Here is a 144,179-nt window from a genome sequence, read left to right as displayed (position 1 = left end):
GGTTGGTTTGTGAGGGATCTGCAAACTTTTCAGAGGAGCTGTAGCATAAAGAGAGAGGCGGGTAGAGCTCAGATCTTGAAGGACCCACAATCCTGTAAGTAATGGGGGAGACCCTGATGGATTTCAAATAGCCGAGTGTAGAATAACAGGGTAAGATTTGCATTTTAGATGGGTTACTTTGTCAGTGATGAAGAAGTTTGATTTGAGGAGAGCTAGTCTGCAGGCAAAGAAACGTTTAGGGTGCTGTTGAAATAGTTCAGGGGAGACATATATTTTTAAAATTTTATTGAAGTACAGTTGATTTATAATGTGTTAATTTCTGCTGTACAGCAAAGTGATTCAGTTATACATATATGTGCACTCTTTTTCACATTCTTTTCCATTATGGTTTATCACAGGATATTGAATGTAGTTCCCTGTGCTATACAGTAGGACCCTGTTGCTTAACCATTCTATAAATAATAGTGTGCATCTACTAATCCCAAACTCCCAATCCTTCTCTCCCCACCCCCCTCCTCCTTGGCAACCACAAGTCTGTTCTCTATGTCTGTGAGTCTGTTTCTGTTTTGTAAATAGGTTCATTTGTGTTGTATTATAGATTCCACACATAAGTGATATCATATGCTATTTGTCTTTCTCTTTCTGACTTACTTTGCTTAGTATGACAATCTCTAGGTCCATCCATGTGGCTGCAAATAGCATTATTTCATTCTTTTTTATGGCTGAGTAATATTCCATTATATATATATATATATTATATATACCACATCTTCTTTATCCATTCCACCATCGATGGACACTTAGGTTGTTCCCATGTCTTGGCTATTTAGTGCTGCTATGAACATAGGGATGCTTGTATCTTTTCAAATTATAGTTTTGTCTGGATATATGCCCAGGAGTAGGATTGCTATATCATATGCAACTCTATTTTTAGCTTTTTGAAGAACCTGCATACTGTTCTCCATAGTGGCTGCACTAATTTACATTCCCTCCAACAGTGTAGGAGGGTTCCCTTTCCTCCACACCCGCTCCAGCATTAGTTATTTGCAGGATTTTTAATGATGGCCATTCTGGCTGGCGTGCATTTCTCTAATAATTAGTGATGATGAGCAGCCTTTCATGTGTCTATTGACCATTTATATGTCTTCTTTGGAGAAATGTCTATTTATGCCCATTTTTCGATTGGGTTGTTTTTTTGTTACTGAGTTGTATAAGCTGCTTGTATATTTTGGAAATTAAGCCCTTGTTAGTTGCAACATTTGCAAATATTTTCTTCCATTCTGTGGGTTGTCTTCATTTGTTTATGGTTTCCTTTGCTCCGCAAAATCTTATAAGTTTTATGAGGTCCTGTTTGTTTATTTTTGCTTTTATTTCTATTGCCTTGGGAGACTAACCTAAGAAAACATTGGTATTATTTCTGTCAGAAAATGTTTTGCCTGTGTTCTCCTCTAGGAGTTTTATGGTGTCATGTCTTATATTTAAGACTTTAAGCCATTTTGAGTTTATTTCTGTGTATGATATGTGCTCTAACTTCATTGATTTGCATGCAGCTGTCCAGCTTTACCAACACCACTTGCTGAAGAGACTGTCAGGGAGATATATTAAAGGTATATCTTAGAGCAGAAATATAGAGATAGGGAAAGAGCAGTGAATTGGAGAGACTTTTAGAATTGAATAACCCAAGACTTGGTGATTGATTTGAGATGGTGTATGATAGAGGGGAATGGATCGAGCATGATGCTGAGCTTCCAGGCCTGGGCAATGCGGAGCAACTGCAATAGGAACATTGGAGGAGAAGCATATGTGGGGATACTGAGTGCCATTTGGAGAACATTGAATACTGAGGAGTCTGTAGGTTATCCAAGTGGAGACGTCTAGTACATATTGAGCAAAAGAAAATTATTCACAATTCCCACTCAGAGAGAGAGAGTTAGAATCACAGGAGTAGCTGATGAAAACCAGCAGGGCAATGCAATCATGGAAACTAGGGGTGATGCCAAAATTTCAGGGGAAGGCAGAGCAAGAGGAGTCAATGAAAAAGAATCAGCGTATAGTGGAACCAAAGTACTTACATGTGTGTCATCACCCCTGTATATCACTTTACCTCTACTTCTCACTGATGCTTGAAGAAGAAATGTGTGTTTGGCTCCTCATTTCCTGCTTCTTCCCCTTTCCAAATTAGTAATGAAAGCAGAGGCAGAAAGGGCAGATAAATCTATATAATAAAGTGATGGATGAAAGAAGAGTGTGGGAGGATAAAGAGGAAGAGTCCCGTCTCTGGAGCTCAGAAAGAGAATTTAGAGATTGTGGTTTGAGAGGCTCCCAGCTGTGAGGTTTAAGGAAACTTGTAAGTGTTATAGGAATCTTTGATAAGTGTGGCTGAATTAGATTCCCTTTAATATTCTTAGAGGGATCTAAGGCTAAATGGCTTTTAGTTATTGCTCTGGATGTCTTTGGGAAAGTCTCTGAGTAGGGACTGAGCAATATGACAGAACAGATTTACTAGGGTTCTAAGAAGGAGTCATCAGGGATGTAGGTGGCACCCAAAAGGAAGTAATGCCACAGACACCAACAAGATGATGGAGTGGTCTGCAGCACTGACTGCTGCTGAGAGATCAGATACCCACATCAGCTTTTCCCAATGCAGTTTTGGAAGAGTTGGGAGTCAGAAGTCCATGGACAATGAATGAATGAGAGGTAAAGAAGTGGGAGAGTGAGTTTGATCTATTGAACGAAAAGCTTTACCGATAAAGGAAAGAATTAGGAGTAGCTAATGGGAGATAAGAAGATCATTTGAAGTGAGACATCGGTTTCTGTATGTACAAAGCGATTGATCTGAGCAGGTGTTTCAGTTTAAACACTTTAATTCTCTCCTGCTCTTTAGCCAAAGGCCAGCCCCTCTTCCCTGATGACTTGGTCCCTGAACCATTTATCTCATTATTGTTGGTCAACTGTACATCACCCTCATGGATTAATGCTACGAAAGAGTAGCAAACAAGAAAGAATTTGGTTCTTATCCAAGAATATTTGAGAGAGAAGTTCCCATGCTTTCCTGTGTGCTTGCTATAGCTGTTTTGTTGTTTGTTTTCCTTTTTTAGTTTAGACGTCCCCTTAGAAAAAATTATTACAGAAAATTGTTAAAAATGAAATCACCTGACTTCCATTCTCTTTTAGTTAAAAATTTTATATATATATATATATATATTTCAATAGTAACACTGGTGTCTCTACACAGGTTAACCTTTGTGCACACTGGAAATGAAATGTCTCCAGCTTTGTCTGAGTGAGGCCATAGCTTCTTTAAAGAGGTAGATGTACTAAGGAGGAGAAAAGTTAAACCCATGACTATCCTTACATTCTTACTTGCAGATTCAAAACTCTCTTCTTTGATAACTTCTAGTCAAGATCAACTTACCTTGAAAGCAGGCTTGTCAATAGTGTGCTAAGAAAGTGGCAAAAATATCTTTTCAACTATTGTAATAGAGCTGATATTCCGCTATTAGACCTTCAATTCTTAGGGTTTGGGATTGCCCTATCTCAAAACATTGGACCAATGCTACACAAAATGTGATCTGTAGAACAGCAGCAGAGGCAACACCAGGAATGTGTTAGGAATGCTCATTTTCCCACCTTGCTCTAGATCCACTGAATCAGAATTGTTGGAGGGGAGGGCCCAGGAATTGGTATTTTAACAAGCCTTGCATGTGATTCTTGCATCTGCTGACGTGTGGGAAGCACTGCTGCTGGCTCCTAGGAAGGAACCCTTTCTTATCCACCTAAAGAATGTTAGATATCTTTCTTTGCCCCTTAACATCTATTCCCCTGCATTCTCACACAGCTGGGTCCTGAGAAGCAGATCTGTACCGATAATATCAGTAGTATCCTGGGAGGATTGATTGATGGAAAGCACCAGAAGGAGATGGATGTGGGAACAGTATGGTCTGAGATGTTTATTTCTTCCCAATGCCCTTCCCTCAAGGTCATCAAGGGCTGATGGCTTCCTTTAACTGAAGGTCACAGCTTCTTTTTAGTTGACTCTCTCTACACAGCTCTCCTTGCCTGAGTTTCCCTCCTCTCACCTCTTCTTTGTAGTGGTGGTGATGAATTCCCTAGCGCTGTCCTAGCAGCCCCAGGAAATTGCACTATTCCTGGTGCTTTCCCTGTGTTTAACTCCATCTAACAGATAATTTGTAAATAATCACTTTATAATACTTCCTTTAAATCATCCAACTTAAGTGTGCCTTTCTTTTCCTTTCAGAACTCTGACTGACAAAATCCATACATTCCCAATGCCTAGCATGTTGATTAATAAATATGTCTAATAGAAAGAAATGAAGGAAAATATAGACAGTCCCCGTCTCATGATGGATCCACTTACGATTTTCCAGCTTAACAATGGTGCGAAATGATATCATTCAGTAGAAACTGTACTTTGCATTTTGAGCTTTTCGTGGGCTAGCAGGAAATGGGGTGATACCTTCTGGTGACGCTGGGCAGTGGCAGCTCCTACTCAGTCATGAGATCACGAGGGGAAAGAACTGATACTCTTACAACCATTCTGTACCCATATTCTGGTTTCCACTTTCAGTACGGTATTCAATAAATTAAATGAGATAGTCAACACTTTGTTATAAGATAGGCTTTGTGTGAGATGATGCTGCCCAACTGCAGGCTAATATAAGTGTTCTGAGCACATTTAAGGTAGGCTAGGCCAAGCTATGATGTTCGGTAGGTTAGGTGCATTAAATGCATCTTTGATTTACAGTATTTTCAACTTATGATGGTTTATTGGAACGTAACCCCATCATAAGTTGAGGAAGATCTATGTATGTTGAGAGGCATAGCCCTCTCCAAGAGCAACCGTCATTAGTGGCTTAGTGACTTCATACTTTTTTTTTTAATTAAAATTTTTTTTATTTTTTCTTATTTTCTCCCAACCCTTATGTATTTACATTCACTCTTTTTTTTTTCATTTTATTTTATTTTTTTATTATTTTTTTGGGGTACACCAAGTTTAATCATCTGTTTTTATACACATATCCCCGTATTCCCTCCCTCCCTCGACTCTCCCCCACCCTCCCCGTCCCAGTCCTCTTTATACTTTTTAAAAAATGCCAATAGGCTAATTTAAAAATGGGATATGGAAACACGGCATGTAGATTTTGACAGACATGAGGTCCAGAGCGCTGGCTTTGGGAAGCACTGGCCCAAATACTACCCTAATGCATGAAATAGGAGGTAATTGATCCTAAGGGCCATCAAAATTCACTGCCCTCAAAAATTTCAAAAGTAAAATAGGTGAACACATTCACAAGGAAGGGAAAAACTTGGTAGGCAATTCAAAAATAATGACTAAACCTTCAGGAATTAGCAAGTATGGCTGGTGGGAGAAGAGGACCTTATAGCAGTAAATTAAATCTTGGCTCTTCTGGGTAGTCCGAGGATATTCACCTGGCTCATGCTGAAGATGGGGCGATATTAAGGACAAAGCTCTCGTGCTTGGAATGGTGCCGTGTCTGTATTATTACTCAGCAGACATTGTGAAGAATGGCTATTTTCTTTTATCGAAGAAGAGATCTACCAATATCAATGTCCCCTATCTTAATAGAATCTGCTCCTCTTCCTTGTTAACTGATCTTTGGTACATTCCTTATCCTTTGCCAGCATTGAAAAGCACAGACAATATGAATCAAAAGGACTTGGAAGACTTGGCATTTGGGGACCTGGTGTACAACTCCATCCCATACTCCATCACCTTAATTTCCTTCCCCCAGCTCGAGCTTTCAGGGCCATCTGTGAGCACTGATCACTATGTAAACAAACACAAATAGATGGACAACTGACACTGTTTAGAGATATGATATCCTGGCTATGCATTTTATATATTTTAAAAATTGTTTCCTAGGAGTAACTGAATTTACCAACCAGCTTATCAAAACAGGAAATCCTTGGAAGGTTTTTTTTAAAAAGTTTCCATCTGCAGCATAATGTTGTATATCCAGACCTGCTTCTTTTATCACTTCTTTCACCCAAAGTTCCCTCAACACATCTTGAATCAACTCTTCAAATTTCTATTCTGGCTCACCACATGTCAAATCTTGCTAAGCAAATGAAGAAACAACACTCAACATATCTCTTCCTGTCAACGGCAACATCTGCGTTCGAGTCATTAAAGACTAGATCCTGAATTTTATCCCACTGTTTACTCTCATATCAAACTCAGTAAAGAGTGTGTACAAGCACTTTCCCTTATTATTATGGACTGAGGCATGCAGGGCTCAGAATCAGTACTCTTTGGTTTAGCATCTAGTGCCTTGATTACTAATTAAAGTAACTCATCTCCAAATAATTCAATCACATGATGCATGTCCTGCCTGACAGGATGCAAATTTAACTACTCTGCCAGACACAGGATACCTTCTACTGCAGACGGGGAAAGTGTAGTCACCAGCATGAAATGTCACCTGCTTAAGTCATTTTAATTTCAGAATAGTAGTTTCCGTAACATTAACTAAGTTTTCGTACTTCAGTTCCTACAAAGATTGTTTCTACTTGAGGGCACTGAATGCCAGTAAATCCTAAGTTCTCATAGCAGAAAAGATACTAAAGCCAAAATAGTCATTGTGCCCAAGAAATGACAGCTAGTCCAGGAAGTCATCAAAATGTTTGGGTGGCTGGTAATTTGCCATATTTTAAGACCCATCTGAATAAATGGTGAATGAGGGAACCACCTTCTCCACCTAAAAAGCTTGACAGAACAGTTGTTTTATACACATTTGAAACTAAGCTATTGGGTTTTAAAAATTCAGTAAGGAAAGAAATATGGACAATAGTTGATTGTATATGCAGGTTTCATCTCCCCCCGCCCACTTACACAAGTATCCAGTGCATCAAATTATTCATCACACATCAACAATCGCCTGTTGTTAGTCCAATAGTCACTTCAAACCCAGCGAGTCAAAACTGATCTGATCACTTTTCCCCTTATATTATGCTCCTTCTTTTGACTTTGTTATCTCAGTGAATGGTAACCCACTTACCCAGATGCCCAAAGCTAAACTCTGGGAGACATCCCTATCTTCAACCAATCACCAAACCCTCTTTCTACTCCTTATATGATATTTCTCAAATCCTTCCTTTTTTATTCTCAGCCTCCAGTGTCTTAATTTTGTTTCTCAAAATTTCTTACCTGAATAAGTGACATATCCTTCTAATTAGTCTCTCTGACTCCAGACTATTGCCTTTCAATTAATTCTCCAATTGTAGGTCAAGCTGTCTTTCTGAAAAATACAAATATGATCCTTGGGCTTAAATATCTTTCAGTACCTCCTCATATCTTTAAATTAAAAAAAAAAATCCAAACCCCTTATCATGGCACACAAAGTGCTTTATAATCTGGCCCCACCCTTCACCTGATTTCCTGCCACTCCTCAACTCTCACTTGATACTCAAACTGTAACCGGCTACTTATAGTTTCCTGAACAAGGCCTGGTCTCTCTAGCCTTCACAACCTGGCTTGGATCTCAAGTGGGGCATCTGTGACCGCCCCCTACCCAGGGCACATTAGGCAATGTCTGGAGACATTGTTGTTGGTTAGGCCTGAGAGGGGTGCTACCGACATGTATAGGACAGTCTCCTACAACAAAGAATAACCCAGCCCCAAATGTCAACAGTTCCAGGATTAAGAAACCCTACCCTTTTGTAGCAGAGATTACTCATTACTCACAGTATTTATCCATTCTTCATTTTTCTTTTAATCATCAAACCTCCCAAGTGTAGCTGGGCCACATTCCCCAGCTTCCATTGCAGCTGAGTGTAGGCATGTGTGCAGTAAAGGATTATCACAGTGGGCCTGAGATTTCTATCCTTAGAAAGCCCTGCTTGCAAGGCTGACTCTTGGCTGGCATCTGGGAACTCGAATTTCGGGAGGGTTCCCACCAGTTCTGATAGGAGTGGATTACTATGGCTAAACTGTATAAAAATATATAGTTTATGCTGAACTCTTGCTTTTCTTCTGGGACTCTGGAATTTTGGTACATTCTCAAGTAAAAAGTGACATGACCAATTCCAATAAAAACCTCTGGTACCCAGTCTCTAATGAGCTATCCTGACAGCATTTCAAACATGTTACCACAGTTTGTTCATGGAGGAATTAAGTACATCCTATGTGACTCGACTGGGAAAGTACTTTTGGAAGCTTGTATCTGGTTTCCCCTGTATTTCACCCAATGGGCCTTTTCCTTTTGCTGATTTTTCTTTGTATCCTTTTCTTACAGTAAATCTTGGCCATGAATTTAACTGTCTGCTGAGCGCTGTGAGTGCTTGTGTATCACTGAAACTGGAAGAGGTCTGGGAACTCCTTACAAAACATGTAACTAAATTCTGGCCAGGGAGAAGTGAATAGAAGTCAACAGAAGTCAATCCTTTAAACAAATTGTTTCACTCTTCTTTCTCTTTTCCTTCTTCCTATACACTGAATCATAGATGTGGTACTAGCCAGCCAGCTTCAATCAGATGGACGAAGACCATACCCTGGAGCAGAGCTTGGCAGACTTTTTCATAACCAGGTCTTATGGTCTCTGTAGAAACTATTCATGTCAGCCATTGTAGCACTAAAGCCGCTGTAGACAATATATACACAAATGTGTACAGCTGTATTCCAACAAACCTTTATTTATTGTACAAACACCGGAGGTGGGCCAGATCTTGCCTGTGGGGCATGGTTTGCCAATCCCTGCCCTAGAGAACAGAGACAGAGGTGTTGCAAGAAAATTCTCCATGGGTTTAACTCATATGATATGATCACCCCCCCACATGCTGTCCATACAGATATCCTGGAAGAGTCCTCTCCTAAGTGTTTCCATCTAGTCACATATATATATCCATCAAAACAAGTAGTCGTCTGAGTTCTCATCTCTCTGCTCCATTTGTCTGTAAGCTCTTGAGGGCAAGGGCCATTCATCCCCATGTCTTTAGTGCCCATCACAGGGCTCACCATGTATCAGGACTCAAAACAAAATTGTTGATGTGGTTAATCAAGGACACTTCGCTTCTTCTACTCTTTACTACTCATCCCCTGGCAGTGTCCCTGGCAGTCAAATGCAGGAAGGTAGGACAGCTCATCCAGTCAGAACGCTACCCTACAGCAGTCTCCCAAGGCCTGCCACTCTCTAACCTACATCTCAAAATGACACTCAGGGGTGCACATGTCTCACTTTAGGGGTGTGCTTGTTCTAGACCTTACATAGCTTTTAATGCAATAGAACAGGATATACACAGATAAAATGTTTACATCTCACTCCTAGAATCATGTCCATCATTTAAAAATTTTCCCCCGTGAACTTCATGTTCATTGATCACAGGACAATGCCTCCTCTTCTGTGAAAACAAGGGTACCAGAAATGTCCCAACAATTCAGGTGCTGTCACTTTTAGCAGTGTTTTCTAAGACAGCCAAGGGACAAATGATACTTGCTTTGTCTTGCTTGTGAGAGGCATGGGACTTCTCTTGCTTGTGAGAGACAAAACTGCTCACCTATTGGCCAGCATTTCCGGCTCTTGTACAATCTCCAGATCCTGCTCCACTGTGCACACTCTCTACAATGAAGTTCCAAATACCTTCCTATAAACCCTCCTCTATTTTTGGAAACAGCCCCATTGGGCATGTTGAAGCTATAGCATCCTTATTTACATAATTCCTCTTATATTAGTCCTCTAACATCCTAACTTGTATGAGATAAAGATTTGATTGTAGCTGGGAGCCATCAGGCATGGCTCAGAACATGTTTTAAGGGTAGGCTGTCCAAATGCAAAGCTTTGGGTGTACAAAGCTACAAATCAACCCAGTCTTGTCTGTTGTCTTATGCTTTACTTAGTTCACTATTTCTACCTATCTGAATAAATTCAGATAATTTTTCTTACTTTAAAGCCTTTAGTATCCATCCACCATTCAATTTCTACCCATCCTACAAAGCCTACTATAAATCTATTTCTACTGGGCAGCGTCCACTGCTCTCCCTTCAGGCTCCATCTTTACAGAACTTGTCTGCCTCTCATGTGAAGACTTTCATGACACACAGCCTTGTGTTACTCAATGTTCCTTTCTATGAATTTTTTATTATCTCACCTCTTGAGATCAGAAGCCTTCACCAAAGCAGTTAGCTTAGCACTATGTGGCTACTCAATAAACACTTGTTGATGGGTAAGTTTTTAAGCATTGCAGAAGTGAAGAAAAACCAAAATAATGAAGACTGCCACAATGCACGTGAATGATGTGAAAGTCAATTTGTATGGAGCTGGGGTCTCCCAAGGAGTTTTGGTGCGTCTTACTCAAGAAGTTCCCGGATGCCAGGCCTGAGGCAGAGTTCCCTGGCTGCTCCCTTCCCTGAGTTCTGAAGTCCAGTATAAAGTCCTAATCAAAGGCCCCAAAGTCGCCGTCCAGAAAGAAAACTCAAGTTTGTGCTGTTTGACAGGTCACTTCTCAGGACAGAATCCGGACTTCAACAGATGTCTGCAGTGACCCAGGCACGGGTAGGACATTCGGCAGGAGTTCTTGGATCTCAGCACAAGGCCATGTAGGGTGAGTCACGTGGGGCCTGAGAAAAACCAGATGCTTGGGAAAGAAGTAACAGGAGATACTGGAAATACTGTACGGTCTAGACTGAATGCTTCAGTGGTCTCAAGATAAACAGAGTAGGCCAAGGGTGAAATGTGTGCGCTCAGTCAGCTTTACCCAGGAGACTTCCAGCTCCTATCTTCAGGAAACAGCTAAGGCTCGCTTATGTGACCACAGGCAAACTTGGCATGCACGATCCTCACTTTCTTTCCGCCTGATCTGTGTACTTGAATTTATAGGACGGCACTTTCCCATTGCAAGCATTTCCCCAGATTCTAGGGCCTGATCTTGGGGCATCTGGAAAGGAAGTCTCTACAGGCATTTCCTTCCTGCAGGAGGTGCTAACTGAGGTAGCTTCCCCTGCTGAGGAAGGATGGGTGTTCTGGGGCTCTGCTCCGGCAGCTGTTTGCTCTCCTCAGACATTACCTGCAGGTGGATCAGTGCTGATGATAGGCGTGTTCACCAGAGATAGATCTGCAAAGGCTGAGGGAGGACTGGTTGGTCCCAGGAGGGGCTTGAGCCTAAGGGTGCCTTAGCCAGATGGCGTCAGAGAATGTTGTCATTCACATGGACGTGAGAGATGGTCAGCGCAAGTCTCTCATTTGACAGGCTAGGGAAACAGTGCTTGCAAAACTGTATCCCAACATTGTTTTCCTCCCATCACGTTCTGAGGACCCACCCAGGCTCTGGTGCTGTCATAGCAAGGGCCCTGTCCAGCCAGGCTCACCCATCTGTGCCTAAGAAACACCAGAGCATTGTCTCAGCTTTCCCAGGGTGAGTTCCTGAGTTGGCTTTGTTTCCAATCATCCTGTTTCTGACCCTCACTTCTATCCTTTGGCGCATGTCCCACTCAGCTCCTCCAGCCTAACGAACTTTTTCTTATTCTTTTGACTTGACTTAACTGGACTTTTAATCAGCTTTCTTCCGCCTGATAGTCCTACGCAAGCCCCTGTTGGTACCTTTCCAGGCCCCCCTCCCACCCCTGCAGACTCTTCTCCAGGGCAGCCCTGATTGGAGGTGAACTAACTCCACTGTCCCTCCTGCATCTGACTTTGCCTGAGAAGGCTGTAGGAAGTGGCTTGGCAGAAACAGATTTGTAATCAAGTTATATTAGAAAGCCAGAGTCTTTATACTTAAAAGACCCAAATTCTCCATCAACAGATAGGCTATCATAATATTTAGTCTACTGACTAATCAAACTAATGTTGAAACCATCAAGCCCTTAGAAGACCATATGTGGCAAGTGTCAAAGAATTGACCTCAATGGGCAAGTAAACTTTAAGTCCTTGGAAAAAATCCAGGATTAAGATCCCAGGCTTACAAATGGAATTCACAATTATGCTTGTGATCTGTTGATACAGTGGCAGTACATAGTGGTAATAAAACAAAATGAAGAAATACAAGTCTTCTGAAGGAAATTGAAGGTGTTTCCACATGAACATAATTTAAGTAAATGCCCTGAGGACTAATGCAGTGCCTTTCAGGTTGTCAGCTTTTCAGGCAGACATATTCAAGTACCTGAGTCTGCATTCCCAAGATGAGTTTTTTGTGCCTCTCAGACCTAATATGTGTTAAGGACTGTAAGGTGAGCAGTACTGTTTTCCTTTGTTTCGTTTTGCGTTACTATTTATTTAGCCCAGCATTGCCTCTGTGATGTCCCAGTGTGCACAATGGAGAATAAAGCATCTTATCATTTCTTCCTTTGGACTTGCGGTTCTGCTGAGCCTCCTACCCAAGAAATTTCCCCTCTGGTCTCTGTTTTTCCAAATCCAACCATCCTTGAAGGGCTGCGAAAGTCCTTCCTCTTCCTTGAAGCTTTCTACGATGGTATCAGCTGAGCATGTTCTGTTTTGTCTCATCTTTTGAGCTCTTGTGCCACTCCTTCTCCTCCCCATTCTTCTAGCATCGCTTGAGTATATGAACCAAATACTAAGGCTCATGAAAACTCACCTGGAGATACAGAGAGACATAAGACCTCATCTAGCATGCTTGCTATCAAAATACAGTTCCTTAGTTAGGAATTTGGATTTATTATTTTAATGGTATCAATTCTAGGATTAAACATGGCTTCCTTTTAAAAATGGATAGTGAACTGGCAGCTTGTGGACCATATTCAATACAAGAACTGGTTTTTTTTTTGCCCTACACAGTGTTGGGCCACCCAATGTTTTAATAAAGTCACATTATTATATGCTCAATAGTTTTGAATTGGGGACTTGCCTCAAAAATATATATTTCTAACTTTTCTTCAGCTCTCTGAAGATTTGGCAGCACTGGGCCTTCCTGATGGCCTGCAGGAGCAATGCTCACTCCGGATAGAGTGAGCACTCCGAGTGCTCCAGTCCTTATGTCACTCATGTTCCTACAGCACTGAAACCGAGGGCCCTTTGCCTTACATCATCTTCCAAGCATCTCACTTCATTTGCCTCATCTGTCTTGTCTGCATAAGCATCTGAGTTTGCAAGATCCCTTTTCACTAAATTGTTTTTACCTGCAGTTTAACCTAACTCTTTTTGCTTTCTTCAGATTTTAGTAGCAATTTTAAACTTCCTCTTGTCTTCACTTCAGGTGTCAACATTCTCTTACTTAGCTCACTGGCTGCTGAGAGTCCTCAGAACTTCAAAGCAACTTAATTTCAAAAGCTCTTAACAACATACTTTGAAATAATCTGTCTTCTTAACTCTCTTAATTATTGAAACACTTCTCAGTCACTCTTCTCTCCTTAACTCTTTTTTGAAGAGAAACTGACTTCTGATCAGTATTGCCTGCTCCATTCAGTTTGGTGTAAGTTAGAAAGAGCAAGATGGTAGCATCAACACCCCTGCCCAGGTCCCTAGTCAGTGGAGAATGGCCAACACAAGTGAGAGAAGTCTTCCACCAGCTTGAGGGTCATGCTGGCATCCATATTATGGAAAGTCACCTCCAGGAAGCAAGAACTGATAACTACACAGACCACACAGCTATGATGATCCTCCCTGCGAACGAGACCCAGGGAACCAACCTGGCACTTACGGAAACTAAGCCTGGTGACAGGCTGTGCAGCTTAGTCTGCTCTTTCCCTGATCCAGTCTGTAAATATTCAGTCAAATCTCGTGACAATCTGAGCTAATGGTGTTCAGCTACTGAAAGGTCTTTGGAGGGCAATCAGGTGCTATTAAAAATATGCTAATGGCAGCTTGTGATCTAGCAGCAGGACCCCAGGATTTGGGGTTGGCATGGCAACTGCCAGCAGATAGTTCACGCAGAACAGGAACAACGGAAAGAATTAGAATGAGCTGCTTAAATGCAAGTGTTAATGAAAAATGTGGAACACAATTGAGGATCAGAGAGAGTGTTTGGTGCCCTCAGTGGCAAAAACAACACACAAACACACAAAACAGAAAACTTGAAAGCGAAATGAAGGCCTTTGATTCTGCTATGGCCAGAGAAAGCAAGCCAGCCATTGGGAAGAAATTTAGTGTTTAGCCTGATGGTTTTATAGAGGACCTATGACCCTGTAGAAATCTGTGTGTTTCATATGTGGATAGAGAAGTGTCATATGTATGTGTGTCTCCCCACCAAGGCTGAAAGAAGAGGTCTGACAGGAAACAGCTTTTAGCAATCTACTGTATCAAAGGCAGTACAGATGGCAGTTTTTGCTTTTAGTTTAACTGAATGTCAAAGAAAAAAAAGGGGCTCCCCCACAAGCACATATCCAACATGTAGAAAGAACTTGAAACTGTGGCTTGTACCCAGGTGCATATCAATTACTGTGAAAGCCTAAAGCATGTTTAAATGTGTGTGCACGTGTGCATTCCTGTATTTTGCACATGTGCCCTGCACTCTTTCCCCTCTTTGCCTGAAGCTGGAAGTTTCATAGTAAGTCAGCCTCTGCCACTGTGGGCTTGAGACAACAAAGAACAAGATTCCTTCCTGCTTTTCCACTGCAAAGAGTCAATGCTGTTGGAAATGATTTCCCATAGCAGGGATGGAAAAAAGCAGGCTAAGTTCACTGTCTCTATTAGCCTTGCTGGCTGCTGTGGCTGAGGGAAATGACACAGAATAAAATCATGTGGAAGGGAGCTGAGACAGGCAGGGATGGGAATGGCTCCAGGAAAACAGAAGTAATATAGCTGCAGCCATCATAGACACTCTCACGTGCCGAAGATGGAAATGAAGCCAGCTATGCAGAAAATGAGGCACACATATCTCTGGGGAGCAGAGGAAAAAGAAAACAGAAAGGTAGATGGACCATGAATTAAGTGAGTTTGGGGAGATAGAGGGGATCCTGGGAAAATCCGTAAAAGCTCAAAGGACGATCCATAGGCAGAAGAGTAGGAAACGGCGCAAAGAAGGAATTCAACTCTTCAAAGATTTGTGTTTCAATTCACACTGTCCTCAGCCTCACCTGAAACTTCTACTTTGGGAAAACGTTGTCATTTGACAAATGCACTTTTCCAATGACTTAGGCATAACTTCCTTTTCTTAGTCACTTCCTTCCTTCTCTTTGATACAATAGTCCCTTAAAGGAAGACCAGGGCAGAAAAGCTGGTGGAAATGCGTGGAACCTGAAACAATTGCTATTGTCCTAGACATGGTCAATCTAGCAGCAACTGACAGGTGTTCTACTGCTGAAAGGATGGACCTAGATGTGGCTTCATGTAAATAACATCTGGGGAATCAAGGTTTTGTGGGGACAGCCTGAAGTTTATATAATTGGGGAAGCCCCATTTAAGGAAAAAAAAAAGCAGAATTACAATACAAAATTGTTAGGACCCTCCCAGAGCCTTGGAAACGGTCTGGGCAAGTGAGGAGCACGTCAGATGATATTCACTACCTGCCATGTATTATGTCAACACCTGCGGGAGCAGGGGAGTGCCTTTCCATTGAGGGGTCCTTAGGCAAGAAAAAATAGCGTCCATTTATTCTTTTTAATTTAAGCAGTCAGCCAGGACGTTGCTTGGGCTTAAAACACCCACATTGTTGTCTGCTCATTAGACTAAATTCTACATCCTGTACTGCTAATAGCACTTCCTGAGGAAATGGGCTGAAATTCCAAGATAACATCACTAAGAAACCAAGTGACTTTAAGGTGACGGACATATTTCTAGGCATGCCTACATGACTATATTATGTCACCTTAAATAAGACACAGTCTCTTGGTCTTGTAGCAGACCTGATGGTGATGAGTGTGGTATAAAATTGAAAGAAGCCAAAAGGTTCACCTTGAATCCTTCTAGATGTCAAAGGCAGGCATCTCATTGCTTAGAGGGTAAGTACAAATTTAATTGGAGCTATTATAAATAGTGTGAGACTCCTAAAAAGTGATGTGACATAAGAAAATAGAGCCCTGAGGCGATAATAGGAGTCTTTTGTTTTGGAATCTCAGAAACACCTGTGCTCCAGCTCCACAGGAATTTAAGAGGGTCAGGGAATTTCTGTCTTCATCAAGGGATGTCCTCCTGCTGGGCTCCTCTGAGGGCCCTAGTTTCCTCTGAGGTTGCTGGTGTCAGGCACAAAGGATGTGAGTGGGTGAGGACTTTCTTCTGCAAGGGTGCCCTCTTGTGGGAAACTCATTAATTATCTTGCAACGGAAAGGGCCATCCACCCCCACCCTGTCTCCTTACACAAGGCAAAATTGTGAAGATTCCCAGTGTTTCCTATAAAGCCTCAAAGACCAAGTCTCATCCAGCACTGATCTCTCCTCTCTCTTCTCACTGTGGTTGAACTGGTGTATTTCTCAATTCTGAGATCTTTCTAAACAGGTAACCCAGTCCCCTGTCAGGCAAAGAGAGTGTCCTGCGCACAAAGTACTTGCACCCTCTTCATTCACTCTCGTGAATTCTCCTAAATGCACAAAACCCTGAATTAGTCTGCCCCTTACTTGCCTCTTCCCTGGCCTTTACCCTTCGTTCCCACAAAGTCTTCCAACTCCCTTTATCTCCAGGGTCTCTCACAGGCTAATTAAATCTCTTCATCCGAAACATGTTTCCTCTCAACCCTCTCCAAATCTTAGTGATTCTTCAGGTCTCAGCCTAAAAATCTGGGGAGACCTGTTCTCCTCCTCCAAGCCCAGAGTTGGGGCATGTCCTACAAGCACCCACAGTGCTCTTTGCTTCCCCAACAAAGCTCTTATTGGGTTCTGTTTTCATTGCCTTTGTGTGTATCAGCATCTCCCACTAGACCAGGCCTCCCAAGGCAAAAATTCTGTTTCTACCTATTTTGTTCCTGGTGGTGACACCAGTGCCCAGCCTGTTGTCTGTCACTTTATAGGTGCTAAATAGGTGTTGGGTGATGAATAAATGAGTGGCACACAACAAGACACCATTCTCTAACACTGCGCACCCTTCCTCAACCACTAATGCACACACATTCAATACAATTCCTGGGCAGTATTTCTTCACCACCAATTTCGTAAACAACTACCCAGCAGCTACTATGTGTCAAACACAGAATTTGACACAGTGTAAAAGGAATCAGTCCACAGAGAAATTAAAGAGAGGTAGGACATAGCTGGTGGGAGGAGAATGGTGTCTACAGAGCCAAAGAAGGAAAGGGGGTCACACATGAGAGGATTTATCCGCTGAAACTTCACCTGCTGAGAAGGCAAAATTCTCAAAGGCTTTACCACTTAGGTGGTCATTGTTAGAAACATTATATGGAGAGCAATTTCAGCTGAGTGGTGAAAATGACTGGCTTGCTACTTTTAATCACATTTGGAGGCTTCTATGAAGAATAAGGAAGGAGTAGGCACTTTTGTGTCTGTTGCAAGAAAGGTCCCTGAGCAGGTTTTAGTTTTGATTAATTCTTGGCCTTCATATGGCTCCAGTAAAAGGCGCTGATTTGGCCAGCCCTCTAGTCAGGACCACCGTGGAGTTTCACATCCCCCAAATCTTCCTGCCTTCTTTGTACATTTAGCCTCCTTGGCTTCTCACGGGCTCAAGGAACAATCTTAAGATTGTGAGAATAGGGTAATTGCTGTGAATGACTAAAGAAGGCCTCCCAGCACTAAAGTGTTACCATGAGCTCTAAAACCTGCAAATCATATGATAATTATTCCTGAAGCGCCTTGGCAGCCTTTAAGTATAATTTCATGTAATCAGCAAGGCATGTAATGTTTTCAAAACAAGCATGAATGGAAAAGAAAGCTAATGAGCCTCTCCCTTTTTTTATTAGCACAGCCCTACTCTGAGGTCAAAGGGACCGAGGTGTACGCAGCCACAGGTCATGTCCGAGAGCACCTCCCTCTGGTGGCAGGTCTGCCACTTTGTAATCTATTGGGACGGCCTTGTTTGCCTGTCGGCTCAGAACAGTGATTCTGTGCCTTCGTGCTTTGTCTCCTCTGACACTGCGGGTAGCTCTTACAGTTCCTATGCGAAATAGTCAAGTGAGTCCTAAGGATTGTAAGATGAACTCAGAATGAATTACCTTTGTCTGGCCTGGTGGATGGAGGCTTCTCAGATTGCCACATGGAAAGGGAGGAATTGGGATAAATAGGCCTGTAAAGCCTGTCAGTTCTGCTCCTGACCCAGGACGATTGGGGATTTCCTCCTGGAGAACAGTATGGAGAACAGTATGGTGATTACCTATCTCCCCAGAGCCATCAATGCCCTGGTGTGAAATGGAGCAACTATGTTTAAAAAACAAACCACAATGCACTCTTACAGCTCAGGGCATAAGACCAAGAAAGGAGAATCGTGTGGCTACTTGTGGAGATATTAAGTGAAAGGTAATTTTGAAAACTGCAGCCCATCTCCAGCAGAGAAGAGCTTATTTAGCTGCAGCCGTGACAAGGGGCTTGCATGTGTAGGATGGCAGTTGGAATCACTGGATGGTGAGGTCCTGCAGGGTAGAGGCTGTGCCTTTGCCCTCTTGGTGTTCCAGGACACAGCTTCTAACACACAGAGGGACCTCAATAGTGACTGAATCACTATGATCCATACAGAAATCTAGATTCTTTCCAGAGCTCTTGGCTTGTAGCAAATTGAGATAGTGGACTGGAGAGAGAAATGAGAACGGAGTTTGCTAGTGTGGAGGCTACAACTACTGTCTCCATGTATTATCAAAAGTACTGCTGCTCTCGCACCCCCCCCCCCCCCCCACATTCTCCTGCCCCAGATCTGGAGAAACCCCCCTCTAGCCAGGGCAGGAAGATCTTTCCTTTCAAACATCTATCCCTTGGCCAGCTGGTCAACCCTCCAGGACAGAGCAGTCAGATTCAATATTGAACAGTTCTTGGTCTCACAGCAGAGACAAAATGTCAAATATGGATCTTTAAACATAAAATTTTGTTATTTGGCTTATTTCATAAGCCTATTTTTTAAAAAAATAAGTAAATATAGAGAAGTAGAAGGAATTGAAAGCTACCCAGAATCACTGTAGCCTTTGATAATATTTAGCATATTTCTTTCTTATCTCTCTTTCTAAACAGTATTTTGTTTTTTCTGTAATTGTGGCATATGGTACATAGCATTTGTATCTTACTTTAAGTCATAATTGTTTCCCCATGATGTTATTATATACTCTCCATAAATATTTTTTCATGGCCATAGGATGACAGGGTCATAGTTTATGTACCCATTGCTCTATGGTGGAAACATGATGTTATTTCCACTTTTTCACCATTTGCTAATACTGCCATAAAGGATGTCATACAGAGTGAAGTAAGTCAGAAAGAGAAAAACAAATATTGTATAGTAATGCATATATGAGGAATATAGAAAAATGTTACACATCAACAGGTTTTGCAAGGCAGAAATAGAGACACAGATGTAGAGAACAAACATATGGACACCAACTGGGGAAAGCCAGGGTCGGGTGAATTGGGAGATTGGGATTGCCATATATACATTACAAATAAGAAAAATATATCAAATTGTACACTGTGAAAGAATAAATAAATCGGCAAAAAAAAAAAAAAAAAGAAGAATGTCCTTAGGCATATAGCATTTTCTTTCTTTAAAGTTATTTTCTTAGGGAAATCTTTTATGACCTAGGGTTAGGCAAAGAGTTCTTAAGAATGACACCAACATAGGATCTGTAAAGAAAAGAATTACTAATTTGGACCTCAGCAAATTAAAAACTTTTGCTCTGTTTAAGATACCGCCAAGGGAATAAAGAGACAAGCTATAGATGGGGAGAAAATATTTGCAAATCACCTTTCTGACAACGGCTATATATTCAGAATATATTTTTTAAAAAATCAAAATAAAATTAACAATAAGATAACAAACAACCCAATTAAAAGATGGGCAAAGGACTTGAACAGAATCTTTACCAAAGAGGATATAAGGACAGCAAATATAAACACATGAAAAGTGCTCAGCATCATTAGCCATTAGATAAATGCAAATACAAAACCACAATTAGGTATCAGTACACCCCTATCAGAATGGCTAAAAGAAAAAATGCTGACAATACCAAGTGGTGGCAAGGAACTAGAACTCTCATACATTGCTGGTAGCAATGCAAAATGGTATAGCCACTCTGGAAAACAGTTTTGTATGAAGTTAAACAGACTCTAGCCACTGACACTGCAACCCCACTCCTGGGTATTTACCCTAGAGAAATGAAAACTTATGTTCTCACAAAAGCATGTACACAGATATTCATAGTAGATTTGCTTATAAAAGCTAATATCTGGAAATATTGCATGTCCTTCAATGAGCGAAGGCATGAACAAACTGGTATATCCATAAAATTGAACATAACTAGGTAGTTAAAAGGAACAAACTATTGATGTACTAAATAACTTGGAAAATTTTTGAAAGCATTATGCTGAGTGAGAGAAGCCAGTCTCTAAAGGTTACATATTGTATGATTTTACTTATTCAGGATTCTTAAAAAGACAAAGATAGAAACCAGACGCAGTTGTCAGGGACTAGGGAATGAGGGTATGACTATAAAGGGAGTTTTCTGAGTGATGGGACAGTACAGTTTCCTGATTGTGGTGGTACAAGTATCTATCCATGTGTTAAATCTCATAGAATTCTACTTCAAAAGAAAAAAAATCGAATTTACTACATGATCATTTGGGAAAATTAAATTTTAAAGAGTTGCTTTTTAGGGAAAACCACCAGAAGTTGAATAAATGGGGCATATAGTCAGTCATAGGATGAAAAAGCCACGAGAATCTTCATTAACTATTCAGCTCTAACATGTGGGAACTAAGATGAGAAGAGACTTGCCCAAGGTCATTGGCAAGCCTGGAATAAGAAGGAAAAGTTACACCCACCTGCTTTGGTGCCATTTCCTTAAATGCTCAAATCTCTTCAAATGAAAGATGTGCTGTACCATTATGGAATAATTTTCTTCTCACAAATCCAATCCAGAGAGGGTATGGTGGGGATAGGGAGCAGAGGGGAATCACATCATTGCACTTTGGAAAATCAGCCCCATTCTGCAGAAAATCTTGTTTTCATCAGTTTGTGAACATGTGTTCTCCTGACCAGTGTGCAAATAGGCATAACTGCAGGATTTGGGATTCCAGAGCTGTGTCTGAAGGAAAAGAAGTTCAGAAAGTCGTTGGTTGGCTGATGAAAGCTCCCAGATATAGAGGGAAAATTTGTTACAACTAACAAATTGCAACACAAGAGTAAGACCTGAAAACCTCAGATAACTATATAATCACTCCCCCAAATGATAACAGGAACAATTCAGTCTTTCCTGTCAGTGAATTATTTATTGGTTACATGAAAATCTATGCATTTAAATATGGATATTCTTAGGGGAAATTTTTTTACCCATTGATATTCTATTTCATGATTGTTAAATGTTCCATTCAAAACTGAAGGGAATGTTTCATATATTTTTCTATCTGTTTTTTTTTTAGGATGATACACAATATAATGGAAAGTTTTAATTCAACTATCATGTATACTCACAAATGTTTGTCTCATCTTCCCTTATTTTCTCTAGCTTTTCTTACAGTCTAAAAGTCACTGAAAACCTCAGGGTAATAAGACAGCATAGATCTGCTAATAAATAAAACAATCACAATTCCAGCTAAATCATCTGAAAAATAAATTTGTAAATGTGTTCTTGCACATTGCAGTAATGGATCATACACATTATAAAAATTGAAATCTTAATAAGAACAATATTACATTATCTGTTGGTTTGTAAACTGGCCCCTGTGCATGGAGGACTAGGAGAAACTGAAGAGGCAGAGCACTCCAGATTGGCAGGTGGCAGTTTTCATAAGCAAGGAAGCTTACGTAGGAGGCTTGTCTTGGGTGGCTGTGAGACCAGTAGATCTCTGAACCCGGCAGCCGGAATCTCAGAGTTTACATGGAGGCCTTCACTGAGTTCAGTCATATATACCGTCCACATGGTCTCAACAACACATCACTCTCTCAGCCCCGAGTCCTTGAAGGTGGTTCCAGCTGCAGGAATGTTGGGCGGAATGTACATTCCCAGGAAGGGGAGAGGGTGCAGAGCCTCTGATTGCTTGGGTTCAGCTTATAGATCAGTAGGCAGTCACATCCACTCAATGACCTCCTTCAATAATATCTAGTTTGAATATGTGTTAAGAAATGTATTCTATGATAGTAACAAACTGGAAAGTCCTTAATAAGCTTTGCCATACTTTGGAATATTGAAAATGCATTTTTCCCCAAATTTATTGGATTTTGTTCAAATAAGAGTTGAAATTATAGATTTTTTAAAACTAGATTTTAAAACTCGATTTTTAAAATTATAGATTTTTTAAGGCACTTTAAAGATTCCTTATTACCACCCTTCCAGATGAGGAGATTGAGGCAGGAAGAATCCCACAGCTAGTTTGTGCAGACTGACATCTGCCCAAAGTCAGATGTCAGTCTCCCCCCTCTTCCCTCTGCTCTCGAGCAGTTCTCCTCCCCTGGCCCCTAAAAGTGTAGAATTTTTCTGACTTGTTGGGTGAACTTCCAATTGGTCAGGTGGCCTTCTGGTAACATGGCCTGAAAACGAACATAAGGTATGCTTCCTGAATTTTCAGAGCACTGTCTTGAGGGGCAAGTAAAATTATCACAGGTTTATCCATTTTACTCTCTAATATACATACACAGAGCTAGAGAAAATCTAGAAGGGAAAGGATAGGAATTGTTTTGTTTGCCTGCTACACTTGGATATCCCTGTTTTACCTCTATATTTGGTTTTGGGAAGTGACGGGAAAAGGAGATAATGACTCAGTTGCAAAATCAACTGAGGGAAGTATTGGGTTGGCCAAAAAGTTCGTTCAGGTATTTTCTGTGAGACGTTTCAGAAAAACCTGCATGAACTTTTCAGCCAACCCACTATTTCAGGAGAGGCAATTAGATTTGCTGTAGGGAAAGAGGTTTTCCAATGAAGTTGGGGGTTTGGTGTTGGACGAAATCAATTGCAATTGAGTTACACCTATCTCCAACTGGACTGCACCTTGGCTTGTGAGTGAGGTCTACTTGTATGAACGCCAGCTGGTAACGGGCAATTCATGTGCAATGCATGCATGCATGATATTCTTGCCCCATGAAATGTCAACAAAAACTTTTAAAAGTATTAAGATGATATCTCAGTTCAATATGAAGAAGAATTTTCTTAAATTAATTTTGTTTAAAAATGGAAGAGAAAAACTGTGTTTTTTTTTTTTTTTTTTTTTAAGGAATGGGGTACCTTGTAGAATATTTACTCTTCTAATCTCTGTGCAAGCAGAGGCCAAAAAACCACTGATAAGGAAGCTAGTGGATAGTGTGAATATACAAAATCTAAGATTCCTTCTAAGATTCCAAGATTCTGTGGAACATATGTTGCCTCATATTCAAAATTATTCAATATGTTATTCTCTTGTTCACATCTTTCTTAAGTCAAAAGATTCAGTAAAAATATTGATGAAAATTGATGTAGTTCTGCTATATGAATATATATCTATCTTATATGTATCTATCTATCTATCTATCTATCTATCTATCTTTCTATCATCTATCTCCAAGCTAGGATATTCACATATATACCACATATATTCATGTAATCCTGTATATGAAATGATTTTAAACAATCTAAGATCTCAGTTATGTAATTGATTTATTTAGGTATCAATTAATTTCTTTTATCTGTCATAAATGTCAAGTGCTAGAGAGTAATATCTGGTCATTAAGATCAGCAAAATTCCCTAAGTGACTATTTCTAGTCCATTTGCTGCCAAAAAGGGATAGGTTATTTGGTGATTCTGTCTACAATTTGGCATTGATTCGATACACCATTTGAACTTAGGTATATATGCAGCTGTAAGCCTGAAGCGGGAGTTCATATTTGAACATTTTTTTCACATTAACCTTTCTCTCAAGGAAATAATAATGATAATATGATAAATATTTGTATAGGAATTTTTAGTTTGTAAAGCAGTTCTACATATTTATTTGATACAGTGCATTTTACACCTTGTTATAGCCTCAATACAATCCTACTTTGATTACTATTTTATAGATAAAAACATTTAGATTTAGCATAGTTGGGTGTCTTGCCTAAAGTTACCCAAATAGTAAGTGATTGAGTTGAGACTGAAAACCCAGTTTCCCAATTCCTGATTCCATATTCCTTCCCCACTACACTAATATTGATAAATGTTCTCAGCAGTTTCTTCAAAGAGGTAATTGAGTTAATAATGGGGTTCTTTGATTTCTGTTTGAATGCTCTTCAATGTGAAATGTAGGAATGTGGTAAATCTAAGTACTAGGGAAATAGGCCCTGCAGAAACAGACTGCTTTATAGAATTTTTTTCAAAAAGTCTCTTTACAAAATTGTAACAATGACATATGACTTTTTAATAAACATAATTAGGGAGCATTTAAATGTTGGCAAGATCTGCTACTATAGAATGAAATGACAAATCAAACTGTGGTATAATCCCAAATAGGAATATATCATGACTATATCTATATGACTCCAAAATAACTGTTTTTTTTTTAAACTGACATTGCAGAGTCTAATTTTTTAATTATTCTTTCCACTCGGTCATATTTTTGACATAACAGAGGCAAAGCCTCTATCTAAAAAATATAGTCAAATGAAAATTGAAGAATTCAGTCCAATGTATCTGGTTTTTCTTACATGCAGTCATTTTTATATTTGACTTCAGGGTCTGCTCTTAGATCTTAATCTTCTTGAGCACAAACTGACAAACTGTATCTACATTGTATATTTCTCCAAGACACGGTTAAGAATAGGGGAGTGGTCTAATAAATGTGTACTGAGTTGAATAAAACATCAAACAGATGGGCTTCCACAGTATTCTACTCTGTCATCTGTAGTAATTTTCCACAGCTCTTTAAGGTTCTCACCAAAATGAGATACATTCCTTTCAACATGGATGGCCACTCCTTCTTTCTTAAAATCATTTCATCCCATGACTTGAGAACATTTCTCTCCTGGTTTCCAGCTCTCCCTCTTGCTTTGCCTTTCTCTTTAATGTTGGCACTTCTCAGGATCCTCTTTTCTACTTCCTTCTGATCCCTTTCCCCATTATCCATGGGTATCTTGGTATATTAATAATCCCCAAATCTATATCAGAGCTCATAACTTTGAGTTGAGTTCTAGATCTATATATCCAGCCTCCCACTGGGTAGCTTCACATCTTCACTTGAATATTGCACAGACACATCAAACTGAACTTATTCTCTCCCTCCACAGCTGGCTCCTCTTATTACGTTCATCATTCACTTAGTCTTCCAAGCCAGAAAACCTAGAGTCCTGGCCTCCCCCTGCCCCTCACTTCCCACCTTATATGAGCCCCCTTGCCATGTACAAAACATATCACATACTGATGACACTCCCAGCAGCTGGACAACAGGTCTTCTCTTGAAGGGGGGCTGCGGTGGTGTATTTCTGTGTCCACACAGAATCAGAGAGCCTGCGTTCAAATCCTGTCTCTGCTGATTACTTCCTGGATGATCTGGGACAAACTACTTAACTGTTTTGCACTTTGGTTTCCTCATCTGTAAAATGGGGGTCAGAGTATTTTCCTAGGGATACTGTGAAATTCCAGGAAATAATTCATGTAAAGCACATTATATGGATCACTAGGATGAGCACAGTGAAACTTAACTGTTACTGTTTTTATTAGAAAACTGGATCAGGCTATGCATCTTAGTATTTCCAGGACTTTTATTGTTGGATGGCTATCATCAAACCTTCTCCTTTAAAATGTTTTCTGTTTCTTTTGTCTGGGTTTAGATATAGGAACTTAGCTATACAGTATTTAGGTTCAAATCTCTGGAGAAGGAGCCTGGTATTATCTTTGCACGTACAGCACCTACTATATGTAAAAGGCTTGCATTTCTTCTTGCAGCTAAAGGATACGGCAAACACAGCATAGAACCTTGGAGCAGACTGAGTGTGCAGATGGCTGTGCAGCATCATCACCCTCTCATGACCCCAGATGATGACTGGCTCTCCAGCTACCTCCACCCCAGCTACGGTAAGTGTAGCAGGCTGTGAAGAGGAGCCTTCCATCTGGCAGGTACTCAATATTGGTTGGCTTTAAATAATCCCTAGCTAAATATCATCTCTTGTAAGGAGCCTGGGTATCTTGGATTTAAGCAGAGCAACCATACTTCATGAGGGATCAAACTGGCCCCCCAGTGAAGGAAACAGTGAGGCCAAGAGCCCCAGAAAGAAACACTCCAACCCAACATCTTAGGCAAAGCTCCTAGGGCAATGGTTTTCAAATTTTAGATTGTAACCTATAAAATGCAAAATCATTTTAGTGAATGGTGATCACCTTTTGTTTTTTAAATGAACTAAAGAAATAGAAAATAAGAAGTATCTGAATGTATTTAACCTAGTAGTATTACATATTGTTTCAGAAAACTTTTTCATTTGTGCGTGTATTGTTTTTTCTGGAATACAATATGAAAAGAGTGTGTATCTGGTTGTGTATCTGGCTGAAATACACAACCTTAGGGAGAAGATACTTACAGCAGGAACAATTACCCCAGCACTTTTAGCCCAGAAGCTTTGCTTTTCTTTCCTTTCTTTTAATCAGGAAGGGCTTGAGGCATTTCTCTTAATCCTGTCCATTTCTTTCACTTTCTATTCATCATACTTGGGGTGATCAAGGAAGAATGCATTTAATTTCTGTTTCTCCTGTGCCCCTTAGCTCCAGGTGGGCCTAGAAGGCCAGACTGCTCCATTTCTCTCTTCTCTAGGGCAAAGCAGTCAAGAGTGAACTAGGCTGCTGGGCTCTGGGAGGGGGTTGAAGCAGGCTTCTTATCTGAGATGGGTGATGCCAATGAAGAAATTACAGAAAATCTCATTTGGATCCTCAAAACTATGTTGCTAGGCAGAAATCTGGAGCCAATGTGCAGAGGTAAACAAACAGTGTTCGAAATGAGGTGGAGGAGGAAGGCTTGATCTTGCAGTGCTGAAATGGGAGGAGGGGAAGTTAAGGGGAAGAATTCCCCAAATGAGGAGTAGCCACAGCAATGCTTCATGATCTGAAAATGAGAAGAGCTTAAAACCTGTAAGCTCTTTCCTTATCTACACATTTACATATTTTAAATGTGACAAAAAGGAGATGATGGAGGTGTGTGTTACATGGGCATATCCATTTCCAAGTTATATAGCTAATTGTGCATTTCAATATGTATACATTTTGCTTTAAAAAGACAATAGGCCCCTCTCACCTTGTGAGAATACAGTGAGAAGGCTCCAGCTATGAATCAGGAAGAAGGTCCTCACCAGAGCACCAGAGAACCATGCTGATGCCTCGATCTTGAACTTCTAGCCTCCAGAACCATGAGAAATAAATTTCTGTTGTCATATATATAGATAAATATATATGTAATTGAATAAGAGTGGGAAGTGTGTGGAGGTACAGATGGATCAAGAATGGCTGATTGTTGAGGCTGGGTACTGGGTACATGGGGATTCATGATACTACTCTGTTTAGCTTGTGTTTGAATATTTCCACAATATCTCAGATGCCTTTAACAGTCTTCCTTATAATTAATCCATTCAAGGGCTGATATAACCTTTTTCTCCATAACCTCAAACCAACGTGGAAGGAATGAATGGGCTACACAGTTTCCACATTCTTAACTGCTCCCAACAGCCAAGTCCTGATGTCAAGATAGACGAAGCTCTCCAGGAGAGGCATATCTACTGTAATCACACTGGGCAATCAGAAGAGATCTAGGAGAGACAGTGGATTTATGTCTGAAATATTTATTAAATCCAGCATTCCTCCATCGACTCCACAAATCTCTTTAAGGTCAGACCTTTCCAGGAGCCTATGAAGAGAAGAAGAGACTTCTGCTTGTTATTTCAGTTGTGCATTGATAATTAAGGAGGCAATAAGACCCCTACCTACCTAGAGAGTACCTGATGTTGTGAGTTATGACTAGAGAAGGTGGGGTGGCAACAACTGGCAATTAAACACATGTGATTTGCTCTAACAGGAAGCCACAAACTAGTCTTTGAGGCCCAACACAGCATGAACCCTGCAGAACTTCTTGCTCAAGGCTAAGAATATAAAGCCTTGCTGGTGAGGAAATGGTCCCCCTCACCTACCTCCTCATTAACAGGTCCAGAGTGAGGGTGTGCTGCCAGAGGCTGATCTTGCTGTCCAGTGATATGAGGCAGAACTGGAGCACTGATGGGAAATGATGTAGCAGAAAGGCATTCTAGTCTTGAGTCTTCAAGTAACTATACAGTATTGGACAATACTTCCCTTTCCTCATATGTAAAATGATTTTGTTGAATTCTAAACATCCCTTTTATTTCTAAAAGTCTGTGATTCATTTGCTATAGTTAAAAGTTTCACTCACCCATACCCATTATATTGGTGAATTATCAATAAGGCAGAATTGTCTTCTACTCATACATTACCTAATTCTATTTTTTTTTAATTGAGGTATAGTTGATTTACAATAATGTGTTAATTTCAGGTAAGAGTCTCACAAGGAGAGAGAGTAATAATTACTTCTATGTGATGATTTAGGGCATCATGAGATGGAATCTCAAATCTGCAAACTCCTCACTAGCTATAGCATTTCCTGAAATTACACTAGAACAGATTGGTTTCTTTGCACTTTGGAGATTCCTCTTTAAGTGTCCCTTATTAAAATGGAAATGCCCCTGGAAGAATACTCAGTCCTTAGCACTGATTTAAAACTTTATGGAAGTAGTCCATAAGGTAGGTCTTGTGGGCAGGAGGAGAGGAAGGGGCTGAGAAGAGTCCAAACATCAATATGAATCCAGTGCACTTCTTGGGCTCCACTACCCTGACTGATGGATTAGTTCTTTTAGGAAAGGGAATATAGAGGGATTAAGATTAGACAATAGTTTGGGGAGGGCTGAATTGGTTGGAGTCAACATGAATTTTAGCACATGACTCTGAAATTCCTTCCATCTCTGTTGTGGACTGAATTCTTGCATTCCCCAAATTCACATTGTTGAAGGTCTAATCCCTAATGATATTGTGTTTGGGGATGGGGCCCTTGGGAGGTAATTAGGGTTTAATGAGGCTATGTAGGGTGGGGCCCTCATGATGGAATTAGTGCCCTCATAATAGGAGACTTGAAAGAGTTTGCTCTCTCTCTCCACACACACATACTAAGGAAGGGCCAGGTAAGTACACAGTGAGACTGTGGCTGTCTGCAAGCCAGGAAGAGAGCTCTCATCAGAACTGGATCCTGCTGGATGTTGATTCTAGGCTTTCCAGCCTCCAGCACTATGAGAAAATCAATTTCTAGTTTAAGCCTCAGTCTGTGGTATTTTGTCTTGGCAGCCTGAGCTGACTAATACAATCTCCTTTTAACTGCATAGCCCCCTTCCAGTCAAATGTTAGCCATGAGCCAGTTTGCCAAAATAAGCATGAAAGAAATGTCCTCAAAACACTTGAAAGGATTATTCTTAAACATTATTCCTCAACTAGGGGTTACCTGGCTGGTCTTTCTTCTGGTGCTGTTGCTGAAGTTGACTACTTTACAATCTATTCAAACAAGATGGTTGCATTTCTTAAAGGAACATTTCTCTCTTAACCTGTCCTACATGTGAAGTAGGTTTATTAACTTGATAACTGTTGGTGCTGGAAGGACTTTTATTTTTTTTTTAAATTATCAACATTTTCAAACATGTTCCAAAGTAAAGAGAATTGTACCAAGAGAACTCATATACTCATTACCCAGATTCAGTGATTACCAGGATTTTGCTGGTGAAGATTAAAAAGATATATATATCAGTGAGAGACAGTATTATATTTACAAAGTGTGCCATGGGGAAAGTAAACTCATTATTTTGTGGAGTGCAAATATACTGTCAAGGTAGAAAAAAAATGTGTCTCATTCTTCTTCAACTACATGCAAGGGTAGATTAGGCCTAAGCTTTAGAAACTAGATTCTTTAATAAAATGGAAACATTAAATATTGTGATAAATCTTTTTCTATCTGTAGGTTTTTGATGTTTTCTTCAGAAGGTCCCAGGAGGGGGTTTCCAGGAGAGGGCTCCGGGAACAGACAGGTTCTCCCTCTTCCTACCTGAGTTCTTCTGAACACTCTCCTGAGGGAGAAACCTAGGGGCAGTCATTCTCCCCGCCCTATGGTGTCCTCTCATAGATTCTCATCTGATTCTTTTTATAATCACAGCCAAATCCTTGATTTTCACAGCCTACTCTTGACTGGCCTCCTAACAGCATCCTTTCCTTACAGTTCTACAAGGATGTATGCCAGTGGACATATTTTTATCACTGCTGTCTTCTAAGCCACATAGTGGTTCTGCTTCCTAGGAAAGTCAATTTCCCCTGCTACCGGACCGCAGACGGGACTTACATGTTTCCCCTCAGGTGACTGCTTTCTTCCTTGCTTCCTTCAACCTGCCTCACCATGTTCCCAGTGAGTAGTCTTCAGGGTTGTGACATGACACTTTGTCTTCGACACCACCCCTTTGCTTAGAAAGTTTTTAACTGTGAGCTTTTCCATACCTCTTCTTCACTTTTTACTGTGCATCTTTTAAAAATTACATCTACTTAAAAAAAAAAATCACTTTTTACTGTGCATCTTTTAAAAATTACATCTACTTAAAAAAAAAAAAAAACCTAGCAAGACAGCCTGGAAGAGGTGACCTTCCTCCTTTCCTCAGTCACCCTCAGCATGAGATAGCAGGTGCTGTGTTAGTTACACAGTGCTTTTGCACTTACTGGCCTATCGTGTTCACATTTTGGTGCTGAGCTTTAGTATTTGGGAGAGGTTTAAAGGTGTCCCAGATATATCTGAGGCACATGCTATTAAAAAATTCCTTTAAAATTTACACTCTGAGACCTAAAACACCATGTCTACTTAAATTTTTCTCTGATTGCTTAATATATGGTGTTTGATGTTTCAGATAACAATTGGGATAGTCTATGATGACACAATAGTGGGTAAGAAAAAGAGGAAGAATGTAAGTAGTTGATAGCATCTTTCAGAAAGAGTCTACTTTATGGTTTTTAAATATGAGCATTGCCTCACATGAACCCAGCAGCTGCCATCTCAACCTCTACTCTGATGGCTGCTATTACAGTTGTTCACTGTTGTATATTAAAACCAATGATGGTCAAGGAGGGCCTAAAGCAAAAGATGTTTTCTAGTACCACCTTGTGGCCAACCTATTAACATACCTTTTAAGCTGATGACTGTAGATAGGAAGGTAGATAGATATACAGAGTATTAGCAATATATACATTTTTGATGTCTGTGTAATTCTACATGTAATTCTACATGTAATAAATGATAGAGCTGGAGGAAATTTCACAATTAACTCAGGTAGTGGGAACAAATTTCACTCCATAGATTCCAATATGCAGGGCTTAATGTCTCTGTAGTTAACTTAATCTCGGTGAATTCAGTGGCCCCCAGTCCACCCCTAGGCTTGCTTCTAAACTCTGGAGGACCTAAGGGGTATCAAGGCATCAGGAAATATGGGAAGGGTTTCTGGTCTTTGGTTGTCAAGCAATATAGGTCAGTTCTGAGTCTTTCATTACTTGTTCCCAGCTGCACAACACCTTCAGGTCTGGCATATATCTCTACCAATTCTGGGCCCCTTTTGGGCACCAGGAATCTTCTGCTGCTCTGCACCACACTGAGCCCCATCTGCCTGGACACCCCACACCACCACTCTTTCCTGGGCTGCCTCCCTGGAGCTCTACCTGGGAAAGCTGCACAGGTCAGCCTCTTCTAGGATCCCCCAGACCATCTGGGGTTTCTGCTTTGTTCTTCTCTAGGAGGACAGGGCTTAGACTACTTTATTTTAATTAATTAAATAAAAAAAAACTTATTGGCCACACTGCACAGCATGCAGGATCTTAGTTCTCCAACCAGGGATCGAATCTGTGGCCCCTGCAGTGGAAGCATGGAGTCCTAACCACTGGACCACTAAGGCAGTCCCTCAGGATTCTTTTTAGCGACTCACTAGCATGCTAGTACATTACTTCTTCTTCCCCCAAATCTCCCCATTTCTTCTACCTCCCTAACCACCTTTCTATTCTCTGTTTTGATGAGTTTGACCTTTTTTTCTTTCTTAAAAAAAATCCACATATAAGTGCTTATAATTCCATATTCAGTGTTTGCCTTTCTCTGTCTGGCTTATTTCACTTAGCATCATGTCCTCCAGTTTCATCCATGTTGTTGCAAATGATAGAATTTCCTTAGTTTTTAAAAAGTAAGAATAATATTTCATTGTGTGTGTATGTATGTATATATATATATACACATACACACACATATATACATACATATACACATATGTCATATTTTGTTAATCCGTTCATGCATTGACACCTAGGTTGTTTCTCAAAATTTGTTTATCCATTCACCTGCTGATGGATATTTGGATTCTTTTCAGTGTTTGGGCTACTAGGAACAACGCTTCTATGAACATTTGTGTTGTCTTTGTACAGAAATATTCTTCCAGTTTCTTGGGTAAATAACTAGGAATGGAATGGCTGGATTTTACGGTAACTGTGTGTTTTACTCTTTAAAGAAGCTGCCATACTTTTTCCAAAGTGGTTTCTTTCCTGTCACTAGTATATGAGAATTCCAACTTGCTCAACTTGCTCTCTAATGCTTTGTAAAATCAGTTAATTTTAGACATTCTGATAGGTATGTAGTGGCATCGCTTTGTGAATTTAAGTTGCATTTTTCTAATGATGAATGATATTTAGCATTTTTAATGTGCTTATTTGCCACTCAGATATATTCTTTTTTTTTTTTTTTTTTTCTCAGATATATTCTTTGGTGAAGTGTCTGTTCAAACTTTGCCCAGTTAAAAATTGGGTTGTTTGTTTTCTTATAATGGTATTTGAGAATTATTTATATATTCTGGACATGTTTTTTATCAGATGTATGATTTGCAGATATTCCCCCCTCCCAGTCTATGTTTTATATTTTTTCATTCTTTTAACAATGTCTTTTAAAGAGCAAAAGTTCTTAACTTTGATGAAATCCAATTTATTAATTCTTTCCTTTAATGGTTTGTGTTTTTGGTATTATTTCTAAAGAAATCTTTGTCTAACCCAAGGTCACAAAGATTTTCTCTTATGTTTTCTTTGAGAAGTTCTATAGTTTTAGTTCTTATGTTTAGGTAACACCTATAATGCATTTTGAGTTAATTTTTGTGTATGGAGTGAGGGGAGGTTTGAGATTATTTTTAAAATTTTATTTGCATTTGCCCATTCAGTTCTAGTACCATTTGTTGAAAAGGCCAGCTTTCCTCCAATGAATTATCTTTTTACCTTTGTCAAAAGTCAGTTGTCCAAATATATGTGGATCTGTTTTTGGCCCCTCTATTCTGTACCAATGATCTATTTGTTCACTTTTATGTCAGTACCACACTGTTTTGTTGAAAGTAGCTTTATAATAAGCCTTTAAATCAGGTTGTGTTAGCCCTCAAACTTTTTTTCTACTTCAAAGATGTTTTGGCTATTTTAGTGCATTTCCATATGAAGCATCAGTTTGTTACTTTTTCAGAAAAAAATTGTGCTGGAATTTTGATTGGGATTATGTTGAATTCATATACTAATAAGAGGAGAATTGATATCTTAACTCTACTGAGTCTTCTGATCCCTGAACACAGTATATGTTTTCATTTGCTTAAGTCTTTAATTTTTCTCAGCAATGTTCTTTTGTAGTTTTGGGGTTTTTAAATAATTTGGAACAAGATAATTCACTTTTCTTTCTTAGTCATGTTTTGTTAGTTGTTTGTAGCTAACTGCAGTGAAAAGTGAGGTCAACATGAAAGTGAAACATAACACTTCAACTCAGTCCTCATTGGCCAGAACTAATCATTTGTTCCCACCCAACTGCAATAGGGCCAGGAAGTACAGTTCTGGGACAGCCATGGAAAGGAATAAAACCAGAAATATTTGATGAACATCACTGCTGACTACCATAATGTCTTTGGTTGCCTACCCAGCGGTCACTCTCCATCCCTTTTTACTTGCTATGTGAACCTCAGTTTTGTCCATTCTCTTCTAGGTGACCACCTGGTTCAAAAAAGACCAGACCTTTCATGGTAATCCCATTTTTCTTTGCTGGTTATTGGGTTAGCCATGTTCTGTCTAGGAGACATAAGGATGTCTATTTCTGGGACTTCTAGGAAAGTTTATCTTAAAAAGAAAGATCAGAAAGGGCACACTTATCTTGCCTTTATCTGGTGCTGTGTGATGATGTGCTTACTTGGATCTGCAACCAAGAGGGGAGTGTGAAACACCCTAAGGAGGCAGAGTAGTAAGCTGAACAGATTCTGCATGACTGAGGGCATTGGTGTACAATGCGGAACTAATCATTCTTGGAACTACCCTATCCCAAGACCTCTTGCTATGTAAAATGATAAATGTCCTTATTTGGGGCCTTTCTTTAATCTTGGGTTTCCTGTTACTTGAAGTCAAAAGCATCTAGTTAGTTCTGAATGCTAAGGATGAGCCACAAATTGTACTATTTTATCTGCATAAAGGTAATACAACCTAGCTTAATTCCCATAACAAAGCTGTGATACAGATGTTTTTATCACATACGTTTTAAGGATGGGTGAACTAAAGCATAGGGAGATTAAGCCCTTGCACAAGGCCACAACTATAAAATGGTAAAAACAAAGATTAAAACTTTAGGTCTATCTGACGCTAAGTTCAACTTGAAATTATTTGTAAATATTCTATATCTTCCCTACTTTTAATTTTTTTTTCTGAAGCACATGTAAAAAGTAGAATTGCAGTGTTCACCCTAAGCACCAGAAATTCTAGGAGTATGCAAAGAATTAGATAATGAAGAATCTGATTGACCTTATAATTTACTTAAGTAAAAATTCTTTTATTTCAATGAATATATTCCATATGCTTACTAGGTACTAGGAATACAAATATTTTGGCATTTATTCCAAAAGAAAGGAAAGAAGAAGCACACATTAGATCAATGCCTGATACTTACATATTATGTCAAATTCACAGCAGTCCTATAAAATGAGTGTTAAATATACCCATTTTACAATTGGGAAACCTGAAGCTCAGAAGGCAAAATAAGTAGTCAAGTCACAAAGCTAATGATGGAGCCAATAAAGGGTGGAACAAAGAGGTCATGGAGTGAAATTGAAAGCAATATGTATCTGACCCCGCATAAAATGTTTTCAGTTTTATCACAATATATTTGGTGCATCCAGATATTATCTTCTATTTATGATTTGTCCTGGGCTTTTTTTCCATTACCTCATCAATTATCACTAGCATGGCCTTAAACCAGTTTTTAACCTCATCCAGCCTGTTTCCTCATTTGTATCATGAGGTAATATAACCACTTCATATGGTTTTGTGAGGATTGGAAAAATAAAGACAGTGCCCCTGGGTACTTAAATGGCAGGCATTATGTTATAGAGGGAAGAGTAAATAATAAATATATAAATAAACAAAATAATTTCAAACAGTGGTAAATGATAATGGGTTGATGTGGGAGAGCCTATCTAGGTAAGGGATGGAATCCTGGCTAAAATGATGAGAAAGAGGCATCCATATGAAGTACTGGAAGGAAGATGGTCATGTGCAGAAGAAAACTGTGCAAGTGAAAAGTTCCCCTGATGGTAATAAGCTTGGTGTGTTCAAGGGACAGAAAAAAATTAGTGCATTTGAGCACTGTGAGGATGAGAATGGTGGGAGGTAGACAGAGGTCAGATCAGGCAGAGGCTTGAATGTCATGGTAAGGAATTGAGGGTGTTTTATAGTTGCAGTGGGGAGCAATTGGAGTGCTTTGTGCAGAGGTGTTATCTTACTTGGATTGTACAGTTGTCTATCTGCAGGTATTGGTTCCAGGACCCCTTGAGGATACCAAAATCCAAGGATGCTCAAGTCCCTTATATAAAATGGCAGTAGTATTTGCATATAACCTATACACATCCTCTTATATACTTAAAATCATCTCTAAATTACTTATAATAGCTAATGCAATGTAAATACTATGTAAATAGTTGCAGTGCACAGTAAATTCAAGTTCCGCTTTTTCGATCTTTCCAGAATTAAAAAAAATATTTTTGGTTTAGTAGTTGATTGAAGCAGTGAATAAGGAACCTAAAGATACTGAGAGCCAATTGTATTTTTAAAAAGGCCACTTTGGTTGCTTTCTGGAGAATGGATAATAGGAAGACCAGAGTGGAAGCACTTAGGGAGGCTGGGTTTAGGTTTATGTTAGTGGAATTGTATACAAGCAAATGGACATTCTCATAGTCTTCCTCGACATCCCAAACTCAAGGGTTCCATCTTCCTATTGCATCATTTCACTTAGCACTTACAACTACCATTTAATCATTTTCTTGTTTACTGTCTGTCATTTCCATGTAGGGTTGCCAGAAAAAATAAGGCCACTCAGTTGAATTTGCATTTCAGGTACCGAATAATTCTTTACGTGCTCCCAAATACTGCATAGGAAATACCTATACTAAAATTGTGTTCCTTATCTGAAATTCCAATAAACTGGGCATTCTATAGTTTTATTTGCTAAATCTGGCAACTCTACCGCCATTAGAATGTAAATTCCTTGAGGGCAGGAACCCTTTCTGTCTGGTTCCCCAGTGTATATCTAGCGCACATAGTAGGAGCCCACATATGCTTACTGAATGAATTAATAAAGGATTTAATCAAATAGTGAGCGACTTAATAAGCGGTTGAACGAGAGCCCCTCGGTGTGGGGGTGCGCGGGGACGGAAAACGACCGGGAGAAGCAGCTCCACAGGGAGCGGGAGATTGGGGTGCATTGCCCGGGAGGCCAGGGGCAGCCTGCGCGCTGAGGTCACCGGCGCCGGCCCCCGTGACGTCATCACGCTCGCGCTCTCCTCGCGGCTGGGGCTTTAGTGGCGCCGGCGCCTCGTCGGCTGGTGGGTAGACCGGGAGCTTTCTGGTGAGCTCGGCCCAGCGCCGGCAGCCTGTGGGACCGTTCGGCCCCGGCAAGGGCCCCCGAGGCCCACTCTCCCTGTCGTTGGCCGTCAGGCAGCAGGCCTGGCCGCTCTACAGCGGGGAGAACATCTCCTCAGGGCCATGTCCAGGCCAAGCAGTGTCTCCCCGCGGCCGCCGGCTCCTGGCGGGGGCGGCGGCGGCCCTGCGCCGTGTGGCCCTGGGGGCGGCGGCAGGGCCAAGGGGCTGAAGGACATTCGTATAGACGAGGAGGTGAAGATAGCGGTCAATATCGCTCTGGAGCGCTTCCGATATGGGGACCAGAGAGGTGAGGTTCCTGCGAGGGACCCTGTCGGCTGCCCCACCTCCCAGAAGCCCGGCCCCTCCGTGGGAAGGGGCTGCCTCACGGGAGGGAGGGAAGATGGGGGACGCCCACGCGGCCTGGCGAGGCGGGCGTGGGGCTGGGGTCCGAGTTGTGAGCCTTGCCCCGGCATGTGAAGAAAACCGCGGCTTCTGCGGATCGGCCGGGTTACGGGGCACTTGCCTGGCCTCCGAAGGTGAAAAAATCAGGTTGTTTGGATGCAGGAGGCATTTCTTTCCCTAGGGAGAGCCCTTTCGGTAGCTTTGCCACAACTTTTAGGTATTGTTAAGCCCCTACCTTTTTTTTTTTTTTTTTTTTTTTAAGGAGGTTGTGGTAGCCCTACTCGTTCTGTTAGGGGAAACGTCTTCCATACCTCTTAAGGTTAGAAAGCTACTTGTCTTGGGTCATACAGTGCAGAACCAGCAGCCGACCTGCGATCAGTGCAATATGTTGTGCTCATTCCGATTTGCTGGTCTAAATAGAGGACCGCTTTGAAAGCTTAGAGGCCCCCCCGCCAAAAAAAAGACCAAGACAGAGTGATTCTCAACTTGTATTAAACAGGGGTGAAGCCCCAGAAATATACATCATATCCAGTCGGAGATAGTGAAGTACGAATTCTGTGCAGTTTTGAAGGCAAAGAAGACAGAATCTGATGCTGAGCATTCATAATTCTTGAACATACTTCACTGAAGGAAATAAACATTTTGTTAAGCAAGTAAGAAGTACGTTAAGATAGCAAAATATGTTCGTCAGTCACTATAGGACTCAAGATTTCAGCACAAGAGGATTAATCTTCAGTGAACATCAGAGTCCTTTAGCACATTTAGTTTTGTTATTAATATCAAAATTCTAGTAAATATTCAGTGGTTAATTAGTACAGACATATCTCATTATTGCATTTCACTTTATTGTGCTTTGCAGATACTGTGTTTTTACAGATTGGAGGTTTGTGGCAGCTCCATGTTGTCAGGTGATGGTTAGCATTTTTTATCAATAACGTATTTTTAAATTAATGGACGTACGTTGTTTTTAAAGACATGGTGCTATTGTACACTTAATAGACTGCAGTGTAGTGTAAACATAACCTAGGCCCTGGAAACCAAAAAAATTTGTATGACTTGCTTTATTGCAAGAGTCTGGAACCAAACTCGCAATATCTCCTAGGTATGCTTGTATCTACTTTTCACATAAAATATGATAAATTTTATTATATTATATGATTTTTCATATTTTATAAAAATGTATATGTATGTTGAAATACCTTGAAAGAAAATTGCCGATTCGCAAATGATGCTTTGTGTTTTTTTCCATGTAGAAATGGAATTTCCTTCTTCTTTGACCAGTACGGAAAGAGCCTTTATTCATCGATTGAGTCAGTCTCTTGGTTTGGTTTCTAAAAGTAAAGGGTAAGCTGATAACTTTTCTTAATTAAAAAAATTATTTACCGAAAAAGACAAATGCTTTTGACTAAATAATTACTGTTTTAGATTCACGTCCTTAATTATATTTATACAGATGATCTGATTCATGTCTGTACCAAACTTAGCTCTTTGCTTTTCTTCCTGTCCTCCTTTTTTTAAAGTTTTCCTTGGGTGGGGGAGGGTGGGAGAAGAAGTTAAATTTTAAGATATAAGCAAAATGGTTTAAAAGTTGAAGTTGATTGCATTGAGAAAGGTATATATATATATATATATGTATTTTTTTATAAAGACCCAAACTCTTTTTTTTTGAAGAATGGATGGACTAAAAATAATAAGTGCAATTACTTACACAACTTATCTCTTTTAATACTACTGTACTATAATGGTATGCTTTAGAAACACATTTTTTTGTAACGAGTCATGAATCTGATGATTTGAAATGATTAAATAAAATCAAACAGGAGGAAACATATATATTTTTTGAATATCACTTATCCATACAGGGGAAAAGTCATCTGAGCCATCCATATAGAAGAACTCTAAAATCCTGTGGAGATGTTTCATTTTGGGAATAAGAATGGTGGGATTGATACAGAGTTCTCAGTATTGGCGCTATTGACATTTTGGACTGGATAATTCTTATTGTGAAGGGCTATTTTGTGCATTGTAGTATGTTTAGTAGCATACCTAGTCTTTACCCACTAGATGCCAGTAACACTTCCAACCCCCAGTTTTTGACAACCAAAAATGCCTTTAGACATTTCCAAAATCTTTCCTGGGAGCAAAATTGCTCCTGGTTGAGAACCACTGAGATGGGGGGAAGAAAGATAAAATTTCAGCTTCCAGTTTTTAGGTTATGAAGAAGGAAAGCAAGATCTTAATAAGTAAATATATTAATAAATAAATAGAAGGTCCTAAGGTGAAAGTAGCTGAGGTTGGAATATCTTGCATATGAATGTCCACCATAGTGATGATACATTACTGACTGAGATGGGGGATTTATAGGTGCGTGCGCACTTTGAATATCACTAAGGCCAGTGTTGGAATCCTGAGAAGGTTCCACCCATATTATAGGCCTCTGGATAGGTAAAATATTGCACTTGAAAATAAAAATAGGGTGCAGGGCCACAATCCTTTATCCAGAACATCTGGGCCAAATATGTTTTGAGGTGCAGATTTTTCAGATTTCAGAAAGGCAGTAGGGTATGTTAGCAATATGTTATATTTCTGCTGGAAAATGTATGACTATTCACACTAAGATAAAGATCATAAATAGCTTCATGTTAATTTAACCAGGCTTTGCTACCAAGTGAAGTTGCTGCAAACTTAAACAAATCTGCCACTTTCCAAGCTGTTTGAGTTTAAGGGTAGTATAGTAGATAAGGGACTGTGGGCCTGCATTAGAAAATATCTGTTATAAACACACAGTTCTGTAGCTACATCGTTTCTGTGGTTACATGGGTTTTTAATTATGAACAGTGAACTTAGAAATGACCTGTAGAAATTACTCTTAGAAAAGCAGTCCATTAGACTAGACTACCTCTACTTTTGTTCAGTGGCATAATCCTTTAAGGGATGGTCCAGAAAGGGAAAAAAAAAAATTGGGGGAAGGGGTGAGCAAGTTATCAGGACAAAAAAAGGGGATGAGGAAACATTGAAGAGACAGAAAGAGGAAACAGGAAAGAGATGCTAAGGGAAGCAAGGCAACCCCACCTATTATCTCATTTCTACTGTCTATGTCTAATGCTCCATAAATCCTCTTCTTAGTAAATGTCCTAGCTCTTTCCCAACCCCTTTTTATCTGTGAGCAAACTAGTATAATGTTTTTCTAGTGGTCCTTGTCATTTTAAAATGCCTTTCCTTTATTTTACATATATAAAGAACTAAATCACTTTGAATATATTTCTTAAATCCTTTCTTTTCATTTATATGAGAATTTGTACCTGACTTGTATGGGTTTTTCTGTTCACTTTTGAGTAAAGATCTTTTATTTTTAACCTCCTAGAATTAACTTTGTTAATTTAGGAAGTTAGTCTTTCTTTTTTTTTTTTTTCCCTTTTGTGCCTGGTAGTATGGTTCCATAATACATATTTGAGAAGTGTGGAGGAAAGGGCAAGAAAACTGGATTCTACTCCCAGTCTCTCACTGCTTTATTCTTTAGCTTTGGTCATGTCCCTTAATTTTAAAGGCCGGTTTTCTTAAATGTAAAAAATGAAGGAGTTAATCTCTGTGTTAGTTAAGATTCTGTGATCCTGTAATTTATTTTGAGCTTCTTACAAGGTTTTTAAAACCAGGTTCCAGACTTACTGTATGATAATTTACAGGATTTTTTTTGGATCACTTTCTTTTTTTTTTGGATCTTTCTTTCAAAATGAAGCTATGTGTATTGGATTTTGCTTTTTATCTCCTCTTAGAGAGTTGAAAATACTTTGAATTGTTTATTTTCTTTATAATTGCTCTTCTTTTGGTAAAAATACTCTTGTTTGAGTAGCACCCCTGTTTTGTGTTCTTTACTATATCCTACTGTTTTCTTAGAAATTCCAGTCAAGTTTTCCCATACCCAGAATTTCACTCATTATTTGTTTTGTTTTTCCTCAACCAATGTCACTGTGTTTTGGTTTTAAGAGCACACTTTCTGAGTCTTTAATTTGTTCATGAATAAAACAAATTCTTTCCTATCCTTCTTAGTCCAAGTTAGACAAAATGAAACTTACAGAATGAACTTTGTTTAAAAACTTGTGGAAAGAAAAAATATATAGTGTATGAAAGTAGGTTTTCCAAATACAGGTTTTTTATCCTGTGGTTGCTGAAGGTGCTGCTTAATAGATATCCAAGAATTCTACTCACCCTGACCAGGGGGCTCTACCCTACAACAAGATTCCCCTTTCAGATCTGAGTTGTTGCCTCCCTTACCTCCCGCAGTGGAAGACTGCATGCTGCACTCCCCCTTTCTTCCCCTTGCTAAAATAGGAAAAATGGGTTAAAAGTGATGAGTCCTGTTAGTGAAGTTTTGGACATTCATTAAAATAAAACCTTACAGTGGGCAGTAATAATAGTAACAGCACCTAACATTTATTAAGTGCTCTTGTGCAACAGGCATTGTGCTAGGTGCTTTAAGTAGGTTATCGTTTGATCCTCAACAGTCTTGTGTGGTAGGTTCTATCTTTTTAATATCTGGTGCCCATATAACAGAGGAGGGGATTTGAGCTTAGATTAGTTTTCCAAAGATCACATGGCTAGCAAGCGGCAGAGCCAGCAATCAAACATAGTTAATGTTTAGCTAATTAATTTTTGTTGTTTGTAGTGAGTTCATAGCAGTGTTTTAGGAACTGTGAGGCGTTAAAACAGAAATATTAGGTAAGGCTCATCTCCTAAGTCGCTTATTGTCCATTAGGTCACAAAAAGAAAAAATTTACCACAAACATAGTGAGCATGACATGAAATTAATTGTGTTTAGTGACAAAGTTAATTGGTTTGGTTTATTTTCTAGGTAATCATAAAGCACAAATTTGTATGATGCAAACTTTAAGAAATTTGTAATTTTGTGTTCCAATATTGACAAAATAGTTTGGAGTTAGGTCTTTGCATCTGTCTGCCTAGTGGAAGTATAAATTAAAGGGAAATGAAATTAAGTATTTACTAGACATCAAACAAATGTGTATTATCTTTTTAGAGGCATTTGCTGCTTGGTGGTTGTGAGCTTTTTAAGTAGTGATTTCAGACTGGCTCTTTAGCAGATTTTTAAACTGTTCTCAGGTTTGTAAAGTGGGGAATAGCAAGGTGTATGGTTGTATTTGAGGTAAATTATTCAGTAACATGCTGTGTAAATGAAATTGCATCAAATTTGGTTAGCTATATCATCATTTTTCTTTGAAAAGAAGAAGCTGTTGAAATGTCAAAACTTCTTTATGACATGTATGATTACTTTTCCTTTTGAAAGTTAGAAGTTATGATGTTCTTATCCGTACTTTCAAGTCCGTTTACTCTTGTACTTAAATATGACATATGGAGCTTGCATATTATTATATTAAAAAATTCTTGTGAAGTTCATTTATCTAGCATCTTTTCCACGTCGTGCAGCTAGTTGCTAGTAAATTTTGCTTTGTAAAGGGGACTACTAGATTTTCATCAAATTATATAGTGTTGGTTACCTTGGAGTGAAAGCATAATGAGGAGATTTCAGTATGTTAGTTTACATAGTAGGACAACTCTACTGTATTGAATGTTTTCATCTGCACAATAATGAGGTGAATATTTTGCCAAAATTTCACTAATTTTTCTTTATATATCGGTGTCGCTCTGATGCTGGTTGGGGTAGGAATGAGCACTAATAGCCACAAGTAGAATTTTTTACTGAAACATAAAAGTTACCAAGTTGATTTTATCTTTCTGTCCCACCATCTATATTCAAACTGAATTTAGTAAATTTTAAATGGTAATGGCTAAGTATTCACACTTGTTTAGTATGAGTTATTGTTATACATTAATGCTATATTATTATTAGGCAATCTATGTTAGGAAAGTTTCAATCTGACCCAGTATTTTAGTTGTGAGCTTATTGATAGTATATTTTCCTCAACTTTGTAATCCTGGCTTCTAACATAGTGCTTGGCATACAGTAGGTACTCAGTATATGATGAATGATCGAATGAATAAATAAAAGAAAATTAAAGGTGAAATATAGCAAAACTTTCCTGAGGTGATTTTTGAGAAAATTAAAGCATCTTGGAGCTGATAGAAATATTAGAGATTTTAAAATTAACGGGCATACTGTTTCAGAGAAATAAAATTATTTACTTTTGATCATGTAGCTAGTTAGTTGAAAAACTGTTCCTAGTTGAGCACAAGCTTCCTAATTCTTGCTCTAGTACTCATTTCAGCACACTTCCGGCCTTCTATAGTTAAAATTTTATGAAGTAGGTGTGACAGAAGGGGAATTAATGATTGAGTCTATCGTGACTATACTGAAGTTTCAGAAATGTCCATGGGAAAAGAACTTACTATGGAGAATATCTGTAGAATCCAATAATTGTGATTTATCATAGATATGACTAAAATTTCTAGATCAGGTTAAATTTTAATAAGTTCATCTTTATGCCATTATTTAAGCATCACTAAGCACTCGTTCAGGAGTAGGTAACGGCATAGAAAGGTTTTAATTCCTTGAGGAGTTTCCAGAAATTAAAAATCTTGGTAAATTGAAAGCCTCACTTCAAATACTAAGCTAAAATGGTATAGGTTAATCTTCAGTCTCATGTGATTCTATAGTGAAGATATTGCTGAAAAAATTTAAATCTAATTAGGAAATTAGATTTAGGAATTAGGAAAATTCTAAAATTTAATGTAGAATTAGGAAAATTATACATATAATTTTCATTATATTTGTGGTTTTGTTGCTGATTTCTGTAATATGATAGTGGCATTAACAAATGGTAAAACATTTTATGAAATGTTTTGGATAACTTTTTTTGGTATAAGAAATGATATTTTTTTCCTGGCTATAATTATAATAATAGCTTTCATTTATTTAGTGTGTACTCTGTAACAGATACTTCCCTTTACATGTATTATCTTATTTAATCATATGAATAGTCCTTCGAGGCAGGTATTATTTATTATTATTATTATCTTGGGCTCAGAGCTATTGAATAATTTGCTTGTGGTCCCACAGCTAGTAAGTGGTAGAGATAGGATTCAAATCCAAACTACATTGTACTAGATTATAGACATGTTTTATTAAATCGTTCAAAATACATTCAAGGACTTCCTGTGTGTATAACATTGTACTTAGTACTCTTGAAGCTACAGAAGTCATCAAAGACATAATTAGGACTAGTTGAAGAAATAAATATACCTGCATCAAGTAACTTGAGAACAGTTATAAATCATCATTACCTTATAATTGAAGGCTAGAGTCAGAAGCTTTGGAAAATTTCATTTTTTTTTCCAATATACATATGAAAATACTTATCAGTAATGCTGATTTGTGTTTTTTCGGTCCAGCCACTAAACTTGGCTTTCTTAACAGGTTTTCATGGGAGTGTGACATTACCAGTATATTGGGGAAACACTCAGTGGGATGTATCAGTCTGGACCACTGTCGTAACTGGACCACCATAACGTTTTCATTATCATTTTTAGATTCTATTGTTCAAATTGATTTTCTCCCACTATATGTTTCCCAGCATGTATTAACTGGTGATGTTTCATCCACCATGAAGCCTGCTAAGACAAACTTTAGCACTTAAGGGTAAGTAAGCCTTTTTTGCTGATTTAAAATAGGATTTGCAGCATTTTGAAATTTTAATTGAAAATGGTCCCATGGCCACTTTAGCACTAAATTCCTCTTTACTGAATTTTTTGGGATTTTCAGCATCTATCCCAAAGCATTTTGATCTTTTACATGTTTTGATCTTGATCTTAGACATGTTTTCTAAGTAGCCATACATCATATGTGAACAAATTGACTATATATAGTAAATAAATGATTTTTATTAATATTCAGAAAGGGAGCAAATAGATACCTAACTGTGAAGAAGAAAGATGGATCAGAAACAGCTCATGCAATGATGACCTGTAATTTGACTCATAATACAAAACATGCTGTTAGGAGCCTAATTCAAAGATTTCCTGTCACCAATAAAGAGCGTACTGAACTTCTGCCTAAAACAGAAAGAGGAAATGTGTTTGCAGTTGAAGCTGGTATGTATTTTCTGGGGAGCTTCCTTGTTTATCCTATTATTTGATGACTGTTCTTTTTCCACTTACAATTTATTTTTAAAAGCTAACATGAAATAAGATTTCTCAATTGGAATAGTTTGATTAAGAGTTGTGACAATTTTGGAATGAAATGCAGTGTTAAGGCAAGTCATTAAGTTAGACAGGGCTTTTTTTTTTAAGTGTTACAGTAATAGCTAACCATTTATTGAGCATCTATTGTGTGATAGACAATATACTGAACTCCATGTAGAGCCTCATAGAAACCCTTGCAAGGTAAGAATTTCCCCTGTTTCACAGGTGAAGAAACTGGGGCTCAGAGAAGTTAAATAATTTGTTCAAGGCCATTCAACCAGCCAGTAAACTACAGAGCTGGGATTTGACTCCAAGGTCTGGACTTTCCTGTACTATGCTGCTGTGACACATTAATGAGTGGGATTTTGAATTGGAACTTTAGCTTCTGGGAAGAGACAGGACAGAGTCTTCAGTACAGTAACTTGCTCAAAGGTAGACAAATAAATGTAGTTAGGTTATAAAATGGAACTTGCAATTTTACTATTGGGAAAAATAACTTTTCTAATGAGAAAGTTATTTCTTTTATTATCTCCAGTGACAGAATTTGCATAGTTTCTATTGGTTTGCAGACTGTATAATAGAAAATGAACGGTGCTAGCTAACGAGAAGTTTTAAAAATACAGGCACACAAAAATATTTTGAATTATGTAAAGAATATAAAACAGATCATGTCTTTTTTTTCCTATCTGCTTAAATATAGATGTTGGCTAAAAGGCACAATTAGGAGATTTGTTAAGCATTAGGACCTTGTATTTACACATATTATTCTGTTTGATCACATAATCTTACATGCTAACTTTAAACATAAAGGGTTTTTTTCATATTTGTTTTCATATTGTATGTAACAGACTTTATAAGTACAGTGTACATTGTTTCCTACTCTAATAAAATTATAATTTTCTGTGTTATAATTGATAGAAATAAGCCTGAAAATCATTTTAGGTTATCAAAATTGGGTTTTATTTTTAATTATTTTTGAATGATTGATTTTTGTTCATTTTTAAACATTGTTCACCAGAAGTACTTCTGAGAAATTTGCCTTCTAATTGATATCGAAAAGTGTAACATGTTCTCTAAGAATATTGTGTAGGAATACAGCAGCTGAGGCATTGCTTGCTAACTTTATGTAGACGGAGTAGAGAAGAAACATGTGAAAGGAATTACATTAGAAATTACTTACTTTTGTTTTTTTAACTCTTTTTATTGTTGATCATAATTTTTCTTGTTCTCTTATTCATTTTCAAAGAAAACCGGGAAATGAGCAAGACAAGTGGGCGACTCAACAATGGCATACCTCAGATTCCAGGGAAAAGAGGAGAATCTGAATTTGATTCTTTCAGGCAGTCTCTGCCAGTGTTTGAGAAACAAGAAGAAATTGTTAAAATAATTAGGGAAAATAAAGTAGTTTTGATTGTAGGAGAAACTGGGTCTGGAAAGACCACACAGGTTTGTTTCTTCTTTATTGTTTATAGAAGAAAAAAATTATTTTATTAATATCCCACGTGAAGGTTTTATATCAAATTTACACTACATGTATTTTAACAAAAAACAAAAAAGGAACTTTTGATTATCTTAATAGTTATTTCAGAAATAAATTATTATTGGAAGTACATTTTGAGAATTTGTAAAAAGGTAATATTTTAAAATATTTATTTTAAAATTAATACGTACGGGCTTTATTTAAACAGAGGTGAGATTGTGATTTGGTATCATGGAAGGAAAATGGACTTTGACCTTTAGTTCAGATTCCAACTTCCTCATTTATTAAATGTGAAATTTTAGGTTAGACTTGTAACTCTGGAAGCCAGAGTCCTCATTTATAAAATGAAACTAACTACCCTTCAAGGTGAGGTTTAGAGAGAATGTCTGTGTTGAAGTGCCTAGCACAGTGTTTTTTACATAGCAGCTAAATTAAAAGTAATATTAATAACAACAAGAAGTGTTTATACAAAGTTAACATAAAGTGGAATTAATATGACATGTTTGACTTGGATATTTAGAATCACAGTACATTGTTATGTTACCCTCATAGGCTGACAGATTGGAAGTAAGTATGGCACGATAAATATGACCTTTTCTTGTTTATGTTCTTTAACATGTTAGCATATTGAAATAGTAAAATTACTTTGCTTTTGATTGAGGTGCAGATAGAATAGTCAATGTAATTTAACATTTTCTTCTTTTCTTTTATGGACAAATAAATTTGCTTTTGACAATTGCTTAAGATTTCCTATGGGCATATTGGTTGGTTTAATAAACTTAGTCAATAAGTAAGGCAAGGTGGTAGGAGAGGTTGACTGTAAACTTTACTAGTTATTTACTTGTGGGACTTAATCATTTTCACAGAAGTCTAACTCTTTATACCTAAAACTTGAGCTTATAAAACTAAATAATTACAAACATGATGAAATTTTTATATGAAGAGAATGTGTAAGATTTTTCTTCAACACGAGTCCTTTTATTATTAAGTGAAATTCCATGGAGTCATGCCAAAGAATCTGTTCACATGACTTAGATTGTTATAATTGTTTTAGTATTAGAAAGTTTTGCTAGTAGATGTTAATTGTAGCCATTTTAATTATTGAATAGAGATTATGAAAGTTTTGATAAAATATAACAAATATAGTTTTATTTAAATTATTTAAATGTTCTTCCTAATGATATTTGTATATTGGAATTATGAATGCCTATTTTCACAATTATGTGTATCATTTTACTAGGTATGAAAAGAGCTGGAGAATTTAATTAGGAACTAAAATATTATGCTCTTTGCTCTTCAAAAAGAAACTATTAATCTAAATGGGTTTAAGCCTAAGAAATAATTGCATCGTGTTCAAGGAATTCAAATAAAATTACTAATGTTCCTGTCCTATGAAATACAAATATGACATAATTTGAAGTTAATATCATTAGCCATTTTTATCTTTCCTTTGGTTGCTTTAGGAAGTGATTTGCCTTTTGAATGTTCATATTCATTATTCATGTTTATTATGTAAAATTCAAACATTATAGAAAATATTACATAGAAAGTGAAAGATTTCTAGTTCTGTTGCCACCCTGCTTTTCCCCTGGTTTATTGTCAGAAACTTGAAGTATATGTTTCTGGGTTTTTTGGGGGGATTATTTGTTTTGTTTTTGTTCTCTTTACAGTATTTTTTTTTTTTCTTTACAGTATTGATATAGATTGTTTTTAAAACAAACATGGGATAATATGTATATGTTTTGCATTTTGCTTTTTTCACTTAATAGATATTGAATATTTTTCTGTGTCAGTACCTAGCAATATACCTCATTTTTTAAACAGTTGAATAGTATTCCTTAGCATTTTTGTAACAACAGTGATAGAATAAATGACTGTTTACTGTGTGCTGAAGTTTTACAACAGTTATCTCATTTAAACCTCTTACTAACCCAAGATATGTAGGCTTTTTTTTTTTAAGGCGTAGGCTTTTTAATTATCTCTTTTTACAGATGAAGAATAAAAACTAAAACTTACAGATGTTAAGCTACTCAAATTCACATAACTACGAAGTGGCAGAGCAGGAATCTTATTCTGTACTTACTTTATTATATTGCATCCTGATATTTCTTTTCTAATTTGTGGGAGTGTTTTAATAGGATAAATTCCTAGAAGGGGAAATGCTGGATCAAAAATACTGCATTTAAAATTTTAGTAGCTAGATTAACTAGATATTGTCTGTTAATTCAAAAAAAGAGTTGTATTAAAATAGTATTGACTGTATTGAAAATTCCTATTTCTCTAAAACTTGGGGAATAATGGATATAATTTGTTTTTATATTTATCAATCTGATAAGCAAAAATAATGTTTCAATTTGCATTTCTCTGATTCTTGAGTATCTTTTCATTTGCTTATTATCTATTTATATTCTGTGAGTTATATCTTATTTTTCTTCAGGTTTAATCATTTTGGATTTATTTTTAATAGTGCTTTATGCATTATGGATACATGGCTGTTGTGTGTTAGATATCTTAAAAACAATTTTTCTCATTTTTGGGGGGTTGCTTTTTAGCGTTGCTTATGGTATCTTGTTTAGTAGTTTTACATTTTTATTTAGTCAAATCTGTCAATCTTTTTTTAGGGCTTCTTGCCATGCTCAGAAAATCATTTTCTACCCCAAGATTAAAAAACATTTTCCTACAAATATTTTATTCTAAAACTTCTGTATTTATAGTTTTAAAAATCCATCTGGAGTTTGTTGTATCATATTAGGTAGGAATCTGACTTTTTTCCTTATGTTAGTATCTAGTGTTACAATATAATTTTCATTTAATAATCCTTTCCCCTCGATTTAAGTTACTACTCTTAAAAAATTGAAGTATAGTTGATTTACAATATTGTGTTAGTTTCAGGTGTACAGCAAAGTGATTCTGTTATATATATATATACATATAATTATTTTCAGATTATTTTTCATAATAGGTTATTACAAGATATCGAATATTGTTCCCTGTGTTATACAGTAAATCCTTTTTGCTTATCTGTTTTACATAGTGTGTATCTGTTAATCCCATACTCCTAACTTATCTCTCCCTCCCTTTTCCCTTTAGTAACCATTGGCTTGTTTTCTATGTCTTTGAGTTTGTTTCTGTTTTGTAAATAGATTCATTTATATTATTCTTTAGATTGCACATATAAGTGATATCATATAATATTTGTCTTTCTCTGACTGACTTAGTATGATATTCTCTAGGTCCATCCACATTGCTGCAAATGGCAATATTTCAGTCTCTTTTTATGGCTGAGCAAGATTCCATTGTGTGTGTGTATGTGTATATATATGTATATATACATATATATATACACATATACATATATACACACACACCACATCTCTATCCATTCATGTGTTAATGGACACTTAGGTTGCTTTCATGGCTATTGTATTGCTTTCTTGGCTATTGTAAATAGTGCTGCTGTGAGCATTGGGGTGCATGTATTAAGATACTACTTTTGATCAAATACTGAATTTCTGTAGTACCTGGGTCTATTTCTGGAATTTTTGTTATGTATTTTTAATTATCTGTTCCTGCATCAAGATCTCACTTTTTGCATTTTACAGTATGTACGAGGGTGAGTCAAAAATTATCTGCACTGCAGTTATATTAAAACTTCTGTTGGCTGCACTGTCTTATCAGCACTTTCTGTTCAAGGCTACTGTCTCCCCAGTCATTGCTGTGCAGGTGTGAACGTGTTTTATCAGTTCATTTGTAACTGCAGTGTGAGCAAAAATGGATGCCCCACTTGTGATTTGCACAAAAGAAGAACAGTGTGCAGTGATTCATTTTTTGTGGTCTGAGGGTGTGCACATCTGCACACTTCTGCCCACACTGTCAACACTGCAAAAACTTCCTTTTGAGGTGTTAAAGCATCCTCCCTATAGTCCTGATCTTGCTTTATCGGACTTTCACCTGTTTGGTCCCCTGAAAGCAGCCCTGCGAGGATGAAGATTCACTTCTGATGAAGTGAAGACAGCAGTGCATTCGTGGTTCGCAGCTCAGCCTAAAACATTTCTTAATGAGGGAATACGAAGCTGTTGACAGATGGACAAAGTATATTTGAAAAGCAAGGAGATTATGTCAGAAAATGATGTATTTGTCTTTTCTAAAAGTTAAATTCTACAGCCAGAGTGCAGATAATTTTTGGCTCTCTCGTAGCATACTATTCCTCTTTATTAGCTTCTCTTTTTAAAAATATTTCTTAGCAGTTTGTTTTTATTTATGCTTCTGGATGAACTGGTCAAGTTTAAAAAAATCCTGGAGGGTAAGACATTCATGAAAAGGTGTCCTTTTCACTCATAGTTAAAGAAATGAAATCAAAACAATAGTTATATTTTCCAGCTATTAGATTGGCTTAAATTTAAAAATTGACAGAATCCAACATTTGCATAGGTGTTGGGAAAACAGCAACTTCTGTTCTGTTGGTAAAGATATAAATTGTTTTGAAGGGCAGATTGATAATTTTTCTATGAAAATTAAATTTATGTACTTTTTGACTCCCCGTATATTTGTCTTTGGAAAAGTATGTGAAGATAGATGTTCACTGCAGCATTCTTTATAATAGCAAGCAACATCAATGATAACAAACCTAAAAAAATTGGAAGTTACTTAATGTATAGGCATAGTCATTAAATTATAGCACATCCATAAGATGGAATAGATTAGGTAGATCTGATATGTTGTCAAGTGAGATCTGCAAATTACAAACATAAAGTATAATAATGACTTTGTGTGAATAAAAACCTGTTTGTATACACAAGCATTTTAAGTTGTATAAACATTTTTTTTTTTCTCCAAAAGAGTTTATAAGAAACTTAACAGTAGTTTTATGGAGAGGACTATTGGTAGTGGTATGGGTGGGAAGACTTTTACTTTGTTTTAAATCTTTCTGACCTGTTTGAATTTAATTATAGAAAAGTGTCTGCAATCCAGGTATTAGGCTATTTCTGATTTCTTTATACTTTTCACTATTTAAAAAATTCCAGTGGAATTTTGATGCTCTTTCATTGACTTTATCGAATAATTTGGAGAGAATTGACATTTTTGCAATGTTGATTATTCCTATCCAGGAATATGTCATTTTTTTTTAGTATATTCCCATCTTTTATGTTTTTCAGTAGCTTTTTATAATTTTTCATGTAAACCTTAAGTATTTCTTTGTAATTTTATTTTTAAATGTTTTAATTTTAGTTTCTGTTGTGAACAAGATCTTTTTAAGTTACATTTTTTAGCTGATTATTAGCAGTTACATGAAAGTTGTTGGTTTTATGGTTATTTAATGTTTGGGCATGTTATATAACTTTTTTTTAGTTCTAATGGTTTTTCAGTTGATTGACATGGATTTTCTGCATATACAATTACGTTATCTTATTGTACTTTGAAATTTGTTTCAGATTCCTCAGTTCCTTTTAGATGATTGCTTTAAAAATGGTATCCCCTGCCGTATATTTTGTACTCAACCAAGACGATTAGCAGCTATTGCTGTGGCTGAAAGAGTTGCTGCAGAGAGAAGAGAAAGGATTGGTCAAACAATTGGGTATCAGATCCGTTTAGAAAGCAGGTAAAGACAATTCATCTGTAGCCTTTTATCATTCTTAGAAAAGACTAAATATATTTCACTAAATATAGAGCATATGTTAGTTGAAAAGTTAAATGATCATTTTGCTCCAAGTAAGTTTATGACAGGACATTTGAGGTCAGGTCTAAACTTAGGGAGGTTTTGAATAAATAAATAGCTTGAAAAAAGAGTTTGGGCCATGGATAGAAATCCTGTTTCATAGTTTCATGATAAAGTGCAAGTAAATTCACCTCTTTGAGTCTTAGTTTCCTCATCTATAAAATGGGGCTAATGAAAGCATCTAGAGCACAGGTTTGATGTGAAGTTTATAGTAAGCACTCAGTAAATGTTAGTGACTGAATTGATTATTAGTAGTAGCAGTAGTACCTTCTTGACAAGTAGTACTATTTCTGTGCTCACAATTATTTGGATATAGCAATTCAAAAAGTTAATCTCATTTATGATATACTTTTTTTCCCAAGTAAACAATGTTTAAAATCTTTTAAAAGAAAATCTTTTTAGGTTCTTTAACAAAATAATTAACTAATAAAAGGCTGTTAGTAATAATAAATTTTTGAGATTATCAGGCATAAAATACATATTTCACATAACTTTGCTAATGAAGTATATATACCAGTACACTATTATATTAATAACACTTATTAAAGTACAAAGGAGACTAGCATTTAATATGACCTTTTAATTACATAAAAGATTTGTAATTGTGCACTTTATTTTGATTTTTTAAAAAAGGGTTTCTCCAAAGACACTTCTGACATTTTGCACCAATGGGGTACTGCTTCGTACTCTGATGGCAGGAGATAGTACACTGTCAACTGTGACACATGTTATTGTGGTAAGAACATTTAAATTTAAATATCTAATTAAATTTTTAGAATAGCATATAAATGAGAACCAATTTTTTTAAACAGGCTGTTCTAATCAAGTTACTTTTTATTATCCATAATTGTTAGAAATAAATATTTTATGTTAAATAAAGATATTCTTACCATCAGTTTTTATAAGTGAAAATAAAATAAGTAGATAGTTTTTTAAAAAGTGCTTTTTATATATGAAAACAATACAGGTATTTTAAGAGTTCTCCAGAATGGTGAAAGTTTTCTTTTTTTCTCTGGGCTTAGTCACCTGATTTCTCTTCCAAATCTTAGGGGCATAGTTCTATAGTCATTTAACTTCATGGTTAAGCTGCTAAATTAACTAGGTGCTGATGAAATAATTAGATGAATTACCACCTTATTAAAGAATTTTAAGCTTTTATCCAGTTTGTGTCAGAAAACTTAGATTAAGTTTTATAAGCTGTGATAAAGCAGCTTTGGGAAACTTATTAGTTCTGTGCATTCAAATCACAGGATGCACCTGATCCTGATGCTAACAGAAGCATATTTAAATAGATTTTGTATTTGTTAAAATTACATTAAGTTAGACTCCACTAATTCAGAATTTGTTGTTGTTTCTGTGGTTTTATATTCTGTGGGAAAAAGGGCAGTGTTTTGTTACCCACAGTAGGTTGTTAATGTCTGATTGTTTCTAAATTGTCCAAAATAGAAAATTTCCACTAATTGGCTGTGTCTACATTTAACTTGAATTAGTGTGAAACCCAGCAGCTCCATAATTTTAAAGACTTTAGTTATTTTTATGTTTTAACTGTTTCATGGTTTTGTTTTTGTTTACTGCAGGATGAAGTACATGAAAGGGATCGATTTAGTGATTTTTTACTTACAAAGCTAAGAGATTTGTTGCAGAAGCACCCAACTTTGAAACTAATTCTTTCTAGTGCTGCCTTAGATGTAAATCTTTTTATAGGATATTTTGGGAGCTGTCCAGTGATATACAGTAAGTTAAATTATCAGATTTCTTCTAGGGTTTTTATGAAAGAATACTTTTTTGGCTTTATTTTATTTATTGTCATTGAAATTGGGAAATGTTCTGATGTATAGAGCATCCGTTTATATTTTCTCTGAGATATGCTTAATCAGTCATTTCTATATATTTTCATCCTCTCCTTTTCCATCTACAACTCTTTGGTATTGTGTAGTGAGCGAGTGCTCTAGTCGTAAAAGGAGGTATGCTTTATTTTGTATTCCCCTTTAAATTCTGTCCTATAGCCTTTATTGCTAGACTCTTTCAAAGAGTGGTCTGTACTCCCGTGTTTACTTCCCATGTGCTTCTGAATATGTTGCCACTTAACTTTTGTCCTTATCCTTTAATCAAATCTGGTTTTGCCTCCAGTCTTTAAAAATATTATTAATTTCCTCCTCAAAAGTTGAAAAAGTTGTATGTGTTTACCTCAGTGAAATAGTACAAACATGTAGGGGAAAAGTTCACAATCACCTCTGTCTTCTCATTTCATATCTTTACTTCCCTGAGATTACTTGATGTTGAAGCCTAGTGTATATCGTCTCTCACCTTGTCCATGCTCATACCACATATGTAAATATATAACATATATTGCGTTTATATAAAATGGTTTTTACAAAAATGGGCACATGCCATATATATTGTTTTGCAGTTTGCTTTATTCATATGACAGTATATCATGAACAGTTCTGCAGTTTAGTAGCTCTATGTGTAGTTTATTATATTGAACAGCTGCTTTTATATTTCCTAATATGAATGTACTATGTTTTATTTAACCATTTCTTAATTTTTGGACATTCAAATTGGTCCTAGATTCTCCCATTCCCCTACTGTAAACATTGTTGTTATGAGCAGCCTTCTACATATATTCTTATATATTGGTGCTCTTATTTCTAAGGATAGATTCCTGAAAGTGAAACTGTTGAGTAAAAGAATGTATCTCTTTTTAATTTTAACAGTAGTATGGTTTTGCCATTTCACTTTTTCAAAAGGCTAAAATGATTTACATTTCTACAGTTTATGGGGCTATTCATTTGTGCATTCTTATCAGTATTGTTTTGAAACTGATTTAATTGCCAAGCCTACTATTTAAATTTTACTTAAAAATCTTGCTTGAATTATCCATAGTATTTCTCATAATCGTTACCCTTTTTTTGTGAAATGCTCACGTCCCATAATTTATTTGCTAGCACTGCCTTCTAAGTCTCATTCTGTGTTATAGCCTGTACTTTCTTGATCTCCTCTGTGGGCTTCTCATTTTTTGCATGGTGCTTAAATATTGATATTTTTGAGGATTATTCCCATGATCCATTTTTTTCCTCTTCCTCCCTTCCCCTTTCCTTTCTTCTCCCTCCCCTCCCTTCCCTGCCCTCCCCCATCCCCTTTCCCTTCCCTTCCTTCTTTGATATTTTTTTTTTGTCTGCATTGGGTCTTTGTTGTTGCTCACAGGCTTTCTCTAGTTGTGATGAGCAGGGGCTACTCTTTGTTGTGGTGCAGTGACTTCTCTTGATGCGGAGTATGGGCTCTAGGTGTGAGGGCTTCAGTAGTTGTAGCACATGGGCTCAGTAGTTGCGGCACGTGGGCCCTAGAGCACATGGGCTTCAGTAGTTGTGGTTCATGGGTTCTAGAGCGCAGGCGCAGTAGTTGTGGCGCATGGGCTTAGTTGCTCCGTGGCATGTCAGATCCTCCTGGTCCAGGGATTGAACCTGTGTCCCCTGCATTGGCAGGCGGGTTCTTAACCACTGTGACACCAGGGAGGTCCCAGCAGTTCACTTCTAATATGCTTGAAGTGAATACTTAATCCTTTCTAAAAAATCTACTTCTCTTATGTTGCCTGTTTTCGTTAATCATACCATTGACCTAATCATCTGAGTCACTTCTCTTTTTGCTCATAATATTACTGGGTATTAAGGCACATAAAATTTATGCATCTACTCATTTTGGTACCTAACATTTGACATGTCTAAAACCAAACCCTGACTCCCACAAGCCAATCTGTTTTTCTTTTAGCTTTCCTTGTCAACCTCAGAAAATGACATCATCATGCATTGAGTTTTGTAAGCCAGACTTTCAAGAACTGTGGTTGACACTTCCTTATCATTCTTCCATATCCAATCTAATGCTGAGTTCTGTGAATTTTACTTCCCATCTCCCTAGAGTCTGTCTGTTTCCTTCCATTTTTACTATCACCAATCTTGTTAAGATTATTTTCCTCTTCAGCCCGAACTGTTTTAATTGCTCCTTCCTGGTCTGTTCCATCCACTCTGCTCTGTTTTAAATCCATTCCCCACACTGCAGCCAGAGTGTTCTTTTCTGAAGTGGAAATTTTATGATGTTAAATACTCTCATGAGCTTGAAACTTTGAACGACCTTTACCTCAGAATAAAGACCTAAACTCTTAATAAGATTTATCTATTTCTTCTGCCTCATCTTCAGCTATAGTCACCTCTTCACACCCCTCTTCACATTGTGTTCCAACTAACTTAGCCTTTTAGTTCCTTGAGAACATCATACTCTTTCCCCCAAAAGGGGCTTTGTGCACACTGTTGTTTTCTTCATAGTATACTCTTTCCTCTCTGCATAGCTTAGTTATTTTGTTTACCTCCTTCTCTTGGTCCTCATTTTTCTCAGTGAGGATGCTTTTCTTGACTCATTCAAATTCCCTTATTATGTACTGTCATGGTATCTTGTACTTCTCTGTTATGGGACTTTTTGCATCTTTATTTTTACATTGATGTTCTGGATTATTGGATTAATGTCTGACTCTTCTGCTAGATTGTAAGCTTCAAGAAAGCAGGAGGAACTCTGTTTCTGCTTACCATTTATGTTCCTAGTGTCTAGCATGATGGCAAACACACGAGTAAATAGTAAACACTGTAAAAAACATGCAAATGAACAGATGTCTAAAATATAGATCAAAATTATATTTAAAGGACAGTATGAGGATCACTTGACCTATGGAATTGCCTTTGGATTAATGTTCAGATTTATTAATTTGAGAATCATGTTTTTATGTGAACTGTCTCTAAGATGCAAATTGTTTAAAAAAATTCCTATTATTTAGTACAGGGAAGACCATTTGAAGTAAAAGAAATGTTTCTGGAAGACATTTTAAGAACTACAGGATACACAAACAAAGAAATGTTAAAATACAAAAAGGAGAAACAACGAGGTAAGCTTTTTATCAAACAAATATAAAAGAAAATTACTATTGATACTGACTTTTTGGAGTACTCCAGTCTTATACTATGCAGATACAAGGACACTTGAAAATATTTCTCTCTGTGTATAGTTGTAGAATATTATATTAGAATACTGTGCCAAATGGATCTTTTACATTCTGGTTTATGTCCAGAAGTTATAATCTATGGAAAGAAATTGAAAGGTGATGCCAGAGTTAAGGAGGCTGTGTGTGTCTGTATCCAAAGATTCAAACACTATTTTAAGGAGGCAGAAGATTTGTGCTGGCTGTCCTCAACATATGTTACAGAGTGGGAGTGGGTAGTGGGTGAGGAAGTGAAAAGAGTAGCATGTGAGTAATACAGGCTCATCTTTGGTATAATTGTCGTGTTTTTCAAATCTTGATATTGTTATGAGTTTCATACGTACTTTGAATTTAGCATTACTTGCCTATTAATATATCTCTTATGATTTTTACTATATCTCAACTTTTGAATTAAGGTTAAGTTCCTTTTGTTTACTTTTAAACTACATTATTCATGATGGAAGACTTGGCTTCAAGCTTTGATTCCTTTGTTTAGTTAGTATAACCTTGGACAAATAATTTTAACTCCTTTGAATTCTTCGCTTGAAAAAAGCAATTAGCAATGCGTGTTTCACACTGCAGAGCTGAATCACTAATATGTAAATTATAAAACCCTTGGTTCTCAAAACTTTCAAAGATGAAAATTGAATATAACTTATGTCTCAAACAACTAGCATGGTGGTAGAAATTCAAGAAATGATTTTCTACAAAGTGCTATATGAATATTATAGATCATATAATATGTATATTATATAATGTATATAATATATATTGATTTAATTTATGGCTAAATAGTTATGTGGCTAAAATACTGTTTATTATATTTATTATATGGCTAAATATTTATTATATGGCTAAAATACTGTTCATTAAACTATGTACTTATTTAGAAGTAAACTTCTTACTAGTAGATGAATATATGAGGTTTTATAAAGCAGTTTCATGTCTTTGGGTTTAGCATAACACATTTTACTGAATGATCCTAATTAATATATTTTTGAAAAGTAACTTTAAAATAAGGCCAACTTTTAGGTATTTTCAGGTTCATTTAATTTTTTTAAACAAAGAAATATATTTTGAAAAGCAAATAATTTATCTACTTATTTTCTTTGGTAATTAATTTAGAAGAAAAACAACAAACGACACTTACAGAATGGTATTCAGCTCAAGAGAATACTTTCAAGCCTGAATCTCAGAGACAGAGAGCTGTCCCAAATGTGACCGAAGAGTATGATTTATTGGATGATGGTGGTGATGCTGTCTTCAGTCAGTTGGTAAGATCTCAGTGGTTTCATACTGCTATTCTGAGTGAAAATTGTATAACTTGAACATTTTTATGAGATTATTTTTTATTACATTATTAAAGTATAATTCCCTTAGTTTATCTTAGACTACATTTTTCAGAATAACTTTCCTCACACTTTTTTTCCCAAATAATGCAAATTCTTTTATTGTTTCATTTTGAGTTAAAATTATTTCAGTATTTTCCATAAATTTTTTGAAGAAAACAGTTGTAGATATTATGTGTGTGTGTATATATATATATCTATATGCACATTATTATTGTCATCTCAAAATTTTAAGAACCTATGAACTGAGCAATGCAAGATAAGCTAAGTTAGGAAAAAAATTGAGAAAAGACTGTTGGTATTAGGGCAAGTAGTCAAGACTGATGTTTTCACCACAAGGCTATGTGACTCTGTAAAATCAATTACCCACTATAGACCTCAGTTTTCTCTTCTCTTCTCCTTTTCTCCTTTCTATTTTGACACAAAATCTTTTACAAATGAAATATTTTGTAGAAATTCTGCCTCTCAGCCATCACTCTCCACCCCCATCCCTAGTTGGGGCTTCTGCTACCTTGGATTCCATGGAGTCTGTTTGAAAACTGGAACCAGCGGATTTCCTAGGTCCCTTCTGGTCTTTGATTCTGATTTAGAATTCTTTAAAAGGCATTGGTGATTAATAAGATGGCTGGGACTATGCACTTTTTAGAAAAAGAAACTGTTTTGAGCATGAGAAGCTACATAATGCAGATATGCTTGCAGTTTTTTCCCAGTGTTCTGATGCATCCAAATGAACTATACTTTTAAAGAATGTTTAAAAATTGTTATTTAGTGTAGAGAACATCCATTTGGTTCAGTGAACAGCATTTTGACCATTTAAATTAGTGATTCTTAAGCCAGGCTGCACATTAGCATCCCCTAAGGAAGGTTTAAAGTCCTGTGGAATCTGGCTTCTATCACAGAGATTCTTATGTGCTCTGGGGTGGGACCGACTTCAGTGTTGAAAAGCTTCAGGTGATGTTTACTTTGTCATGCAGTTGGGACATAAGACCACTGGTGTACAGGTCCATTTAGTAACATTCTGTCAGAAGCACAGTTAATATTGTGACTGGATCATACTCCTTTGTTGAAAAGCTCATTCTCAGTTAAAAGATGAATGTGAAGACGATGCAGTATTGTGAGTGATGATGTTTGTGCTGAGATGAGAAACTTATGTCAAAGGCTTTGCTGTAATACTGAATGGTTAGTAATTCTTGTGGCTGTTATGGCCATCTCATCTTCTTTGCAAACAAAGGTTAAGCTGTTAAGTAATTTATAATCTTTGCTTCTTTTTAAAGACAGAAAAAGATGTGAATTGCCTTGAACCATGGTTAATAAAGGAAATGGATGCTTGTCTTTCTGACATATGGCTGCATAAAGATGTTGATGCCTTTGCTCAGGTCTTTCACCTTATTTTAACTGAAAATGTTAGTGGTAAGTATGATTTATTTGTTTATATACAAATAAAGATCTTCTTTTTAGCATAGTAGAATAAATAAGTATTGTATTAAATTAGGGATTCTTAACCTAATGTCTCCAGAATAGTTTTATGGGGTTTGTGAATATATGACAATTATATGCAAAAGTATTTTTATGTGACATAAAATTTGTGACGTAAATATACTCTCCCCTATGCATCCCTCTTCCCCCTGGAATGTCTTGGATTTTCAGAGATTTGTGATTTCAAAACAGGGAAAAAATGTTAATAGCTTTTGCTCTAAATTATTCGTTTAATAAATAGAAAATTTTAGTATACCTTTAGTTCTATAGGCTCAAGTTCTAATTCACATGTACCTACATTATGTCATGTGACATATTTTCATTAATGATTTATTCTGATTTCCTTAGTTGGTTGTAATGGATATTGACAATCAGCTGTGTGTTTTAGCACCCTGAAGGTTTTTAGGCAAAAGGTAGAATGATGATAATAAAAGGTCAGTACTGGAAGGGATTTAGATGTCAAGTAGTTTATCCCCTTACTTGAACTTGTCAGCATTATTATTACTATAATTGATCACTCTTTTCTTGAAACATGTTCTTCAGTTAACTTCTGATATTTCATACTTGATTTATTTTCTTCTCATCTCCCTGGCTGGTATGTCTTGGCAGGATTTTTTTCTTGACCTCTAAATATGGAATGTCCCAGGCTTCAATCCTCAGACCTTATTACTTCCGTTTACATTTACTCCTTAGATAGATCTCATCTAGTCATAGCTTTAAATATTTATTTAAAATGACTCCTAATTTTATGTCTCCAATCCTGAACTTCCCCTTCACTTCAATACACCTCACCGCTTGACATCTCCAGTTGGAAGCCTGTTAGGGGCATAAAACTAGCTATTCCCCCAAACAGCTTGATTTTCTGTTTCCTCACCTCTCTCTCAACTTGCTTTTTCCTTAGTGTTCCCTTAGTGATCATTATCAGTTGTAGACTTCTTTAAAAATGCATGTGCCTGGCCATTCCAGGCACACTGAATCTAACTCTAGGGTACTACCATTCACCTAGTTGCTAAGGCAACAAGCTATAAAATCATACTTGACTTTGCTCTCATACCCTGCATGTAATCCATTAGCAAATCTTGTTAGTTTTACCTTCTAGATAAATCCCGAATCTTACCACGTTTTACTTCCTCTACTGCTGCCATCCTAGTCCAAGCCAACATTTCTTTCCTGGATTATTACTATGGCCTTTTAACTGCTTCTATTCTTATGTTACTACAGTCTGTTCTCCAGAGAATAATCAGATTGATCCTTTTGAAAAGGAAATTGGATATGCCGCTTCTCTTCTTTCATCAATTACTCTTTGAATAAAATTCAAAGTTTTTTCCCTGATTTAGTCCCTGACAGTCTTTTTTATCTGATTTTCTACTACCTTTTTCCTTGTTCACTGTGCTTTAGCCACTCTTGTCTTCTTGCTCTTGATATATGCTGGCACATTCCCATCTTTGGGCCTTTGCTTTTGTTATTTTCTGTGCTTGGAATGTGGTCCCCACAGATACTTATATGGCCCAATGCCTACTACATTTAGGTTTCTACCCATAAGTTAGGAAATTTGAACTCTGAGACATGTTGCTTTAAAATATTTATGAAACATTTTGAAGTATTTTTGTATCATCTTTGACCCTCTTCCTAGATATTTCTTTAGTGAGTACTAAACTGTTACTTTGACAAGGGTCATCCTGTCGACCCAGGTCCCCCTCCTTTATAGTTTTATTGAACATTTTCCAGAGCCCAGTATTCTAATGTCTTAAGCCAGGTATAGTAAACCAAAATGGAATGGTATCTCTATGAATAGTAATTTGCTTCCCATATTTTTATTTCTCCTCTAAAATCTCAACTCTTAATTGGCACCATAGTTGAAAATACTTCATGTGATCCAAGAAACCTTGGGCTTCATAGATTTCTTTTTAATCATATCAGTTTCCCTGTGTGATATTGTGTAACCAGGTAGTAATTAGCTGGTTTATTAAGACTAAGCATTCTGTGGAATGCTGGTTGCTAATCATCTATTGCTGCGTAAAAACAAATGATTCCCAAATGTGTCAACCTAAAACATTTATTATTTCACATAGTTTCTGAGAGTCAAGAATCTGGGAGTGGCTTAACTGAGTGGTTCTGGCTCCTAGTCACTCATGGAGTAGTAGTTAAGCTGTTGGCAGCGGTTCAGTCATCTTAAGGTTTACTGGGATTGGAGGATTTGCTTCCAAGAAGCCTCACTCACATGGCAGTTGGCTAGAGGCCTCAGTTTGTCTCTGGCTATTGGCAGAAGGCCTCAGTTCTTTGCCATCTGGACCTCTCCATAGGATTGCCTTATTCCTTCCAGAATATGGCAACTGGCTTCTTCCAGTGTGTGATTCAAAAGAGAAGAAGAAAACGCAAACAGGAAGCTGTAGGTACCTTTCATGACCTAGTCTCCAAAGTTGTACACCATCTTTTCCACTTTATTCTTTTTTTTATTAAAAACAAAACTTTAATCAACCACCGTAGAAGAAATACTAAATTATCTTTCTAGTCTCTCCATAGAAAATTATGTTACAAAATTGTCTTCATACAAAGAAGCAGTCAAAAAGTTTGAGGTCAAATACATGGGGAAATAAATATATATACTGTAATATTTTTCCTGGATTTTGTGGTTTGTGATATTTGTCGGTTTTTTTTTAAGTTCTTTATTGAAATATAATTGCTTTACATTGTTGTGCCAGTTTTTGCTGTACAGCAAAGTGAATCAGCTGTATTTATACATATAGCCCCATATCCCCTCCCTCCTGTGCGAGTCCCTCCCACCCTCCCTATCCCACCCCCCCATCCCACCCCTCCACTTTATTCTGTTTGCTAGAATGAGTCACTTTGTCCAGCTCACACTCAAGGAGAAGGGAATTAGGCTCCACCCCTTGAAGGGAAGAGAATTAAAGAATTTTTGGATGTTTTCAAACTCTCACACTTATCCATACCCCTAATTGAATATTCTGTTGAAGCAGTAATTCTCATTTAGTGAGTACAAATCATAATCTTTGCAGGTCTCTTTAATAATTCATGTGCCTGGCCATCCTGGACCTACTGAATCTGAATCTAGGAGTAAGGCTCAGTTACCTGTGTTTTCAGAAATAAAAAACCTGAGCTAATTCTCTAATAGGTCCCCCTCCCCACTTTAAGAACCATTGGCTTATATTAATAACGGATACCATGTTTTAGAGGGTTATTCAATAATGAGGATAATTGGGTATGTATGGAAAATTAAATTTTTCCTTTTGTATTACCTTAAATTTTACTACAGAGGTTTTTTTTTCCAGTGGTGATTTCACAATTTCATAAAAAATTACCAGTTTTGTAATTTATGAAAACTAGTTCTCAGTGATTATAGTATTTTGCATTGCTTGAAATATATTCTAAGAAGGAATTTAAATTCAATAAAAGTTTAATTTTTTTTCTCATGGATGGGTTTTATGGGAAGTAAACTTTCTGCTGGTGTTATTCTCATTAAGCATCTTAGATAATAAGAACCTGGAATGATGGGGGAGTAAAAGCAGAGCAAAAGGACATAAAAAATATATTTTGAATGTTTCATTTGCCCTTTTAGGCATTCATTACCAGATACTGATGAAAATTAACTTTTTAATTCTTCTTTAATTATGTCTTGTCATTTGGTCAAGGCAATGTCTAGATTTAGGAAGATTACTTAAGGATTCTACAAAGTTAGTAGCTTTCCTTTTCTGTTTTAATTAACAACTATCTTTCCTTCTCCTGCCTTCCAACTGATAGTACCTATTTCATCCTGCTTATACTAAGGACACATCAGTATTAGATCTTCTCGGATGATCTGAGTTAAGGGTTAGACAGTGCTGTTTGTTATATACTTAGGTAAAGGAGCAAGTCCCAGGTTAATTCTCCTAACATTGAAAAAAATTAAAATAATTTTTCAAAATAATTTGGAAATTTAACATTTATATATTTTTTCCTTCTTTTAGTGGATTACAGACATAGTGAAACCAGTGCAACAGCTCTAATGGTTGCTGCAGGACGAGGTTTTTCAAGTCAAGTGGAACAGTTAATTAGTATGGGAGCCAATGTTCATAGTAAAGCATCAAATGGCTGGTAATTTTAAATTGCATCCATTCTTTGTATATCTTTCTATAGCTGCATGTGTCTTTTTTGATTTCTTATAGTTGTCTTTATATTGAAAGCTATTGTGTAATATAATAATTGCTCATATGTCTCTAATGGGTGAATGAATAATTTTGAGTAACTAGTTTTATAATTTTGAGAATATTATTTCTCTTTCTTAATTTGATATCTTTGAATTTTGGCAGGATGGCTTTAGATTGGGCTAAACACTTTGGACAGACTGAAATTGTGGATCTTCTAGAATCTTACAGGTAAAACTTCCTACTATTTTTAATTAATCCTAACTCCTTTTAAAAAAGCTTAGCCATATAAATCATAGAATGAAGGCTATTAATAGTCTCTTATCCAGATTTTTTTTTGTAGTTCTAAGGAGTTTTCCTAATAATAGTTTTCAGTTATTTTGTAGGTTGCTAATAAGATCCACTGTATTATAATCTTTATCTTATTTTTTATTTTATCTTTATAAAAGAAGGGGAATTTCCAGTTAAACATGGTATTTGTCTCTCCGCATTTTCTTGAACCCTCACTAAAATGGTAAGGAAAGAATATAAAATGTGTAAATTAACAAAGTCAAAGAGAATGGAAGAGGATATGACAACTGATGAAAGATGTTGGTAAATTTTTTAATAATAGATGGCTAATGAATTGCTGATGTTTGATTTAGCTAAGCAAGCTGAAGCTTAAGTGTCTGAAGAGGGAAGTGCCAGTGAGAAACAACCTCATTTTAGCTTTGGGACTTTCTAGAAGCTCATTCAACTACTTTTGAATGAAGCAATGAAAGGGCTCAAGAAATAAAAGAGTTGGTTGAAATTCTCTATGAGGAATATTTGGAATTTCAGATTTCCGTCTCCCCTGCCCTAAGATGATATCTCTTTTCCACCTTAGCAGGATGTGGGAAGTTTATTGAAAAATTAAACCATTTAGACTTTGGATTTGGGATTACCAGGTACAGTGGGAGAGTGGGAGTAACGTATCAAACAGAAAAGGGGTTTAAGTGAAAGTCTACTTAAAGACTAAAAGTTGAGATACCATCCACTCCCTTCCCCTGTCATCCTTGCCACCTTTTCCTGTTTGAAGCTTATGTGCTTTGGCAGAAAGCTTGAGAATTCCTTCCTGGAAAAGCAGACCAAGCCTAGAGAAAAGATTTAGAATTTTAAGAGGCTTAGTGCTCCTTCAATGAAATGACCATCTTTAAACCAGATAACTCAATAATCCCCACATATGCACGTGGAGAGGTTTTGTGCTTTACTCTTTAAAAATAAGCAAACTGCCAAGGATTGATCACCAGGCATTTGAGTGGAAAAAACACACAAACATCAAACAAACAGTAACAACAAAAAGTCCCAAGAAGTTGAATAAAACTGAGCATCGGTGACCAGAAGAAAACTTCAAAACTAGTAATAGAAAATAACATTCATGAAACCAAAAACAGTGTGCTAGAAAAAAGGAACAGAACACAAATCTTTATTCAAATTTCATCTTCATGAGGGCTACCCAAATTTACCTATCTCTTGTAATCTACCTCCCCTGATAGTTGATCCTCTTTAACCTCCTCTACTTTTTCTTTTGTCCATAGTACCTACCATCCTCTGATAAACTGTATAATTTACTTATTTACTATATTTATTGGTTTATTGTCTGTCTTTTCTCTCCACTAAAATTTAATAAGCTCCTTGTCTCCTTTGTTTAAGGACAGTGCCTGAATATGGTAGATGTTCAGTGATTATTTTTGAAAGAATGAATAAATAAGAAAGAGCCTTTGAAAATTAAAAATATGATAGCAGAAAAAGAATTCAGAAGAGTTGTAAGATAAAGTTGAAAACATTGCTGAGAAAGTAGGAAAAAAGACAAGAAATAGAAATTTGTAGAAAAAGGATAGGAAAATCTATTTCCTATGTATTTTTTATGAGGAAGCTGTTAGAGAATGCAAAAAAAAAAAAAATGAGAAAGTAAAGTAGAACAGAGAAAACATAGTAGATCCAGCACAGGAGATAGGTGAAAGAAATGCTTAGTATGCTGGTGCACAGGGCTGTTATTGTGACAGCTGCCCAGCAGGCCTAGTCTTTTAGAAACAGAAGATGGAGAGCTCCAGGAGGAAGGTCCCTCTGGAGGAAAAAGGATTACCTGATGATTTTGATCATATTAAAAAGATTTTATGAATTTGTTGGAAACTTTGGGAAGAATTAGTGCTAAATACACAGAAAACTAAGCAAATAAAAATTAGACAGTAATTACTCAAGGAGAACCAAAAAGTTACAGAAGAAAGCGAGTGTACCCATAGTTTACTATTTAGCTCGGGGTAAAAAATGTTTACATAATGTTTATGTAGCAGAGTAAAGCTGAATGTAGATTTAACAAAAATTTTGTGGATTTGTGTGGGTGGAAACTATATGGAGGTGGAGGTGGTGACCTCATTTTTCATTAATTGGAGATTCACAGATAATTACTAAATTGTTAAATCAGTAAATAGCAGAAGATGGCATGTTGCTTAGAAATACAACAGTAAATACCAAAAGAATTGAAAAAGGTCCTAGGCAGTGTGACTAGGAGTGGAGAGGGGTTTTTGTTATAACTTCTATAAAAGCACTTGTTTATTAACACTACGTACATGTATTACTTTGATTTAAAAAAAAGAATCAGAAAGGTAATACTCTCAAAATCCTATGAAACTATTATAATTCTTCTTTTAGATAAGTATTTTAGATAAATTTTGATAGATAGGTTATATAGATTTTAGATTAGCTATTTAAAGAAAAAAGATATTTAAAAGAAAAGATATTTAAAGAAAATGTATTGTATAGTACACTGATAGCTTTTATGTATTTTCAACCTGTAAGTGTATCAAAAAAGTAGTAGAGTATGAAGTTAAAATATATTAAAACATCTATTATTCAAGGACATATAAAATGTTTTATTTGACTTGTGGTTATTTGTATCTAAGTCTTATAGGTGTAGTCTCATATTAGATGGAGTAAACATTTGAATACAAAATTAGTTTTATCACTTTAATATCATTAAATGATAATGTAGAGCCTCAAAGGTCTTGGCAGATCCAAATGCTAATTCTGGTGTGGTTGGTTTTGTTGTCATTTCATTAATAGCCCCAAAACTTGCAATCCATTTGGTGCTAACACTTCAAATGTTCCAGACATTGTTACGTTGTTAGATACAGCTCACTAGATACTACAGATTATCATGTAAAGCAGTTATCTGGATAATATTTTAATTATCCCAGCTAAGTCAGCTTTCTTTTTACTCCACAGATTATGATATTATCAATTATAAATTTCAAATATTTAAATTAAATGTATTATGTTTGCTGGATTATTGACACTTGATATCTAAAGTTTATAGCTTTAAACAAGAACATAATACCCCCTTAATTTACCTGGTAAAAGTAAGAAAACAGAAAACTTGGAATGTTTTAAATTGGATTTTAAAATTTAAATACTACAATTAATAAAGTTGCAAAAATTTCATATTTTTCCTCTTGAGAGTAGTCTTATGTTATTTTTCTGCTAAGCTCTTTAAGAGAGATTGGGCTGAACTGAACTTTCTAGAAATTGTATTGATAATTACTAGTGATGGCAGTTTTATATTTTTACATACAAAATGAAGAAATAAGGGGGTTATTTCAATAATTTCTGCTGATTTCGGCTTTTGGGAAATAGCATAATTAACCTGCTTTTAGTATAGGATAACCAGATTAACAGTCTTGTTAAGCTGGTACCTGTAGAGTTGGTTGTTTTGTTTTCTTTTGTTTTGTTTTTTTATGTGAACTTTCTCCAGAATATTGTTTATAATAATGAACGATTAGAAACAACCTATTAAGAAAATATAAATGACGACCAAAAGTTTGTATTTTTTAAGTTTTATTAAGATAAAATTCACATACCATATAATTCACCTACTTAAGTGTATAATCCAGTGGTTTTTAGTACATATGTTCAAAGAGTTATGCAATCATCACCACAGTCAATTTTGAGAACATTTTCATCACCCTAAAAAGAAACCTTTGCTCACTAGAAGTCACTTCTCATTTCCCCCAACTTTCCCAGCCCTAGGCAACCACTCATCTACTTCCCATTTCTATAGATTTGTCTATTCTGGACATTTCATAAAAATGGAATCATATAATATGTGGTCTTCTGTGACTGGCTTCTTTCACTTTGCATAATGTTTTCAAGGTTCGTCCATGTTGTAGCATCCTTTTAATGACTGAGTAGTATTCCATTCCACGGCTAGACCACAATTTGTGCATCTGCTCATCAACTGATGAGCATTTGGGTTGTTTCCACTTTGGGGATGTAATGAATAGTACTGGTATAAACAATTGTGTACAGATTTTTACGTGGACGTATATTTTCATTTCTTCATGTCTATATACCTAGGAGTTTAACTGCTGGGGCATATGGTAACACTATGTTTAACATTTTGAGGAACTGCCACATTGTTTTCCAAAGTGGTTGCACCATTTTACATTCCCACAGCAATGTATTAGGGTTCTAATTTCTTCATATCCTCTCTCACACTTATCATTATCTGTCTTTTATTATAGTCATCCTAGTGGGTGTGAAGTGGTATCATATTATGGTTTCGAATTTCATTTCTCTGATGACTAATGATGTTGAACATATTTTCATGTGCTTATTGTCTATTTGTATGTTTTCTTTGGAGAAGTCTTTTCAGATTGACTTTTTAAAAAGCACTTATTGCCATATTTTATTTTGAATAATATACTTGAAACCAAAATATGAATTACATTATAGCTGGGGTGTTGATTGTCACTTACCCTCTTAAGAGTGTATTGAAAATTTGAAGGTGGCCATAATGGGAATCATTGGCCTGTAAGGGTTACTCTTTTTAATGAAATTTGACTTGGTCTGTTTTTTTCTTTTCTAGTGCTTCATTGGAATTTGGAAATCTAGATGAAAGTTCTTTGGTTCAAACAAATGGGAGTGATCTCAGTGCAGAAGACAGAGAGCTCCTGAAAGCTTATCATCATAGTTTTGATGATGAAAAAGTAGACTTGGATTTGATCATGCATCTTCTATACAATATCTGCCATAGTTGTGATGCTGGTAAATAAGTATTGTCTAAAAGAACTGGAACAAAAATATATTTTTTGACTTAAAAATTAGTATTTTGTGTGTGTACAAATTTTTATACAATTCTATTGATGATAATGAACAAATAATCTCTTAAGTGTCATGTGTATTAGAGTTTATCAGTACTTGAAAATACATGATATAGTTCATTATAGGTAGTTGTTTTGATTGATTCTGGTTTTACAGAGAGACTTAGTGTTAAAAAAATCTTTCTCCTTCAAGGTGCAATATTGATTTTCCTACCTGGATATGATGAAATTGTTGGTCTGAGGGATCGCATCCTCTTTGATGACAAGCGATTTGCTGACAATACACATAGGTAAAAGCTGAAGCTTTATATTTGTTGCATTAAATAACAGTTAGGTACCACAGTATATTTTCTCTTAATTGTCAACAGATATCAAGTTTTTATGCTTCATTCAAATATGCAAACATCTGATCAAAAGAAGGTATTAAAAAACCCACCTGCAGGTGTTCGAAAAATAGTAAGCTTCATAAAATCTTTTTTCCATTTTATTAGTCATTGGTTTTGCTTCCATCTTAACTGTAACATAACATCCTATTGCAGATCCTTTCCACCAATATTGCTGAAACCAGCATCACAGTCAATGATGTTGTCTTTGTTATTGATTCTGGTAAAGTGAAAGAGGTATGTATGGATAAGTTGTATTTTTACCTAAATGAATAAGGTTAAGTTCCATAACAATAAATGCTTTTATAAGCAGAATTCATGGGAAAATTTCTGGTTCTAGGATGAATTTAACATAGTAAATGTTGGTTTCACTAAAGCAAATATTCTACCTTAAACAATTGAGTTTGTAGGATCTGTCTTGTTATTTTAACGAATTATACCAAAAAAATTAGCATCTGCTCACTAACTGTTAGAAATAAAAGAAAGGATTTGGCTAGTTACAGTGAAAATTTGATTACATATTTTGTGTGTTTTCTTTCTACTCATGAGCATGGACCATGTCCCTCTTGTTCATTTTTATATCTCCAGTGCTCCATGTATAGTAGGGATTCAAAAGATATTTAGTTCAAGAGAACCATGCTGATAGAAAACAAATGAACATAAAACCAGGCTTCAGCAAATGATGGCTAGCAGCAAAATTGAGCCCATCATCTGCTTTTGTAAAAATAAATTTTATTGGAATACTGCTGTGTCTATTTTTTTACCCATTGTCTGTGGCTCTTTCATACTGCAGTGGCAGATTTGAGTAGTTGCAACAGAGCCTCTCTGCAAAGGCTAAAATATTTACTGCCAACTCCTGATATAAATAAAAGGCAGCATTTATTTCCTTTTAGTGTTGGAATGCCTAGCAATTCTCGGTATCCTTAATTTTGGTCCGTCCTTTCACTAAAAGAATTGAAAGGCATAGAGGTAATTGATTTTTCAAGGAAAGTAATGCTATCCGTGTTGGGAAAGAAAATTTTGTCTGTTCTAGTGGATATAAGTGATTTTTTTAAATTAATTAATTTATTTTATTGGCTGTGTTGGGTCTTTTTTTTTGCCGTGCACAGGCTTTCTTTTTAGTTGCGGTGAGTAGGGGCTACTCTTCGTTGTGGTGAGCGGGCTTCTCATTGCCGTGGCTTCTCTTCTTGCGGAGCACGGGCTCTAGGCGCGTGGGCTTCAGTAGTTGCAGCACATGGGCTCAATAGTTGTGGCTCACGGGCTCTAAAGCGCAGGCTCAATGGTTGTGGTGCACGGGCTTCGTTGCTCTGTGGCATGTGGGATCTTCCTGGAGCAGAGATCGAACCTGTGTCCCCTGCACTGGCAGGCAGATTTTCAACCACTGCGCCACCTAGGAAACCCCCAGTGATTATTTTTAATGTGAAAAAATTAATTACCTTTAGGTGTTATTTATCAAGTAAACTGTGATGGTAGTGTCAAATTTTATTTTATATGCAAAATTGATAAATGTAACATTTTATTAAAAACAAAATAAGCAGCGTCTTTTAAAAAATTGGATAATTAAACAATTATGAGAGCACATTTATATTTGCTTTATGTAGTTATTTTATGAAAAGGAAAGTGTAAAGTCACTGAATGATTGATGTATATATTCTAGCAATGAATTCTTTTAAAATATTTCTCTACAATAAATTTTCACTTTATAAGTGAAAGTATGGGGGTAGTAATGATTCTTTTTTACTTTCTCTTTGGTAGCATTCTGGATAGGCTAACTGCATTAGTTCAGCAGGAGGTAAAATGGAAGGGGTTAAAAATTATTCATTTGGGAATAGGATTACTTTAGTGATTATTGTTATTCTTCCAGATCAGCTTCCTGGAAAGTATAATATTTCAGAAAACGTCTTTTCCTGGTCATTCCTATTTCCCACAGTGATGTAAATCTGATAGAAAATGACCTCGAGAGATTAGATCAGTTCTCTCCAATCTTGATGCCTTATGAGAACTGACTGCCATTATCCAAGTGTAGCAGAGAAAACCAGACAGCTTAACAAGGCACAGAATTAGGAAGTTTTATAGCTCTTCTGAGTTCAGTTTTCATTCTTTTTTCCTTAGAATGCTTGTAATCAGAAATCTGGATTTTTTTCTTTTTTTAAATCAGTACCCTGTCCTAATTAATGAAAAGGGACTTTGAATTAACTTGGCATGTTAAAATACATTCATAGTGTGTTCTGCCATTTCTTTTTAAATACCTTTTATGTATTAACATGAAGATGATTTAAATATTACAGAAATCCTTTGATGCACTGAATTTTGTTACAATGTTAAAAATGGTGTGGATTTCCAAAGCTAGTGCCATACAACGAAAAGGCAGGTAATGTATATTTAATGGACATTAATTCAATTGCCTATAAAATGGAAATGTTTTTGTGTGTGTTACATATTTAATGTATATTCTACTTTCTATAAAATGTTAAAATTTTCATGTTAGTCTTAATTTTTATATTATTTTTGCAAAGCAGACCATTTTAATACTTATATTAAAGGTCAAATTTAGGTTATGTTAAAAATAAACATTTTTGTCTAGTATAATCTACATTCTGAAGATATAAGAAACTTAAAAAGCAAAAATAAAAGCAGTGTAAGATGTAGGACTAATTTCTATACAATACAAAAAAGCTCTGTGAAAATCAGTTAAATAAAGACCACTACATTAACCTCACATATACCACACGTATCTCATATATACCTAAGAAATGCAAATTAATGAGATACTATTTATTGCTTATCAGATTGGTATCAATGAAAATTTTTAACAGCACACAGAACAGAGTTGACAAAATCATGGGCCAGTAGGCTTTTATAGTTTGTTGATGGGAGTGTAAATTGACGTGACTTCTTCAGAGGATGATTTGAAACTGTTTATCCAGAGCTCCTCTTTGGCAGTGGGTTCCACTTCTCATAATTTATCCTGAGTATATTTGCACATGTGTGCAAAGATGTATGTTTAAGAATTTTTTTACAGTATTATTTGTCGTAGTGAAAAGTCTGGGAACACTGTAGTGTCCATAAGTAGTGAAGTGATTAAGCAAATTATATTATTGCCACACAGTGTCATACTAAGTAACTGTTAAAAGGAAATATGTAGATGTATATTTTTTATGTGGAATGCATTTTCAGAAACTCATATTAATTGAAAAAAGTAGGGTATAAAACATATCATATTTTCATGTTGTCAGTTGTCTTCTTATGACGTGTGTCTTGGCACATTGAGCTGGACTTAAACCATTTAAATAGTGTGTTATCAGAGATAAAAATCAGCAATTGTAGAAATCTTCATTGTCATCTTTTTCAACAGATATTTTTTGGCAGCCTTCACTGTGCAAGTGTTAGGGATGCAATGATGAATAAACTATAGTCTGATAGGTAAAGTTTGAGATGGAGGAATGTTGCAGTCCATCTTGAATCCAGTAAATTAAGCAGTTTTAATACTATAACTGTAACTGGATAATGCTTCTAGAAGAGTTAAGGTAGACGCTGAGAGAAATATGAATAATATGTATTGTGGGAAAGCATTTCTGGCAGAGGGAAAACATTCACAGTAGGCAGGAGTGACAAAGAAAGTTGTTTGGATGGAGTTTAGTTTACAGGAGAATAATGAAAAATGAGTGGAAAGGGGTAAGTTGCAGAGTAGTCCTTAAAGATCATTTTGTATTTTCTCTCTTTTTTCTTCTTAATAGCATGATTATAGTATTCTTTCATCTCTTTGAGGAATGAATTGGTAGAGACAAAAATGATGATAGGAGGATCCCAGTAGGAGACTCTTTCATTACTCCTATCATTTATAGTAAGGGAGAGATGAGAGTAACCTGAATTATTATAGTGGTGGTAGAAATATAGGCAAGAGAAGTATAGGCATACCTCCCCTTATTGCACTTCTCAGATACTGAGTTTTTTACAAATTGAAGGTTTGTGGCAATCCTGCAGACCCTGTGTCAAACAAGTCTGTTAGCACCATTTTTCTAACGGCATTTGCTCATTTCTTGTCTCTGTGTCACATTTTGGTAATTCTTGCAATATTTCAAACTTTTTTATTATTATATTCCTTGCAGTGATCTCTGATAAGTGGTCTTTGATGTTACTATTGTAATTGTTTTGGAGTATCATGAACTATGCCCATATAAGGAGGCAAACTTAATCCATAAATATTGTGTGTGTTCTGACTGCTCCACTGATTAGCCGTCTCTCTCCTTCTTCTTGGGCCTATTTCCTGAGACACAACAATACTGAAATTAGGCCAATTAATAACCCTACAATGGCATTTAAGTGTTCAGGTGAAAGGAAGAGTCACATTTCTCTCATTTTAAATCAAAAGCTAGAAATGATTAAGCTTAGTGAGGAGAGGATGCCGAAAGCTAAGACAAGCTGAAAACTAAGCCTCTTAGCACCAGTTAGCCAAGTTGTTAATGCAGAGGAAAAGTTCTTGAGTGAAATGTAAAGTGCTACTCCACTGAACATATGAATAAGAAATCAAAACAGCCTTGTTGTTGATTTGGTGGAAGTTTTAGTGGTCTGGATAGAAGATCAAATCAGCCACAGTGTTCCCTTAAGCCAAAGCCTAATTCAAAGAAAGGTTCTAACTCTATTCAAGTCTGTGAAGGCTGAGGAAGCTGCAGAAGAAAAAAGTCTGAAGCTAGCAGAGGCTGTTTCATGAGGTTTAAGGAAAGAAGCCGTCTCTATAATACAGAAGTGGAGATGAAGCAACAAATGCAGCTGCAGCAAGTTATCCAGAAGATTTAGCTAAGATAATGAGGATAGCTACACTAAACATTTTCCTTGGAAAACAGCCATTTCTTGGAAGAAAATGCCATCTAGGACTTTCATAGTTGGAGAAGTCAATGCCTGGCTTCAATGCTTCTAATGACAAGCTGAATCTCTTGTTAAGGGCTAACGCAAGTGGTGACTTGAAGCTGAAGCCAATGCTTATTGACCATTTTAGAAGTCCTAGGGTCCTTAAGAATTATGTTAAATTTACTCTGCCTGTGCTTTATAAATGGAACAACAAAGCCTGGATGACAGCATCTTTGTTTACAACATGGTTTACTAACTATTTTAAGCCCACTGTTGAGACCTGCTGCTCAGAAAAAATGACTCCTTTCAAAATACTACTGCTCATTGGCAACGCACCTGGTCACCCAAGAACTCTAATGGAGGTATACAACGAAATTAATATTGTTTTCTTGCCTGCTAACACAGCATTCATTCTTCAGCCCGTAGATTAAAGAGCGTCAGGTTTCAAGTCTTATTCTTTAAGAAATACATTTTGTAAGGTTAGAATTGCTATAAATAGTGATCCCTCTGATGGATCTCGCAAAGTAAATTGAAAACCTTCTAGAAATGATTCACCACTCTAGATTGCATTAAGAACATTTGTGATTCATGGGAAGAGGTCAAAATATCAACATTAACAGGAGTTTGGAAGAAATTGATTCCAACCTTCATGGATAACTTTGAGGGAAGGAAGTAACTGCAGATGTGGAAATAGAAGGAGAGCTAGAATTAGAAGTAGAGCCTGAAGATGTGACTGAATTGCTGCAATCTCAGGATAAAACTTTAATGGATGAGGAGTTGCTTCTTATGGATGAGCAAAGAAAGTGGTTTCTTCAGATAGAGCCTACTCCTGATCAAGGTGCTGTGAAGACTGATGAAATGACAATGAAAGATTATATTACATAAACTTAGATGATACAACAGCAGCAGGGTTTGAGAGAATTGACTCCAGTTTTCAAACAGCATGGCATAATTCAGAGAAATTGTTTATGGAAGAAAGAGGCCGTTGATGTGGCAAACCATGATTGTTGTCTTATTTTAACAAATTGCCACAGCCTCCAGCCTTCAGCTGATCAGTCAGCAGCCTTCAACTTTGAGGCAAAGAGAGTATGACTTGAAGTCTCAGATGATGGCTAGCATTTTTTAGCAATAAGGTATTTTTTAAATTAAGGTATACACATTACTTATTTAGACATAATGCTATTGCATGCTTAATGTACTACAATGTAGTATAAATATAACTTTTCTACGTACTAGGAAACCAAAACATTCTTGTGATTCACTTTATTGCCATGTTTGCTTTATTGCCATAGTTTGAAACTGAACCTGAAATATCTCTGAGGTATGCCTGTAAATAATTAATTCAGGAGATATTCAGGAGAGTAATATTGGTGTTTGTATGTCCAGGAGATGGGGAGTAAGGAATAGAGTGGAATGAAGGATGTCTTACAGATTTCTAAGAAAATTTTGTGAATGATGGTACAATTGTCAGGGAAAATGTAAAGCGTGGTTATGTGGGGAGAATTAAATTTTGGTTGTGTTGAGTTTGAGTTGACTGTGGAATATCCAATTGGAGCTAAGAGCCTTCTGAACTATAGGTCAAGAATTAGGATAAGGAGACCTAGATGGATAGAATTTGAAATTAGGAGGATTATTAATATTATTTGGGAGAGAGTAGAATAAGGAGAGCAGAGGGCTAAGGTCCGACCTCAGAGGAACATCAGCATTTTAAGGACTGGGGAAGGATAGAAATCTTTCAGGGGAGGCTGGATAGGTGGGAAAGCTAATGGGTATGTAGTGAAGGAAATATTTGATGAAGGAAGGAATGGTCCAACAATGTCAGATTTTCTAACTTGTATCACACTGTGTTATAGTTATGTTTGTCTCACTGGACTGTGAGCTTTGTGAGGATAGGGACATTTCTGTATCTCTATCGTTTGGCATATTCAGCCTTGCTATTAGCTGATACAGAGACTTTGGATGAAATTAAAAGTGAAATTAAAGGTGTATTTCTGGTGCTTTCCAGAAAATTATGCAAGTCTCTATGATGATGAGGTAAATGACACTCTCTTAAAGTTGTGTAATGCATAATAACTTCCAAAACTCTGATCAGTGGGCCTAAACACAGTGCTTAGTATCAGCTCTGTAAAACTGGTTAAGTTTAAATCACCATATATTTATTCATGCTTTATTTTTTACTCACTTTTATTTGTGTGTGTGTGTGTGTGTGTGTAGTGTATATATATAAATTTTTACCATTGTCTTAGAAGTATTACTTGTCAGGTAGGTATCATTCATGAATCTCACTTTATAAATGAAATAATTGAGTCCCACACATGGGAAGTGCCTTTTTAAAGGTTAGGGGATCAGTATCAGTAGAGATTCAAACTCAGATGTCCTGATACTGGTTCATACTGGTTCATTGTTCTGTTTCCTAAATCACATTGCTTTTACAGTTTCCTTATTAGTCTTTATTCCTGTCTGAGCCTTAATTTTGTGTTTTAATTTCAAGGGCAGGACGATGCAGACCTGGAATTTGTTTCCGGCTGTTCAGTAGACTTCGATTCCAGAACATGTTGGAATTTCAGACTCCAGAACTTTTGAGAATGCCATTACAGGTAGAAATTTACATAACTCTATCTAAAAGGCTATTTTTGTGGGTGAGGGAGGAGAGGGACCATTTCAATTTATCCTGATTGGACTTTTAAAAAATCAATTTATAAAATTATAAAATATATATTATGAAGGGTGGTTATATATAACTAATATTTTTTCTTTATAAGAAAATTTAATTCAAAAACCTCCAAAATTGAAAAGAATTACTTGAGTGCATTTGAATTATAGTATAGTTTATGTATATATATATATATATATATATATAATTTTTTTTTTAATGTAATGGTCTAGGAGTCTGTCAACCACATGAGTGTTCACCTTTTAAATTCTCAATGAGAATTAGGAAACAAATCATTTAAAGTCCAAAAGATGATACCAAAATTGCAGTTTAAGATGCTGAGCTTACCTTGGTAGTTTTGTAACTGAGTTCACTGAGATTTCCTGGCCTATAAGAATTGTTTTCCTTTCGGTTTTCTGACTCCATGGAACAGCCAAACACTATATAGTTTTTAGGGAGAACTATCAGAAGTGCATTAATTTGATTCTTTGGTGTGCTGAGCTAGATGCTGGCTTCCAAACCTTAAAGAGACACTGGGTCATGTTTTTGGCATACATATACCTGTAGTTTCATACCAATAGTTTCAATTTCTCAAGCACGTCTTGTTTCTTTCTATCTTAGGGGCTTCATATGTGCTATCCTCTCTCTGCCAGCCTCTCCTTACTCCTTTTCTAATGGACTCCTGCTTAATCTTTATATCTTAATTTGTGTCATTTCCTCAGAGAAATTGCCCTTGACTTCCCATGGCCTCCTCCTCCTGCTCCTTCTTGAATTTGTGTTTATGTCTTTAGTTCCATGTGTCCTTCATAGCACTTACCACAATTGTAATTAAGTAGTTAATTATATAATTATTCTCTTCTTCACACACAATGAAAATCCATGAGGGTTGTGTCTGACTATTCTCTTTTTCTCCAAATTTGATGTATGGTGCCTAGTGCCTAGCAAGCACCTAAATATTTGTTGAATGGATAAAAGATTCTAGAATGTAATATAAAGGGAAAAAAAAGATTTTTGGACAGTGACTGTTATTATTATACATAAGAACTGTGTGAGGAGACATTGCCAGCAGGGGCAATGGTAATTTTGATAGGAGTTGACGGAGGATGGTTATTAAGATTCTCGCACTAAAATATGAGCCCATCTTTTGTAGAAAGACATTGTTCCCTCTGCTGTTCATTTTAATCAGGGACTCTGCTAGTCTACTGGTTAGGGAACTATAGTTCCCATGATTTTTTAAAAAATAAAAATCAATTATAAATGTCAATATTTCAAAATTATTTGCTATTCTTATTTACAGGAACTTTGTTTGCATACCAAGCTATTAGCCCCAGTTAATTGTCCTATTGCTGATTTCCTTATGAAAGCTCCTGAACCTCCACCAGCTTTAATTGTAAGAAATGCTGTACAAATGCTTAAGGTTGGTGTCTTAATAGTTTTATTTTACCTGACACTTTTACTTGAAATTTAAACCAATTGAGAATATGTCTTAACTAATTTTGTACCTAAAAAAGTTATCTTCATAATCATGTGTTTTGAATAATACTCACAGTAATTACAGGAAAACAGTAGGTATAGTTTATTTTTACACAATATATTTGAAGCAAAATATATTTTTATGAGGTGCAGTAGCAAAAGAAAATTTATGTTTTTGTATCTTACGGATTTTTAAGTATGTGGTTTGATTAAACAGTTTCTGGTCATGTCAAGTTCTATTTTATATCCATTTATTTAGACAATAGATGCCATGGATACATGGGAAGATCTCACTGAACTTGGATATCATTTGGCTGACTTGCCAGTAGAACCACATCTTGGTAAAATGGTCCTGTGTGCTGTGGTGTTGAAGTGTCTGGACCCCATCCTTACAATTGCCTGCACACTAGCCTATCGAGATCCTTTTGTCCTGCCAACGCAGGCCTCTCAAAAACGTGCAGCTATGCTTTGTAGGAAACGTTTCACTGCAGGAACTTTCAGTGACCACATGGCACTTCTCAGAGCATTCCAGGTACTATTATCGTCATTTTATTTTTGAAGTGTTACTCGTTAAACACATTTCTAGGGTAAGTGTAACAAATTAAAAAATAGATATGATTCTGATAATTTTGTTTCATTATAAAGTCATATTTTATTAATAGCTCTGAAAATACCTTCCAACTTAATATGTTAAAATTATATTTTCTCCTTGTAGAAACATGTATATATTTTTATTTATACTTATATGTATATTTATTTTTTATAAACCCAAATTCCTTATCTTTAATCATATCTTGTTCAGAAATGCTCTTAAATTTTAGTTAAGAAACATTATTCAAAGTATATAGAATAAAACTTAGAAGAAAATTATCTTGAATTTAATATCTATTTATTGATTTTTTAGAATACATCTCTTGTGTGCTTAAGACACTATGTTAAGAATTTAGTTTTATAAAGCAGAATCCAAAAATCACTTAAAATTTTTAAGATAATAATAGGGAGAAATTGAGGAAAGTGATAAATGGGAAAGAAAAGATAAGGATTGTGAGCCTGAGTAAAGGAAATGATATATAATTTAGAAATTCAGGTATGTGGGGGAAGAATATGTTATTTCTTGAAAAGGTAGAGGTGTTATTTATCCTTCAATTCTCTTGAATGTAGGCTGTATCTATACATTTTTTTAAAAATGTGGCTGTGTAGAAAGTATTTTCCAGGCATACAGGATTTTTCCAGTATATACAATTATAAGAAATAATTGTAAGCTCTTTTGTGAGCATTATTGAACAGTGGTTGATGCATTGGTATTAACTGGGTCTATTATAAACCGTGTATTATAGCAGATCAGTTGAGCGATAATAATTGGGGGGAGATTTGGAATAGAATTCCTATCTATCCTTTGTGTTTTCCCCAGTCCCTTCAAAAACAGAGAAGGCAAATTAACTGCTTTTGTCTTTCAGTTATATTCCAAAGCAAGAGAACTCATTTTCAAGGAGAGCTTCATTATACTACATATAGGTGATTTCTAGGAATCCCGCTTTCCATTCTCTGATTAGGAGGTTGATATAAAGATAATTTTTAGAGGCCTGGAGTGGCAGGATTCTTAGATATAAATGGTATTATAATGGCTTAATTGAAAATCTTCCATATTTTAGTGGAGGAAAATTAGCAGGCATATCTGTAAAGGTAAATACTTTTACATAGCTAGCTATTTAGGTTACCTGATACTTCATTCTCAGTGGGATTTTATAAACTCAATGGCTTTCATAGCATTTGAGTATAAATTAAAAATGATAAATTCTATTTGATCATAAAGTCTTAGATTTTTTAAAAATTATTTATTCTAAAAAATTAGATGCAATTGACATATAACATTATATTAGTTTTAGGTGTACAGCCTAATGACAGTATTTATATATATTGTGAAATGATCACTACAATGTCTAGTTAATGTCCATCACCATACATAGTTAAAAATTTTTTTCTTGTGATGAGAACTAAGATCTACTCTCTAGTCTGTTAATTACAGTTGTGATCGTTTCAAAATATATACAAATATTGAATCATTATGTTATGCACCTGAAACTAATGTTATATGTCAATTATGTCTCAATAAAAAAATTATTAAAAAAAAGTTGCTCTCAGGGACTTTCCTGGTAATCCAGTAGTTAAGACTCCGCACTTCTAATGCAGGGGGTGCGGGTTCCATCCCTCGTTGATCCCACAAGCCACATGGCACAGCCAAAACAAAAAAGTTCTCTCAAATGAACTTTTTACAGGACAGAAATAGAGTCACAGATGTAGAAAACAAACTTATGGTTACCAAGGGAGAAGGAGGGAGGGGAGGAATAAATTGAGAAATGGGGATTGACATATACACAGTACTATGTATAGAATAGATAATTAATAAGAACCTATTGTATAGCCCAGGAAACTCTACTCAGTACTCTGTAATGACCTATATAGGAAAAGAATCTAAAAAAGAGTGGATATGTGTATATGTATAACTGATTCACTTTGCTGTACAGCAGAAACTGAGATAACATTGTAAATCAACTGTACTCTAATAAAAATTAATTTAAAAATAAATAAATGTTGATGTCAAAAAGAAAAAAATTACTCTTAGCAACTTTCCAATATACAATAGTGTTAGTAACCATAGTCACCATGCTGTATGTTATGTCCCTAGGACTTCTTAATAACACAAAGTTTGTACCTTTTGATCCCCTTCACTTATTTCATCCACCCTCCTCACTCCCCTTAACCCCCTACCTCTTGCAACCATTAATCTTTTCTCTGTATCTATGAGTTTTTGTTTATTTTTTTATAGTCTTAGATTTCATAAAATAATTAGAGGAGAATTGACCTTGAGTGTTTATTATAGTGATTTTCAGTTACTTTGCTGCCTAACTGAGAAGTGATTAGTAAATGTGTCTTGTTATGTAATTATATTTCTATAGGCATGGCAGAAAGCTCGAAGTGATGGGTGGGAGCGAGCCTTTTGTGAAAAGAATTTTCTTTCACAAGCTACTATGGAAATTATCATAGGCATGAGAACTCAGTTGCTTGGTCAGCTTAGAGCATCAGGTAAAATTTTCCTCCAAGGAACCTATTTAAACTACTGAGAGTACCCTGCCCATACCTTATAGTATTTGTAGTGTTAATTAATGCCATCTTATATTATTTTATGACATTATCATATTGTATGTCTTATGTTCATGAATTGCTTTGTAGACTTCTGCATGTCCTCAACTTTTGTTTGTTGATTAAAAAATAATACTGTAGAAGCTGTAGTTAAGAAATACATGAATGTTTTTTGATAATGTTGGCAATGAGCAACTTATATTTGTTGGCGAAATCAATTTAGATATTGTACTTGTTATATTTTATCACTATTAATGAATAATTATTTACTGCTATGAAAGAGAAATTATAAAGATTTGAGTAGATTGATATGAAAGCTGGCCTTTATATTTTTGGAACATAAAAAAACTAGTAATCACTTGAAGGCACTTGATTTTTTTTTTTTTAAGAGAATGCCAGTTTTGCTATTTTAGAATTGCTTCTTGGAATTTCTTTTTGAGTGGTATAGTACATTGAGGAAACAGTGAGAAGAAAAGTACCTGAGCCTGGATTCATAGAATAGCTGAAGTGACAAAGTAATATAAGGAATGAACCAGACGATTTAGAGTTGTCTCAAATATGGGGAAATAAGAAGGACTTTTGAAATTCAAGCAAGAATACTTTATATTTACTTGACTTCACTTGCAGGATTAGTGTCTGTCGCAACCAAGATGTTACTAATACTGTTCAGCAGAATAGTTTAGGTTTTTAACTATGATTTTAGTATGTTTCTGATAGCAGCTTATGAAGAACTTCATTGCAAGAATGTGTATTTTTTTTGAAGTCCCTAACTCATTAGTGAATCTTCTGCTTACTTTAGCCTAAACAAACCTAAACTTTCTTAGAACATTGACTCTATATTTTAAACTTTTCAGAGGAGATTTTATGAATTATTGTGGCAGTTGAATCATTAAACTTTTATGGGTTATACAATTTTTTGTTAAAAACACAAATTTAAAAGTATATTTTGTGCCATAGAGAAATTTAGTGTGTTTTTTTTCCTGTTTCTAGGTTTTGTGAGAGCACGAGGTGGTGGTGACATTCGAGATGTTAACACAAATTCTGAGAACTGGGCTGTTGTTAAAGCTGCATTGGTTGCAGGCATGTATCCTAATTTAGTCCATGTGGACAGAGAGAATGTAGTATTGACAGGGCCAAAGGAGAAAAAAGTCCGCTTTCATCCCACTTCAGTTCTCAGTCAGCCTCAGTATAAAAAGGTAAAACTTTTTGAATGCTCTTAGACCTTGAGGTAAAACTAATCTAATTTAGATAGTTGAAGATCAATGAAAAATGCTCCCAGTGCCAACCTGCTTTAAGAAATTAACTAGTTATGTATGTATAATTCAACATTGGAATAATATTTTGATTGAATCTTAGAGTTGGAAGAGGTAATGTGTTAAGTAAAGAGGACTTTTGTACAGACTATATGAGCAATGACTTGCTTTAATTTTAGTTTGGATTCTAATATACATTATCTATTTTGCTGAGGGGCTTTGTACATTTTAAAAATATTACCAGTAAATTAAGTGATAAATTCAGTTAACAGTTTTAAAATTTACATTCCTCACAGATTCCTCCAACTAATGGTCAAGCTTCAGCAATTCAGGCACTGCCTACAGACTGGCTTATTTATGATGAAATGACCAGAGCTCATAGAATAGCTAATATTAGATGCTGTTCAGCAGTGACACCTGTCACTGTTTTGGTATTTTGTGGACCAGCTAGGTTGGCAAGTAATGCTCTTCAGGAACCTTCATCTTTTCGAGGTAAATATATTATGAAGGAAATACAAATCTATTTGAAATAAAATTTTTTCTTCTTATTAAACCAAATTTTGAAATTATAAAAATTTATGTGGTAGTAGTTCCCTTTTGATGTATTAAAAAATACTGATTAAAAATACTAAAGTGTACCACTGTTCTTGAAATTGATTTCTAAGGTAACTTGATACTGATTTGTGCACTTTTGATTAATCTTGCTGATGGTTTGTTTTTTTTCTTCCACTTGAATTTAAATGATAGTTTAACGTTAAAAAAAGGTAATTGTTTAAAGGAAATGTTAACCATAATCCCACTACCCTTACGCAAACACTTTTTAATGTTATACATTTTTTCTGTATTTTAAGTTATTTCAGCCATGCTGTTATATTATGTTACTTTCATTTCAAAAAATATAAAAAACATTTTTAATATTTCATATTAATGGCTGGAAAATATTTTATCTGATTAAAGTGACATAATGCATTTGAAATGTTCCTTTATAGTCAGACATCTTGATTGCTTCCAATTTTTTGCTATTTGGTGATTCAGGAAATATTTATTGGGCAACTATTATTATATGTCAGTTATTGCACTAGGCATTGAAGATGTAACAGAAAACAAGATAAAAGTATTTCTGTCTTCAGGAGTTTCCATGGTAGTAGAAGTTGACATATAGCAAAAAAGTGAATAACATGCATGATACTTTGAAGAAAATAAAGAGGGCCTCCTTAGGAGCAACCTACTTTATTTTTTATTTTATTTAAAAAGATTATTTATTTATTGGCTGCATTGGATCTTCGTTGCTGTGCAGGCTTTCTCTAGTTTTGGCAAGTGGGGGCTAGTCTTTATTATGGTGTCTGCGCTTCTCATTGCCGTGGCTTCTCTTGCTGTGGAACACAGGCTCTAGGTGCACGGGCTTCAGTAGTTGTGGCACACAGGCTCAATAGTTGTGGCTCATGGCCTCTAGAGCACAGGCTCAGTAGTTGTGGCGCATGGGCTTAGTTGTTCCATGGCATGTGGGATCTTCCCGGACCAGGGCTCAAACCTGTGTCCCCTGCATTGGCAGGTGGATTCTTAACCACTGTACCACCAGGGAGGTCCCAGGAGTGACCTACTTTAGAAAGGGACCCTAGACAAGTTTCCCTGAAGAGATGAGATTTAAGCTGAGCTCTAAAGTTTGAGAGGAAGTCAGCCATGTGAAGATACAGAAATATGCTCTGGGTAGAAGATGGCAAGGACCAAGATTCTGTACTAGGAGGTGATATAGGAACAGACAGAAAGGTTGTATGATTGGGACCACAGTGATCAAGGGAAGAGTAGGATGATCTGAGGTTGAAAGAACGGCATGGACTTGTAAGGGAAATGCAAGGGAACCATTGAAGGGTTTTAAGTAAGGGAGTGACATGGTGTGATTTATGTTAAAAAAATCACTTTGGCTCTGAGAATGGATTGTTTGAAGGAGCAAGAATGTAAGAGAAGAGGCAAGAAGGAGACTTTTGCAGTGGTCTTATGATAATGATGGCTCAGAGCTACAGTGGTGGCATCTGATATGAGAAGTAATAGACTTAAAATTATTTTGGATGTACTAGTAATGGCTGGGTTGAAAGCAGGTGGTGAGTGAAAGGGAGGAATCATTAACTCTTGGGTTTTTGGCTGTGGTAGTTTGTTGAATAATTGATGCTGCTTATTTGAGATTCAGAAAATTGGGAGGAGCAGGTTGTACAGAGGAGAAGTCAAGGGTCCTCTTTTAGATATGTTAAATTTGAGATGGCTAAGGAATCCTAAGTAAGGTTTTTTCTTTTGGAGTCAGTGAATTTATTATACATAGCTGGAGCTCAGGGAAAAAGTTTGGACTAGCAATATAGATTTGGAAATCATCAGCTTGTAAATGATATTAAAGACATGAGAATGGATTTTCTAAAGAGCATATGTAAATAGAGAAGAGGGTTCTTGACAAAATTTGAGAAATTCTGATACTTAGAATTTGAGTAAAGAAATAAAGAATGGCCAGATACTGAATTTTAATTTGTGACCTGTTGTGTTTGGAGAGCCACACAAATCATTAGCATATCGGGAGGATTTGTGTAAATGTGGGGTATCTGTTTTGACTTACTTTTTTGGCCAGGATATAAAATAGTAAAAGTGAAATTTTTTTCCTTTCAATATGTGTTTGAACAGCAGATGGTATTCCTAATGACAGTAGTGATAGTGAAATGGAAGACAGAACTACTGCTAATTTGGCAGCTTTAAAACTTGATGAGTGGCTCAATTTCAAACTAGAGCCAGAGGTAAGTTGCTTTTTAGTAGTGTGATAGATCTCTTTCATTGTTGTGTGAATTGATACACAGTATGATGAAGATTATATCTTTAAAACTGAGCACTTAGTGTGAGAGAATACAGCTTGTTTTTCAGTGTTCATAGTGCCCTCATACATTCTCTGCCATATTGGGGTTTATTCCTGTAGAGGATTTGAAAAACCTAGGTGTGGCTCGGTATTTGAACATGGTAATATTTCACTATTTTTGTGTGTATAAGAAAATGTTAAGTATTGGGTACATAAGAAATCCTTTTATATAACTGTTTATAAGGGAAAGATATGAGTTCATTCTGTTTTCTTTTTTCATATATCTCTGAAGTAGGAATGATGAATGTTTCTTTTTAAATTAAAATTTTTCTTTACAGAGCTTTAAATTCATCCCTTAATTCCATCTTTACTTTTAAAGGTCACTCTGTATCCTTTTTTGGGACAATATCAACTGTTAAAAGTTGATACTGGCTAAGTTTACTTGTTTACCATACGTTCATTTATCACTTCAGCCTACTGCAGTCTCATTTCCATTCCCATCGATCTTTCACTTCACTGAAACTATGCTTGTCAAGGTCAATATTGTCCTCAAGGACAGCCAGCCTGCTGTCCTTGATAAATTTGACCTTTCTCTCATATTTAGCACTGTTGTCCATACTCTCTTTTTTTTTTTATTAATTCTGCCCTTCCCCATTTTTCTTCCTTACCCCTGTCCCAACTTCTTTGTCACTAGTCTCTATGATGTTACTCTTTCCTGATTCTTCTTCTATATAGAGAGGTCATTCCTTCTTAGGTTCTTTCACTAACTCTTTGGTATGTACTTGTGCCTTAAATGTTAGATATTCTCTAGTAGTCTGTTCTTTACTCTGTTCTTCTCACTGTCTCTGTCTGATCTCTAGGGACATTACCTCTATGTGTAGATTTAGTAACCATTTATGCATTGATAACTTCCAGATACTCTTATCTGTATCTCTAGCTTAGGCTTTTGTCTAGACCTGTGAATTCAGCTGCCTTCTGCACATCATCATTTGGCAGTAAAATAAAGTATGAATGGAACTAAATGCATTTTTCTTTATTTACCCTGCTGTTATTTTCCCAGAATTAATCACACTCTATCACAAATTGTTTACTTTCTCTCTCATTGGATTGTTTCATTTGATTTTGTGTCTCTAGTGCCTCAAAATGGTAAATAAGAAATTTTATTTCTTTCATGCAACAAAAAAGAGTGAAATTGTAGTAAATTATGTGAAATATGAAACGTGTTCTTGGAAACAGTTTCAGACCTGAACTAATAAATAAATAGTTGTGTGATATCTATTTGAACTGAAGAAACTGTTTTATTATAGGCAGCCAGTTTATTGCTGCAGCTTAGACAGAAGTGGCATAGCTTATTTTTACGCCGAATGAGAGCTCCATCCAAACCTTGGTCTCAAATTGATGAAGCTACCATAAGAGCAATTATAGCTGTTTTAAGCACTGAAGAACAGTCTGCAGGTTTACAACAACCATCTGGGATTGGCCAAAGGCCAAGGCCTATGTCTTCAGAAGAACTTCCTTTGGCATCATCTTGGAGGTCAAATAATAGTAGGAAAAGTTCAGCAGATACTGAATTTTCTGATGAGTCTACTACTGCAGAAAGGTAAATTTATAACATTTTATCGAAACGAGGTATTTTCTCTAGGAAAATAGCTGTTTATCATATAATCACATACTTTTATAATATTTAAAAATTACTTTCTTATAATCTAAGATACACAAAAAGGTCACAATAAAATGGGAAAAGTTTCTTGGTTTCAAAACATAATTCTTTTAAGTGTTAGATAATATGAAGGATTTCAAGCTCCTGGGGTCTCGAGTTATTTAACAAGGAAATTTTTTTGTCAGGAAAAGCTCAAAATGTTTAATTTCCAAAATTTACAAATTTAGGGTCTGTGAAAAAGATAGCAGTGTTTTTTATTATGCATTTTAGTTGATATATGTCAAGCCATACCTTTCCTAGATACCTCACAGTGAGAAGTGTTGACTGTGGCCAATTAGAAGAACAGCCTCCCCAGAAGTCTGACCTAGGCATTGATAACACTAACCAGTATTCCTATAGAAAAATACTTTATTCATTCGTTTGTACAGGGATACATTGAATGCCTATTATTCTTAGTGTGAAGGATACAGCAATGTATAAAAGACAAAATCTCTTTCTTCAGAGAGTTTACATTTTATTGAGGAGAGACATACATATATTAAAAAAGTAAATAAATTTACTGTCTTGGCAAAATTTGTTATCATTTAGCTAAATTCTGTTATCCCTTCTAGCATTTGGCAATTAGATGTGATTTTTTATTTATTATATGATTATTAATAATAATGAGAGCTCTTATATTGAATTATTTATCAAAAAATATATTTGGTGATTTAATAGTGGTTCTAATGAATTGTTGGCCATGATTCAGAAATATTTCTGTTTGTAAAAATATGTTAGAATCAAATTTAAATTTCTTTATATCAGTTAAATTTTTTTTTAACCCTGTTAGAATTGATAACAGAAACAACATTTGTGCCTGGAATGGTAATTTTGGCAATATGGTAGATAGTCTCTGTGATAAGAATATGATTTCATTGTTAAAAAACTGAAATAGAAACAATGGAAACATAAAATATATGTGATACTTATTGTTTTTCAAGGATCAGTTGGAGTGTTTAGTACCTACCTTATTTTGATCAGATTTTACTTATTTGAATGAAGCATAAAGGCATTTTATCAAAGACTTCATTTAAAAAGGAATAATACATGGTGGTTTACAAGTTCTTTATATATTACATTTTAAGAATAATTCAACCAGTTGCTTAGAAAACCTTCTCATAATATGTGCCCCTGAACCTTTTTCTCTGATGTAGACACTGCCAAGTGAAAGGAAAATAGTAAAAAAACACATTTTCTACTTGGACGTGCCTCACTTTTTAAAAAGATTGTTCTAAAAATTTACTTGAACAGTAGTTGTTTAGAATGTGTGAATATATTTGCATAGAAGTTATGTGGTAGAATTACCTATAGACTCATCTGTAAAAAACCTGTTATATTCATAGAGACTTTTATTTATATACATATATGTGTCTATGTACATACACATACTACACACATACATTTTTAGGAACAAACCTTCCTTTTTTTCTTTATAAAAGTAATACATACTCGCTTAATAAAGTTTGGAAATACAGAAGAAAATCAGAATTGTAAAGTGTAATATTAGTTATGCTTTAGAAACTGATTATGTTATAAATTCATTTTTTTCACATTCATTGATACCAGTGTCTACCATTTCCCTTTCCTTACAAGTTGTAGCCTTGCATTCTTCATTCTCTTGTCTGTTGAACTTCGTCTGCTTTTAGACTTTTGGTAGTATGAATAGATAAGGCCTGGTATTGATGTAGCTTGGTGAGGAATAGAATGAGGACTCTTAGGAAGATTTATTTTTGAATGGAGAAATTACAGTCTTTCTAGGATTACTTCTTGGAGAAAAGGTATTTATAGTTAGAGTTTTCACGCTAGGATGGCAAGGTATAGATTCGATAATTTCTTTTAATAAAAGCATGTTATTGAAACTTTTTTAAAAGTTCAAGAAACTATTAAAAATAGAAATTGTGCACATACCATCTTAAAAGTAAACCAATGTTTTTTTATTGTCATTTTCTGAATGACAATTTGCTTATTTACGGAGAACAAAACATATCTTTCCTGTAAGAAAAATGAGATATAAATGAGTTATCAGAACTCTTTGTTCCCCTAAATGAAAATTTAGGTTGGAAGGGTTTACACGAATGCTTTGTTTCTACATGTATGAAATTTGGGGTGGGGGGAAGCCAAACATGAGACAGAGAAAAGCTAGAATAGAGCACAGAGTCAAAGATCGAATTGAAAACCACAAAAGTAGACATTTAGTTCTATTGAAAACATCATTTTTATTTTAATAAGATGTTACCCTCGATTAAGTTCTGTTACCTAATTTTCAGGTAAATAAGATACCAGGATAAGAATGATGGGATTTTGGAGGTGTAACTTGATAATTCATTGAAGTTCAATTCATAAGAGAAAAAAAAAAACCTGAAAAGTTGGTTTTTTACGTTTATCAAGTTGTTATTAATTTTTCAGGTGTTTATTCATTCTATATTTTTGTTAATATTTTAGGCTTTAGCTATTTTATTTCATTTGTGAAATAAATAATATTGGATCTAAGATATTTATTGAAAGAGAAACAATTTGTGGGGATAAGCTATTTTAACTTTTTTGAGGCAGAATAATTATAATTGCGAGACTCATGGAAGTTTATGAACTATTGATGACATCCTTTTTTTGTTTTATTTATTTTAAATATAGTTAAACACAGCAAAGTAAATGATATTCCATAGTGAATTCCATATTCCAGATTCAATAGTTTACCAAGATTTTCACCTCTTTGCTGTATCTACCCCAATTATTTTTTATTCTTGCTTCCTTTTTTTGTCTACATATTTCAAAATCAGTCTCATGCATCATGTCTTCTTACCCTTCTGAGTTAAATACGCATCTCTTAAGAACAGAGGCATTTTTTCCTACATAATCAAAATCCAACTGCAGTCCAAATAAAATAATAATTTCTACAATTCTCCAACTATAGATTTATCTGAAAAAACATCCTGGGAGGGCTTATGCATTGTATTAGAGCGTCTTGTTTCTCGAATCTCTCGTGATCTAGAGCAGTTAGTTCCTCTGTTGACTTTTTTTAGGAAACTAGGTCAGTGGTTTTATGAGCTGTACTACATTCTGGATGTCTCTTTTTATTGCTATACCCTATGTATTTCATGGAAACTGGTGATTAGCTCTCAGGGCTTGATTAGATCCAGTGTTTGGGCAAGAATATTTTTTTTTTGCAAGAATATTTTATAGGTAGTGTTATAAACTTTATATCACACTACTTTAGGAAGCACTTAATGCCTTTTTTTTTTTTAATGTCTGGTTTTTCCACTAAGATATATACTTTAAAAAAAATTATAAAATTTCTGAGTGCCATTTTTGCTGCATTTATTCATAGAATTTTAAAACAGAAGAATCTTAGCATTTATTTAGTTTTTTAATCCCTTTATTTAACAGGTAAGGAAATTAAAGCTCAGATAAATTAAAAGATTTACCCAGGATCACCTACCTTGTTAGTTGTAAATTTAGTACTGTCCTACAAATCTTCTCTCCTGACTGTAGTCCAGTTTTATTTCCACTTTACCATACTGTAATATTTAACATGCTTTTGAAATCTATTTTATTTGGCTTTAAGATACTATACGAAAGTGGAAGGGGAATGGAGTGGGTGATATTCTAGTAAAGGCCATTAGCATGGGTGTATTTAAATAATTTTATATTGTTAAAAGACATTAAATATCAATATAAGACATTATAATTGTTAAGGACTTCTCCTAGACTATCATAAAAGAGATTAGGAGTTTTGTAAGGGAAATAATATTAATTAAATTAATGTTAAGTCAAAGATTTTTGTAGATTGTTTTAAATGTATTTTTGTATTGTTTGAAATGTTTTTGTAAGTATACCCTATGGTACAACTCTTTCATCTAAATGTAATAGAAGAATGAAATTGTCTTTTTAAATAGTATTCCATAAATCAAAGTGTCATTGGAATTTTTATTTGAAATGGAGTCTGCTTTGTATTATGAATTTATGTATAACTGTTCTTTTCTTCCTCCTTTTCACTCAAGAATATTGATGAAATCTCCATCTCCAGCACTACACCCACCTCAGAAGTACAAGGATAGAGGAATTTTACATCCTAAACGAAGCACTGATGACAGGTCAGATCAATCTTCTGTGAAATCTACAGACAGCAGTAGTTATCCAAGTCCTTGTGCTAGTCCTTCTCCTCCATCCTCAGGAAAGGTAGAGTATCAAGGATTTATAGCACATCTGATGTTACATATTTAAACAAAATTATAAAATAATTCTGCTTTTAAGTTACAAATCATGGCCTCTGTTCTAGATATAAATAGAAGCTGACAAACTGAGTAAATTTTTTAGTTTTTTCCTGCTTGCCAAGTATTTGGGGATATTATAATTCAGTGATTATATTAAAAAATACAAGACTGGATGGGGTTAGGAAAATGGGAAATGTTGATAAAGAATTGAGAACTATGTATCTTTTAAAAAAATATGTAATGTGAATGATTTCAAATGTTTAGAATATGTTTACTTTTATTTTCTGCAGTTAGTACCTGAGTATTTGATTAATGTTCTTTAGCTATAGGATTTATTTCTGGTGAAAATGTCTGCTGAAATACTCTTGTTAAATAAAAGGAAAAGAAATGTTGTTGCAGATTTGCATTCTTAAGTTTTAAGGTTTTTTTGGTTTTTTTGCTTTTAATTTTAAAGTGCCTTTATTAAGGCATAATTTACACAATAAAATTCATCAATTTAAACTGTACAATTCAGTGAATTTTGACAAATGTATACAGTCATGTAACTGTACTATAGTCATGTAGAGAACATTCCCATCACCCCTGGATTCTGGCAGCCACTAAACTGCTCTTTGTTCTTAGAGTTTTGCCTTTTTTGGAACCTCTTGTAAATGGAATGTATATAGCTTTTTGTGACTGGCTTATTTCACTTCTGAAATTCATCTGTATTATTGAGTGTATTATTATTTTATTACTTTTTATTGCTGAATAGTATTCCGTTGTATGGATATACCACAGTATGTTTATCTGTTCACCATTGATGGACATTTGGATTGTTTCTACTTTTTAACTATAATGAATACTATTCAGGTACAAATATTTATGTATAGATATATTTTCTCATCTTGGGTACATAAATAGGAATAGGTTTGTTGGGTTGTATGGTAAGTGTAACTTTACAAGAAACTACTCAACTGTTTTCCAAAATAGCTGTACTATTTTCTGTTCCCTTTAGTAATCTATGAGAATTCTATTTGTTCAACATTCTTAACAATACTTGACATTACTAGTCTCTTAATTTTAGCCATTCTTGTGAGTATGTAATGATACTCCACTGTAGCTGTAATTTGCATTTCTCCAATGACTAAGGATGTTGAGCATCTTTTCATGTGCTTTTTGCCATTTCTGAATCTTCTTTGATGGAATGTCTGTTCAAATTTTTGTTAAACTTTTTTGGATTGTTTGTTGGTTGTCTTTTTTTATTTAGTTGTCAGAGTTTTTTAGTATATTCTGGATACAAATCTTAATTGTATATGGTTTGAACATTTTTTCTAATAATCTGTGCTTGCACTTACATTTTCTTAATGATGTCTTTTTTTTCCCTCATGTAACCCATCACTTCATTTTTTACTTATTTATTTATTTATTTAGAATTTTTTTAGTTTTTAATTTTTTATTGAGGTATACTTGATTTATGATATTATATTAGTTTTAGGTGTACAACATAGTGATTCAATATTTTTATAGATCATACTCCACTTAAACTTGTTATATATTTCTCTGTGCTGTACAGTATATCCTTGTTGCTTATTTGTTCTATTTTTATTTTTTGATTTAATTTTTATTTTATATTGGAATATAGTTGATATACAATATTGTGTTAGTTTCAGGTGTACAGGAAAGTGATTCAGTTGTCTTTTAAAGAACAAATATTGATGGAAGTCCATTTAATATATTTTTCTCTATTTTGATTTCATTTGTTTTTTGTTTTACGCTTCATATTTTTTGTGTCCTAAGTCCTTGCCTAACCCAAGATTACAAAGATTTTTTCCTGTGCTTTCTTTTAGAGATTTCATAATAGGAACTTCTACATGTTTTAAGTAATTAATCACTAACTGAAAAATCAGTTAGTGATTTTTATCCAACTTTGTTCTTCTTTTGCAAAATTGTTTTGGCTCTTCTAGGTTCTTTATGCTTTTATACAAACCTAGGAAAAGCTTATCAATTTCTACAGAAAAATTGGCATTTTGAGTGGAATTGCATTAAATCTATAGATCAACTTGAAGAAAATGTACAATTAACAATTTTTAGTCTTCCAGTCCATAAGCATATCTACATTTATTTTGATGTTCTTTAATTTCTTTCAGCAGTGTTTTGTAAATTTCAGAGTCCAAGTATTACACATTTTTTGCTACATTTATTCCTAAATATTTTATATTTTTGATGCTGTTCTATAAAATATTAAATTTCAGTTGTTCATTGATAGCATATAGAAATACATTTAATCTTTGTACATTTATCCTGTATCCTATGACCTTAGTTCACTTATTAATTCTATTAGCTTTTTATGTAGATTTCTCAGATTTTCTATATGAATAATCATAATGTTAATAAAGGTAGTTTTACTTTCTTCCTTGTCAATGTGGATGCCATTTATTTCTTTTCTTGCCTCATATCTATGGCTAGACCCTCCAATAAAATATTTAATAAAGGTGTTGAGAGCCCACCTCTTTGTCTTGACCTTAGAGGGAAAGCTTTAAGTCTTTCATCATTTAGTGGGATGTTGCCTTTTGGATCTAGTTTGCTAAGAAGGTTTGTTAGGAATAAGCATTGAATTATATTCAGTGCTTTTTTTTTTTTCTCTCTTTTACATCTATTGGAATGATAACAGTTGTTTTTTGTTCTGTTAATATAATGGATTTCATTGATTGATTTTCTAATGTTTATACCTCTCTTGATCATAATGTATTATCCTTTTAAAATGTTGCTGGATTTGATTTTGTTCAATCAAAAATTTTGTTAAATGAGGGATCTTTGTGAGGAATATTATTCTCTAGTTATCTTGTGTTATCTTTGTATGGTTTTGGTATCAGGGTAATGATGTCATTTTTTTTTAAGTGTTTTATTTTTATTTATTTATTTATTTATTGGCTGCCTTGAGTCTTCATTGCTGCACGAGGGCTTTCTGTAGTTGCAGTGAGCGGGGGCTACTCTTCGTTGCAGTGCACGGGCTTCTCATTGCGGTGGCTTCTTCTGTTGCAGAGCACAGGCTCTAGGCACTTGGGCTTCAGTAGTTGTGACATGTGGGCTCAGTAGTTGTGGCTCGCAGGCTCCAGAGCACAGGCTCAATCGTTGTGGTGCACGGGCTTACTTGTTCCATGGCATGTGGGATCTTCCTGGACCAGGGCTTAAACCTGTGTCCCCTGCATTGGCAGGCGGATTCTTAACCATTGTGCCACCTGCTCTCCTCTTAAAGATTAGTTAGGAACTATTCCTTCCATTTCAATTTTTTGGAAGAGATATATAGATTTGGTATTATTTCTTCCTTAAATGCTTGATAGAATTCACTAGTTAAGTCATTTTACCTTATCCCAATGTATCTTGAAAATCAGTATTATGCCCTTTCAGTTATAGTTTGAGAACCTTGCAAGGGGCACTTTTATTTTACCCTTCAATCCTTTGTGTTATTGGTTTCATACATTTTATTTCTACATATGTTATAAATGCTATAATGTATTGTTTTTTACTTACATAATCAGTTATCTTTTTATCAAAAGTCAGGAAAATGTCCTTTATATTTACTCAATATTTACCATTTCCTGTACTTTTTATTCTGTTGTGTTGACACAGATTTCTATCTTGGATCATATACTTCTGCCTGAAAACCTTTTAACATTTCTTTAAGTACAGATCTGCAGGAAATGAATATTAGCTTTTGTGTGAAAATTCTTTTTCACTTTTATTTTTGAAAAGTATTTTTACTGTGTATATAATTCTGGCTTGACAGTGATTTTCTTTCATTACTATAATGCTATCATATTAGTAGTTTACATAGTTTCTGATGGGACGTCTACTGTCATTGTTATCTTTCTTTCTCTGTATATATCTCTGTATATAATTTGCATTTTTTTCCCTAGCTGCTTTTAAGATTTTCTTTTAATCACTGGTTTTCAGCAATTTGATTTTGATATGACTTGCTCTGGTTATCTTTATATTTCTTCTTTAATCTGTGTATTTATAGTTTCCATCAATTTTGGGAAATTTAACAGCATTATTATTCATATACTTTTTATATCTCACCTCCCCCCTTCTTTTTTTGAACTCAGGATATACAAATGTAAGACTACTTGGTATTGTTCCACAGGTCACTAATATTCTCTTCATTTTTTTCAGTTGTTTTTATCACTTTGCTTCATTTGAGATCATTTCTATTGCTACATCTTTAAGTTCACTGATGTTTTTATTTGTAGTGTCTATCTCATGTGCATTCTTTCTAGTGTACTTTTGCTTCAAATTTTATATTTTCACCTCCAGAACTTCCTCTGGGTTTTTAAAAAATACCTTCCATTTCTCCACTCATCACATTTTTGTTTCTTTTACCTTCTTGAACATAGCGTATATATTTAGAATAGCTGCTTTAATTTCTTGTCTCCTAATTTCATCATCTGTCAGATCTCACTCTATTCCTGTTGATTAATTTTTTCCTGCTTGTGGATCATATTCTCCTGGTTTTTTTTTTTTTTTTTTTTTCTTTTGCACTCCTTAAAATTTTGTTTGGCTGCTAGATTTTTGTTGTATTTCTTTTTGTTTTTTTTTTTTTAACTCTTTAGTGGAATATATTTGCTTTACACTCTTGTACCGTCTCTGAGGTACACCAAAGTGAATCAGCTGCATCTACACACATATCCCCATATCCCCTCCCTCCCATGACTCCCCCCCCACCCTCCCCATCCTGGCCCTCCAGGGCATCTCCCATGAAGTTGATCTCCTTTTGTTATACAGCAACTTCCCACTAGCTATCTGTTTTACAGCTGGGAGTGTAAATATGTCTATGCTACTCTTCTCACCTCGTCCCAACTGCCCCTTTGCCCCTCACCCCAGCCCCGTGTCCTCAAGTCCATTCTCTATTTCTGTATCTCCACTCTTGCCTGTCACTGGTTGCATCAGTACTGTTTCTTCAGATTTCATATATATGTGTTAGCATACAGTATTTGTTTCTCTCTTTCTGGCTTACTTCACTCTGTATGACAGACTCTAGGTCTATCCACCTCATGACATATAGTTCAATTTCATTCCTTTTTATGGCTGAGTAATATTCCATTGTATATATGTGCCACATCTTCTTTATCCATTCGTCTGTTGATGGGCATCTAGGTTGTTTCCATGTCCTGGCTATTGTAAATAGTGCTGCAATGAACATTATGCTACTTGTTTCTTTTTGGATCATGGTTTTCTCTGGGTATATGCCCAGTAGTGGAATTACTGGATCATATGGTAGTTCTATTTATACTTTTTTAAGGAACCTCCAAACTTTTTTCCATAGTGGTTGTACCAGTTTACAATCCCACCAACAGTGCAGGAGAGTTCCCTTTTTTCCACATCCTCTCCAACATTTATTGTCTCTAGATTTTTTGACGATGGCCATTCTGACTGGTGTGAGGTGATACCTCATTGTGGCTTTGACCTGCATTTCTCTAATAGTTAGTGATGCTGAGCATCTTTTCATGTGTTTGTTGGCCTTCTGTATGTCTTCTTTGGAGACATGTCTATTTAGGTCTTCTGCCCATTTGTGGATTGGGTTATTTGCTTTTTTGGTATTAAGCTGTATGAGCTGCTTGTATATTTTGGAGATTAATTCTTTGTCTGTTGCTTCGTTGGCAAGTATTTTCTCCCATTCTGAGGGTTGTCTTCTTGTCTTGTTTATGGTTTCTTTCGCTGTGCAAAAGCTTTTAAGTTTCATGAGGTCCCATTTGTTTATTATTGATTTTATTTCCCTGATTCTAGGAGGTGGGTCAAAAAGGATGTTGCTTTGATGGATGTCATAGAGTGTTCTGCCTATGTTTTCCTCTAGGAGTTTTATAGTGTCTGGCCTTACATGTAGGTCTTTAATTCATTTGGAGTTTATTTTTGTGTATGGTGTTAGGAAGTGTTCTAATTTCATTCTTTTACATGTTGCTGTCCAATTTTCCCAGCACCACTTATTGAAGAGGCTCTCTTTTTTCCATTGTATACTCGTGCCTCCTTTGTCAAAGATAAGGTGCCCATATGTGTTTGGGCTTACTTCTGAGTTCTCTATTCTATTCCATTGATCGTCCTTTCTATTTTTGTGCCAGTACCATACTGTCTTGATCACTGTGGCCTTATAGTATAGTTTGAAGTCAGGAAGCCTAATTCCACCAACTCCATCTTCCCTTCTCAAGATTGCTTGGGCTATTCAGTCTTTTGCGTTTCCATACAAATCGTAAGATTTCTTGCTCTAGTTCTGTGAAAAATGCTGTTGGTAATTTGATAGGGATTGCGTTGAATCTGTAAATTGCTTTGGGTAAGATAGTCATTTTCACAATATTGATTCTTCCAATCCAAGAACATGGTATGTCCCTCCATCTGTTTGTATCGTCTTTGATTTCTTTCATCAGTGTCTTATAGTTTTCTGCATATAGGTTTTTTGCCTCCTTAGGCAGGTTTATTCCTAGGTATTTTATTCTTTTTGTTGCAATGGTAAATGGAAGTGTTTCCTTAATTTCTCTTTCTGCTCTTCTGTTGTTAGTGTATAGGAATGCAAGAGCTTTCTGTGCATTAATTTAGTATCCTGCTACTTTACTATATTCATCGATTAGTGCTAGCAGTTTTCTGGTAGAGTCTTTAGGGTTTTCTATGTGTAATATCATGTCATCTGCGAAGAGTGACAATTTTACTTCTTCTTTTCCAATTTGGATTCCTTTGATTTCTTTTTCTTCTCTGATTGCTGTGGCTAACACTTCCAAAACTATGTTGAATAATAATGGTGAGAGTGGACACCCCTGTCTTGTTCCTGACCTTAGAGGGAATGCTTTCAGTTTTTCATCATTTAGGATGATGTTGGCTTTTGATTTGTCATATATGGCTTTTATTATGTTGAGGTAATTTCCTTCTATGCCCATTTCCTGGAGAGTTTTTATCATAAATGGATGCTGAACTTTGTCAAAAGCTTTTTCTGTGTCTATTGAGATTATCATATGGTTTTTGTCTTTCAGTCTGTTAATATGGTGTATCACATTGATTGATTTGTGTATATTGAAGAATCCTTGCATTCCAGGGATAAACCCCACTTGATCATGGTGTATGATCTTTTTAATGTGCTGTTGGAGTCTGTTAGCTAGTATTTTGTTGAGGATTTTTGCATCTATATTCATCAGGGATATTGGCCTGTAATGTACTTTTTTTGTGACATCTTTGCCTGGTTTTGGTATCAGGGTGATGATGGCCTCGTAGAATGAGTTTGGGAGTGTTCCTGCTTCTGCTATAATTTGGAAGAGTTTGAGAAGGATAGGTGTTAGCTCTTCTCGAAATGTTTGATAGAATTTGCCTGTGAAACCATCTGGCCCTGGGCTTTTGTTTGTTGGGAGATTTTTAATCACTGCCTCAATTTCCATACTTGTGATTGGTCTATTCATATGTTCTATTTCTTCCTGGTTCAGTTTTGGAAGATAGTATTTTTCTAAGAATTTATCCACTTCTTCCAAGTTATCCAATTTATTGGCATACAGTTGCTTGTAGTAGTCTCTCTTGATCTTTTGTATTTTGCAGTGTCCGTTGTTACTTCTCCTTTTTCATTTCTAATTCTGTTGATTTGCATCTTCTCCCTTTTTTTCCTGATAAGTCTGGCTAATGGTTTATCAATTCTGTTAATCTTCTCAAAGAACCAGCTTTTAGTTTTATTGATCTTTGCTATTGTTTCCTTCCTTTCTTTTTCATTTATTTCTGCTCTGATCTTTATGATTTCTTTCCTTCTGCTCACTTTGGGGTTTTTTTGTTCTTCTTTCTCTAGTTGTTTTAGGTATAAGGTTAGGTTGTTTATTTGAGATTTTTCTTGTTTCTTGAGGTAGGACTGTATTGCTATAAACTTCCCTCTTAGAACTGCTTTTGCTGCATCCCATAAGTTTTGGGTCGTGTTTTCATTGTCATTGGTTTCTAGGTATTTTTTGATTTCCTCTTTGATTTCTTTAGTGATTTCTTGGTTGTTTAATAGCATATTGTTTAGTCTTCATGTGGTTGTATTTTTTACTGATTTTTTCCTGTAATTGATATCTAGTCTCATGGCATCGTGGTCAGAGAAAATGCTTGATACGATTTCAATTTTTTTGAATTTACCGAGACTTGATTTGTGACCCAAGATGTGATCTATCCTGGAGAATGTTCCGTGTGCACTTGAGAAGAAAGTGTATTCTGTCGTTTTTGGATGGAATGTCCTATAAATATCAATTAAGTCGAGATGGTCTAATGTGTCATTTAAAGCTTGTGTGTCCTTATTTATTTTCTGTTTGGATGATCTGTCCATTGGTGTAAGTGGGGTGTTCAAGTCTCCTACTATTATTATGTTGCTGTCGATGTTTCCTTTTATGGCTGTTAGCGTTTGCCCTATGTATTGAGGTGCTCCTATGTTGGGTGCATAGATATTTACAATTGTTATATCTTCTTCTTGGATTGATCCCTTGATCATTATGTAGTGTCCTTCCTTGTCTCTTGTAATAGTCTTTATTTTAAAGTCTGATTTGTCTGATATGAGTATTGCTCCTCCAGCTTTCTTTTGACTTCCATTTGCATGGAATATCTTTTTCCATCCCTTTACTTTCAGTCTGTATGTGTCCCTTGGTCTGAAGTGGGTTTCTTGTAGACAGCATATAGAAGGGTCTTGTTTTTGTATCCATTCAACCAGTCTGTGTCTTTTGGTTGGAGCATTTACTTCATTTACATTTAAGGTGATTAGTGACATGTATGTTCCTATTACCATTTTCTTTATTGTTTTGGGTTTGTTTTTGTAGGTGTTTTCCTTCTCTTGTGTTTCCTGCTTAGAAAAGTTCCTTTAGCACTTGTTGTAAGGCTGGTTTGGTGGTGCTGAGTTCTCTTAACTTTTGCTTGTCTCTAAAGCTTTTGATTTCTCTGTCGAATCTGAATGAGATTCTTGCTGGGTAGAGTATTCTAGGCTGTAGGTTTTTCTCTCTCAGGACTTTCAATATATCCTGCCACACCCTTCTGGCCTGCAGAGTTTCTGTAGAAAGATCAGCTGTTATCCTTATGGGTTTTCCCTTATATGTTATTTGTTGCTTTTCTCTTGCTGCTTTTAATATTTTTTCTTTGTGTTTAATTTGTTAGTTTGATTATTATGTGCCTCGGTGTGTTTCTCTTTGGGTTTATTCTGTATGGGACTCTCTGTGCTTCTTGGACTTGATTATTTCCTTTCCCATGCTGGGGAAGTTTTCCACTATAAGCTCTTCAAATATTTTCTCAGACCCTTTCTTTTGTTCTTCTTCTTCTGGGATGCCTATTATTCGAATGTTGGTGTGCTTAATGTTATCACCAAGGTCTCTGAGACTGTCTTCTATTCTTTTTATTCTTTTTTCTTTTTCATGTTCCGTGGCAGTTATTTCCCCCATTCTATCTTCCAACTCACTTATTCGTTCTTCTGCCTCAGTTATTCTGCTGTTTATACCATCTAGAGTATTTTTAATTTCGGTTATTTTGTTATCTAGTACTGTTTGTTTGCTCTTTAGTTCTTCTGATTCCTTTTTAACTGTTTCTTGTAGATTTTGTGTCATCTTTACTATCATAACTCTGAATTCTTTTTCAGGCAATTTTCCTATTTCCTCTTCATTTATTTGGTCTTGTGTATTTTTACCTTGTTCCTTCATCTGTGGCATATTTTTTTGTCTTCTCATTTTCCCCCCACTTTGGATGGGTGGGATTGTGTTCCTGCTGGGTCTTGGTGTTAAGTTGAGAACCTCTGGAAGACCTCATGGTAAAGGATATTTCCTGGGAACTGGATTTCCCTGTTAGTCCAATGTTTTGGTCTCAGAGCTCCCACCTCAGGAATGCAGGCCTGACACTGGGCTTGTGTATCAAGATCCCACAAGCTGTGTGGAGCAGGGAAAATGAAAAAAAAAGAAAAAAAAAGGAAAAAAAGGTAGGAGAACAGGAGAATAGCAAGCTAAAAAATACAATAGTAGGAAACTAACAGATGTGTTATAAAAAATTTTTTAAAAAATGATGGATCAACAACTGGATTGTAAAACAACTGCAATATCCTAAGTGAGGGGGTGGGAAGAAAGAAAAAAAAAGAAAAGAAAAAGGAAAAATAAAGAGAAAGGAGAGAAAAAGGAAAAATAAAGAGAAAAAAAAAAAAAAGCCAGAAAAGGCCTTGGCTGTGGGGACAGGGCTTAGAGAAGGGTGAGGGTGCGGGGAGGGGGTGGGAGTTAGGCAATGGGCAGAGCCTACCCTTAGAGAAGGCCCTGGGGTTGGTGGGGAATGGGGCTTAGGTCCAATGAGGTAGAAGGGCCCAGAAATGCCTCTGATCCTGGGAGCAAAGGGCCAGGTCAAGGTACCCAGTGGGCTCCCTGGGCCCAAGTTGGTGAGAGAGATGCAAGCACCTCCCCTAGTCCTCCAGTCTCAGAGGGTCCCTCCCCCTTGGGTTCTCTTTTTTTCCCACCCCCTCTCTCCTATTCCCCTAGAACCCTTACAGCTGCAGGGGGCACTGAAAGGCTGGAGACCAGACTCTGATGCCCAGCAGGCTTCCCAGGGCCGACTGGGCTAGGGTAACACCTGCCGCACTTCCCCAGATCTCCCAGTCTGGTAGGATCCCTATCTGCCTCTCTTCCTCTCCCCTGCCCCCCACTCTCCTAGGTTCTAAGCAGCTGGAGGGGACCCAGAGAATGAAGGACCAGGTCCGGGAGCCCAGTCGGCCTCCCTGGCCAAGAGAGCAGGCGAAACGCCCTCCAGCCTCCCCCGGCCCCTAATCTCAAAGCTCCCACCCCCTCCTGCCTGCCTCTCCACCTCCTCGCCCCTCCTCCCTCCTTCCCACACCCCCAGGACCCAGGCAGCCCAGAGGGGGCCTTGGAGGGTGGAGGACCGGCTGAGGAGCCCAGCAGGCCCCCTGGGCGGGAGAAACCCAATCGCGGTTTCCCGGATCTCCCCAGCCCCCAGCAGTTCCTCCAGGCAGGAACCTCTCCCCTCCCCCAGCCACCCCCCGGGGCACCGGTCTGGTTAGGCTTCCCCTTCCCCGCCCTCCTGGCTTCTCCCAGGTCTTACCTGGTTGCTGTGGGGTTCCTGTGGTCTGCTTGGGCCTCAGGTCCCCCGCTGGCCTCTGGTAACTGTTCTGTTTGTGGAGAGACGTGATCTCTGTGTCTTCCCATGCCACCATCTTTGTTGTATTTCTTTAAATGGTGTTAGACATTGTTCTGATACACAGTTAAGTTAAAATTGCAATCACTGTAATTCTTTTGGGATTTGCTTTTAAGCAGTGTTTGCGTGGGTCCAGGGCAGTTTTTATTCTGGTACTAATTTAGTTCCAGTACTAAGTAAGGTATGATCCTTCTGTGGGCTAATGCACTATGTATGACAAGTTCTTTCCCTTCTGTCTGGGAATAAGATGAAATATTCCCAACCATGTGTGAGCTCTAAGAACTCTTTTCCTTTGGATCTTTCCTAGCCTCAAGTCATTTTTTTCTTACTTATGCGCAGGTCACTACTTAGCCAAAAACTTGTGGGGACCCCTCTGCAGTTTCCTAGAAGTTCTCTTCCCATGCAGCTCCTTTCTGTCTAGTACACTGCCAAGCAAAATCTAGTTACCTTGGCGTCTAAACTCTAAGGTCTGTGTCTGCAATTCAGTGAGACCATTGGAAACTGTTTCCCTTCCTGCATTGTTTCCTGGAAACTGTATCCAGTTAGTAAGCTGGAGCAATTTTTGTTTTGTTTTCAGACTTTGCAAGTTTATTAAAATATTTTCTGAAAGTACGTTTGGAGTGTAAATCATAGTTGACAATGCAGGATCCTTTCTTGATAAGGGATTTTGAATGCTCTGAAAATAAATGCTTGGTTTTGGCTCTTTAACCTCATTTTGATTGAGCCTTGTGGAGGTTTTCAGGCATGATAGAGCTATTTATTTGCATTTGTTGACTGTTAAAATATTTTGGTATATAAATTTATGAAGATGTTATTTAATGGAGCCTATTGATTTTGAAAGGTCAAATTGCCTTTCAAGAATTTATGTGTTCTTTTTTAGGGCTCAAAATCTCCTTCACCAAGACCAAACATGCCTATTCGATACTTCATAATGAAGAGTAGCAATTTGAGAAACCTTGAAATTTCTCAACAGAAGGGTATCTGGTCTACAACCCCTAGTAATGAGCGAAAGCTAAATCGAGCCTTTTGGGAAAGCAGCATGGTTTACTTGGTATTTTCTGTTCAAGGATCTGGACATTTCCAGGTGAGCCATCCTGAAACAGTAAAAGGGCATTGTTCTGGCTGCAAATTAGATCAGTTAAATCATAAAGGTTAAGAAGCTGGCTTTTTACTGCATTGGAATGCACGCATGCATTGTGGGTGCGGATGAGGAATATACTGCACCTCCTCAAAGGAATGGCATATAGGGGTCCCTTTGTTTTTACCTTGTTTTACAAGAGCCTCTCCAGATAAACAGTTTTTTCTTCTGAGGACAACTTTAGATTTACTATTTCTCAGGTGGATTAAAAGTAATGAGAAGTGTGACTTTTTGATAAAATGTTTATTTAAATAGACCAAAGAGGTTAGTTTTGACAATCAAGAAACCGAGTGTGTTTCTTAACTCATCTTTACTTGATGTATATCTGAATTTATAAACTAATGAATTTATTATTTGATATTGTTATCTTTTGTGGAACTTAAAACCTAGAAATTAGATTGTATCCATTTTCAATGGAATAAATGTGGGTTTAGAACTATGATACATTATTTAGAAAATACTTGTTTGTATTTGAAATTACATTAGAAGGCTGGAATTGGTCTTTCCTCTAAAATTTGCTAATTCACCTTTTTATAAAAAACAATTAATGAGTGGCTTTCTGGATTTTTGTTATGTATCTATTATTTTTATATTACATTTTTACCTTAAAATTAAAAAAAAGCCCAGAGTTTCTTACATAAATTGAATTCAGAGTCTTAATATCATCCTCACCATCACCCTTTCCCTCATTTTACCCACAGGGATTTTCTAGAATGTCTTCTGAGATAGGAAGGGAGAAGAGTCAGGACTGGGGCTCCGCTGGACTAGGAGGAGTGTTTAAGGTGGAGTGGATACGAAAAGAAAGTCTTCCCTTTCAGTTTGCACACCATTTACTCAATCCTTGGAATGACAATAAGAAAGTCCAGATAAGCAGGGATGGGCAGGTATACAATGGCATTTAATATTTTTCTTCCACTCTTCTTTCTGTTTTGTTTGGCTGTTATTCAGTGGTTTGTTTGAGGAGCAAATGCAAGAATACAAATTGTATATTTCATGTGCACATGAGAACATGATGGTTCAGATTTGTAAAACAGCTAGTTAACAACCTGCTTGCAAATGTGCCTGACAGAGCTCATTGTTTCTTAACATTTTGTAAATTTGACTTCTGTCATTGCATATATAAAATCTTTCAAAAGTCAATTCTTGGAGGTTCCTGTTGTCTTACTAACTGAAGATATGATCAAAACCTAGTGTAATTCTGAAGTAATTTCACTGAAGTCTAAAGATAACAACAATATCTAAGTTCTTTATGGCTTTAACTAATGATATAACATAAATAGCAACCTTTTTATATTTTTGTGGCTTGTATTTCTATTATGCTTCGCTTTGCCTTCATGATGCTGCTGATCTATTTCAAACTAGTTAAGGTGATGGGTGTTAACATATATTGCTATATTGACTACTCTGCTAGCTTCTTTATACGAGGTAGTTCAATTCTTAGACCTAAAATGAGTTATTAGCCAAATATTTTGGAGGAGAAAATAGATTCAGAGAATCTATCCAGTCTTGCCTAAGGTCACATCTAATACTTTATTTGAACAAGTGTGACTCAGTTCAAATCACCATATGAAAAGTGTTAGGGTTCTTTTTAAGTGCACATGATGTCACAAGAAGACTATAAATGATGTTCTTTTCAATTATATAAGAATATTTTCATTTTTATTCTATAATAATGATTTTGAAATAAATCTCTTTCCTTAAGATAAGAATACTATTTAGTCATCTAAGATGGTTTCTTGAGAAAAAAACCTCAAACATCTAATATGCTAAGTATCACCATAAACCTTTGGAAGTTTAAACTGAGTGCTTTTGCTAAATCTCCGTGAAAACAAAATTCATTATTTCAGATAGAAAAAATTCCAGAACTCCCGGGAAATTTCTCACCATTTTGTCACAGATAGTTGCACTATTTGCAGATTAACTACAGTCTTGGAAGTCTGGAAGTCAACTCTGAATCTTAATGAAAAGAATTAGAGCAGTGCTTAACATAGGATTTAAACATTTTCTTGTAGAAACTTGAAATTCAAGTTGATTTCCTTACATTTTTATCAGTATAGGTTTTGATGATAAAAAATTCAGTCTAGTTCTTTTTATGTTTATTCTGATTTTTGGTTTATCTAGGAACTAGAACCTCAAGTTGGTGAACAGTTGCTCCAGTTATGGGAACGCCTTCCATTGGGAGAAAAAACCACAACTGATTGACATTCAGGTTATACCATACTTGACTCTGAGTACTGGCAGTATTTGTGATCATTAAGGATATCTTTCTGATGATTTACCTTTTCTTTTTTTCTTCTTCTTCTTTTTTTTTTTTTAACCCTTCCAGAAGTCTTAGCTTCAGAAGAACATCATGCCTACTTATAACCACTGAATGCACTGACTTCTAGAAGCTGAGATGGAGTTGTGTATTATGAATGGGCTTTTCTGGTTGAAAGTGTTGCTTTAGAACCACCATCTTCATATAAAAGAGAAAGGGATAATTTAATTTTTATAGTGATCACAGGGAATGATTATATGTTTGTTAATATGTTTACAATTGAATGAAACAGTAGTTTCATATTTAACACAACAGCAGTTAAACGTACTTAATTTGAAGTTAAACGTTTCATTTGTTTGAAATACTGACTTAGAACTCTTATTGGTGATTTTTTTAAATGCAAAGTAAATTGCTTTTTTTTAAGAAAGGTCTGATTATATCTGTCCATCTGAGCACCATTTTAGAAGAGTCAACTCTAAAGATTTATCATTAAAAAACAAGCAAAGAAAAGCGAATGACCAAAATCTAAAAATGTCCCTTTTAAAAAAACACTGTGTGCTGATTAAGGACTATTCATTCTGCCATTTTTACCTGAGGCACATTAAGAAAAGGAAAAATGTTCTTTTTCTGCAACTATGAACTGCAGTAAAAACTGAAGAAAGAAAGAATTCCTCCCTGACTTTGATCAGATCAGATTAAGTGCTTAGTTTTATTCCTAGTGCTACCTCTTTTAACCTGGTGTGTCCCAAACCTTCTTTTCTCCTACGTTACAATCGTCACACAGGTCTGATATAAAAACAGGGATTATAACCTCTTTGTTTTGGCTAGAGAAATTTGATTTAGACAAGTTAAAAATTTAAGCAGTTTATACAAGTTGAAAAAAATGTTTTTAATAGTGTAGCTTGGTTTCTGTATGTCTTCCAAACTAAAGCTCCCAAACACCACAATTTTAAATGCCTTCTATTTGTTTTCTAGTACTTTTCATTTTACTTATGCTTCCGGATAAGATTTCTCTTTTTTTTTGCATTTGTGGTTTAATAAATGGAGGGTAACTTTTTGTGAACCCACTTTAGTGCCAACTCTCATTTCTTTCACATCTCCGAGTTATTTGGTTTGATCTCTTCACCACAATTGTCTATAAAATTTCCTTAGAAGCTTTCTGAAGGGAAATGGAGGTTCAGGGAGAAATGAAAGAAATGTCTTGGTTACTGGGTTCTAAATAGAACAGATTTGATAACACTTCTCATGATGCAGTTGGGTTATTGCTATGCAACAAAAAACCAACATGAATCTAATTTAAAGACAAAAAGAAAACTCTAAGTCCTCTGCTTCTTTATTTGAGAACAAAGAAGTGAAAAATCAAGGGTTAGCATCAATTCTTAGGAAGTCTACTTTCTCTGGGAAAGCATTATATGTTCGTGCATTTGTTTAAAATGTCGGCTGTGACTTTTGCCTATATTTGTAGTTACTGGGTTTTTGTTTGTTTTATACTTTGAAACATACCTGTAAATTAAGCCTATGTGAATTATGTTCCACTCTATGTGTATTACAGATCTTTTCCTATTAGAGCAAGTTGTGGTTTTCTGATAATGGATACATTTTGTTTAGGTACATATTTAGCAGTTCACAGTGTTCTAATTTGGAGGTAAGAACTTCTAAAAAATAGAACTTGTCTTAATTTCCATCTATTTTCTAATATTTATCCCTGTATGTAAATGATGAGTTTGTTGATATTTAAGATGAACACAATTTGAATGTAATTAAAATGCTGTTTTTTGGAAGAGGTGAACTTTAAACATACTTATTAAATGAAATTCTGTTAAATCGTTTAGATTTTGTTATTTTTGACACTATATAATAGGACTAAGGTAGCAACGATCAACAATATCCCTTGAGATAGTAATGAATTTCATACACTTTGAAGAATACTAAATTGCAGTATAAGGTGGTGGCCTCATATCAGTACGTCCCCCTAGAAAAAAATTTGCCTTATTATGATAAGGGGTTGGGAAAAATCCCAAGACATGTTTTTAATATAAAATCTTTTGATTATTAATGGGATATGTAGCCATCCACCTTCTGTTCTCAGGACATTGCATTATGGTACTGTGCCATTGTATCCACTGAACAACCCAGCTTCACTCTACCAATTACAGCAAAGATAGACAGTAAGGAAAGAATTATCTCAAATGAGTACTTCAAGAAAAGACATGATCATTTAAGAATTTGTCCTCAGAGATTCATTCTTCACTATTTAAAATCTTATATCCTGAGACAGAGACAGTGTTGAGGAATAACTCAAATGAACTTCACTCTGAATCAACACCAGGGTGAAAACCTGGACACATAATTCACAAGTGACCACACCTCTCAGTCTGAATGAGCTTCCCATAGCACAGATCCTCACTGTGCTCCTGATTTCTCCATGATTCCTCTCTACCCAGAGGACCACACAGTGCAGTCAGTATAGCCAAGGCCATTGGATACATCGTGGTCTTTCTAGTCAAATATGAATTTCTACTTGGCTGTCTAATAAAATCTCAAATTCTGTGTATTTAGAATTGAACTACAATTCTTTCCTCACAATCTGTTCCACTTAAATCTCCCCTATTTTCAATTAATGCTAGTTTCATTCTTTTGGTTTTTCAGGCCAGGAAACTTGGAGTCATCTATGATTCCTTTATTTCTCTCAATCCAATCCATTAGAAAATTCTCTTGGGTTCACCTTCAAAATATATCTAGACTCCAACTATTTCTTACCACATGTGTCGCAACTACTCTGGACTGAGCCACCATCATTCCTGAAACGTCTTCCCTTTTCTACCTCTTCCAACATGCCACCAATCTATTTTCAACACAGAAATCAGTGGTCCTTTAAAAATTTTGAGCAACAGCTCAAAATGCTTCAGTGGCTCCCCATTGCACTCAAAGCCAGAGTCCTTATAATGGTATAAATACCTTTTATGATCAGCTTCCCCATTACATCTTTGACCTTCTCTCCTCTGCTCTTCTCCTCTGTTCATTGCACTTTAGCCACATTGACCTCACTATTCCTTAATATACCAGGCACCTTCCAGCATCAGAGACTAGTTTTAGCTATTCACTCTGCCTGGAATGTTCTTCTCAGAATATCTGTTTGGCCAACTAGTTGTCCCATCATTTAGTGTTAGGTTTACTATAAAGTTGTTTTTTTTTTTAATTTATTTAATTTTTACAGTGAATAAACAGTAAAATCAAATTTCTCTTAAATGTGTAGCTCTATGAATTTTAACACATGTACAGATTTATGTAACTTCCGCCACAATCAGGATACAGTTCCATCACCTCCAAAACTCCTCATGCTATCCATTTATAGTTATATACTCCTCTCACCCTTAACCCCTGCCAGCCATTGGTCTTCTGTTCTCTGTCATTCTAGTTTTCTCCTTTTGAGAATATCATATAAATAAATCATACAGTGTGTAACCTTTTGGGTCTGGTTTCTTTCACTCATCATAATGCCTTTAAGAGTGATCCAAGTTGTATATATCAAAGTTCATTTCTTTTTATTGCTAGTAGTGTTCCATTGTACAGAATGTGCCATGTTTTGTTTTTTTTAATCATTTACTTGTTGAAGGATATTTAGGTTGTATTCCATTTTTTCTGTGTGATTATAAGTAGAACAGCTAAACATTTGTGTACAGTATTTTGTGTAGAAATAATGTTTCCATTTCTTCAGTAAATACCTAGGACTGAGATTGCTGGGTCATACTGTAACTGTATGCTTTATTTTATAAGAAACTACCAAACTGTTTTCCAGAGTTGCTATACCATTTTGTATCCCTACCACTAATGTCTTAGAGTTCCTTGTTGCTCCACATACTTGACAGCACTTAACTATTGCTAGCATATTTTATTTTCACCTTTCAATTAGATGTGCAGTAGTATCTGATCATCATTTTAAGTATCTCTCTAATCGCTATTAATGTTGACCATCTTTTCATGTGCTCTCTTAGTCTGTTTAAGCTGCTATAACAAAATACTGCAAACTGTGTAGCTTGTAAACAACCAAAATTTATTTCTTACAGTTCTGGAGGCTGGAAGGCTAAGATCAAGGTGCCAACATCGTTGAGTTTGGGTGCAAGCCCTCTTTCTGGTTGCAGGCTGCTGACTTCTTACTGTGTCTTCACATGGTAGAATGGGATGAGCAAGCTCTCTGGGGCCTCTTTTATAAAGGCACTAATCCCATTCATAAGGGCTCAGCCCTCATCGCCTAATCACCTGCTGAAGACCACAGAAGGCCTCCTAATATCATCACATTGGGCATTAGAATTTCAACATAAGAATTTTGGGGGCACATAAGCATTCAGCCTCTAGCAGTCATTCATATATCCTCTTTGGTGAAGTGTTTGGCCAAGTGTTCTGACCATTTAAAAATTAAATTGTTTTCTTACTGTTGAGTTTGGAGATTTCATTCTATTTTCAGAATACAAGTTCTTTGTCAGATATGTGATTAATAATTTTTTTTCTCTATCTGTAGCTTGTTTTTTAATTCTCTTAACAGTATTTTTTGTATTTTTAAATTTTGATGAACTACAACTTATCAGTTTTTCTCTTTTCTGAATCATGATGTAGGTGTCTTATTTGAGATGTCTTTTGCCTAATCTTTAGTCATGAAGATTTTCTCCTGTGTTTCCTTCTAAAAGTTCTATAGTTTTATGTTTATATTTAGATTCATGATCCATTTTGGGTTAATTTTTGTACGAGTTGTGATATTTAGGTTGAGGTTCATTTTTTTTTTCACATTTAATTTAATTTAATTTTAATTATATTTTAAGCTCTTTATTGGAATATAATTGCTTTACAATCATGTACCAGTTTTTGAGGTACACCAAAGTGAATCAGCTGTATCCATACATATATCCCCATATCCCCTCCCTCCTGCGACTCCCTCCCACCCTCCCTGTCCTGGCGCTCTAAGGCATCACCCATCATCAAGTCAATCTCCCTTTGTTATACAGCAACTTCCCTCTAGCTATCCATTCCATAGTTGGTAGTGTACATATGTCTGTGCTACTCTCTCACTTCGTCCCAGCTTCCCCTTCACCCTCCTTGCCCCCCCAATCCCCATGTCCTCCAGTCCATTCTTTGCATCTGCATCTTTATTCTTAACCTGTCACTGGGTTCATCAGTACCATTTTTTTAGATTCCATATATATGAGTTAGCATACAGTATTTGTTTTTCTCTTTCTGGCTTACTTCGCTCTGTATGACAGTCTCTAGGTCTATCCACCTCATTACATATAGTTCAATTTCATTCCTCTTTATGGCTGAGTAATATTCCATTGTGTATATGTGCCACATCTTCTTTATCCATTCCTCTGTCAATGGGCATTTCGGTTGCTTCCATGTCCTGCCTATTGTAAATAATGCTGCAATGAACAGTATAGTACATGTTTCTTTTTGGATTATGGTTTTCTCTGGGTATATGCCCAGTAGTGGGATTACTGGATCATATGGTAGTTCCATTTTTAGTTTGAGGTTCATTTTTAATGCATATGAATGTTGAATGGTTCCAACACCATTGTTGAAGATTGTACCTTTATTGAATTGTCTTTGCACCTTTGACAAAAATCAGTTTTCATATTTCTTTGGCTCTATTTCTGGACTCTTTATTATGTCCCATTGATTTATGTATCTGTCCCTTCACCAATACTGAAGTCTCGATTATTGGTGTTTTAGAGTAATTTTTATTTATTTTTACTTTTTAAAATAAATTTTATTGATTGATTGTCTGTGTTGGGTCTTTGTTGCTGCACATGGGCTTTCTCTAGTTGCAGAGAGCAGGGGTTACTCTTCATTGCGGTGCACAGGCTTCTCATTGTGGTGGCTTCTCTTGTTGTGGAGCACAGGCTCTAGGCACGTGGGCTTCAGTAGTTGAAGCATGCTGGCTCAATAGTTGTGGCTTGCAGGCTCTAGGGCACAGGATCAGTAGTTGTGGCCCATGGGCTTAGTTGCTTTGTAGCATGTGGGATCTTCCCAGACCAAGGATCAAACCTGTGTCCCCTGCATTGGCAGGAGGATTCTTAACAACTGTGCCACCAGGGAAGTCCTGGAGTAATTTTTAAAAATTGGGTAGTGAAGACATGCACTTCTAACCAAGATGGGGAGTAACATGGACCGTATTTACTTTTTTTCCTGAAACAACATCAAAAAAAAAAAAAAAGACAAAATACATGAAGCTTCAGTTTTCAAGACATGGGATATTAGGTGAAGGACAGTAATCCCTGAGACATAGGAAACAAACAAGGTGAGTCCTACAATTGCCCAAGCTTACTGCCTCAGAGATTTTCCAGGCTGTGGCATAGGGAGGGGAACTAAAGCGGAAGTTGAGGGTTCCTGAGTTAAGGAGACAGAAGTTAGACTGGGGAAACCAAAGCAGCTAGTGTCCATGGAACAGAATAGCAGACAGAGTAGAACTGTAGGTGAATCTCAGGGATCTGCCAGTGGTCTCCCTGGAATACTCGTCAGAGTGCTGATCAGTACATGCATGTGCAGAAACTACCTGAGATCAGGAAAGGAACCATCTGAAAGGATTAAAGGGAATATCCAAAAAGTATAAAGAACATATAAATCAGTAGCAAAACACAAATAATCTGATTAAAAAATGGGCAGATATGAATAGACATTTTTCCAAAGAAGACATACAGATCGCCAACAGATACATGAAAAAATGCTTAACATCACTAATCACAAGAGAAATGAAAATCAAAACCACAATGAGGTACCACCTCACACCTGTTAAAATGGCTATCAAAAGACAAGAAATAACAAATGTTGGCAAGGATGTACATTGTTGGTGGGAATGTTAATTGGTGCAGCCTTTAGAGAAAACAATGAAGATTGCTCGAAAAATTAGAAATAGGCCTATCATATAATCCAGCAATTCCACTTCTGAGTATTTATCTGAAAATAATGAAAACACTAATTTAAAAGGATATCTGCATGTCCATTTTCATTGCAGCATTATTTACAATAGCCAAGCCATGGAAATAACCTGAGTCCCTTGATGGATGAATGGATAAAGAAATTGTGATACACATGCACACACACAATGGAATATTATTCAGCCATTAAAAAAAAAAACCTTGCCATTTGTGACAACATGCATAGACCTTAAGGGCATTATGCTAAGTTAAAGAAAGACAAACACTGTATGATTGCTCACATATGGAAAAAATGAACTAAAGAAAAAAACGAACTCGAATTCAAAGAACAGATTTGTGTTTACCAAAGGCATGGTATGTGTGTGGGGTAGGGTTGGGAGAAATGAGTCACTGAGATGAAGAGATATTAATATAAACTTCTAGGTATAAGATAAGTCCTGGGGATGTAATGTACAGCATGGTGACTATAGTTAACAATACCTTATTGTATATTTGAAAGTAGCTAAGAGAGTAAATCTTAAAAATTCCATTACAAGAAAAAAAAATGTGGTGATGAATGTTAAATAAATATTGTGGTAATCATTTCAAAATATATATACATATATCAAATTATGTTGTATACCTGAAACTAATACAATGTTATGTGTCAATTATATTCAACAAAAAAATAAAAAATAAAAAATAAAGGGACTAGTGCCTGGTGCATATAAAGGGCTAGTGATATCAATAGTATCTGTTCCCACTAGCCAGACTTATAAAAATTCAAAAGAAGGCAGAAAAGAGAAAAAAGAAATAACAAATGGAAATAGCAAATAGAAACAAAATAAATACAAAACAAATATTGAGATGATAGACTCAAACCTAACATAATCAATAATCATATTAATGTCTAAAAATCCCAGTTAAAAGGGAGAGCTTGTCAGACTGGGTAAAAATTCAAAACTCAGTTACATGATGCCTACAAGAAATATACTTTAAATATGAAGACACAAATAGGTTAAAAGTTTTTAAAAATGCAAGAAATTATGCCATGCTACTATTAGTAAAACAAACAAACAAAAAACTAGAATGGCAGTAGAATTCCAAGCAAAGATTATAAACCAGAGATAAAGACAGTAATAATAAAAGGATCAATTGACATAATCCTAAATAGTTAGGTACCTAATTAAAAGAACTTCAAAATGCTTAAGTCAAAGTTGATAGAACGGAAAGGATAAGTTCACAGTATTGTCAGATTTCAATACCTCTCTCTCAATAATTGATAGATGAAGTAGGCAAAAAATCAGCAAATATATTGTAGACTTGAAGAACACTATCAATCAACTTGACCTAATTAACATTTATAGCACCTGCCACCAAACAGCAGCAGAATATACACTCTTTTCAAGTGCACACAGAACATTATCATGATAAACCAGTTTGTGGGCCATGATACAAATCTCAACACGTTTATTAATTTATTTTTGATTGTGGTAAGAGCATTTAACATGAGGTCTACCCTCAACAAATTTTTAAGTGCACAATACAGTGATGTTAACTATAGACACAAGTGTTGTACAGCAGATTTGTAGAGCTTATTCATCTCTATTTCCCACTCCCCCTAGTCCCTGGCAACCATTATTGTATTCTCTGTCTCTATGATTTTGACTACTTAGATACCTCATAGAGTGGAATGATGCAGTATTTGCCCCCATGTTACTGATTTATTTTACTTAGCATGTTTTCCAGGTTCACTCATGGTGTTGTGTTTGGTAGCGTTTCCTTCTTTTTCTAGGCTGAGTAATATTTTTCATTGTAGGTATGTACCACATTTTCTTTATCCATTCATCTGTTGATAGACATTTAAGTTGTTCTGTATCTTGGCTATTGTGAATAATGATACAGTAAACACGGAGCACACATATGTCTTTGAGATCCTGATTTCAGTTCTTTTGAATATATCCAGAAGTGGGATTGCTGGATTATATGATAATTCTATTTTTGAAAAATCTCAATACATTTAAAAATGATTCAAGTCATCAAAGTTTGTTTTCTAACCACAATGGACTTAAATTAGAAATGAGTAACGTCCTACTTCAAACCAGCTAGAAAAAGCAATGTTTTCTCACTAGTTTCCTTATAAGCTCCAGGATTGAGTCCCATTGGATCAATTGGTCATGTGCTTATCTCTACACCAATCACTATGCTAATTGGCCAAATCTGTTTCAAATATTCACTCCAAACACATGGACCAAGAATAGAAGAGAAATGGTTCTCTAAAGGAATATCAAAGTAATGTTACCAGGATAAGGATTCTGGGGAAGGCAAAATTATTAGCTGCCCACTACCAAAAGCTACTAGAACTTAATTAGTGAGTTTAACGAGGCTGCAGGATCAAAGGTCAGTATCAAAGAAGTGTATTTCTATGTACTAGCAACAAACAATTGTAAATTAAAAGAAATACCATTTATAACAACATTAAAAATATCAAATACCTAGGAATAACTGACAAGAGATGTGGAAAAACTTGTACACTGAAAAGTACAAAATATTGCTGAGAGAAAGAAGACCTAAAAAAACAAATTGTAGCTTAACTTTGTTCATGGGTTGGAAGACTAAGTATTGTTAAGATGTCAGATCTCTTCAAAATTTTTTTATTTAACAAAATCCCAATCAAAATCTCATAAGCCTTTTTTGTAGATATTGACAAAATTCACGTGGCATGCAAAGGATCTAGAGCAGTCAAGATAACTCTGAAAAGGAACAACTTTAGAAGGCCTACAGTACCTGATTTTAAGACTCATAAAAAGATGTAGTACAAAAAGATCTTGGTATTGGCATGCAGATAGACAGGTAGATTGTTGGAACATAATAGAGAGTCCAGATGTAAACCCAGCATCTAGGGATAACTGATTTTTTTTTTTTTTTTAAACAGGGGCACAAAGGCAATATGGTGGAGGAAGTATGGCCCTTTCAATAAATGTGATGGAATAATTGGCTATCCATATACAAAATAATGATCTTAGATCCATATCTCACATAATATATAAAAATTAACTCCTAATGGATCATAAGCTTAAAATATAAGAGCTAAAACTGTAGAACTTCTAGAAGAAAAACAGGAGAAAATCTTTCTTGGGTTTGCAGAGATTTCTTAGATCCACTATCTCTAAAAGAACAAAAGGATAAATTTGGCTTCATCAAAATTTAAAACTTCTCTTCTTTAAAAGACACTATTAAGAGAATGAAAACACAAGTTGTAGACCATGAGAAAATATTTGGAAGACATATATTTAATAAAGGACTGGTATCCAGAACACTTAAAAAAGTCTCCAAACTCTATAATAAAAAAAAAAACAACCCAATTTAAAAATTGGGTCATTTGAACAGATAGTTCACCAAAGAAGATACACAGAAGGCAAATAAGCACATGAAAAAAATGCTCAATACCATTAGTCATTAGGAATTTAAAACTGCAATGAGATACAATTATGTATCTACTAGAATGGCTAAAATGGTAAAGACTGGCCATGCAAGTGTTGACAAGGATGTGGAGAAATTGGTTTCTCACTCTGATGTAAAACGATACAACCACTTTAGAAAATAGTTTGGCATGTTCTTAAAAAGTTAAACATACACTTACCACATTCCACTCCTAGGTATTGACATAATTTTTTCCTCACTGTTTTGCATATTTTAATTATAGTAATTATCATATACTGTAAATGCTTTATGATTGTTTTCTTTTTTTTTTATACAAAATATTTTTTATTACCATAACATCACTGCAAATAAAAGTGTTGCTGCAATACAAGCTCAGCAAAAGAACCTTAATTTGCTGGCTGCTATGTTGGTAGACAATAAAATTGCTTTAGTTTATTCACTAGCAGAACATGTGGCATTTGCTTGGTAGCTAACATGTTTAGCTGCACTAGAACAAATGCCTCATGACAAGTCAAAAACAGGTCAAATGCTTATAATTCCATAAAAGTAAGGAAGTGTTTACACACAGACACACACTCATAAACAAACAATAATAAAACAAAATATAGGGACATGTATAAAGGATAAAGGAACCAAGGAGTCATCCTGAAAGAGCTCCCAATGGTTAAAGTTGGAATAATACGGGAAACACAATAATGTATTAGATTATAACACAAAGAATCAAATAAGTACCCATGAGTTCATACTGATATATATAATATTTAAATAAACAAATGAGAATGAACGGACACATCTTTCTTACAGAAAAATTCCAGATAATAAGTATACAAGGAATAAAGGAAACAGAAAACACCATTAGAGTAGCACAGCAATAGTTGCTGTAGAGACGATTAACATGGTAAACTTTAAGGTGTGTATGGGAAGGGACAATAGAAAGGTTACAGGAAGAAGCTTGGCAGACACTACCTTAACCAAATGATCAAAAGTAGTGTTGTCAGTAAGTGATGTTAATGTCATGTATCCTGTGGTATGAAGTAAGGAGAAGAGCACTTTGCCTTTGTGATAATTTTCCTGCAAATTCATAACCCCAGTTTAAACATGTGAAAATATCAGACGAATTCCAACTGAAGGAGATTCTACAACCCGATTAGTGCTCTTCAAAAGTGTCAAAGCCATGAAAAACAAACAGAGACTCAGGAACTGTCAGAAACTGGAAGAGAATAAGGAAGCATGATAACTAAAAGAAATGTGGTATCTTGGTTTAGAACTGGGACAATAAAAAATACATTAGTAGAAAACTTTGTGAAATCCAAATAAAATCTGCAGTTTAGTTAACAATGTTGTACTAATATTAATATTTTATTTTGAAGAATATAGTATGGTTATGCTAGATGTTAACATTAGGGGGAAAAAATGAAAATGGTCAAGGTGGGACAAGTAGAACCATGAGATTTAGTTTCATGGATTAGCTGATTGAGAGATTTGCTCTGCAAGTATTAGTTATGTTATCTCTATCTTTTTTCATAATTATTGCTCTTGTCAATTTTATCGGTGTTTAAAATGTTGATGCACACTTAACTTCCCGTACATTTACAAATTAGATGATTCTATATCAAAAGATTGAAGTGACTCTAATAAGGACAATGGAATTGTGTGAGATAGGCACCCAACACCAAGACAGTGATACAACTGTAAACCTGATAATTTGCATATGTTTTTGCATCCATCTTCCATTTATCAATATAGGAAATCAAGGACAGTTGAAGGACTTTCTACATGCAGTAGCAGTTGCCTAAAAGGTATCAAAATCAGGTATTCTAACACACTAAAACTGGTTTTAACCAGCTAAAGCTGAATAACATCTGCAAATTAGGAGTGATGCACATCTTATGCTGATAATGACCATAAAGCTTGAATAACACTGATGTGCCAGACTCACTGGACCTAACTGAAGAATCTTTGCTGATGACAGTGGACTCTGTCTTAACCAGTCACACCTGGATGCACACATTTGCTCCGCCTTATCTATGGTACATACATGTTAGCATGATCACAATGAACTTTGCCTTTTAAATATATGAGGAAGCCACTCTATGAATTCTTTTGCTAATGTGTCTTCTTGTCTAGGAAATGAAAATTCAGAGCAAATTTTATTGATTATAGCGGTATGTGTTGATCAATGATCACTTCTCTTTAACAATACAGACTGAGGATAAACTACAGTTATAAAGAAATATACCCCAAATGATGGCATTGTAAACACTGATTTCAGAATTTGGGTGATTATTTTTCCTTTTGCTAATCTTCAGTTTCCTTTTGAACAATATTTCTAATATTTTCTTAACTGTATTTTAAAAGAACCCTTTATTTTTGTTTAAAAGAAACCTTAATATCACTATATGGTTAAAAGTTAATATATTTTTACTCCTCTATTAGCTTCATGACTTGTTGAGAGTTTACACTGAAGTCCTTACAACTTATAGGAATCTGCCCTCTTTTCTCATGTATGTCTATATTCATTTTCGAAGCATACTAAGATTTTAGGGAAACAATGGGTATGGTAGTATCTGTTCAAACTACCTGATGGGATATTACTTTTCTTTTTTTTTTTTTTATTTTATTTTATTTTATTTTATTTTTTTGGGGGGGTACATCAGGTTCAATCATTTGTTTTTATACACATATCCCTGTATTCCCTCCCTCCCTTGACTCCCCCCCCACCCTCCCTCGAGTCTCCCCCACCCTCTCCACCCCAGTCCTCTAAGGCATCTTCCATCCTGGAGTTGGACTCCCTTTGTTATACAACAACTTCCCACTGGCTATTTAACAGTTGGTACTATATATGTGTCCGTGCTACTCTCTCGCTTTGTCTCAGCTTCCCCTTCACCCCCTGCCCCCTCCCAAACCTCAAGTTCTCCAGTCCATTCACTGCATCTGTGTCCTTGTTCTTGTCACTGAGTTCATCAGTACCATTTTTAGATTCCGTATATGTGAGTTAGCATACAATATTTGTCTTTCTCTTTCTGACTTACTTCACTCTGTATGACAGACTCTAGGTCTATCCACCTCATGACATATAGCTCCATCTCATCCCTTTTTATAGCTGAGTAATATTCCATTGTATATATATGCCACATCTTCTTTATTCATTCATCTGTTGATGGGCATTTAGGTTGCTTCCATGTCCTGGCTATTGTAAATAGTGCTGCAATAAACATTATGGTACATGTTTCTTTTGGGATTATGGTTTTCTTTGGGTATATGCCCAGGAGTGGGATTACTGGATCATATGGTAGTTCTATTTGTAGTTTTTTAAGGAACCTCCAAATGGTTTTCCACAGTGGCTGTACCAACTTACAGTCCCACCAACAGTGCAGGAGAGTTCCCTTTTCTCCACACCCTCTCCAACATTTGTGGTTTCCAGACTTTGTGATGATGGCCATTCTGACGGGTGTGAGGTGATACCTCATTGTGACTTTGACTTGCATTTCTCTGATGATTAGTGATGTTGAGCAGCTTTTCATGTGTGTGTTGGCCATCTGTATGTCTTCTTTGGAGAAATGTCTATTTAGGTCTTCTGCCCATTTGTGGATTGGGTTATTTGCTTTTTTGGTGTTAAGCTTCATGAGCTGCTTGTATATTTTGGAGGTTAATCCTTTGTCCGTTGTTTCATAGGCAATTATTTTTTCCCATTCTGAGGGTTGCCTTTTAGTCTTGTTTGTGGTTTCTTTTGCTGTGCAAAAGCTTTTAAGTTTCATGAGGTCCCATTCGTTTATTCTTGATTTTATTTCCCTGATTCTAGGAGGTGGGTCAAAAAGGATCTTGCTTTGATGGATGTCATAGAGTGTTCTGCCTATGTTTTCCTCTAGGAGTTTTATCGTGTCTGGCCTTACATGTAGGTCTTTAATTCATTTGGAGTTTATTTTTGTGTATGGTGTTAGGAAGTGTTCTAATTTCATTCTTTTACATGTTGCTGTCCAATTTTCCCAGCACCACTTATTGAAGAGGCTCTCTTTTTTCCATTGTATACTCGTGCCTCCTTTGTCAAAGATAAGGTGCCCATATGTGTTTGGGCTTACTTCTGAGTTCTCTATTCTATTCCATTGATTGTCCTTTCTATTTTTGTGCCAGTACCATACTGTCTTGATCACTATGGCCTTGTAGTATAGTTTGAAGTCAGGAAGCCTGATTCCACCAACTCCATGTTTCCTTCTCAAGATGGCTTTGGCTATTTGGGGTCTTTTGCGTTTCCATACAAATCGTAAGATTTCTTGCTCTAGTTCTGTGAAAAATGCCATTGGTAATTTGATCGGGATTGCATTGAATCTGTAAATTGCTTTGGGTAGTACAGACATTTTCACGATGTTGATTCTTCCAATCCAGGAACATGGTATGTCCCTCCATCTGTTTGTGTCATCTTTGATTTCTTTCATCAATGTGTTAAAGTTTTCTGCATACAGATCTTTTGCCTCCTTAGGCAGGTTTATTCCTAGGTATTTTATTCTTTTTGTTGCAATGCTGCATGGGAGAGTTTTCTTAATTTCTCTTTCTGCTCTTCTGTTGTTAGTGTATAGGAATGCAAGAGATTTCCATGCATTAATTTTGTATCCTGCTACTTTACTAAACTCATCAATGAGTGCTAGCAGTTTTCTGGTAGAGTCTTTAGGGTTTTCTATATATAATATCATGTCATCTGCAAAGAGAGACAGTTTTACTTCTTCTTTTCCAATTTGGATTCCTTTGATTTCTTTTTCTTCTCTGATTGCTGTGGCGAAAACTTCCAAAACTATGTTGAATAATAGTGGTGAGAGTGGACACCCTTGTCTTGTTCCTGTTCTTAGAGGGAATTCTTCCAGTTTTTCCCCATTGAGAACGATGTTGGTTTTTGGTTTGTCATATATGGCTTTTATTATGTTGAGGTAATTTCCTTCTATGCCCATTTTCTGGAGAGCTTTGATCATAAATGGATGTTGAACTTTGTCAAAAGCTTTTTCTGCATCTATTGAAATGATCATATGGTTTTTATCCTTCAATTTGTTGATATGATGTATCATGTTGATTGATTTGCGTATATTGAAGAATCCTTGCATCCCAGGGATAAACCCCACTTGATCATGGTGTATGATTTTTTTAATGTGCTGCTGGAGTCTGTTAGCTAGTATTTTGTTGAGGATTTTTGCATCTATATTCATCAGTGATATTGGTCTGTAGTTTTCTTTCTTTGTGACATCTTTGCCTGGTTTTGGTATCAGGGTGATGGTGGCTGTGTAGAATGAGTTTGGGAGTGCTCCGCCTTCTGCAATATTTTGGAAGAGTTTGAGAAGGATAGGTGTTAGCTCTTCTCGAAATGTTTGATAGAATTCGCCCATGAACCCATCTGGTCCTGGGCTTTTGTGTGTTGGGAGATTTTTAATCACTGCCTCAATTTCCGTACTTGTGATTGCTCTGTTCATGGTTTCTATTTCTTCCTGGTTCAGTCTTGGAAGACTGTATTTTTCTAAGAATGTATCCATTTCTTCCAGGTTATCCAATTTATAGGCATATAGTTGCTTGTAGTAGTCTCTCATGATGTTTTGTATTTCTGAGGTGTCCGTTGTGACTTCTCCTTTTTCATTTCTAATTCTGTTGATTTGCATCTTCTCCCTTTTTTTCTTGATGAGTCTGGCTAATGGTTTATCAATTTTGTTAATCTTCTCAAAGAACCAACTTTTAGTTTTATTTATTTTTCTTATGGTTTCTTTCCTTTCTTTTTCATTTATTTCTGCTCTGATCTTTACGATTTCTTTCCTTCTGCTCACTTTGGGGTTTCTTTGTTCTTCTTTCTCTAGTTGTTAGAGGTGTAAGGTTAGGTTGTTTATTCGATAATTTTCTTGTTTCTTAAGGTAGGACTGTATTGCTATAAACTTCCCTCTTAGAACTGCTTTTGCTGCGTCCCATAGGTTTTGGGTTGTTGTGTTTTCGTTGTCATTTGTTTCTTGATATTTTTTGATTTCCTCTTTGATTTCTTTAGTGATTCCTTGGTTGTTTAAGAGTGAATTGTTTAGCCTCCATGTATTTGTATTTTTTGCAGTTTTTTTCCTGTCATTGATATCTAGTCTCATGGCGTTGTGGTCTGAGAAGATGCTTGATATGATTTCAATTTTCTTGAATTTGCTGAGGTTTGATTTGTGACCCAAGATGTGATCTATCCTGGAAAATGTTCCATGTGCACTTGAGAAGAAGGTGCATTCTGTCATTTTTGGATGGAATGTCCTATAAATATCAATTAAGTCGAGATGGTCTAATGTGTCATTTAAAGCTTGTGTGTCTTTATTTATTTTCTGTTTGGATGATCTGTCCATTGATGTAAGTGGGGTGTTCAAGTCTCCCACTATTATTGTGTTCCTGTCGATGTCCCCTTTTATAGCTGTTAGCATTTGCCTTATGTATTGAGGTGCTCCTATATTGGGGGCATAGATATTTACCATTGTGATATGTTCTTCTTGAATGGATCCCTTGATCATTATGTAGTGTCCTTCCTTGTCTCTTTTAATAGTCGTTACTTTCAAGTCTAATTTGTCTGATATGAGTATTGCTACTCCAGCTTTCTTTTGACTTCCATTTGCATGGAATATCTTTTTCCATCCCTTTACTTTCAGTCTATATGTATCCCTTGGTCTGAAGTGGGTTTCTTGTAGGCAGCATCTAGAAGGGTCTTGTTTTTGTATCCATTCAGCCAGTCTGTGTCTTTTGGTTGGAGCATTTAATCCATTGACATTTAAAGTGATTATTGACATGTGTGTTCCAATTACCATTTTCTGAATTGTTTTGGGTTTGTATTTGTAGGTGTTTTCCTTTTCTTGTGTTTCCTACTTAGAGAAGTTCCTTTAGCACTTGTTGTAAGGCTGGTTTGGTGGTGCTGAATTCTCTTCACTTTTGCTTGTCTGGAAAGCTTTTGATTTCTCCCTCAAATCTGAATGAGATTCTTGCTTGGTAGAGTATTCTTGGCTGTAGGTCTCTCTCTTTCAGGACTTTCAGTATATCCTGCCATTCCCTTCTGGCCTGCAGAGTTTCTGTAGAAAGGTCAGCTGTTATCCTGATGGGTTTTCCCTTATATGTTGTTTGTTGCTTTTCTCTTGCTGCTTTTAATATTTTTTCTTTGTGTTTAATTGTCATTAGTTTGATTAATATGTGCCTTGGTGTATTTCTCCTTGGGTTTATTCTGTATGGGTCTCTCTGTGCTTCTTGGACTTGGTGAATTATTTCCTTTCCCATGTTGGGGAAGTTTTCCACTAGAACCTCTTCAAATATTTTCTCAGACCCTTTCTTGTTTTCTTCTTCTTCTGGGATGCCTATAATTCGAATGTTGGTACGTTTAAGGTTATCACTGAGGTCTCTGAGACTGTCTTCTATTCTTTTGATTCTTTTTTCTTTTTCCTGCTCTGTGGCGTTTATTTCCCCCATTCTATCTTCCAACTCACTTATTCGTTCTTCTGCCTCAGTCATTCTGCTGGTTATAGCATCTAGAGTATTTTTAATTTCAGTTATTTTGTTATCCATTGCTGTTTGTTTTTCTGAGTTCTTATGAACTGTTTCTTGTACTTTCTCTATTTTGTTATCGAGATTTTGTATCATTTTTACTGTCATTACTCTAAATTCTTTTTCAGGCATTTTTCCTATTTCCTCTTCATTTATTTGGTCTTGTGGGTTTTTTTCCTGCTCCTTTGCCTGCATGGTGTTTCTTTGTTTCCTCATGGTTTTCCAAACTTTTGGGGTTGCTTGTCCTGGCGATAGAGGTGTTTATAGAAGACTTTTATGATTGTTTTCATGTCAGCCTTCTTCTCCTCTGTCCACAGATATTCCTTGGAGGTGGGGAATCTTTCAAATTTATATGCTGAGTTTCTTGCCCAGTGTCTAGTAGGCATTTAATAAATATTTAAGAAATTACTGAGCAATAAAGAAAATAACAATGAGAAAAATTCATTGTTGAATATGAATTTTACCTAGTCTCTTTTATAGTACAGTGTAATATTTTATTTTATTTATTTTCACTTAAAATTATATGATGATTTTCCTCCTAGGTATTGTAGACTTCTGATTCATTCATAGTAATAGCTGTATAATAGTCAATAATTTCTTTTTTTAGAATAAAATTATTTCATTTATTTTCCCTATTATGAATAGTATTATTGCAAATATTTTATTGTTTTAAATAATTTAATTAGGACAGATACACAGGTGTGATATTATTAGATGAGAGGGTATGAATAATTCTATTATGTATTTTAAGGTACACTTAGCTACAAGTGGAGTGTATAGTTCCTTAAACAGAATGATTTGGGTATGGAAATGGTCGTAACTATACCTGGGTAAGTTTTTTAAAATTTATTTTATTTATTTTTTGTCCCAGTTTGATTGAGATATAATTGACATATAGCACTGTATAAGTTTAAGGTGTACAGCATAATGATTTGACTCACATACATCTTGAAGTGATTATCACAATAAGTTTCGTGAACAATTTTATTTTTAAATCAGGGAAATAATCTTTTAAAAATTAGGCCTATTCTGTTTGGGATTAAAAAACATACAAATCTGTTGGTGGTTCTTTCCCCTTCGTGTAGCAGTTTTTTAAAAAACGATTCTATAGTTACAGTTATTTTTTCTCACAACATTTCATCTTCTCTTAATTCATCCTAGTTAACCATCAGAAACACTTATGTGAATATGTAAATATATAGAATATTTGTCTTGTTGTAAAGAGTATTTGAGATTGTACTAAACAAATTCTGGTGTGAAATGTAGGGGAAAATAACAAAATGAGAAATGACTTCTTGCATAAACAGCAAAACATAGGGTCATCAGATAAGAGAAGGGCGCCTATAAGACCCGCCTATAATACTGTAATGCACTGTCAATACTTGATCATCTTTAGAGATGTGGCTTCCGGAAATTTTAATTAGCCATCTTGTTTTCAGTCTTTTGTTATAAGTAGAAGTGCTGGTAAGTAAATGATAAAATATGTTGCAATGAGTGAAAGTTACCTTTTGGGTCATCCCTAAGAATTTGGTGTGTGTATCAATCAAAAACTTTGGTGTAACTGAATTGTAAGCAACACATTCTGACTTAAGCCATAAAGGAATTTATTGGAAAGATGTCAAAACAAGCAGTTTAGAGAGCTGATGGGATTAAAGATATGGAAATAGGCAGGGAAGTGGGTAGACGGAGTAAGAGCCAAGGAAAGCTCAGTCCAGGATCTTACCCCGGCTTTGCTGCTGTTGGACACTGACAATGCTAGATTCCCACTTCTTTCTTCAGTGACTTTTCCATTCTCCCCTGTATCTTTGCCACACCCTCTCAAGAATCAGAGTTGGTGGGAGCAAATGATTTGTCAAGCAAGTACCCTTCCTGTCAAAGAGTAGGAAGCAGAAGGATCTGGCCTCTTCTGCCATGGAAGATGGAACCCTGCCTCCCACCAGTCTTAATACAGTGAAGTATCCCTCCCAATAACAAGGAGGTTTGAATTAAGGTTAGATTTTCTTTTTAAAGGGAGACATAGATCTGTTATAGCATGTACTGATTCCTGATGATTATAAGATCATTTTTCATTTTCCCAATGGTTGAAATAATGTAAACAGTAGAGGTTCTTAAACTGTGACCCATGCATGACTGGAGATGCATATTGGCCTGGAGAGGGCCATATGTTCCCTGAAATTGTATGCAGAATTTTGGTATATGTAACTTTTTTCATTTGGGGGAGAATCTCCAAGAGGCCCACAGTGTATAAAAAGTTAAATACTACCTGGAATGTTCTACGTAATTACTTTCTCCTTGTGAAATTTCATTTTGATGGTATTATCACGAGTATTCCTTTTTTCCACTAGATGATGTTGTTGCATGGTGTTTTCAAACTTCAATCGCTGGCTTGATTGATGTGAATGAAAACGTACAGTGATTAAATGGCACATTCTCAAGATCATTTTAGGGTTGGAAGGAATTTAAGCACTCACAAAGTTCATTATTTTTTTTTTTTTTAACAGATGAAGAACCTAATGCCCAAGGGTTAAGGGAGAGCTTTGACTGAAAACAGAACTTTGGAAAAGTCAAAAGGATGCCCTGATGGGGAAGAACACTTGGAGCTGGGGCTCTTCTTCAATCATAACATACTTTAAGGATGTGCCTCTGACTGCTGAGGGACTGGGGTAATACTGGTTGTGGACTTAGATTCTTTGGCTTTGAGACATTTGTATATTTCAGGTATAATCATGACTTAAAAGCCTATCCTTCTCCCCTGAGGCAGAAGGGGTCCTAGTAATGCTGAGAGGCTTTGGTTAAGGAGGGAGCTTTCCCAGAGCCTTCCTTATGACTAACCTTCCCTACCCGCTTCACAGACCTTACAATTATGTGCTTTATGTTCTTTCCACAGCCAAAGGTAACCCTATAAATGTGTGGATATGGAGTATTGATGACACATAAGGAACGTACTATAAGTACCAGTGTTTGGAGTTCTCAGACATGAAGAGAGAGAAAACCCAAGTCAAATGGGGAGACTACTCAGGCAAAGTGACTGTTACAGATTCTCTGCAGCACCCCTTGTATACAGACCACTAAACAAATGCATGAAGAAGAGCCATGGCATGTACTCAGGACCCATCTCTCTAGAGTATAACCCTTCCATATTTCTTTTCCCCCAATTTTTTTCTTTCTTTCTGGCCACGCTGCGTGGCTTACAGGATCTTAATTCCCCAACCAGGGATTGAAACCAGGCCCAGGGCAGTGAAAGCACCGAGTCCTAACCACTGGACCACCAGGGAATTCCCCTCTCCCCCTCCAAAGTTTTTAAGTGCCTGAGTCTCCAAAAGATGTGTTGTTTTTCCCTCCACTTCCTGTTCTCTTTTTTTTCCTCCAGTCCTTTCTAACTTTGCTAATATCCTCAGCCACACTCTGGCCAAGGCAGAAACCATCCACACCTCTTTCCAGTAAAGCTAATAATACTGAGTCAATAAAGTGTCCTTTAAAAGAAGAACCTTTTCATTTGCACTGATAAACATATCTAACTATATCTAAAACTCAATGTTGCATCTTACATTTCAGTAAGCAGTTGTGAAGCAATTATGATGGATAGTCCTTGACTCTACAGATCACTCTCCTTTGTGCCCAGGACCCTGGCTTTTATGTCCTCTGAGTTCTTGTTGGGCTTGGCCAATGGGAAGCAACAGCGAGAAATGGGAAGTTTATGAGAAGATAGTGGGCTGAGAGTTTACTTCCCTATGTCTGTCTGGTAGGTCACTGGGCAAGTTCTCTGTGTCCTTGATCTCTGCTAAAAGCCATAGCTCCTGTCAGATAGCTCTCTCCTACAGCTGGAACTTTCTGGTTTCCAGTGACTTCTTGTTCTTTCCTTTGCTCTGTCGGGTGTAGGGGTGGTACTAGCTTCCCGCTCTTCCCAGTCATAAGGTGCTTCATTCTCCCTTGTTGTTTTTCCTTAACCCTGACTCCTCCTTTGTAAACAGACCCTTCATAAAAATCTCTTCAATCTTTCTGTTTTCAGTCAAAACCGTGTCCTGTTCAATGAAACTTTATTGAATTTCTATAGTATAAGACTCCTTATAAACATCTGTTTGTGATATTGGATTTATGTGTATTTTCAAATTGGAGCGTTAACGGTCAAGTTTTATTAGATTTAATTTGAAAACATTTCCTGAGTACCAGGCATGACATTGATGGGGCTTAGGGCATGCTGCCTCAAAATATGCCCTTTGGCATATTAATCATTTTGAATTAAAGTTATTTAAAGTCCAAAGACTCAGCTGGTGCGAGAAGGATACTTTGATCTCCATTTGTACCCCTGAAAGCAGGAAATAAATCTCCCATGTGAAAGGTACCCTCCCTGTACCAGAGGATGGAGAGACATCCTTATCACTAGAAACAGGGGATTCTGGGCCAAGAAGGCTGTATAAACAAACCTTGTTACTTCTTTACTAATTTACTACCCCAAGCCAAAACCCCTTTGTCTTGCCATTTCTTCACGAATTTACTGTTTCTTTGTCTAAAAGGTGTAAAAGCTGCCTGCTTTGGTCACTTTTATGGGTCCTATATCTATGGGACTTCCCTACATATAAAATTAAATGTTTTTTTTCCCCCTCCTGTTAATCTGCCTTGTGTCAATTTAATTATTAGACCAGCCAAAAGAACCAAGAGGGAGGAGTAAGGGGAAATTTTTCCCTCCCTGACAGCATGAGGCACTTCAGTCTCTCATTGTATATTATCATCACAACCCTCCAGGTTGAATTGAGGGCTTTATAGTTGAAACTTAAGCATTAACATAATAGTTGAACATTGACATTTTCATTGTGTATGCATTTGCATATGTGTTTTAAAATACTATCATAAAAATGCATTATTTACTGCTAGTCATAATTTCTATGTAGGCACTCTGGCATGTTACCCAGATACCTGTTTAGGAAGGAAACGGGTCCCCATACTGGGTGGGCTGCTGGCAGAATGCCCTCGGATGTCAGCCCCTTGTGGGTACTGCCTCAGCTGAAGAGAACTGCCTTGTCCAAGCCATGCCTGCTTTCCAGGGTGGCCCATCTCCAGTGACTGATGTTTGGAATATAAATGTTTAGGCCTCTGGTCCCAACTTGAGACCATCTGAAGGGTATTCCAACTGCAAGACTTTCTGTAAGAGGGCTTAGACCTCCATTGAGATTGCATTGTGTCTCATCTTCTCCCTCTGCCCAACTCTGCTTCCTTGCTTCTCCTTTTCAGGTATTTATCACAGGGACACTCCTACATGACTTTATCCTTCTCAGAGTTGGTGCTAGGAGTGATCCAAAAATGCAGATGCTGGTGTAAGATTTTGGATCTGGGTTATGCACTGTTTGGTTGACAACGAGGACTCTCATCACTGGTGGTAAATGGAATGCGGATAGCCCCTGGCACAAGGTAGCAATGCAATTGTTAAAACTTTTGACCTTGCTTGAGTTACATGACCATCTACTCTGGGGACTGGATGAGAGGAGGCAGTGCTGGACCTGACCTGGGCCATGTACTTTGTAGCAGGAGAACAGGCAGGGTGTTGTGATGGAGATTTAACAGAACCATACAGGAGAGGGTAAGAGTTCACCAAAGAAAAGGATGATGAGATGTCTGGTGCAGTTGGAGATGCTGTCCTTGTTACTAAAGTACTTACTATGGCCTACAGGGCTGTAGTTGACCTGGCCTCTGTCTTTCTAACCTTCATCTCCTTCCACTCCCTACCCCACTTTCCCCCAATATTCTAGGCAACACTAATCTTTTTGCTGTTCTTTAAGTATGGTATGCTGAGCATTTAATTCCTGCTGTGGGGTCTTTGCACCTGTTCGCTGTGCTTGGGAGGCTCTTCCCTGATTTTACCGTGATCGCTCCCTCACTATGTTTGGGTCTCTGCTCAGTTGTCACTTAGTCAAAGAGGTCTTCCCCAACCCTTTCCATATGGTCATTCTATTCATCTCACTCTTTACCCAGTTTAATTTTTCTTCATAGCACCAAACTGCACTTGAAATTAAATTATTTTTGTTTGTTACTTTGTATCATCTACTTGAATATGAGCTCATAGAGCAATAATTATGCCCTTTAAAGTACTGTATTCATAATCCTTATAATAGGGCTTGGCATATAGTAGATGCTGAATAACAATTGATGAATGAAGATATAGGGCAGATGGAAAAATAGAGATGCAAAGTAGGGAAAGGTTAATTTTTACTGGAGAAAAAAATGATAAAGGCTTCATGGAAGAGAGAGTGCTTACATTGGACACTGTAATGGGTAAAATTGACAAGCAGAATCAGAAATGTTCAGGTAGAGAGACTTTTGTGGCGAAAGGCAATTTTGTGCAACATAGAAAGGAATGAGTAGTCCATTGTGACAAGAGTTATGGGGTAGTCTGGTGACCCAGGCCAAGTGGTCTTGGGCCTAGTTCATACTGTGGTCCAGACATTGTTAATAAGTAGTGCCTAACCATGGAATTCATATTCTAAAAAAGTATTGCTGCTGCTCTTTAAGTTATCTCTTCCTAAATTGTGTGAAAACCCTCATTTGTGATTCCTGCTCATAGTTCAAACAAATTTACTTATCTACTCACCATGCCAGTTAGTCAATACTTATCTATAGTATGTACAGGTTAGGCAGTTACCCTCCCTGTTATCTCTGTGTTCTTATAGGGTCCTAGTGTAATGTAGAGAAGACCAAGACTCCTATTAAGCCAATTTTTAATAAGGGAGTGAGTGATGTGATTTCTCATGCCTGTGTCAAAGGTTCACATTTTGAACAAATCTTGGGTAAGTACTCTGAAAAATGAATATCAGAAGAGACTTTAGATGTTTGCATTTTTGTTTCTTTTTAAAACAAATTCCATAGTACATACCTCTATCTATTTAAATATGCATTATTTAATCAGCATTTTGATGAATATTTGATTTTTTGTTTGTTACTTTGTATCATCTACTTGAATATGAGCTCATAGAGCAATAATTATGCCCTTTAAAGTACTGTATCCACTGTATGCCCTTTAAAGTACAGTATTTAAATATTCAAATCAGAGAAGTTTCTGGAAGGATGGTAGAATGAGAGTAGGTTTGCCTTATTCCTTGCTCTGAAGCCACAGAAATGAACAAAAGAATCAAATATAGAGGAAAAAATATAGAGGAAAGTAGGAAACAGCTAAATTCTACATCACAGATAAAAGAATATCTTCTAGATACAACATCATTTGAACTAAATTGAACAGGGATGCTCAGATCAGATCTGACTCCTATATCCTCTGATATTGGGAAAGGGACAGATTTCAAAATGTAAATTAGTGAATTAAAAAGAGCCCCACTAGTAACCTTTAATTTGATGCAGTAAGGGTTAATACTGTGGGTGGATCAAGGAGAAGTAGGGAGAACCTTGACTGTGGCACATTTCTATTCCAAAAAACAACAAGGGAAATGATATTAAAAGGGACCATGTGCCTACACAGTCTTTATTGTTTAAGAGCTGCTCCCAGACTAGGGTAATTTTCAAAATGGCCAGGATCCTAAGAGATTACATTTGAGAAACAATGTTTATATAATAGAGCATTAATGAGTTTTAAATTAAGTTTTATATTAAGCCTAGGTTTCTATGAAAAGGCAAAAAAATAAAAAAATAAAAAACCAAAAATTCCAAAAAGGGAAAATGGAGGATGTGTCAGAGATATTCTAAAGCAAGTAGTTTTGACAATAAAATGATCAAGAAATAAAGTAATGGTGAAAATTTGGTACTAGTCAGTACTATTATATCTTGAGAAAATATCTGATTCCTGGTTTGGACATGGAGAAAGAGGAAGAATGAAAATTTTCTGAAGTCATTTTCTAAAATGCATAGTTAATTCTGTTTGATTATTGTTTCCCTATAGTTAATGTTAGATCTTTGTGGCATTAGTTCTCTGCAACATAAATACTTTTTTTTTTCATGTTTTCTCCTTGTGTTTCTTATTTTTTTCTTTCTTTTTTAAAAAAATTTATTTTAGTTAATTAATTTTATTTATATATTTATTTTGGCTGTATTGGGTCTTCATTGCCACACGTGGGTTTTCTCTAGTTGTGGCGAGCGGGGCTACTCTTTATTGCAGTGCGCTGGCTTCTCATTGTGATGGCTTCTCTTGTTGTGGAGCATGGGCTCTAGGCACACAGGCTTCAGTAGTTGCAGCATGTGGGCTCAGTAGTTGCGGCACTCTGGCTCTCGGACTCTAGTGCAGGCTCAGTAGTTGTGGCACATCGGCTTAGCTACTCCGCAGTATGTGGGATCTTCCTGGAGCAGGGATTGAACCTGTGACCCCTGTATTAGCAGGTGGATTCTTAACCACTCTGCCACCAAGGACATCCCATAAACACTTTTTTATACTATGTAAGAAAAGGAACTGGTGAAGCAAGTTTGGAGCTTTTCCCATGATTTCCATTGTTTAGATGATTACTGTTTTCTGTATCCTGAGATGATCAAAAGTTGACTGGAGGTGAAAATCATATTGAAAATCTTTGTCATTGGGTGATTTCTTTTTCTACGTCTAAGATTTCTGATGTACACAGGTTACCAATTGTTCCTTAGCATTATTTCCTATAGAGATTCTGTAGTCCAAAGACAAGGTATTAATTTATGGCTCTGTCTTTACTTATCTGTGTGACTTGGGGCAAGTTTCCCAATGTGTTCAGGTTTTACCTTTGTAATATGCAGATAATATATTACCTAATAAGGTTGTTGTAAGGATTAAACAATATTTCATAGAAAATACCTGGTTCAGAGTCTGGGACAGAGAGGGCATCATAATAATAGACTATTGTTGCTAATTCAGTGATAAGAGCTCATAAGTAATGAAATATGATACTGCCAAAAAGAATGCTTCCTTCACTGGAGGATTTTGTCCCTCCTGGGTGGTAGCCCACTCATGACATCTGTTACATTACTCTAGATTCTTAAAATTAACATAGCATAGCATTCTGCTGGACATTTTATGGATGGGAATAATTAGAAATTTTATTTTGGGTTCAAATAATGGCCTCTGAGCATATGGAAGTCTCCTAATTCACTGGCAATGAGTTCATAAACTACATTGGATCTACAGCTGTGAACCTACAGTACACATCCTCTGGACATTAAAAAAAATTTTTGCTTGGTGATAATTACTAAATTAATAATTGGTGCTAAGGGAATTTAATTTATCATGCAAGGAGAAGCAGAAGCAGCAAGTCAGAAATGCCTGTGTCTATAAGGGACATGCTATTAGAACAAAAGGAAACTTTAAAGGGTGACTTGACCTTGGCTAACACACTGGCGTGTTAGACTGATCACCTTCCACCCTCTTGTGATGATAAAGTGAATCTCCTTCGCTTAAACACTGATCACTGATGCTATGGAAATTATCTTGCTTTATTCGAATAGTGGTATTATGGGAACTCCTGAATTATTAATGATTAGTGCTTAAGTATTAAATTCATACAGAATACATCTGCAGCCTTTTAAGGAAAAGTGATGCTCATATTGTCTTTGAAAAATTGTTGCTGTACAAAGTCATAATCTTCTACATAATCCCTCTCCTTTAGTAAGGAAGATCTCTGTGTATAGTCTCATAATCATTCTCAATATTACCCAATACTCCATACAATTGTAGGCACCCAGTAAAAGTTCAGAATGTATACAATGCTTTTTAAAGAGCTTCCTCAAGTTGTTTTGCATTAAGTATTTTATTATAATTATTATTATTTAATGTCCAGGGATCAGGAATCTTTGTTTATCAGAGATCATAGGTTGTCGTGACCTTCAGATAGAGTCATGGCTTAAGAATGAGGCTGTCCTATCTCTTCTTATGTACCTCTTATCATATGTACCATGCATATGCCAGGAGCTAGGGGGTTATTCTTAATCTGGATACATCCCTCTGATTCACCTTCCACAGCCACAACTGACCATTATCCTTCTTAATACCTTTCAAATCAATCTGTTTCTCTCCATCGTCACTGTCACTGCCCTAGACAAGCCATCCTCGCATTCTACCTGGAGTACTTCAGTAGCCATCTAATTGGTCTCTGCATTTCCACTTTTCCATTCCAATCTATTTTCTGCAACTCAAGTGACCCTTTAAAACCAAGTTAGATTACATCACTGACCTATTTCAAATCTTTGCTGTTGGCATAAAGTCTGTTTGATCTGACCCTTGTTTGCCTGTCCAGGTTTGTCTGACACCTCCTCTTTACTTGCTGCATACAATCTTAAAATCCTTCAGCTGAGATGTGCTTCTTCCAACAGCAGGGCTCACCTCAGTCTACATCTTCAGATCTCAGAGCAAATATTACTCCTGGAGCCTTCTCCGATATTTCAGGCTTGGTCAAATCCCCGTTATGTGCCTTTATTGAACAAGGTATTTTTCCTTGAACATTTATCAGACATATACATTGTGTGATCATTTTTTCAGTGTTTGTGCAGGAACACTATCTACTAGGTGCACTATTGCAGCATGCCACCTGGGATGTTGTAGCCTTTTCCTCCCTTTGTTTCATATTAATGCCTTAGCTTCATTCATGGCTCTTTTCTATGTGTTATCTTCAGGGTTATGTTGGAGGAAGAAGTAAGAGCCTATGGTAATTAGCCATCTTGTCAGGAACAAAGAATTTCCTATTTCCATTCCCTGTAATTTTCATAAATAAAATTTTAGGGCAGCCATCTCCTACTCAGCATCATGGCCACCCTCAGACCCCTGGTGAAGCCCAAGATTGTCAAAAAGAGGACCAAGAATTTCATCCGGCACCCGTCAGACCGATATGTCAAGATTAAGTGGAACTGGCGGAAACCCAGAGACATTGACAACAGGGTACGCAGGAGATTCAACAGCCAGATCTTGATGCCCAGCATTGGTTACGGGAGTAACAAGAAAACAAAGCACATGCTGCCCAGCGGCTTCCGGAAGTTCCTGGTCCACAGTGTCAAGGAGCTTGAAGTGCTGCTGATGTGCAACAAATCTTACTGTGCTGAGATTGCTCACAATGTCTCCTGCAAGAACCGCAAAGCCACTGTGGAAAGAGCAGCCCAGCTGGCCATCAGAATCACCAATCCCAACGCCAGGCTACGCAGCGAAGAAAATGAATAGAGAGCTAGTGTGCACATTTTATGTTAATAAAACCATAAAACTCAGCCATCTGGTATTTAAAAAAATTTTTAGTAGCTTCTGTATACTCCATCTTATTGATGAGCAACAATGTGAGACACTCATAAGGCAGGAAAACTAAACTGCAGTATTCAGGATCATATGTAGGTGATGAAACTATAAGAAAAGCAATGAAGTGGTTACCATAACATTCAGGATAGATATGATCTTTGTGGGGAGGAAAGAGATTGTAATTGGGAAGGGACAGGTTGGGGGCTTCTAAAGTGTGGCAATTTTTTTGTTTCTTGACATGGGTGGTGATCAGGATGGGCTACATAACTTGCAGAGCTATTGCAAAATGAAAATGTGGAGTCCCTTGTTAAAAAAATTATTAAAAATCTCAAGACAGTGACATTAGATCAACCATGGGGCCCTTCTTAGTGTGGGTCGCTGTGTAACTGCACATGAGTCAGCCTTGGTGATGATTGATGAGTATTCACTCTATAATAATCTATATAATAAGCGTGTTTATATTTTTTCAATTAGTTCAATGGTGTGTATTTTCAGATTCCACATGTAAGTGATATCACAATGATATTTGTCTTTCTGATCCTGACTTACTTCACTTAGTATGATTTCTCTAGGTTTATCAGTTTTCCTGCAAATGGCATTATTTCATTCTTTTACAAGGCCTAGTCATATTTCATTGGGTACATGAATCATTTCTTTTTTATCTGTTCATTTGTCCATGGACATTTTATATGTCTCCACATCTTGGGTATTGTAAATGGCCCTGCAGTGCATGCTTGGGTGCAGGTGTCTTTTCGAATTCTGGAGTTTTTCTTTGCATATACTCTTAGGGGTAGCACTGTCAGATCATATGATAGCTTTATTTTCACCTTTTAAAGGCACTTCCATAATGTTCTCTGTAGTGGCTGTTACCATTTACATCACACCAGTACCATAAAAGGATTTCCTTTTCTCCATGCCCCCTCTGCCATTTATTCAATGTAAATTTTGTTGGTGGTGTTTTAGTCCAGTGCAAGGTGATCTCCCCTTGTAGATTTGATTTGCATGTCTCTGCTAATTGCTTTGCTGATCCTGTTTATATGGGCTGTTTTTCTTCACAAACAGTGTGAGTGGAATTTACCTTTTGAAATTGCCTTCTTGAAAGTCTGCCCTATTTTCAATTATTTTTGCATACATAGACCTGGACATTTTTTGAGGGCAGGTATGAAAATTTATACATACACAATCACAAGGTCCTGGGGCAAAAGCAAATATAATTAATGTAATGATGCAAAAAATACTCCCTTCTATCCTTTTTATTTTATTATACTGGCATTTCGTTGTATCTTTCTTTTTACTTTTCACATGTTTTCAGCTAACTAAAGAATTTTTCTACTTCAACATTGTAGGTAGAAAAATAAAAACCATTTTTTCCCAGAAAAAAAATAATCTATGTATATATATTTTGGGTACCCAGTTTCTAGACTCTGAAAATGCAAATCTTGAGGTCATTTTAGCTCATCTCTTTACAATAATCAAGCATGAAGTGGTTTTTAAAAATATCTTTGACATCTGTGTCTTCCTTTATATCTTCCACTGTTATATTAGAAGTTCTTACCACTGAAAAGAGTTTACCTTTCTTTTTATCCAGCTTTATCACATATAATTATGTATACCCTTCTGTAAGCTTAAGATGTATAATGTGATAATTTAATATATGTATATATTACAAAATGATCACCTCACAGATTAGTTAAGACATCTATCTACCATCATGTTTATTGCAGCACTCTTTACAATAGCCAGGAAATGGAAGCAACCTAAATGCCCATCAACAAATGAATGGATACAGAAGATGTGGCATATATATACAATGGAATATTACTCAGCTATAAAAAGGGATGAGATGGAGCTATATGTAATGAGGTGGATAGAACTACAATCTGTCATACAGAGTGAAGTAAGTCAGAAAGAGAAAGACAAATATTGTATGCTAACTCACATATACGGAATGTAAAAATGGTACTGATGAACTCAGTGACAAGAACAGGGAAGCAGATACAGGGAATGGACTGGAGATCTCGAGGTATGGGAGGGGGCGGAGGGTGAAGGGGAAACTGAGAAGAAGCGGGAGAGTAGTACAGACATATATATACTACCAACTGTAAAATAGTCAGTGGGAAGTTGTTGTATAACAAAGGGAGTCCAACTCGAGGATGGAAGATGCCTTAGAGGACTGGGGCAGGGAGGGTGGGGGGGAATCGAGGGGGGGGCATCAAGGAGGGGAGGGAATATGGGGATATGTGTATAAAAACAGTTGATTGAACCTGGTGTGCCCCCAAAAAAAAATAAAATAAAAAAATAATAATAAAAAAAAAAAAAAAAAAAAAAAAAAAGACATCTATCACCTCACATGGTTATACCTTTTTGTGTATGTGGTGGGAAAATAAAAAAAAACTACTCTCTTAGCAACTTTCAAGTATACAATACAGTATTTTTAACTATGGTCACCATGCTGTACATTATAACGCCAAGACATTTATCTTATTACTGGAGGTTTGTATCTTTGGACCAACATCTTCCTATTTCTCTCATTTCCTCACCCCTTGCCCCTGGCAACCACCAATTGGTTCTCTGAGCTAGGGTTTTGTAAATTCCGCATATAAGTGAAATCATACAGTATTTGCCTTTCTCCATCTGACTTATTTCACTTAGCATAATGCCCTCAAAGTTCATCCATGTTATTGCAAATGTCAAGATTGACTTCTTTTGCTTCCTTCCTTCCTTCCTTCCTTCCTTCCTTCCTTCCTTCCTTCCTTCCTTCCTTCCTCTTTCTCTCTTTTTCTCTCCCTCTCTTTCTTTCTTCACTGCACAGCTTGCAGGATCTTGGTTTCCCGACGAGGGATTGACCCTGGGCCCTTGGCAGTGAAAGTGCAGAATCCTAATCACTGGACCTCCAGGGAATTCCCAGGATTTCATTTTTTAAGGCTGTATAATAGTCTATCTATAATAGCCTATCTATCTATCTATCTATCTATCTATCTATATCATCTATCTATCTCATATCTTCTGTATCCTTTCATCTGTTGATGGATACTTAGGTTGTTTCCATATCTTGGCTATTGTGAAAAATGCTACAATAAACATGGGGGTAAAAATAATCTCTTAGTGATTTCATTTCCTTCGTATACAAACCCAGATATAAAACTGCTGGATTACAGTTCTGTTGGTAATTTTTTGAGGAATCTCCATACTGTTTTCCATAGTAGCTGTACCAATTTACATTCCCACCATTGGTGAACTAAGGTTCCTTTTTTTGCCACATCCTTGCCAACACTTGCTATTTCTTGTCTTTTGATAGCCATTCTGACAAGTGTGTGGTGATACACCTTTTAATTGTTTATAGCTAATAATATTCATATACACTGTGGTTGTTACCCTTTTTTGCGTGGTTTATCATATAAAATGTCTCAGCTTCAAACCTATTGCCTGCAAAGACAGCACTGTGCTTTGTTACTTGGCTTTTAAGAATATCCATATCACTGTTACCCTGAAGCAGACCTTCCTCATATCTTCCCACTTATGTAAAAGTGGTCCCACCACTAGCCTTTAGGTTCATCAATGTACTCTTAGAGATTAACCTAGGGTCTGGAATATACTGTGTACCCACTACAGGTTTGTCAAATTGAGTTTGATGTGTTCCTCACTCCTCCTGCTTAGGGAACATCCTCACTTTCTCACCCTTGTCATGCACTCCTTATATCCCCTGTCTGGGTACATTCTACTCAGCCCTTAAAGTCCAGCTTATCTATGACACATTCTCATACTCCCATACTTTATTCTTTCTCTGCAATATTTTTGTGCTTAGAATATTGTACCATGAGCTTTAGTTGTTTCAACAAGCAAATTATAAATTTCCTAAAGAAGACACCTCCTCATTTTTTGATGTATTCATTATAATATATTCAGAGTGCTAAGCATATAACAGATAACAGATTATTTCTTGATAATTTTATATACTAATTACTTTAGCAAATATTGCTTTTTTAAAGTATTTTATTTTACTTAATTTATTTCTTGGCTGTTGGATCTTCGTTGCTGCACGAGGGCTTTCTCAAGTTTTAGTGAGTGGGGGCTACTCTTTGTTGCCGTGTGCAGGCTTCTCAGCGTGACTGGTTAGTCAACCACCTAATTGTTTCACTTTAATATAAAGTATCATGAACTTTTATTACAATATACCAAAAAAAAAAAGTCCTGTTTGTGTAATGAAAGGCATGTGAGGGTTAGAGAAGACATATACCTATGATGCTGCTGCAGATGAGTGCATGTGTATGTACCAGAGGGAGAAAGTTGGGTTCAAGGGCACTCTGTACAGTCTGTGACCATCTTGATGCTTGCCTTTGTACTGATGGTACTGATGTCCTCATCAGTCTATGGCTCCTCTCTAGACCTCTCTCAAGGTGATTTCTTTTTTCTCCACTTCTTTATCCGACTTTCTTCTATATATGTCTTCAGTCTAGCTGAGCAAAGCCTGATTTTTCTGGCAGAAGCCAGTTAAGTGTTCATGCATCTTTGCACCTGACCACAGTCAAATCTGTGAGACCATAGGATGTCTCTCCACAGTGCATTGTGTGTTTACAGCCAGATTCAATTCCCCAAGTTTTTGAGGAAATTCATTCATTGACCTTGTGGAGGTTGATGGTTATTTGAAATTGCTTATTTAAATTATTTATTGAAGTATAGTTTACTTATTACAATGTTGTGTTGAAATTGTTTATTTAACGTCAGTTCAACTAACACTTCAAGCTCAAAAACCAATTAAAACTCATCAAAAATCCGCTTCCACTACTCACCTCCTGGCAGGGAATAATGTCTCATGCCACTTAGTAGTTATCCATGGTGATTATAGGGTCAGCAGGCTAAAGAGAATAAATTATTTTAAGGGACACTTTTTTCTAACACGTCTAACATATACGTTGGCTGAGAGTACATGTGTCAGGGCATTTTAGAGCTTAGGTGGCACTTCCTGATCCTAGGATTTATTGAAAAGAAAGCTCTTCTGTTAATATCTGCTTCAAATATGGCATGTACATTTTTTTTACCGTTATTTAAGGAAAACCAGTAGTAACTCTGTGAAGGACAAACACTTCAGGGTGAACAGATCGACAGATGTGATCTCTGACTCGGCATCAGCACTCACGTCTCAGTTGTCCTGCTCATTAACAAGTTAGTCATTAACAAGCAGTCTGTCACTAGACAGTTGCAGAGAGCTTATCTGTCACGATGAGGATCTGTGGCATATTTACCCCCAGATCTCATCGCTGTGTCCGTTGTGGAGGCTCCCTTTGAAAGAAGGCGTCAGTTGCTCTGTGGTCCATGCTCCTTTGCGGCCTGTTGTTGCCCTTGCGATGAAGGGAACCACTGCTGACTAGAGAGTAGCTGCTGTGATTCCTGCCTTCTCACACTCAGCATGGTTCTCACATGCTCAGCTCACCTTCTCTACCTGGGGGCCTGGAATGTTTTAATTAGTTTCCTGACATGTCCAAGCAGCTGTCTTCCGGATGCATTTCAACTACCTACAGTTTTTCCCTTGGCTGACTGAGAGGAATTCAATGCAACTGTAATGATTGTAACATATATTAACTCTCTCTGAGAGCTGTCTTAAGTCTCGCTCCAACCTCCATAGTATTTTTGTGGCCAACTACATTTCTCTGGAGAACATTTCCTAGACTTTGCTCAACCAACTTTCCATTGTTTCTCCTTTATGGGTTTATTTGTGTTTATTAAGTGCAATGTGGTAAGGGGAAGCCATTCTCCAAATCCCTTTTTGCAATATTGGTATCCGTTTTCATTATTCAACTGGGAAAGATGGAATATTTTGTGAAGTGATAACATTGGGATTAAAAGAGAAACAGCTTGGTTTGGGGGGCATAATCTGCTAAAGAGTATTGAAGAATAATTTGTTCCATAAGAAAATCAGAGGTCTGTAGGACCTTCCCTCTTCTTGAGGTACTGGTGTTTAGGAAGGAATAAAGTGTGTGCAGAGAGAAAGACAAGGGAAGCTCAGGTGAATCAGTAGATATTCGGGTGGACAAGTTTGCTACAGAGAAAACAGTTGAAACTGTAGACAGTTTCTATATTCAATGATTTAGACATTTAGGAAATTAAAGTACAAGTAGGCAATAAAATGTGTCCATTAGTAGCTCAGGTAGGATTCCCCTTTCCCATTATGTAGCTCAACATTTTTTGCTGGACTTGTCTCCATCATAGCCACTCATCTTTCTCTGGTGTCTGGTGGTCTGCATCTTAACAAAAATAAAATTTGTGTTCTACAGCCTTAGCAAAGCCTCTGGTTAAACTAAATTTGAAGTAAGAAGTAGAGATGCTCCCCAACCACACACACAGTTTATTGGGTATCTCAGCACTTTGGCCTTCTTTCTGATTCTTGAATAACAGGCTCATTTTCCCATACAATCTGCTTTGTGCTTGGAATAATATCTCCCAATCTTTGCAAAGCTGCCCTCTTCATACCATTCCATCTTCTCTCTGAGAAGTCCTTGCCTCCTCTATCCTTGTCCAATTGATCTCTTTAATATTCTTTGTTGCTCTTGTTGTTATGTACAATTTTATTTGTTTATTTTTTCCATGCTAAACTATAATCCCATAAGAACAGCAGTGTTATGTGTCTCACACATGGCTTTACCACCAGAGCCTTCATACTTTCAACCAGAGTTTGGGTCACTCTACCTATTAGAGAAACACATATGACTGTTACATAGATGTTATAGAAAAATAATCATTGTGCCTATAAAGGAAGCAAATTGCTAGCACTTGTTATGACTAAAATATGTTACAAATAAACTCAAATGTTAATCCAAGACACCAACATATCTCAGAAAAAGTTAAAGGTGTCTGGTCAAGATTTTGTTGTGGTTTGAGTTTCATGAATGTTGATGATTTATGGCGTGATGACATGTTTTAAATTTATTGGCCAATTTTTCCTGTGTCACAGGATAACATTTACCAAGGGCTCTTAGGTACCTTTCTGAGGAAGAGGAGCCATAAGTAGGAAAGTGATTTCAAGAAAGCTACAGTTGTTTGTATGTTTCTGCATGAAATGGCCTGTAGAGTAAACTCATTCAGTGAATTATGAGATAATCAACATATCTGGACTAACAACAACCCAATTACCATTGCTTATGTTGCTATTCTTGTAAATTTGCTATAGAAAAAAATTGGTTTGTTCAAGAGAGATCCTTGTTACTAAGTAGTCCAGTGTATGGCTGACACAAACTTTGTTCTTTGTTTTCCTTAAGATGGCTCTAGTATCACTTAGTTGTCTTTAACTTCATGCAAACAATTTAGTTAGATTGCATTGTGACAGCTGTCATAGTGTGCATTTTTTAAAAAATCAAAATTGGTGAATTTCTATGTAACCATTTTAATATCGTAGATGGAAGAAAAAAGCAACATTTTTGGCATATTTGTGCTTTATTATTTCAAGAAAGGTAAAAATGCAACTGAAACACAAAAAAAGATTTGCACAGTGTATGGAGAAGGTGCTGTGACTGATCAAACGTTTCAAAAGTGGTTTGTGAGGTTTCGTGCTGGAGATTTCACGCTGGATGATGCTCCACAGTCAGGTAGACCAGTTGAAATTGACAGCAATCAAATTAAGACATTAATTTAGAACAAAGTTATGCCGCATGGGAGGTAGCCGACATACTCAAAATATCCAAATCAAGCACTGAAAATCATTTGCACCGGCTTGGTTATGTTAATTGCTTTGATGTTTGGGTTCCATATAATTTAAGTGAAAAAAACCTTCTTGACCATATTTCTGCATGCAATTCTTTACTTAAACATAATGAAAACTTTGCATTTTTAAAACAAATTGTGATGAGTGATGGAAAGTGGATACTGTACATTAATTTGGAATGGAAGAGATCGTGGGGCAAGCTAAGTGAATCACCACCAACCACACCAAAGGCTTGTCTTCATCCAAAGAAGGTGATGTCGTATATATGGTGGGAGTGGAAGGGAGACCTCTATTATGAGCTCCTTCTGGAAAACCAAACAATTAATTCCCACAAATACTGCTCCCAATTAGACCAACTGAAAGTGGCACGCGACGAAAAGTATCCAGAGTTAGTCAACACAAAATGCATAATCTTCCATTAGGATAATGTAAGACCTCATGTTTCTTTGATGACCAGGCAAAAACTGATAACAGCTTGGCTGGGAACTTCTGACTCATCTGCCGTATCCACCAGGCATTGCACCTTTGGATTTCCATTTATTTTGGTCTTTACAAAATTCTCTTAATGGAAAAAATTTCAATTCCCTGGAAGACTGTAAAC

At 36.1% G+C, this 144,179-nt stretch overlaps 2 protein-coding genes across 5 annotated transcripts; both read left to right on the top strand.

Moving 5' to 3' along the window:
- Nucleotides 1–36,907: 36,907 nt before the first annotated feature.
- YTHDC2 (YTH N6-methyladenosine RNA binding protein C2) lies at nucleotides 36,908–117,432 on the top strand. 4 transcript variants are annotated; one of them, XM_057737234.1, is made up of 30 exons: nucleotides 36,908–37,277; nucleotides 38,626–38,716; nucleotides 45,237–45,433; nucleotides 46,770–46,969; nucleotides 52,436–52,602; nucleotides 53,353–53,455; nucleotides 54,297–54,453; nucleotides 57,542–57,649; nucleotides 58,868–59,016; nucleotides 60,366–60,501; nucleotides 64,533–64,659; nucleotides 64,875–64,940; nucleotides 69,592–69,770; nucleotides 70,020–70,116; nucleotides 70,195–70,282; nucleotides 70,366–70,446; nucleotides 72,498–72,580; nucleotides 77,549–77,654; nucleotides 79,008–79,127; nucleotides 79,443–79,715; nucleotides 82,141–82,267; nucleotides 83,315–83,520; nucleotides 83,874–84,069; nucleotides 86,245–86,351; nucleotides 87,715–88,007; nucleotides 92,105–92,282; nucleotides 104,331–104,534; nucleotides 105,290–105,472; nucleotides 106,710–106,797; nucleotides 106,915–117,430. In XM_057737234.1, the coding sequence occupies exons 1-29, from the start codon at nucleotides 37,094–37,096 to the stop codon at nucleotides 106,788–106,790; spliced, it is 4,287 nt and encodes a 1,428-aa protein (XP_057593217.1). In that variant the 5' UTR covers nucleotides 36,908–37,093; the 3' UTR covers nucleotides 106,791–106,797; nucleotides 106,915–117,430. The 4 variants fall into 4 exon arrangements, with proteins under 4 accessions (XP_057593217.1, XP_057593213.1, XP_057593226.1 ...); XM_057737230.1 differs by having other exon boundaries at nucleotides 86,242–86,351; XM_057737243.1 differs by lacking the exon at nucleotides 104,331–104,534 and having other exon boundaries at nucleotides 86,242–86,351; nucleotides 106,915–117,432.
- A 17,344-nt stretch (nucleotides 117,433–134,776) lies between these two features.
- LOC130854426 (60S ribosomal protein L32-like) lies at nucleotides 134,777–135,849 on the top strand. The gene has a single exon (XM_057737215.1). The coding sequence runs from the start codon at nucleotides 135,406–135,408 to the stop codon at nucleotides 135,811–135,813; it is 408 nt and encodes a 135-aa protein (XP_057593198.1). The 5' UTR covers nucleotides 134,777–135,405; the 3' UTR covers nucleotides 135,814–135,849.
- Nucleotides 135,850–144,179: the final 8,330 nt, after the last annotated feature.

The sequence above is a fragment of the Hippopotamus amphibius genome, chromosome 1 (genome assembly GCF_030028045.1).
Source record: "Hippopotamus amphibius kiboko isolate mHipAmp2 chromosome 1, mHipAmp2.hap2, whole genome shotgun sequence".
Taxonomy (NCBI): Eukaryota; Metazoa; Chordata; class Mammalia; order Artiodactyla; family Hippopotamidae; genus Hippopotamus; species Hippopotamus amphibius.
Note: the sequence above shows the minus strand (reverse complement) of the source record. Positions and strands in the feature narration are given on the sequence as shown.

What these genes read in the sequence shown, in the direction of transcription:
- YTHDC2 (XM_057737230.1), top strand. Translation starts at nt 37,094, where the DNA reads ATGTCCAGGCCAAGCAGTGTCTCCCCGCGGCCGCCGGCTCCTGGCGGG. An exon ending in CTGCCATAGTTGTGATGCTG is followed by an intron (nt 69,771 to 70,019) that starts GTAAATAAGTAT and finishes TTCTCCTTCAAG; the next exon opens with GTGCAATATTGATTTTCCTA. An exon ending in AGATAAGCAGGGATGGGCAG is followed by an intron (nt 105,473 to 106,709) that starts GTATACAATGGC and finishes TGGTTTATCTAG; the next exon opens with GAACTAGAACCTCAAGTTGG.
- LOC130854426 (XM_057737215.1), top strand. Translation starts at nt 135,406, where the DNA reads ATGGCCACCCTCAGACCCCTGGTGAAGCCCAAGATTGTCAAAAAGAGG.